This window comes from Colossoma macropomum, unplaced genomic scaffold (genome assembly GCF_904425465.1).
Source record: "Colossoma macropomum unplaced genomic scaffold, Colossoma_macropomum, whole genome shotgun sequence".
In the NCBI taxonomy this organism is placed as follows: Eukaryota; Metazoa; Chordata; class Actinopteri; order Characiformes; family Serrasalmidae; genus Colossoma; species Colossoma macropomum.
Window position 1 is genome coordinate 3,400,688 of NW_023494798.1, and position 144,179 is coordinate 3,544,866.

General features: G+C 39.3%; 10 protein-coding genes and 3 pseudogenes across 10 annotated transcripts in view; all 13 read left to right on the forward strand.

The window, feature by feature from the left end:
* Positions 1-4,088: 4,088 nt before the first annotated feature.
* On the forward strand, positions 4,089-8,181 carry LOC118818437 (extracellular calcium-sensing receptor-like). The gene is made up of 6 exons (XM_036585698.1): positions 4,089-4,195; positions 4,465-4,765; positions 4,931-5,707; positions 6,609-6,833; positions 7,001-7,124; positions 7,268-8,181. Exons 1-6 carry the CDS (start codon positions 4,089-4,091, stop codon positions 8,179-8,181), a joined length of 2,448 nt encoding a protein of 815 aa, XP_036441591.1.
* Positions 8,182-33,148: 24,967 nt separating this feature from the next.
* Positions 33,149-37,343, forward strand: LOC118818270 (extracellular calcium-sensing receptor-like). The gene is made up of 6 exons (XM_036585491.1): positions 33,149-33,384; positions 33,546-33,846; positions 33,984-34,766; positions 35,470-35,694; positions 36,195-36,318; positions 36,430-37,343. Exons 1-6 carry the CDS (start codon positions 33,149-33,151, stop codon positions 37,341-37,343), a joined length of 2,583 nt encoding a protein of 860 aa, XP_036441384.1.
* Positions 37,344-42,473: 5,130 nt separating this feature from the next.
* LOC118818438 (extracellular calcium-sensing receptor-like) lies at positions 42,474-46,389 on the forward strand. The gene is made up of 5 exons (XM_036585701.1): positions 42,474-42,773; positions 42,910-43,686; positions 44,399-44,623; positions 45,242-45,372; positions 45,477-46,389. The coding sequence occupies exons 1-5, from the start codon at positions 42,474-42,476 to the stop codon at positions 46,387-46,389; spliced, it is 2,346 nt and encodes a 781-aa protein (XP_036441594.1).
* A 2,209-nt stretch (positions 46,390-48,598) lies between these two features.
* Positions 48,599-52,859, forward strand: LOC118818439 (extracellular calcium-sensing receptor-like). The gene is made up of 5 exons (XM_036585702.1): positions 48,599-48,865; positions 49,028-49,804; positions 50,849-51,073; positions 51,711-51,834; positions 51,946-52,859. The coding sequence occupies exons 1-5, from the start codon at positions 48,599-48,601 to the stop codon at positions 52,857-52,859; spliced, it is 2,307 nt and encodes a 768-aa protein (XP_036441595.1).
* A 2,872-nt stretch (positions 52,860-55,731) lies between these two features.
* Positions 55,732-59,454, forward strand: LOC118818280 (extracellular calcium-sensing receptor-like). Its single transcript, XM_036585499.1, has 6 exons — positions 55,732-55,883; positions 56,060-56,360; positions 56,514-57,290; positions 57,889-58,113; positions 58,326-58,449; positions 58,541-59,454. Exons 1-6 carry the CDS (start codon positions 55,762-55,764, stop codon positions 59,452-59,454), a joined length of 2,463 nt encoding a protein of 820 aa, XP_036441392.1. The 5' UTR covers positions 55,732-55,761.
* Positions 59,455-63,243: 3,789 nt separating this feature from the next.
* LOC118818252 (extracellular calcium-sensing receptor-like) lies at positions 63,244-68,059 on the forward strand. The gene is made up of 6 exons (XM_036585469.1): positions 63,244-63,479; positions 63,653-63,953; positions 64,158-64,934; positions 65,636-65,860; positions 66,917-67,040; positions 67,146-68,059. The coding sequence occupies exons 1-6, from the start codon at positions 63,244-63,246 to the stop codon at positions 68,057-68,059; spliced, it is 2,577 nt and encodes an 858-aa protein (XP_036441362.1).
* A 3,790-nt stretch (positions 68,060-71,849) lies between these two features.
* Positions 71,850-76,032, forward strand: LOC118818440 (extracellular calcium-sensing receptor-like). Its single transcript, XM_036585703.1, is given in 7 exon segments — positions 71,850-72,049; positions 72,232-72,532; positions 72,681-72,842; positions 72,844-73,458; positions 73,611-73,835; positions 74,856-74,979; positions 75,119-76,032. Coding segments are annotated over 7 exon segments (2,541 nt in total).
* A 1,858-nt stretch (positions 76,033-77,890) lies between these two features.
* LOC118818441 lies at positions 77,891-85,901 on the forward strand (annotated as a pseudogene).
* Positions 85,902-92,963: 7,062 nt separating this feature from the next.
* On the forward strand, positions 92,964-97,145 carry LOC118818269 (annotated as a pseudogene).
* Positions 97,146-102,914: 5,769 nt separating this feature from the next.
* On the forward strand, positions 102,915-107,276 carry LOC118818214 (extracellular calcium-sensing receptor-like). Its single transcript, XM_036585411.1, has 6 exons — positions 102,915-103,150; positions 103,322-103,622; positions 103,773-104,549; positions 105,074-105,298; positions 106,136-106,259; positions 106,363-107,276. Exons 1-6 carry the CDS (start codon positions 102,915-102,917, stop codon positions 107,274-107,276), a joined length of 2,577 nt encoding a protein of 858 aa, XP_036441304.1.
* A 6,505-nt stretch (positions 107,277-113,781) lies between these two features.
* On the forward strand, positions 113,782-117,102 carry LOC118818442 (extracellular calcium-sensing receptor-like). The gene is made up of 4 exons (XM_036585704.1): positions 113,782-114,228; positions 114,742-114,966; positions 115,962-116,085; positions 116,189-117,102. The coding sequence occupies exons 1-4, from the start codon at positions 113,782-113,784 to the stop codon at positions 117,100-117,102; spliced, it is 1,710 nt and encodes a 569-aa protein (XP_036441597.1).
* Positions 117,103-132,617: 15,515 nt separating this feature from the next.
* On the forward strand, positions 132,618-137,028 carry LOC118818443 (annotated as a pseudogene).
* Positions 137,029-143,492: 6,464 nt separating this feature from the next.
* LOC118818444 (extracellular calcium-sensing receptor-like) overlaps positions 143,493-144,179 on the forward strand; it is a 5,714-nt gene continuing 5,027 nt past the window's right edge. Inside the window, exons 1-2 of the mRNA XM_036585705.1 lie at positions 143,493-143,692; positions 143,893-144,179. The exon at positions 143,893-144,179 is cut by the window's right edge and continues 14 nt beyond it. Coding sequence (XP_036441598.1) covers positions 143,493-143,692; positions 143,893-144,179 — 487 coding nt within the window. The remainder of the gene's footprint in view (positions 143,693-143,892) is intronic.

Sequence of the window (144,179 nt, forward strand, 5' to 3'; positions counted from 1 at the left end):
TAATTGTTTTGAGATTGTTTTGTTTATCCCATATGATATTAAATGGAATGTTCTTAACTAGTTTATATTTAGTGGGTAGGGTAGCCCTCTCTCTATTACTCAGGTTGATGCTATTCTATATAGCATCTATTAGCTGAGGTGACAGATTTGGTAGTTTGCTTTCTCTTGGAGTGTCTTTACGTGTCTCGGATGATGTGAAAAACTGGGTACATCCAAACATCACTTCCATGTGCGCGTTTTTAACATTTTCATCCAAATCTATAAACATCATTGTGAAATTGGTCCCAGCCCTTCTTCTATCATGGCCATCTACTCTCCTGGATACACTTCCTACTAGATTTTGTAACACTGCTGCGGGCATTTGCTTCTATTCAACTACAAAAGTATTAGTGAAGTTGGCCACATGCTGAGCGACAAGGTCTGGTTTGGTGTTGCAGTTTTCCAAAGGTGTTTGATGAGGTTGAAGTCAGAGCTTTACACAAATCAGTTAAGTTTTTCCACACCGAATTCAGTAAAAATGTACTTTATGGATTTGTGGGTGTGTACTGGGGTATTATCTGTCTCTTCATTGAGATCCAGTCATGTACAGTTGGTGAGCTCTGAACACATCATTCAGAATGTCTTACATAAGGATATTGAAATCCTTTTTACACAATGAATGGTAGCAAACACTCAAACAAGTATGCGATGACAAATGTGTACTTTTATGTCCTAAAAACGCACGAACCAAACCTGCAGTTGATCAAATTTACATACTAAACAACAACCACAGAAAGTTTGTTAACGAAAAACTGGAAAAGAAGCTGAAATGTAATCATGTCTGTTAAAATGACAGATGGCCAAAACACAATTAGCACAATGTCCCTCAGTTCTTTAAATTTAGATGACAAGCCAAGATGTGTTTGGTGTCAGAAACTAGTTTTTGTAGATTTCTTTCCTTAGATGAGTTATTTAAAATGAACAAAATCAAAATGTATCACTAAAACCATCAGTAGGAGCCAATTTTAAGCATTATATTTAGTACCAGGTGCACGTTTGTCAGTTTATAGATAAATGAAAAAGTCTTCTAAACACATTCCCGTGCATACTTTTTACCTTCATGCAGCATTATGCTATATGCTAGTGTATGCCAGTCTTAACTGTAATTCACAATCCATCATTGACTAGAATGTTGGTTTGATTAGGACATGTTCACTTGGCCGTTTAGGCAAATTAAATAAAAAATAAATAAATTAATTAAAATTTAAAGAAATTACTCATTCTATTGAGGCAATGAGGCAGATCATTCTCACCATTTTACATTCTAAATCTTTTTATTAGGCTTTAAAAAATCAACTGCCTACTGTCATTGGTGACAGTGATGGTTATTGAAGTCACAAGCAAAATTTGTTACACTAGTGATGGTAACACCGGTGATAATTTGGCATTAAACTTAATTTTTCCAAGATGGATTCCATATTCTCTCACACCACACCTCATCAGTCACACAGATATCAACAAGTATTGTCAATTAATCATTTACTTGAATTACAATTTTATTTTTCCATGCGTTAAAATGAATACAACTTATGACACATCTACTGTATTTACTTGAAAAATAGAAATTGAGTATAAGTTTATAATAATCTTGCATAAAGCACTTATGAATATGCTCCTTGCAATAAGTGATACTTTTGAATTATACCCAAGAATCAACATGATTTGGGAATTTAATGGATGTTAAAGTAGGCCATTAGCCACATGCGATAAGGAGGGAAACATAGGTGATGCTTTACTTGGATATCCCACTGTAGGTGCTTCATAGATGTCCTTAGCTTAAACCTGGTTATAATACTAGAACAGTGTAAAATTAGAGTTAGTGTGACATGTTTCATCACAAGAAATGGTCAAACAGTGGCATTTGACTTAGTACAGGGAGTCAATATCGTGCATAGAAATGCACTTGATTTCAATGTAGGAATCGTGTATGACTGAGACACACCTCTGTTTTGTGCAACCTTAATGTTATGCTCAAGGACCACTGTGTGCAATTTCAGTATGGTCTCTTCACTGCGGACGCCGAACTCTGAAAACGGTCAGTAAATGTTTACTTCAAACCCCCATAATTCTATTCTCCAGTGACACTCAAATGCAAAAGTGATGTCCATTATTGCAATTATTTCTCAAGACATAATCACGCTTACTGAGTCCGATCTCACACCCACAGGGCATAGTAAGACAGTAGCAGTTTAAAGGCAGCTACCCTGGCCTTCAGAGGGCTGGAAACTACCAAGCATGCCATGCAGCTGTCTTCAAGTCTGATGACGTTTGTGTCAATGCTATGATTAATTGGGCTCAGTCCAGCAGCTTGTGAACCTGACCTTATCAGCTGCAGGCTGTGGTCTGATCCTCAGATTCCTGGTCTTTATACACTTTCAGAAAAAAAGGTGCGAAACTGTCACTGGGGAAGTACGCTTCTTGTCACTGTGGTGGGACCCTAAGGGTACATCTCAGTCCCTTTAGTCGGGGAACATAATTGCACCATGATCCACAGAAATTATATTTTCTAAATTGTACTGACTCCACACACCCCGTCTCGTCTCCAGGCTTTTTATTTTATTGTCCTGTTTTAAAACAATAGGTTTTAAGCAGAATTTGTGAATTATTTTTTATATCTTATGTTTATAAAGTGTGATTTTCAGGGAGATTTTCAGGGTGCCATGAAGTTCACCATTCATGAGATCCACATCTCATAGCTGCTGCTGTACCCACTGTAAACCTCTATTAGCATGGTCTTTTTGAAATACCCTAGAGGATTGTAGCCTCCACCAAATTTTGTAATAATAAAAATGTACTTTGCTGTAATATGTGTTCAGTAATATCTGAAGAACCACATCATGTCCCAAAAATAAGTGCTTGAATTCAATCAGACTTCTTAAGTAATGCATCTTTCTTCTTTTCCATACTGAACATGAAGTGAGTCACTACACAAACTCTGCATGTTTGAATGTTATGCATTAGTATCCTCCCTTTTTCAGGACCATGGCTAGTTGCAAAAATAGTCAATTAGTTTGGCTGGACATGGATTGGGGCAGTTCACACTGCCTCCGATTGTGGAAATAACATGGAACGGCTAAATCCTGCTCTCTGATCGGCAAGCTGAATCCTGCTCTCTGATTGGCTGTAATCTGACTGGCTGATAGTATCCTGCTATCTGACTGGCTCATTGAATATTGCTTCCTGATTGGTGATCTGTGTACTGGATTCGATCGGCAGCCAGTATCCCACTCTCTGATTGGCTATCTGAATATTGTTCTCTGATTGGATACCATTTTCCCGCATTCTGATTGGCTGTATATACGCTGTACATTCAAGCAGCTAAATACATTATATATGATAATACATCAGAATTCCTGACATATTGACCCCTGCTATAGCCCCCAGGACATTGGTTCGTGTGTGATAGTAACTTATTACTAAATTTTAAAATATACAGATATACAGAACATTATGAAGATTACTTTCAAGCTAGTGAGAAAAAAAAAGTGGCTTTAAGGTTGATTTTAGTTACCTTTCTATTTACATTATTTAAACGTTTAAATATGTACATTTGCAAACCATGAATGAAGTATTTAACTTACGTAAGTTGATGTAACATTTCATTGGTGTGGAACCAATTTATGCATATATATATATATATATATATATATATATATATATATATATATATGTATGTGTGTGTGTGTGTGTGTGTGTGTGTGTGTGATGAGGCTTACAGTTACGTCATCTCAGCCTCTTTAAGTTTTTTGTGTCACCATTCAACACCAAAGAGACACAAATAAAAAAAAAGTTATGCATATTATTACAATTACTGTTCAAGACATAACCACGCCTCCTTATTCTAAGCTCACACCCACAGGGCATTATAACAAGGTGGCTATTTCAGCAGTCACCCCGGCCTTCAGAGAGCTCAGTATGCCATGCAGTTCTCTTCAAGTCTGACGACATTTGCCTCAATGCTATGGATAACTGGGTTCAGTCCAGCAGCTTGTAAAGCTGACCCGGTCAGTTGCAGGCTGTGGGCTGAGCCTCTATTGCCAAGGCTTTCAATGAATGGAGATTTTATAATTGGAGGGATCTTTTCTATTCATTTCTACACGAATTCAGAACAAAATATCTACAGCAGACAGCCGCAACAACTACAGTGCGCTGGGAGGTCTGTTTGTGAGTGAGGAGTGTACAGTTGCAGGGAGCACTAGAAAGAAATTATGATAATAATATTGGCTTTTGCTGTCATTTATTTCGACATATTTACCGCTACTTTTGTGTTAATGACATCTGACAAGACAAATTTCAGTGTGAAACGGTTAAGTCATAGTCAAAAAGGGGTACTGAACTTCATATAACAATTTATCATTTTATTTAAAAAACGTATGTCTTGTAAATTTGTGTTTATATATATATATATATTATGTTTCTAAACAGTATGAATTTTAGGCAGTTGCGCTTCGCTCGTGCCATGGAGTTCACCATCCACGAGATCAACAACAGAACAGATCTCCTGCCGGGAATCACGTTAGGATACCAGATACACGACTCGTGCTCTGAAGTGCCGATGGCTGTTAAAGTTGCATTTCAGTTTGCAAACGGCATGGAACCATTTTACAATGATTCTGATTCCTGTTCAAAATCTGCAGCCGCCGCTGTTCCTGCTCTCGTGGGAGATTCTCCTTCCACCCCCTCAGTTGGCATGACCAGAATGCTGGGTCTTTTTGGAATTCCACAGGTGATTGTAGCTTGCACGAAATGGTGCACAATTGATTATTTGTGTTTTATAATAACTGAGAAACCATATCATGTCCCATAAATTAGCGCTAGAATTAAACCAGGCATTTCAAATAACGCTTGTGTTTTTTTTTTTGTTTGTTTTTTTTTCTGTGCTAAATTTCAGGTGAGTCACTACGCAACCTGCGCTTGTCTGAGCGATAAGCGTCAGTATCCTGCCTTCTTCAGGACCATACCAAGTGACCACCATCAAGCGGCCGCGCTAGCAAAAATGGTCAAGCATTTCGGTTGGACATGGATTGGGGCAGTGCGCAGCGATACAGACTACGGAAATAATGGAATAGCGTCATTTCTAAAGGCTGCGCAGGAGGAGGGCATCTGTGTGGAGTACTCCGAGTCCTACTACAGAACAGAACCGCGCAGTAAACTGGAGCGAGTGGCAAACGTCATCCGCAGATCAACAGCCCGGGTAATAGTAGCGTTTGTTCACACCGGCGACATGAGGTTTCTGATGGAGGAACTGACAAGACAGCCGCCGCCTCCCCTTCAGTGGATCGGCAGCGAAGCGTGGATCACAGATCCAGAACTTCTGCGCTTTAACATGTGCGCTGGGGCGATAGGATTTGGGATCCCCCGCTCAGTTATTCCAGGTCTTCGTGAGTTTCTTGTGGATCTCTCTCCAGCACAAGCACTGAAATCGCCTCTGCTGACGGAGTTTTGGGAGCGCTCATTTGGCTGTAGCCTAAAAGGTTCTTCAGGGAGCGCGCGGAAATGTGACGGCAGCGAGGACATCCACGCGCTGCAGAACCCATATACAGACACATCGCAGCTGCGAGGGACTAACATGGTGTACAAAGCTACGTATGCCATAGCGCATGCCATCCACGGTGTTATCTGTAATGACACGCAGTGTGACAAGAGCGCTAAATTCACACCATGGCAGGTATAAAACTGCTACATTTGAAAAGAGACTCTAGCTTAAATTATAATTGGAATGAACGTGATTTCATAAAGTAAGAAATAAAAAATCTGTATTTATACATTTATATAGCAGGTAGGTTACATGATCAATTCTACCATTGTGGTCGTAAACGGGGTGGGTTGTTATTTTGTTTCCGAGTAAAATCAAAGAGGAAGTCGTTTTACGACTTACTTACGTAGGTGTTTTAACCAAATTTATCAAAATTAAACAAACAAACAAACAAACAAACAAACAAACAAATAAATAAGACCTTAATGTTTGTTATTTCGTAACGAAATTTTATGTTTCTATTTCACAACTTACGATAATTTTGGGATAAAAAAAAATCTAAAAATAATTTTACACATTTACAATAACTTTAACATGGCATTTTATTGCAAACCATTCTGAAAATAATTAACGGAAATTGTGGTTTCTCATAAATTCATAGTTCAACATCTGCCAAGCCACTGCTGTGACATGCTATTATCTTACGTCAACACAACTAAAGTCTCTAAAATAGCAGACTTATAATGTGATATTTCTAGTCAATTAAAAAAATATATATATATTAATTTATTTATTTATTTATTTATTTATTTTCATTTATTTATTTTTTTATAGTTCATTTCCTGATTTGAAAGTTGTAGGACCCAATTTGACACCTCAATGGTTCAATTTATTTATGCTCCCATGTGTTTCTTAACCATGTTTTAGCACCTTATGGGTGAAGTGTTTCCAAAACATGTTATGTATGTAGCACAATGTTTAGCACCTCATAAAAAATGTGTCCTTTAGTTGTTTTTAATAATGCATTGAAACAATTGATTAAAGTTCACAGTTCAAAATTACAGTTCCATTCAGAATTTGTGTTCCACTGCAGATACTCGATCAGCTCAAGAGAGTGAACTTCACTACAAAGAATGGTTTTCAGGTCTCGTTTGATTCCAGTGGAGATCCTGTGGCCGTCTATGAGCTCATAAACTGGCAGTTTAAGAAAGATGGTGGATTGGACTTTGTGACTGTGGGCCACTATGACTCATCCAGACCGAGAGGCCAGGAGTTCAGTATGAGCAGAGCTATCAGCTGGATGGGGGGACGGACTGAGGTATACTACAATAAATATCCTTCACTAATGAACTGCAAATTAATACACCATTACGATTAACATGAAAATTACCTCCAATATATAAAATGTATTTGATGACAAATTGTGAAATATATGAAAAATAAGAGCTAATTGACAGAAACCACTTCTTTCTCTCATTTTTTCAGATGCCAAGATTTGTGTGCAGTGAGAGCTGTCCTCCAGGAACCAGGAAGGCTGTAAAGAAAGGAAAGCCAGTCTGCTGCTATGACTGTATACCATGTGCAGAAGGAGAGATCAGTAACAAGACAGGTTTTGTATTACAATACAGTACACTTTTTTACAGTACAATACAATACAATACACATTTGCTGGCGACAGCCATGATCAAGTTTTGTATGATCTAACTGTCCTTTTCAAGATATGGTTCTGAATATGCCTTTCAAATCTCTTAGACTCTTTGAACTGTGTGGGCTGCTCTCCTGATTTCTGGCCCAACACCCAGCGAGACAGCTGCCTCCCCAAACCTGTGGAGTTCCTGTCCTGGGATGACACTCTGAGCATCATCCTGACAGTGTTCTCCATCACTGGGGCCTTCATAGCTGTATGTGTGGCTGCTGTCTTCTACAAACACAGAACTTCTCCCATCGTCCGAGCCAACAACTCAGAGCTGAGCTTCCTGCTGCTCTTCTCACTGACTCTGTGTTTCCTCTGCTCACTTACTTTCATTGGTCAGCCCTCTGAGTGGTCTTGTGTGTTGCGTCACACAGTGTTTGGGATCACCTTCGTCCTCTGCATCTCCTGTGTTCTGGGGAAAACACTAGTGGTGTTAATGGCCTTCAGAGCTACACTTCCAGGCAGTAATGCCATGAAATGGTTTGGGCCTCCACAGCAGAGACTCAGTGTTCTCACCTTCACTCTCATACAGGTCCTTATTTGTGTTCTTTGGTTGACAACATCTCCTCCTCTCCCCTTCAAAAATCTAAAGCAATACAAGGAAAGGATAATCCTGGAATGTGGATTAGGTTCAGCTATAGGTTTCTGGGCTGTGCTGGGTTATATAGGATTTCTGGCTCTTTTGTGTTTTATTTTGGCTTTTCTAGCACGGAAGCTGCCTGATAACTTTAATGAAGCCAAGTTCATCACATTCAGCATGCTCATATTCTGTGCAGTTTGGATCACCTTTATCCCAGCTTATGTCAGCTCTCCTGGAAAATTCACTGTAGCTGTAGAGATATTTGCTATTCTGGCATCAAGCTTTGGTTTAAGTATTTGTATTTTTGTTCCCAAGTGTTTTATAATCATGTTTAGGCCAGAGCAGAATACCAAGAAACACCTTATGGGTAAAGTTCCCTCTATGTCTCTTTGAGGCTTAGCACCTTTTGACATATGTCCTGATTTATGGTTAGCTTTATATGTACATAGCAGTTTTACTAATACATCTTTTTAGTAAAACTGTATTTTATGTTGCAAATATGTAACAATGTATATGTAAAATTTTCAGCAATGATAGCATCATACATAATTATCTACTAAATTAATCTGAATTGTCCTGCTTTTCAGCACCTTTAGGCAATATTTCTTTATCAATATGGAATCTTTTTGAGTAGTTCGAGAATGTATTACTTTCATTTAATATTAAACAAGTAATGGTAGGCTCCTGTCTAATCAACGTTTGGTGTCAGAATGGCCCTCTCTCTCTCTCTCTCTCACTCCCTCAGATGTTGTATCATTTGCAATAAGAAAAGTTTTACTTGTCTGGTATAAAGGGAAAATGTGTAGACATTTTTTTTAAACATTCACTCTAAATGCATAGGCATTAGTATGGAATTTTGCCTTTCTACCTACCTTAACCTAGTACTTACAATTACCTCACCTGATTTGAATTTTGAAATCAACTTTCATAAAAGGATTTTTAATGCATTACATATCTATAAATAACATACTGGAGGCTTTCCATATAAAGTCTGCCACTTTATCTGTAACACATGAGTTCAGTATGAGCCAATCTATCAGCTGGATGGGGGGACGGACTGAGGTATACTACAATAAATATCCTTGACTAATGAACTGCAAATTAATACACCATTACGATTAACATGAAAATTACCTCCAATATATAAAATGCATTTGATGACAAATTGTGAAATATATGAAAAATAAGAGCTTTCAAAAAAGGATTTTTAATGCATTACATGTCTATAAATAACATACTGGAGGCTTTCCATATGAAGTCTGCCACTTTATCTGTAACACACGTTTAGAATTTATAGTTCTATTTGTACAGCTCTCTTATTAACTGAATAATCAACAATAATTGAGATTAAAATAAAATCAAAACTTAAATAAAAGCAATATCTGTTGCATTTAACATCTTTGTACATTTCAAGATTTGTAGAACTGAAATCCATTATGTAACACCAGTGACATTACAGTATTATTTCAAACTGCGTTTCATATCAGTGCACTCCAAAAAGCCAAGTAACAGTGAGTTAATAATTATGCACTACATTAGTACTTGTTTATATCGTATAATATTAGAAATTAATTATGATTATGTATCCTGCTAAAACTATATACAGCGTGTCCCAAAAAATTGACATTATTTGAGATGTGAATATCTGAGTAACTCCATGTCCTGGCAAACGAAATTAAATAGGCTTCATGTTGAACAATACAAGATTTATTTATCAAAATTCAAACAAGAAATTCAGAGGGGTGTAGAATTTATAACCGATTTCACAAAGCTTCACAAATGTTCAATATGCGCACCGCCTGTGACACGACACACATCAAGTCTGTAGTCCAGCTCCTGCCAAACACGATGTAGCATGTTTTGCGTAACAGTCTCCAGCGCAGTTCCAGTTGGAGCATTTTTGTTGAATTTTCATGAAAATGCTCGCTGCACACTCTTGTTTGACTGTGTTTGAGCATATTCCAACACACATAATGTCTTTTCATTTCTAGTGAACACCAAAACATTAAAAATTAAACTTGGTTAGTTTTTAGACATTTTGTTAAAATTTGAGATAATCATGGTCGTGGTGTCACAAGCAAAATCTGTTACACCAGGGATGGAAACACCAGTGACAATTTGGCATTAAACTGGTATAATAAATTGTATACATTTGTCCATCAATATCAAGTATGCTATACTGTCCATTCAATGTTGCTAGTTTGTTTCAATTTTAAAATCACTTACTGTGTCATGAGTAACACCGATGACGCAGTCTTTTACAACACATGTACATGTAAATGTTTTAGCCAAATTTATCTGAAATATACAAACTAACTGTAGGCTTCTCTGAGATTGTGATTCTTCCTCTGAGACATGCCTACAACTGAAAAAGACCTTCCTGGTTTGTTTTTCTTAGTGACATTTTATGTCTCTGTTCCACAACTGACAAAAAAAAAAATTGGCACACTATTTATTATAAGAAACAATTTTGCATGTTTCCTATAAGACTGTATATATATATATATATATATATATTATATATATATATATATTATATATATATATATATATATATATATATATACATATATATATATAAATAGAAACTGAAAATCAAGCATCAAAATGGTGGCTCCTCATAAAAATAATATTTCAGCATCTATGATGCCGCATATTATTTATTATGTACAGAATGACAAAAATCACTAAAATAAACTTTATGAAATACGAACTATAACATGTCCTTAATGGTTCATTTTCAAAAAAACAATAACATTTCTCAGATTAAAGATTTAGAGAGAAAATTTCCCAGGTTGAGATGCTGTACAAAATGTAATTAAAACCAAATGCAATGATGTGCAAGTCATTTAAACCCCACATATAATTGAAAATATTACAAAGACAATATACCAAATGTTTAATCTGAGAAATTTTATTGTTTTTGAAAAAATATTTGCCCATTTTGCAATGCATAGTAAATCAGTTGTGTTTTCTACATTAAAAAGTGGTTCCACCGAGCTCCGATGCCGAGTCTTCCACTCTGATGGCAGTGTTTTCGTGTGAGTTTTTGTGGAAAGTTGGGCTGGAGAACTAGTGGAGGTGGACTCTTGAACTCTATTATCTGCTGCAATTTCTACGCTATGCGCTGCTTGCATTTCGCTTGTTTTGAACATTTTGCCGCTGACGCAACGCACTTACGGATCCTGGTTTCGAATTGAACTTTCTGCTCCGTTCACCGGCGAGGAGATACAGCTTTTAAGTCATTGATTCAGTATTTTGAAGTTGGTCTTGATGTTTTAGCTGCACAGTTAGAAAAAGCAAAACTGCTCAATGGCCCTGTATTTGCATACTGGCAAAGTTTACCTGCACGAGTGAAAACAGACTATGACCGAGCTGACGCTCGTTGGAACGCAGTTTTTGGGCAAACCACCATTTTGGCTACTTTTCAAACACACTTAAATGCCCACCCTTGAAGACCTCAGGAACCTCTAGAGGTTTATGCTGCTGATCACACTAACTTAGTGGCTAAGACGTTTCCCCAGTATGGCCAAGAAGTGCAAACTGACAGTTTTTTGACTGGTTCGAACAAATCCCTTAAAATTCATGAGCATGGGGCAGTTACCTCGGAGGCCGCTTTGAAAGCAGCAGCCCAGTGCAAACGAGCCCAGTTAGTCCTGACAGTAGTGGCACATACACCTTTAATGTCTGTGACTGTTACATCACAACCACAGTCATCCCCACAGTCAGTGCTCAGACTACTGGGATGATTCCTCTCCTCCCAGTCATCACCATGCCAGGTACTAAACTCGTTCCTCCTCTCAAGAAATGTCATTCACACCCAGTTCATCGACCTTTTTACAGAGCACATACTTTTACGCCCCATAGTGCCTGGTCCCAATCCCCTACTCAACAGTATGCCTGGGCAAGACACTCCTCATCCCCTTCCCTAGCCCCACATAATCCGCCTCATTGCCCTTATCACTCTTCTCCTTTACACTGTGTCCACTTTTCCATGCCACATGATACTAGAAGCTGGCATTGCAGGTCAAATGTCAGTTTTGCCAGCCCAATTGGCCCCTCCCCACCCTGTTAAATCTAATGTTGATGCATCCCCTGCTCCTTTCATTAGAAATACTCTCCCAGGTTCTGAGCAGAATGCCCTGGTAGACACTGGTTCCAGTATCTCCCTGATCACTGATGAATGTCATAAAACTATCCCTGCTCTGGTCTCTCAGCCCATTAGAAAAATCATTTGTCCTCGCTTCCTCAGTGACTGGACATTTATTGAACATGATAGGCTGTATTACGGCCCTGTACTTATTGATGATCTCGCTTTATCCCATGGTTTTCATGTTGTGTGCACCTCCAGCCACCCTGTGATTTTAGTATTAAACTTTCTTACACAATGTAATGTCACTCTATCTATACCTCAGGCACACTCACCTACATGACACTGATGTACTACTGTGCATTTCTTCCCCTTCTCCCCCATTTCTCAGTTTTATTTTTGGCTATTGCTGCCTCTGAAGTCACTGTTCCCCCTCTCTCTGAAATGGTGGTTGCTGTCTCAATGAACAGTGGCAATACCAGTGTGGCATGTATTGAATCTTATGTGGGGATTGTTGAACCACATCCTCCTTCACCTTCCGCATTAGCTATTGTTAGAAATCTAACAACAGTTGGTGACAAAGGCTGGTTAGGGTTGTTAACCCCTCCCCAGAGCCAGTTTCACTTGCTAGTATTTTCCCTCACAGGCCACTCTGAGAAGTACACATTAGTGTCAGCTGTTGCCACATCCAGCAATTCAATTTTAGCTATGTGCAATGCTGACTTCGAATTTGGTCAAAAAAAGGCACCTTAGAAGACCTTCCGAATGGGACAGTCTTTATTTTGTGAGTGTACAATTTTTTTTTGCAGCACGTGCACTCAGTTTTTACATCCTGCCATGATTTGCTCCTCTCATTACGGCTATGAGCTTGGCTGCAATAAAAATTATGAATACAGTACTATGAAAAGTAAGGGCATAGTATAACCTATAAGTATAAGTATATAAGTATAACCTAAGAATAGCTCAGCTAATTTCCATTGAAGTCCCTGTAGTTACTGAATATGAAGCCACAGTATGTAATGAGTGTGGGATTTTAAGGGGTTAACAATTTGCAACACATGGACAAGATAATGTCAGAAAGTGAGGAGGATGTTCTGTACAGTTTTGTTTTGATTTATAATACTGGGTTCGTCTGGAATTTAACAAGATGTTTGGCATCCATGGCTCCCAATAAATCAACATCCAGTTTCTTCCACCACTGCAGTCGACCACAAAAGTTGGGAAAGTCTTGACAGAAAGTTCCACTCCTGGCTGAGGTCTGTGGACCATTGCCGCTTGCAGTGGCAGAATTTTCCATGGAAAATAATGGAACATTTGCCATCATCCATTTACCACAAACATGAATGCAGCATCAGACTTGAGTACTACAAATGGACAGTTGAACTCACAGGCATGACCACCTATTTGCGGAGTTTAGAGACAAATTGTACCAGCATACTTAAGATAGACAGAGGCCAAGCAGAAAAGTGTCCTGTGGTCTGATAAAGAAAAATTTTAAATTCGTTTTGGAAATTATGGACACCGCATCCTCTGAGTTAAAGAGGACAGGGGCCATCTGGCTTGTTATCAGTGCACAGTTGAAAAGCCAGCATCCGTGATGGTATGGGGGTGCATTAATGCATATGGCATGGTTGAACTGCACATATGTGAAAGCACCATTAATGCTGAACGATATATACAGGTGTTGGAGCAACATATGCTGCCATTCAAATGACCTCTTTTTCAGGGAAAGCCTTGCTTATTTTAGTAAACAATGCCAGACCACACTGCACATATTACAACAGCATGGCATCATAGTCAAAGAGTCTGAGTGCTAAACTGGCCTGCCTGCAGTCCACACTCATCACCTATTGAAAATATTTGGTGCATCATGAAACAAAATATATGACAAAGAAGACCCCAGACTGTTGAGCAGATGAAAACATAGATCAAACAAAAATGGTAAACATTTCATTTCAAAGCTACAGCAACTGGTTTCTTCAGTTTCCCAAATGCTTACAGAGTGAGGTAAATTCATCAATAATAAATTAGCATTTTAGTAATGAATTGAAACAATTAATCCAAGCTTATTTCCATTCATAGTTTTTCTCTGCATCTCCTGTGTTCTGGGGAAAACAATACTGGTGTTAATGGCCGTCAGAGCTACACTCATTCAGTTTGCTTTACTTTTATCCCAGCTTATGTCAGCTCTCCTGGAAAGTTCACTGTAGCTGTAGAGATATTTGCTACTCTGGCCTCAAGCTTTAGTTATTTGTATTTTTGCTCCCAAGTGTTCCATTATCATGTTTAGGCTGGAGCAGAGTAGTTGCGTTTGAAGCAGTTAGGAAAGATGTAGGTCATGTATCTCTTTAAAAGCACAGGCTAGGGCAACAGTCATTTGGATAACCCACAACAAATGCTCAATAGATGCTCTTTTTTGCATTTGACTTACATCCTACTACGTATCTTCTATTACATTTACAAAACTAAACTTAACCCTAAACGTCACCTTTAATTATTGAGAATCATCAGACTTTTGAAAAATAGTTTATTAATGAAATAAATATTGGATAGGAATTGGCCACGATCAAAATGGAGAAAAGCTGGGTATACATCACCATAAAGAATATCTAGCACCATAGAGAACATTTGACAAAACAGAATTGGCAGTTAGTGTTCTCTTCCGATCGTGATGAACTGTACAGTGACGGTTATTGGGAGCAGAAAAGATGTGACTTCAGCTATGTCGGATGAAACACTTATACGAAGAGAAATAGTTAAGGGTAAAGCTTTATTTGGATAGCTTTCTGTAAACGTTTCGAAAGGGCTTGTCTTTCATTAAACCTTGATTCTACTTATTGCCTATAAAATTTCCCTTAATTTTCTACAACCGTAACCTGAACCACAACCCTAAACCTAAACCTAACCCTCACTCTGGTCCTAAATCTTAACCTGATACTAAAGCTAACACTGATATGAAACTCGTGTTAGTGTGAGATATTGTGGTCATAAGTATAGTATAACAGTGGACTTACTAGAGCTCTGCTTGGGAATGAATATCGTGTAAGAGAAATGCGCTTAAGTTAATTGTCTGAATCGCGGACAACCTAGATACGCAACTGTTTTGTGCTAACTCAGTCTTATGAACAGACGGAGTGCAATTGTGTGCAAATTTAATATAATATTTTCAATACACACGCTGAATTATGAATACGAATTATGAATTCAATACATCACGGACAAACAAATACAAACGTGATGTGCATCAGTGCAATTACTAACCACGCCTCCTGAGTCAGAGCTCACACCCACTGGGCATAACAATAAGGTGGCCTTTTAAAGACAGTCTCCCTGCCCTTCAGAGGGCTGAGAACTGCCGAAGACACCATGCAGCTCACTTCGATTTTAATAATGTTTATTTCAATGCTGTGGATAACTGGACTCAATCCAGCGGCATGTGGATCTGACCTGGTCAGCTGCAGGCTGTGGACTGAGCCTCAGATGCCTGGTCTTTATATGAATGGAGATTTTGTGATCGGGGGGAATTTCGCCATTCATTCCTACATGACATCACAGCAGAACAGCTACGCCAGACAGCCACACCTGCCACAGTGCTCTGGGAGGTCTGTCTGTGAGTGTGGAGTGAACAGTGCAGGGAGCAATTATAATAATCAAATTACCACTCTTCTGCATTTATACACAGCATATTGAGCTAATGACATCTGAAACGATCTGCTAAAAACATGAAAATTATGTGTTATTGTGTAGGTAATAGTGTAAATGTTTTTGTTTTTTTTGGTTTTTTTTTAATACATTGTATGTTTCTAAACAGTATGAATTTCAGAGAGCTGCGCTTTGCTCGTGCCATGGAGTTCACCATCCACGAGATCAACAACAGAACAGATCTCCTGCCGGGAATCACGTTAGGATACCAGATACACGACTCGTGCTTTGAAGTGATGATGGCAATCAAAGTTGCATTCCAGTATGCTAACGGCATGGAACCATTTTTCAATGATACTGATTCCTGTTCAAGATCTGCAGCCGCAGCTGTTCCTGCTCTCGTGGGAGAGACTTCTTCTACGCTCTCAATGAGTATGTCCAGAATACTAGGTCTTTTTGGAATTCCACAGGTGCAAAATTAATTATTTACGTAACCACTGAAAAACCATATCATGTCCCATAAATTAGCCCTAGAAATAAACCAGGCTTTTCAACTAACGCTTCTTTTTCATTTTCTATACTGAATAACAGGTGAGTCACAAAGCAACCTGCGCATGTCTGAGCAATAAACATCAGTTTCCTAACTTCTTCAGGGCCATACCTAGTGACCACCACCAAGCGGCTGCCCTCGCAACAATAGTCAAGCGTTTTGGCTGGACATGGATTGGGGCAGTGCGCAGTGACACAGACTATGGAAATAATGGAATGGCGTCATTTCTAAAGGCGGCGCAAGAGTTGGGCATCTGTGTGGAGTACTCCGAGGTGTTTTACAGAACACAGCCGCGCAGTAAAGTGGAGAGAGTGGCAAACGTCATCCGCAGATCAACAGCCCGGGTAATAGTAGCGTTTGTTCACGACAGCGAATTAAAGCTTCTGTTGGAGGAACTGGTAACACAGCCGCCGCCTCCCCTTCAGTGGATCGGCAGTGAAGCGTGGATCATGGATCCATCTTTTCTGCGCTTTAACATGTGCGCTGGGGCGATAGGATTTGGGATCCCCCGCTCAGTGATTCCAGGTCTTCGTGAGTTTCTTCTGGATCTCTCTCCAGAACAAGCACTGAAATCGCCTCTGCTGACGGAGTTTTGGGAGAGTTCGTTCAGCTGTAGCCTGAAAGGCTCTTCAGAGGGCGCGCGGATATGTGACGGCAGCGAGGATATCCGCGTGCTGCAGAACCCATATACAGACACGTCGCAGCTGCGCGTGAGTAACATGGTGTACAAAGCTACGTATGCCATAGCGCATGCCATCCACGGTGTTATCTGTAATGACACGCAGTGCGACAAGAGCGCTAAATTCACACCATGGCAGGTGAATAACATTTACAAACAGTCCCATAGCTTGTTTTGTAATTGGAGCAAGCACTTTTTTTTTTTTCTTTTAAAAATGCATATATTAATACAATTATGTCAAGGAGTATATATGAGCCCCTTTAACATTGGTGTGGCAATCGGAGTGTAACTTTGTTTCATTTTTAAAATCACTTACTGTTTCATGGGTAACACCAATGACGCGTTTTATTTATTTATATATATATATATATATATATATATATATATATATATATATATATATATATATATATATATATATATATTTAAGACACACGAAGACGTCAGTGTTTTGGCCAAATTGACCAGAAATTAAAAAAAAAAAAACAAAAAAAAAAGCATATTTCTCTCTCCGCAAACTTCTTAGTTATTGTTTTTCTTCCGAAATATCCCTACAATAAGTCAATATAGAAGACCTTCATGTTTTTGTTAATGATATTTTTCTTTCTGTTTCACACAGAAAATAATACTGAGAAAATATATATCATAAGAAATTACTTTATCTTCTTTTTACTATATCTTCACAATAATTTTAACTTACGATTTTTGCAATACAAAGTAAAAATCATATGTGCATCGAAACTGTGCCACAACTGGGGAAAAAAAAAATAAATAAATAAATAAATAAATAAATACTTGAGCATCAGTGAAGCCACCGCTGAGACATTATGTTTGATGCACAAAATGCTAAAATTCTGAAAGGTAAACATTGAAAATAAGATTTATCATATGACATTTTTCGATAATTTTGTTGATTTTGGATAATTTAGCAATACAACAAAAAGTAAAAAGTAACATATGTAGATATCTCTTATTATTATGTTGAGCTAATTGTCTTGGTTTTAAAATTGAGACACCATTTGCCACCACAAAGTCCAAACTGCCCAAATAATCATTCAAAATAAACTTCCATTTCAATATTCAGAACAATTATTGTTGTTAATAATTAAAAAATAATTTGAAATACTTTTTCAGAATTGAGATAATCAAAGTTTCGTTCACAGTTTGTCAACGTTCATGTTCCACTGCAGATACTGGACCAGCTCAAGAGAGTGAACTTCACTACAAACAATGGCTATCAGGTCTCCTTTGACTCCAATGGTGATCCTGTGGCCGTCTACGAGCTCATAAACTGGCAGGTTAAGAAAGATGGTGGTTTGGACTTTGTGACTGTGGGCCAGTATGACTCATCCAGATCAAGAGGCCAGGAGTTCAGTATAAGCAGAGCAATCAGCTGGGTGGGGGGACAAACCGAGGTACAGTACATCACTTCCAGTAGCCTATGTCTGTACAACCAGATCAGGCAGCAGTACTCAAAATAAATAAGGCATTCAGTTGCAAAAACTGGTGAGTAAACTCAACTTTAAAACGTTTTTAGGAACTTACATGAAAGTAATAAGTGAAAGCAAATTCAAGTTAATAAAATCAAGTATGTAAAAAAATGAAAAATACAGGTTTGGGGTTTGTTATACACATAAAAGTGATGAAACTCAAAATACTAACTTCTCTATTTCTCCTTTCATGTAATGAAACATTTACAATAATTCCAAATCAAAACATATGTGGTGATGCAAATATTTGGTGGGAACTGATTGACTTAAATGATGAGTAATCCTGAGGGTTTCATTGTGATTGTCTGCTAATGGCCTTTCTAAACACGACACACCCAGTTGTTTACCTTTAAGTTAGTAAGATAGACTGGACTGGAAAGTTGCAACACAAAGGACAATCACTGTTAATATAATAAATACTTCTTATATACGTCCAAACTGAAATTTTAGTATGAAGATAACGTTATATCCCCAATTTAATTGATTATTTGATGAAAAATTATGAAAATGTTTAAAATTAGATAATTATCAGGAACTAGCAAACTGCTTAAAATACCTTTCTATGTAAATATATGACATCAGATGAAAAATTAATTCAAATATCATTAAAGTGTAAATTAATCTCTCATGGACAGTTCTTTTTACTTAAAACTCCATTTGCCATTCTAGGTCATCAAAAGTTAGCAATTTCATATTTCAATCTATAAAAAAACATAAAAGTTGTGGAATACATTTTACAATTTTATCATTCAGTCCAATTAATGAATGTCAACAGTTGGATCAACAATGTGGACTGAAAAAACAAAATAAAATAAAAATAAAAAAACAAAAAACAAAAAAAAACATTAATTTGTATATAGAATTGTGAACATCAATTATTTTTTGACAATCAATAAATGTTGTGCATTTTTCTAATGTCTTTTAGGTGCCAAGATCTGTGTGCAGTGAGAGCTGTCCTCCAGGAACCAGGAAGGCTGTGCAGAAAGGAAAGCCAGTCTGCTGCTATGACTGTATACCATGTGCAGAAGGAGAGATCAGTAACAAGACAGGTTGTGTATCACCATATGGTGGGAAATTTTGCTTGAGAAAGTCAAGGTTTTGTTGCTTTCATTCTTCTTAGGGGTTCTTTCCAATATTAGGTTCTGAATATGTTTTTCAAATCTCTTAGACTCTCTGAACTGCGTGCGCTGCCCTCCTGAGTTCTGGCCCAACACCCAGCGAGACAGCTGCCTCCCTAAACCTGTGGAGTTTCTATCCTGGGACGACACTCTGAGCATCATCCTGACAGCATTCTCCATCACTGGGGCCTTCATAGCTGTATGTGTGACTGCTGTGTTCTACAAACACAGAACTTCTCCCATCGTCAGAGCCAACAACTCAGAGCTGAGCTTCCTGCTGCTCTTCTCACTGACTCTGTGTTTCCTCTGCTCACTTACTTTCATTGGTCCACCCTCTGTGTGGTCCTGTATGCTGCGACACACAGCGTTTGGGATCACCTTCGTCCTCTGCATCTCCTGTGTTCTGGGGAAAACAATAGTGGTGTTAATGGCCTTCAGAGCTACACTTCCAGGCAGTAATGTCATGAAATGGTTTGGGCCTCCACAGCAGAGACTCAGTGTTCTTGCTTTCACTCTCATACAGGTCCTAATTTGTGTTATTTGGTTGACAACATCTCCTCCTCTCCCCTTCAAAAATCTAAAGCAATACAAGGAAAGGATAATCCTGGAATGTGGATTAGGTTCAGCTATAGGTTTCTGGGCTGTGCTGGGTTACATAGGATTTCTGGCTCTTTTGTGTTTTATTTTGGCTTTTCTAGCACGGAAGCTGCCTGATAACTTTAATGAAGCCAAGTTCATCACATTCAGCATGCTCATATTCTGTGCAGTGTGGGTTGCCTTTATCCCAGCTTATGTCAGCTCTCCTGGAAAGTTCACTGTAGCTGTAGAGATATTTGCTATTCTGGCCTCAAGCTTTAGTTTGTTTATTTGTATTTTTGCTCCCAAGTGTTTCATAATCATGTTTAGGCCAGAGCAGAATACCAAAAACCATATTATGGGTAAAGTTCCCTCTAAATCTCTTTGAGAGTCACACAAATTTTAAAATTGCACCATGGTTTAGCATAAAATATGCTGATTTATTGTTAGGTTTATATGTGCATAACTGCTTCACATATGGATATTAATAATTAAACCAAATTTCATGTTTTGATATGTAAAAAAGTTTTCCACGTTTTTCTTAAATGATAATAGATAATAACATATAATGCCAAATTAAAATTTTCAATTAACCTCCCTTTTAGAAGTTTTAGACAGTAATTCTACATCAAGTCTTGGTGGTCAGGCTTGCCTTCTCTTTCGCTATGTCACTAAGCGTAATGCTACTTTATGCTGCATGTACTTGCTGAAGTAACAGAATCGGCACTCTTCATCCTCCTTGAGTACATTGCACTGTCCAATGAAGTCGGAATAGATGCGGCCTTGTGTCTCGAATAAGGGAGGAGAAAATCTGGGTACATACGAACATTATATCCATATGTGCTTTTTCAACACTGTCATATTGAAATAAAGAAAGGCCTTACCTCTCTCTTCAGTGAGAACCAGCAGTGTACAGTCAGTGAACTGTGAATACATTTCTCCATCCTAGCTGACTGTGTAAGGCAAGGATTTAGAAGTTTTCTGGAGAATGTAAATTCAGAGTGTATGACATAGCAATTGGTCATTTAACTGTCCAAGGACATTGCATTAGGAACATTCAGAAAAGATTAATTGCAAGCTTATATGACACATGATTCTAGGGTAGTCTTTCAATTTGGGACATGTACATCATTAGTTTCTAAGCATCCACAAACATGAGCATGCTTAAATCTTGTGAACTGCACGTTTGAGACAGATTATAAATAATTTTCTAAGGATGTCTTTGGAAATTTCTGGCTGTCATTAGCTAACCAGCTTTCAGCAAGCATTTGTATAGTGAAATCCTGGATCCTGAACATTTGAAATATTCTTACCTTTAAAATTAAAGAAAGAAGGAACTGATGCATATTTTAACAAATAAAAAAATTATAATAACTATTATAAATTTGATTCTAAAATTGATCATTTTTGCTCTGTCTTTAAATTTATGTTGATTTCAAATTTTTAAAAGCAGCCAACAGTAAAAATGCTCCTCAAATTGAAATTAAAAATCAAGCCTGTCTTGTTGTGTATCAGAGTTTTAGCCCTTAGCATGAATTCAAGAGGACAGAAAATAAGTAAAAAAAAAAAAAAATAAATAAATACATGGCTGCCTGGTGCTAATTATTAAGTATTTTACTTTTATTCAGTAATAAGCAATAGAATAAACCACTATCAATATCAGACACTCTAGACAAACAATTTCTGAAAAGGAATTGGAGTTGACACTTTGCTTTTTGAAAACTTTGCATAAGCAAAAATTTTAAACATTTGGCAGAGGCAAGTAAAATTTTGATCAATAGTAAGTCAAACTGAAGATATCCAAATCCTGTTAAAATTTCCATATCAAATAATGGCATATTTAGGTAGTGCAGGGCCTCCTGAACAAAAAAACTCATGGCGTGTGTGACTGTCTCATGTAAATTATTTAAAATTGTAGCTTTGTAAAATCCTAAAACACATCACATTATTGCAAGGTTGTAAAAGATCCCACTGACCAACGATCATGAAACTTAAATGGCCCCTTCTAATAGCCAATGAAGACTCACGAGATTGCAAGATTTATGAAAATCAAGTATGTCTACTACAGATTTTTTTTTCTTATGGCTAGATGGGTCACTAACTAGAAGTCAGTGGCAAAGCAGGTCAAAGTTTGGAAACTGAGCGGCAAATCCGAGATCCAGCCTCAGCTGCAAAGTGAAGCAGCAGCTCTCTCTCAAAAAAAGTCGCAAGTGCAAAGCGTTTTTGCCGCTTATGATGTGAATGTCCATGTATAGATGCTTTGGGCCTCATTTTGTCATGCATATGAAACGGTTCATTTCTGAGAACTAAACAACTACACAGTTCCCCATACATTTTAAAATACATGTATTTTAAGATATATTTAGTTAATATGGCAATATATTCTGAAGTACATTTTAGTGTTTGGAATGTATATCAGCATGGATTGCGATGTATTTGAAATGTATAAAAAATGTCCATATATGTATTTCCCCAAATGTATTACTTACGTATGTGCTTGATGAACATCTCATTCAAAATCCATGGTCAATATAGAATTGGTCCCCTCTCCAGGCAGTTAGTGATTTCCTCCAACTGTAAAGAACTTCAACAGTGAAGACAGGCAGCAAAATGTGGATCATAGCACTAGAAGTTCTACACTTTAACATGTGCCCTGGGGTGAAGGCATCCCCTGCTCAGTGATTTTACTAACCCAGGGGCATCACTAGAGGTTCATGGATAGGGGTGCTAAGCCTGTAGAAGGTGGGTCTGGGGGCATGGTCCCCAGTACTTTTAACATAAAATTCCAAACATCTATTAAAACAAAAGGTATCAGTTTCACACAACAAATAAATACATTAACAAATACACTCAATATGTTTACTTGACTAAGAATATCATTCATTTGTGCAAGGCATTCTGACCTTCAGAGACTGTTCAACTGTGAATGAACAGTGTTTGTCTAATGCAGAGTTTAATACCCACATTGTATGAGCTTGAAGCAATGCTGAATATACAGACACAGCTCTCACTCTGGGCGTACAGAGACTGAATGACCTGGAGTAGTAGCCCCAGCACTCCACACTCCTAGAGGACTGTCCACAAAATATCTAGGTGAACACGGTCGTAAGCCTTCTCCACAAAACACATGTTAAATGGGCTGGCAAATTCACCTTCCCCCTCAACAATTCGTAAAAGGGTGAAAAGCTGGTCCATTTTCCTTGACTGAAACGGAATTCACATTTGTTCCTCCTCAATCCGAAGTTCAACTATCAGTCGGAGTCTCATTTCCGGCACCTTGGCATGAGCAGTGTGAGACCCTGGTAATTCGCACATACTCTCTGGTCCCTCACTACCTCAGTGACCTCCACCAGGGAAATGGAGTCTGACAACCCAGAAGCCTGTGGCCCTAAATCCTGTGAGGGAGGCAAGTCTCTTGGGTTTAGGAGTTCCACAAAGCGCTTCCTCCACCAAGTGACAATATCCTCATTCTAAGTCAGAGTTTCTTTGTCTCTGCTGAGTTCAGCTTGAGCAAAGCCATTCAGACTGCTCCTGAATCACTGGATGGTTATCCAGAACCTCTTTGAAGACAACCAAAAGTCTTTCCATGGGCTCTCCAAACTCCTTCGATGGTCAAAATTTTTCTTCTGCCACTGCTGCCTGTCGGTACCTATCTGATGAGTTGGAAGCCCTCCAGGCCAACCAGTCCCTAAAGGCATCCTTTGTCTGCTTGACAGCCTCCCTCACCGCCAGTGTCCACCAGCGGGTTCTTGGGTTGCCGCCCTAACAAGCACCAAAAAGCTTTTGGCCACAGCTACACCTGGCATCTTCCACAATGGAGGTCTTCAGATTCAGAGTTTAATTCTCATTATTTCTCACTGTAATATTCTCATTGTGTGCCCGTGCATGCTGAGAATCATGCACAGGTACAGCTTGGTCATCAGTCTGTCCCCAGTCTAGCACACACAGCAAATCAGAGTTTTCCTCCCTGCAAATTTAATTCTCATTGAAGCGACCCTCTCATCCAACAGGACAAACTTCAGCCCATTTGGGGGCAGGCTACACCTGCCCTGCGCCTCTGACCCTGTATAACTCCTTTGTCGGAGAGGGACCAACCCCTATCAAGGAGTCTGGATCCAGAGCTGACACTGTAAATGGAGGTGAGCCTGACTGTATTTACTTGGTACCTCTCAACTTCCCGCACAATCTCTGGCTCCTTCCCCAGTGAGGTTATGTTCCACGTGCCAAGAGCCAGAAAGGGTTTATGAATCTAATGTTGTGCACTGGGACATAGGCATACTGAATTAGGATTAGAGGGTTAAAGTAAGAAAAGGCAATTAGTAGAATCTAAGTTAAGTGCAAGATAAACTTCTATGAAGCATTTACAGGTACTATCCAAATAGATTTACTATCCTAATAGATGTTATCTTAATTACTCATGCATGTGCTTCTTTTGAGATATATAAAGCCATGTGTTTTCTAACTGCTCCAAACACAACATCCTTGAACTGTTCATTAAAATCAAACACTAACTGCTAATTCAGTTGTGTCATATGCTTTGTAATCACATCCTCAGGACTGCTATGTCCTTATCTAAGACAGTCTGAATGGATCGACAAGAGTGTTCACACTTCACTGACTGTACACTGCTGCGTCTCACTTAAAAGACAAGGCAAGGCCTTTCCTTACCTTAACCCAAATCCAAAAACCTACCTGGTCTAAACATGGAACTAATATTAGCCCTGGTGTAAAACTAGTGTTAGTGTAAAATTTTATGTTCATAAGAAGTGGTCAAACAATGGAGCCGGACTTAATACAGCTGTTTGTGGGAGTGGATTTCATGCAAGAGAAATGCACTTAAGTTGTCTGAATCACAGATAACTGATACTTTTCTGTTTTGCAACCCCACCTAATGCTCACAATTGACGGAGTACAATTCTGTGCAATTTCAATATGATCTTCGCACTGCACATGTTGAACTATGAATACAGGCAGGATTGCTTACTTCAGTACACCCTAATGTACGCCCTAATTCAACACATCAAAGACAAATAAATACACAAGTTATGTACAATCAAATTTCTACTCTTTTGCAGTCATGCATTGCTTATTGAGTTACTAATGTGTAAAAGTATTTAACTGAAAAAAAAATCAATGTTTTTAAAAATATGTTTGTGAGCAGTATTAATTTCAGGGAGCTGTGCTTCGCACGTAGCATGGAGTTCGCAATCCGTGAGATAAAAACAGAACGAATCTTTTGCTGAAAATCACGTTAGGCTGCCAGATACGGGGAGCTGACAGCCAAGGGAGCTACCAGGGATTTTGGGCCCTGTGAAAAGATGTTGCATTGGGCCCAACCACAGGCTATGCCAACCCTAAAAATATAGCACTATAAAGACATGCATGAAACATTCTGCATACAGCTGTATATTTTAAATGATAGCATGAGGCTTCAAAATTAAATAACATTAGCATGCTAATCCCTCAAAAGTACTGAATGCTTTATTCCAAATATCTTTATCACAAACACAATAGCACCCAAAAGTTTGTAAGACAATTAGTTATTTCTGAAAACAAATTATGGAGGCAAATAATTAAAAAAGAAATTCTCACAGTTGATAGTTTGGCTGCACTGAGTAAATGGCAGTTTGAGCAATACAGAAGCTCTCTGGATGTTTACTTTTTGGCAAAAATAAAGACAAGAATAAGAAACCATTTGTCCTATGTTGCAGAGAGCCAGTCACGCCAAACCAGTGGGCTGAGTAACTGATAAGATTCACTTGTGTGTTGTTTCTGCCAGCCTACTTATAGCTGTGTCTTTTCACTGGGGGTGGCAGATCCCAGAGAGAAAATTTAGTGTAGACACAGAGGAAAGAAAAAGACTGAAAATTCCCTGCAAATGTGCTCTTTAAGTTTGTATGCTCGCAGTTATTTGTGTTGTTGTGAGAATAAAAAGAAAGCTCTGTGTCTCCAAATGCTGCTCCCGGTGTTCTCACTCCTCACAGCCTCTCATAAATCATCACAGGGTGCCAAAACCCAAGAAGTGCAGACAAACATCACCGTGGAGTCCTCACCACTTAGAGAGATTATTACAGCACTCTCCCTCCTGCAGCAGACCAACATCCAATGGGAAAAACGGGCCCACTTCGAGGCCATGGCCTAGGTCCAAGAGGCAGACAAGAAGCTTATGTGGAGCTTGTTGACGGCAACCAGTACGCCAGCTCCAGGCACCATCTCCATCTCAAAGATGACTCCACAGGATGACCTAGAAGCGTTTGTGGACATCATCGTGAGAGCGGCGGAAGACTGGAGGTGGCCAAAGAAGGACAGGACAGTTCCACTACTTTCCCTGCTCAAGGGTGAAGCCCAGCTTGCCACCCAGCAGCGCCCTGCTCATTCATAGCTGGAGTATGACAAGCTGAAAAGAAACCATCCTTCAGAGGGTTGGTCAGACTCACTAAACAACATTGTGAGCGGTTCCGCTCACTGACGCTACAGGAATTTGATCAGCCCTTCATGTTGGCTCAACAGCTCTGCGATTTCTTTAGGAAGTGGCTGTGGTCTGATTTCGAGGAAGTGCTCAATCTGGTAGTGCTGGAGCCTACCTGAGAAGATGGCAGTGTGGGTCCAGGGCCACCAACAAGAGTCGCTGGACGAGGTCACCAAGCTGGCAGAGGCACACACGGCGGTGTACTTGGGAACAGGAACCCCCACCCAGCAAACCTCTCTCTCTCTCTCTCTCCTTCTCTCCCTACTCAAGCTCCCAGGAAAAAGGGATCTCTAGCCCCTAAACCCTTCCTCTGCACTCAACCTCCCCGTAACCCCCCACCCCACATTTTTTCCGCTCAAGGCCCCCCAATGACTACTCACTGCAACATATCAGCACCTATGATCACAGAAGCACTTTTCAAAGTGATCTCCCGATTCTGGATTCTTTGCAAGAGATCCTGCCTGATCAGGGCACTATGTTTATGTTGTGCATGTTCACGAATAATACTTATGGTTGGGCATTAAATTGATTTGGACCAGTTTTTACCACCCCCCAAATAGATGGATTGGTTAAACGGTTTAATCAAACCCTCAAAAATATGATTTGGAAGTTCGCTCATGATGACGAATAAGTGGCTAGAAACCCCTGTTGCTTGCAGTGCAAGAGGTCCCACAAGCCTGCTCAGGGTTTTTCCTTTTGAATTACTATATGGAAGGGAATCCAGGGGCATCCTAAATATGATTAGAGAATATTGGGAATATTAGGAATACAAGGTCACACAGCGAGTAAGAGACGTCAACTATGAGGTGAGGTCAGACAGAGGCGGAAAGCTTCAGATATATCACCTCAATCTCCTAAAACCCTGGAGGGAGGCAGTCCCTGTTTCTCTGGCAGTGGTAGTCCCCGGGAGAGCTGCGTTATGACTGGAAGTCCCCACAAAATTCAATCATACTCTGGTCCTTTGTGGTGACCAGCTCCCCGTCCTAGAAAGCAGAGGTTGACAGGTTGAAAATGGAGTTTTCCAATTCAAGGCTATACTTGACATGGGGGTAATCGTGGAGTCTCAAGGTGAGGAATTTCTTCGCTCAATCCAATTCATGAACTTCATTGGGGTTAATAATGTAGACCAAGAGAAAACATTCATCTGTACATAGCATTGTGAATGCCGAACAAGTATTTTTAACATACAATAAATAATTTGCATTAGTCTGTTGTCTTTAAGGTGCCAAAATCTGTAAACCTCCAGGCAGTAATGCCATGAAATGGTTTGGGCGTCCATAGTAGAGACTCAATGTTTTTTTAATTTCACCCTCATGCAGGTCCTAATTTGTGTTCTTTGGTCAACAATGTCTCCTTCTCTCCCCTTCAAAAATCTGAAGCAATACAAAGAAAGGATAATACTGGAATGTTATATAGCATTTCTGGCTCTTTTTTGTTTTATTTTAGCTTCTCTAGCACATAAGCTGCCAGATGACTTTAATGAAGCCAAATTCATTATGTTCAGCATGCTCATATTCTGTGCACTTTGCATCAACTTCATCCCAACTTATGTCAGCTCTCCTAGAAAGTTCACTGTAGCTGTGATATTTGCTATTCTGACCTCAAGTTTTGGTTTGTTTGTTTATATTTTTGCTCCCAAGTACTTCATTATCATATTTAGACCGGAGCAGAATACCAAGTACCTTTTGGGTAAGCGCTCTTTAAGTCGCTTTGAGTATCTTAAACACATATATGTAGCACTAAGGTTTAACATCTCATAAAAAATGTGCTGATTTATTTTTAGTTTTATGTCCATAGCAGCTTCATTACTTAGTGTTTATAATCTTATTATCTTTTATGTTGCATTCCGTAAAAATCTGTAAGTAAGGTCTCCGGCACTTACCAATTACATGACATTATGCAATAAAATATGTCAAATTAAACTGAATGTTCCTTAAACCTGCCTTTCAACAGTTGCAGATAATATGTCTATATCAAAAAGGAATCCTTATGAATGTTTTGAGAATGTATTGCTTGTCAAGACAAGTGAAGTGTTTAGAGATCAAGTTCGCCTCCATAAGCTGGAAACAAGTGATGCATCAACAGCATAGATAAGCCCTCACTCAGCACTTAAACTCCAGTCTTGCTGGTAAAACTCACCAGGCAAACTGACCATTTTCCTCATGATAGCAGGACAAGAGAACAAAAGAAAAACATCTCTCTCTGTTTGATTGATTTTAACAGCTTCTGCCAGTAAAACAAGTGCAACATTCACCACAAAGCTGCACTATATATGAAAAGTTCAGTAGTACTTAAAATTCTTTTCATGTGTAGTGCACTACTCTTTGTGTATACCAGTACCTGTCATACACTCTTAAAAAGGATGGTTCTTCAAAGGTTCTTTAGCTACGGAAATGGTAAAAGGAACCATGAACACTCAAGAACCCTTTGCATTATTAAAGTGTTCTTTGCATCATGAAATGGTTCTTCAGATTGATGAAGAATGTTCTGTAGATGTAGGGTTCTATAAAGGGACCCCTTTTGGGTGCTCTATAGAACCCTTTTCAAAAAGGTTCTATATAGAATCATCTACAGCACATTCTCAAGAACGCTTTCACAATGCAAAGAACACTTTAACCATGCAAAGGGTTCTTTGACTGTTCACGGTTCTTTTTCGAACCATTTTCTTTACTAAAGAACCTTTGAGGACCATCTTTTTTAAAAGGGTGGTCATCTGTGTACCATGGATTTTTTTTTGGAAGGGTTAAAAAAAATATATAATAATGAAAAATTAATATACAGCCATACACTGTTAACATGCTTTCATTGAAAGGCTACAGTTCTGTCACCCTTTTTTCAGTATTAAGTGGCCTTAAATGAGCTGAAGAATGCATACTGACTTGTTTAGGATAGGAAGATTAGGACTCAGGACTTGAATCGAGGCTCGACTATGTTGACTTGGGACTTCAGTGTCAAGACTTGAGACTTACTTGTTACTTGCAACTTAGTGACTTGTTCCCACCTCTGGTCTAATATAAGGATTTAGAAGCGTAGCGCCTCAACTCCCAGTCTGCAATAGAGACAATAGAGGCAAGAGACAATCACATTTACTTAAGTTCAAGAAGTTCTGGTTAATCAACGGAAAAAAAATGAACAGTTAACACTCATTACCTCACAACAACGAGACGACACATACAGTGCTGAGTTTCAATATGCTAAATAATACAGTAAGCTGAATTTCCATATATCACAACAATGAAATTTTAGCATAAATGGAAGAATAACCATGTAATGAATCACCATACATCACAACATCGGTATTTTAGCACTGATAACTGAATTACTGATCTCCTTTACCACTTTTTATCTGTAACATGTCCATTTTATCCTTTTTCACGCATCGTTTTTAATATGTTCCACTTTAACATTTAATTTAAATGGAATTACTACTACAAACATTTCTTAATATGTACATTCTAATAAACAAAATCAGTTTAATCACAATGCAGGTGTATTACGACCATTAAAGTATGTCAATCCCACTAAAACCGAGGAATTTTAATGTCAACAAAATAAGGGCAGTGTGTCTTTTAACGCTTGACGCTATCAGTGGTTCTACAAACCAAACTAGCCATTAGCTTAGCGATTAGCGCTAGCCAGCGATTAGCATTAGCGATCTTTTTAGAGCACTGTTAGTGATATAATGAGCACCAAAACACATTAGAAGGATTAGACAACACTTACATAACTCCCATAGGTTTTTATAGCCTGTCTCTGTTCTTAAAAAACATCAGAACTTAGCATGTTTGGTGTATTCTCCCTTCACGGTAGCTAGCTACAGACTAGCAAAACAGAGAACTTGTGCTTCAAACTCACCGGAGTTTCAGACACTTAAAACTCGACAGAAAACTGCCTCCCTCACATTCACAGATGAAATTGTGATAAAAGAACAGCTTATTAGCCTTTATGCATGGAAACAGTTACACTTTTAGGAGTACTTTCTGGTATTTTGTACTAAGAACTGTTCACTTGGCAGCATATTGGTACAGCAGGAGATCTCCAGCCGAAAAGGGAAAAAAAATGAACCGATATAACTTGCTGTACCACTTTAGATGCACAGTGTGTGGCGCCCTCACTTGGGGACAACATGAAACTACACATGTAATGACATAACGTTTCAGTAGCTCCATATTTTATAAGGGTTACAGATGTCTGCTGGAGAACGTGATTTCAGAGTGTCTAACAGAACTGAATTGGCAATTAGTGTTTACTGATCATTTTAACTGTCCAGGGAAATAGAGTTAGTTTAAGTTAGAAAAAGAAATGTGGCTTCATGTGTCTCAGAAGAAACACATGGGGGTTGGAGGATGCCTAGGGTATAAATAAAAAAAAACTATTTGGACAGGCCGCTGTAAATGCTTCAATGAAACTGATCTTGTATTTGACATACATTCTACTAGTTAGGGTCCAAGCATGCAGTATATAGGAGTTCGTCTTCTTATTCCTATTCTCCTTCAAAACAATTTGCTCAGAACAAACAGTAATGTTTGCACACAGTTCTGTGAAAAAGTATTTGGCCCTTCCCAATTTCTTCTACTTTTGCATGTCTGTCACACTTGAATGTTTCAGGTCATCAAAATACTTTTGATACCAGACAAAGATAATCCAAGTAAACATAAAATGCTGTTTTTCTTTTTGTTTTGTTTTGCTTTTTTTTTAAATGCTTACATCATTCATTGAAGGAAAAATGCTTTTCAGCCCTACTTGGTGAAATGTGAAAAAAGTAATTGCCTGCTTAGCTACTAAATCAAACAGCTATTCAAATTCAATTGACTATTAGGTCCACTTTCAGTAGCCACTCCCAGGCAATACTGCCAGACCTGATCTAGACATCACCTAAAGAGAACCTGTCTGGCAATGTGAATTTGGATAGATGCCACATTCTAAAGAGATTCAAATACAGATGCAAAACAAAGTCATTGAAAGCTACCAGTCTAGACAGGGTTGCAAAGCCCTTGCCAAGGTTCTGGGATTCCAGCGAACCAAAGTAAGAGCCATTATGGGCAAAATCTGGAACACTGTTGAACCCTTCAAGGAATGGCCAGCCTACCAAAATTTCACCAAGAGCGCATCAACGACTCAACCTGGAGGTCAAAAGAACCCAGACAAACATCTAAAGAACTGTTAAGGTCAGTCTACGTAATTCCACAATAAGAAAGACAGTATCCATAGGAGAGTCGCAAACCAAGGTGCAAACCTCTGCTGACAAAAAGAACATAAAGACTTGTCTCATTTTGTCTTGTGTTGGTCCTGCCGTTTTGAATTTAGATTGAGTGAGTGATGTTTAGTGAGTTAGTATGAAGCACCCATGAGTGAACTTTCAACCACAATATTGCAACTCCTAAATATGACTGATACACTCATACCAGCACCAATACGTTAAAATGCCATTATCATGTCAGTATCACTGCCATGCTGAGTGACCAACTACTACCAACTACTACAATAATGTTTAGGAGAACACTTTTTGGATAGCCCACTGTAAATGCTTCAAGGATGCCTATCTTGAACTTGACTTAAATTCTTTTGATTGCCTAATAGATTTACCTTAATTTATCATCATTTAAAAATTATCCTTACCCCAAAACTAACACTAACTCTCGCTATGTTTCTAAGCCTGAACCTGGTAATAACCCTAAGCCTAGTGTGAAATTATTGTTACTGTGAAATTTCATGGTCAGAAAAAAGTGGTCAAAATGTGCTTTATACAGCTGGGTCAGTCTACAGAAACGTCCATTTTTGTGTCCCTAGTGTTTACAGATATATTACACTTAAAAAAAAAAAAAAAAAATGTTAGGTTACGATGTATTTATATTTAAAAATAAAACAATAACTTATTTTAATAATTACACCTTCGTGAGCCATCAATTTAGCAATATTGGTTTTTAAATGAATTATCTAGAATTCTAAGCACCACAGAAGTGCTTGTCCCCACAGTAAAGGCTGAGCGCATATTTTGAAGAAAAAAAAATAATAATAATCTATATATGACTATGGAATATATGAATTAAATGACAAAGAAAACAAATGCCAAATAAATATTATAAATATATAATGAAAGTTGTTGTCCCCAGGAGTCGTGTTACTGGTGTTACCGCATAACAAAAAACCTCTTATTTTGAAATAAAAATCACACTGATGACATCACTTGACTTCCTTTTACCTTTTTTCTGAGGATCTATGAAAAAAGCACATGGTAAGTCCACTGTGTCTTTTCAGTTATCAGAAATTTTCTCATTTAGCTCGTGAATTCACACCAGTTGACCTCACTGGTGTGACCTACTTCATTCTTAGGTAATTGTGAAAAAATAGAATACAAATGGATTAAATTTCATATTTTAGTGGATATTCCATGATTAACAACTTGTGGTTTGATGCTCTGTAGCAGTCATTTTAAAACATGCATTTTTGATTAAAAACGTCACTGGTGTTTCTGTCTCTGGTGTTACCTGTCTTATCTGTAACACCAATGAGGACAGGTAACACCAGTGACAATATATGGAATATACATTCATATATTCCATATATTCCACAATTCAATACAACAGAGACACGCAAGTACAAAAGTGATGTCAGTCGTTGCAGTTACTATTTAAGTCATAACCACGCCTATGAGACTGAGCTCACACCCACAGGGCACCATAAAAAGGTGGCTATGTAAGGCAGTCACCCTGGCCTTTAGAGAACTAAATGCTACAGAGCATGCCATGCAGCTCACTTCAATTTTAATAATGTGTATGTCAATTCTGTGGATAACTGGGCTCAGCCCACCAGCGTGTATAGCTGACCTGGTCAGCTGCAGGCTGTGGGCTGAGCCTCAGAGGCCCGGTCTTTATATGAATGGAGATCTTATAATCGGAGGGATTTTTTGTGTACATTTCTACGCGAGATCAGAGCAGAACACCTACAAGAAACAGCCGCTCCAGCTACAGTGCTCTGGGAGGTCTGTCTGTGAGTGGGAACAGCTGCAATGAGCTGCACGAGAGAAAAATTTTACTGACTAAATTTCCATTACTTTGCAATCATGCGTCGCTAATTGAGTTTATGTATGAAAATACAAAGAAACTCTAATTTTATGTGTGTTTCATGTCTCATTTTTAAAAGTATGAGTTTCAGAGAGCTGAGCATTGCTCGTGCCATGGAGTTCGCCATCTACGAGATCAACAACAGAACAGATCTCCTGCCGGGAATAATGTTAGGATACCAGATACACGACTCGTGCGGTGCAGTGTCGATGGCAATCAAAGTTGCATTTCAGTTTGCAAACGGCATGGAACCATTTTTCAATGATACTGAATCCTGTTCTAAATCTGCAGCTGCAGCTGTTCCTGCTCTCGTGGGAGAGTCTACTTCCACCCCCTCTATCAGCATGGCCAGAATGCTGGGTCTTTTTGGAATTCCACAGGTGATTGTGAGCTGGATGAAATGGTGCAAAATGTTCAAATGTTGTACATAATGAAGAAAACATATAATGTCCCGTGAATGACTTTTGAATTCAGTCAGGCTTTTCAAATAAGTTTTCTTGTCCTTATTGAATAACAGGTGAGTCACTACGCAACCTGCGCATGTCTGAGCGATAAGCGTCAGTACCCTGCCTTCTTCAGGACCATACCAAGTGACCACCACCAAGCGGCCGCACTAGCAAATGTCGTCAAGCATTTTGGCTGGACATGGATTGGGGCAGTGCGCAGCGACACAGATTATGGAAATTATGGAATGGCGTCGTTTCTAAAGGCCGCGCAGGAGGAGGGCATCTGTGTGGAGTACTCCGAGTCCTACTACAGAACACAACCGCGCAGTAAACTGGAGAGAGTGGCAAACGTCATCCGCAGATCAACAGCCCGGGTAATAGTAGCGTTTCTTGCCGCAGGCGAAATGAGGTTACTGTTGGAGGAACTGGCGAGACAGCCGCCGCCTCCCCTTCAGTGGATCGGGACCGAAGCGTGGATCATACAATCAGAATTTCTGACCTATAACGTGTGCGCTGGGGCGATAGGTTTTGGGATCCCCCGCTCAGTGATGGGAGGTTTTCGTGAGTTTCTTCTGGATCTCTCTCCAGAACAAGCACTGAAATCGCCTCTGCTAACGGAGTTTTGGGAGAGCTCGTTCAGCTGTAGCCTAAAAGGAAAGACTGGCTCCTCAGACGGCGCGCGGGAATGTGACGGCAGCGAGGATATCCGCGCGCTGCAGAACCCATATACACAGTCGCAGCTGCGCGAGTCTAACCTGGTGTACAAAGCTACGTATGCCATAGCGCATGCCATCCACGGTGTTATCTGTAACGATACGCAGTGCAACAAAAGCGCTAAATTCACACCATGGCAGGTATAAAACTGATACATTGAAAACATATTCATCCATGTATATTAAGTAGGCTGTTCTATATTAAGTGGGCTATTCTACTATTTTGATTTCAGTTGTTTCGCAAAATTAAAAATATGGAAAGAGATTTCAGTATCCACAGATTTCTCAGTTCGTTCGAGATATTCCTACATCAAGGCATTTAAAAACACCACCTTCTTTCCCTTGATGACATTTTATCTTTCTGTTTCACCACCGACAAAAATGTTAGGGCAGGATTTATAATTGGGTTAGATTAGAATCGAATCAATTAATGCATTTCTGCGATCAAAACAGAAAAAACAAGTATCGAAATTATGGCTTCTCTTAAAGCGAATATTTCAGCATAATTTCAGCTAATTTTCATGCACATCATGACTAAAAATCACTAAAATAAGTAATTAAAAACAAAAAATTCCTAGGTTCTTACTATTCAATTTAGAAAAAGAAAATATTGTACAAATACACCACTTTCCTGTGCTTAACTGCCAATTCATGTTCATGGTTTCAAAATTTTGGGAGAATATTTGCCTCCACAATTGAAGAATTGCCCAAATAATCATTCACAGTGAATCACAATATCAATATTCATCATTGAAATGTTTTATGTTTAGTAATGCATTGAAACAATTTATCAGATTTACTAGTTCCGGACACTGTATTGTAAAAATTATGTGTTCCACTGCAGATACTCGATCAGCTCAAGAGAGTGAACTTCACTACAAAGAATGGTTTCCAGGTGTCCTTTGACTCCAATGGAGATCCTGTGGCCGTCTACGACCTCATAGACTGGCAGGTTAATGAGGACGGTGCAATGGATTTCGTCACAGTAGGCCACTACGACTCATCCAAACCAAAGGGCCAGGAGTTCAGTTTGAGCAGAGCTATCAGCTGGATGGGGGGACGGACTGTGGTACTTCCAGTACTCTCTGACCACACATTGCAAACCCAAAGCAGAGCTCAAACTAATTAAGGCAATCAATGACATTGATTGTTGCCTAAACTAGCTATAAAACATCAAGCAATGTGTGTGTGTGTGTGAGTGTGTGTGTGTGTCCCGAAATCATAAATCATTTCCCTTAAATTAATTTAGTACCACTATCTCAAAGAATAAACATTATTGAAGGACATACAATGAAAACATTTAAGATACTTTAACTTCCTTTCTTTGCTGTAAACATTTACCTAATGACTACTAAAATATCAGACATAAAAATGAATTGAAATGTCATTCAAGCATCAATGAAATAATCATAAAATGTTGTTTTAACTTAAAAAAAAATCCAAATTCAACTCTATTGTATCAAAAGTTAGCAGTTTTCCATAACAAATGAATACATTAATAAACACGTTCAAAATGTTTACTTTTGTACTACAGCTTTGAATGATTTGCATTTGTCTAATGTCTTTCAGGTGCCAAGATCTGTGTGCAGTGAGAGCTGTCCTCCAGGAACCAGGAAGGCTGTGCAGAAAGGAAAGCCAGTCTGCTGCTATGACTGTATACCATGTGCAGAAGGAGAGATCAGTAACAAGACAGGTTGTGTATCACGCACAGTGCTGGGGGTAGCCCTAATTTATTATTATTTTTTTCAGTCCCTTGCAGTTCTTTCTAAAATACGGGTCAAAATATGTTTTTCTAATCTCTCAGACTCTTTGAACTGTGTGCGCTGCCCTTCTGAGTTCTGGCCCAACACCCAGCGAGACAGCTGCCTCCCTAAGCCTGTGGAGTTCCTGTCCTGGGACGACACTCTGAGCATCACCCTTACAGTGTTCTCCACCACTGGGGCCTTCATAGCTGTATGTGTGGCTGCTGTATTTTACAGAAACAGAACTTCTCCCATCGTCCGAGCCAACAACTCAGAGCTGAGCTTCCTGCTGCTCTTCTCACTGACTCTGTGTTTCCTCTGTTCACTTACTTTCATTGGTCGGCCCTCTGATTGGTCCTGTATGCTGCGACACACAGCGTTTGGGATCACCTTCGTCCTCTGCATCTCCTGTGTTCTGGGGAAAACACTAGTGGTGTTAATGGCCTTCAGAGCTACACTTCCAGGCAGTAATGCCATGAAATGGTTTGGGCCTCCACAGCAGAGACTCAGTGTTCTCGCCTTCACTCTCATACAGGTCATTATTTGTGTTCTTTGGTTGACAATATCTCCTCCTCTCCCCTTCAAGAATCTAAAGCAATACAAGGAAAGGATAGTACTGGAATGTGGATTAGGTTCAGCTATAGGTTTCTGGGCTGTGCTGGGTTATATAGGATTTCTGGCTCTTTTGTGTTTTATTTTGGCTTTTCTAGCACGGAAGCTGCCTGATAACTTTAATGAAGCCAAGTTCATCACATTCAGCATGCTCATATTCTGTGCAGTGTGGGTTACCTTTATCCCAGCTTATGTCAGCTCTCCTGGAAAGTTCACTGTAGCTGTAGAGATATTTGCTATTCTGGCCTCAAGTTTTGGTTTGATTACTTGCATTTTTGCTCCCAAGTGTTTCATAATCATGTTTCGGCCAGAGCAGAATACCAAGAAACACATTATGGGTAAAGTTTCCTCCAAGCCTCTTTGAGGGACTTGTACAAATTTTACATGTCATGCTTTGATTTAACATCTTATATAAAATGTATTGATTTATCACTAAGTTTATATGTACAAAGTAGCTTTGCTCATACACTTTTTTAGTAAAACTATTTTATGTTGTTATATGTAAATATGCATATATAAGATTTTCACATGCACCACTTTAATGATAATAGATGATGTATAATGCTAAATTATACTGAATTGTCTTGGCTTTCAGCAGTTTTTGATAATACTTCTATATCAATATGGAATTCTTATAATCATTTGTTTAAGTTAGTAATTGTATCCTTCTAATTAATCGAGACGTGGTGTGTAAGATGGCCCTCTCTTTTTCCCTATCAATTGGCTTTATGCTATTCTATTCTATTCTGGCCTAAAAGAAACACACTTATGGTTTTTGAGTGGCTGAGTCAAAGTCCTGACATGAATCCCATTGAGATGCTGTGACAAGATCTTAAACGGGCAGTTCACGCTTGAGAACTCTCCAATGTAGCTGATCAGAATACTGGATTGAAACAACTCAGTGGACTCTGTAGGTAAATATTTGTCAAAAAAAGTTTATTGTTTTACTCGTCATGGTCTCAGTCTATCAGTGTTTGCGGCCTTGGCATCTGTAACTTAAACTGCGATAACTCAAAAGTACTTCATCTGATCATTTCTAAATTTGAAAAAAACTCATTCACCATCACTGAGGTTCTAATGTTGTCTGCAAATTTTGTGAATTAGATTGACCTTTAGGGGGCGAAAAAGTTTAAAAATCTTATTAGTATCACATTAGTGAGTCTACAGGTGAATAATCAGTCTCATGTGATTCAGTTTTTTTCCTAAATAATCCTGAAATTAGATGCTATGACAAAAATTGAACTACTTGTCTGCTATTTTAACTTATTTATTGACAGGCTACAGCTCATAATGTCTCTGTCAAAAGAACTCAAGAAAAGTATATGTTGAAGACCCCTAATGGAAAAAAAATAAATAAATAAATAAAAAAATTAAATATAACACCAAATAGAGGCCATCCATCAATTTCAGACTCCCTTTCACTTAGCTCCTTTCTGCCAAGATAAGCCCCTCGTGGATGCATTGGGCCTCATTAAGACATACACATCAAATGGTTAATCTATGAAAAGTAAAGAAGTTTGCAAATCAGAAATTGTCCTGTGTGTCATATCTTTTGACTTGTTTTGTTAAAAATCTTGAGATTTTGAGAATGTTTCACAAAGCTCAAAGAAACAGTATATATGAATTTTGCATGTGCATTGTTTAAAGAAGACTGCTCAAAATTTGTGGCAGAAAATGGCTTTCTGATACACGACTCCCTTTTTTTTTTTTCTTTTAATTCAAAAAGTCACAAACTGCAGTAGGCCTCATAAAGCCTCTCTGGCCAAAACTGCATAATGCCTTCTTGAGCTGTTAGTGCTTGGACCCACCTGTTGCCGCTTATGGCTATATTCATTTAGTAAATTCACCAACCTTGACCTATCCTTAACCCTAACCTTGACCTCGATCGAAAACCGAACCCTCACTCAGGTCTAAACCATAAACATGGTAATAATATTAATCTTCACTCTGTTGTGAGACAAATGACTTCCACAAGATAGTTTATTAATGAGTTACACATCTGTGGATCGTCTACGGGGTGCTTTCCAAAAAAAAGTGAGCCCGTAGAAATTGGACTGGAATTGACTTCAAGTAATTTGTGGGGAAAAGTTGGGTACACCCGATCATCACATGCACAGGTGCATCTCCTTCAAAACCGTGTGAAATATGGAATTGGTCCCCTCTTCAGCACCATGGAGAGCATCTGACATAACAGAATTGGCAGTTAGCGTTTTCCTCCGACCGCGCTGAAGTGTCCAATAACGTTACATAAGCAGCAGAAAAGACATGGCTTCAGGAGTCTTGGAGGAAGCACCCACAGGGCACCATAAAAAGATTATGGCTTTCAGAGAGCTGTGAGCTACAGAGCATGCCATGCAGCTCACTTCAATTTTAACGATATGCATGGCAATGCTGTGGATAACTGTGCTAAGTCCAGCAGCGTGTATAGCTGACCCGGTCAGCTGTACGCTGTGGGCTGAGCCTCAGGTGCCTTGTCTTTCTATGAATGGAGATTTTATAATCAGAGGGATTTTTTCTTTTCATTACTGCATGATATCAGAGCAGAACACCTACAACAAACAGCCACGTCTGCCACAGTGCTCTGGGAGGTCTGTCTTTGAGTCTGAACAGCTGAAATGAACTGCACAAGAAGGAAATTATAATGACCAAATTTATATTCCTTTACAATGATGTGTTCCTAATAGAGTTTATGTCTGAAAATATATGGAAATACAAAGAAATTCAAATTTGTCTCATGTCTCATTTTTAACAGTATGAGTTTCAGGGAGCTGTGCATCGCTACTGCTATGGAGTTCACCATCCATGAGATCAACAACAGAACAGATCTCCTGCCGGGAATCACATTGGGATACCAGATACATGACTCATGCGGTGCAATTAAAGTTGCAGGTATAAACAAGAAGGGAGAGAAAGTAGGCCAAACAAAATGCCACGACAGCGGCTTCAAACAAAAGGGTGTTTCAACAAACTACAGGGGAAAGGAGCCAACAGAAAAAGGCCGTAGAATTCCATTATTATTATTATTATTATTATTATTATTATTATTATTATTATTATATTATTATTTAATATACTTACGCTGGACCAACTGCAGATAGAAAAGGTTTCAAAACTCAAGAGCCACCATCATTACCGGCTAGGCCAATAGACATATGCACGTGGCAGCATGACCTCAAGACTGAGCACAAGAGGACATGTGATCGCCCCTTAAATAGAGTGTCGGCAGCTGTTGCTGCTCCGCTCTTTCATGGTGCCTTGTTTCCCCCTAGCGACTGGAGGTGGCCTAGCACAAGGCTGGGACACTACCCATCACACTGTACAAGTAAATAAAGATGCAAAAAAAAAATATTTTAATCTATGGTCTATAAAATGTGCAGTAAAAACTGACATAATTAGGTATTAAATCCGTATAATTTTGAAGTTATTGCTTAATTTTAAAAGTACTTTTGCAAAAGGGAAAGGGTTAAATGTACTAATAAACTAAAACACCATGAAGATCACCTAAAAAAAAAGAATTGACAGTTAGTGTTTTCCTGTGACCGTGCTGAACTGTCCAATAATGTTACATTAGGAGCAGAAAAGACGTGGCTACACCAGTCTTGGAGGAAGCATGTGTGAAAAAGGTGGGGTGGGGGTGGGGTAATAATGTTTAGAACACTTTTTGGATAGTCCATTGTAAATTCTTCAAAGATGCCCATCTTGAACTTGACATAAATTCCATTGATTGCCTAATAGATTTACCTTAATTTATCATCATTTAAAAATTATCCTTACCCCAAAACTAACACTAACTCTCGCTATGTTTCTCAGCCTGAACCTTGTAATAACCCTAAGCCTAGTGAGAAATTATTGATATTATGAAATTTCATGGTCAGAAAAAGTGGTCAAACTGTAGTGATGTGCTTTATACAGCTGGGTCATTCTACAGAAACATGCATTTTTGTGTCCCTAGTGTTTACAGATATATTACACTTAAAAACAGAACATGTTAGGGTTACAATGTATTTATATTTTAAAATAAAACAATAAGTTATTTTAACAATTACACCTTCTTGAGCCATCAAATTAGAAATATTGGTTTTTAATCAATTATCTAGAAATCCAGGCACCACAGAAGTGCTTGTCCCCACAGACATATGTAAAGGCTGAGCGCATATTTTTGAAGAAAAAAAAACAAAACAAAAAAAAAAACACAGGTTTTTCTGCAGTTATAACTGAAATAATCTATACATGACTACGGAATGTATGAATTAAATGACAAAGAAAACAAATGCCAAATAAATATTATAATTATTTATATATAAATAAATATTATGAAAGTTGTTATCCCCAAGAGTTCTGTCACTGGCGTTACCGCATAACAACAAATCACTTGGCTTCCTGTTGCCTATTTTCTGTGGATCTATGGAAAAAGCACATGGTAAGTCCACTGTGTTTTTTCAGTTATCAGAAATTTTCTTATTTAGCTCATGATTTCATATGAAGCTTTTAGTAGACCTCACTGGTGTGACCTACTTTATTCTTAGGCAATTGTGAAAATAACAGAATACAAATGGATTACATTTCATATTGTAGTGGATATTCCTTGATTGATAACATGTGGTTTGTTGCTCTGTAGCAGTCATTTTGAAAAAGGCATTTTTGATTAAAAAACTGTCTCTGGTGTTTCTGTCTCGGGTGGTACCTTTCTTATGTGTAACACCAATTAGGACAGGTAACACCAGTGACACCTATGGATAGATAGAAAAATGAACGTTTCTGTAGAATGAACCAGCTCTGCGTGGAAGTGTATATCGCAAGAAAATGGGTTAAAGTTAATTGTCTTAATCGCGGGAAAATGAGACAGGCCTCTTTCAGTATCCTCTTCTCACTGCGCAAGCTGAATTATGAATACGGCCCACGATTGCTTAATTCTGTGCTCCACAATTCAATACAACAGAGACACGCAAGTACAAAAGTGATGTCAGTCGTTGCAGTTACTATTTAAGTCATAACCACGCCTATGAGACTGAGCTCACACCCACAGGGCACCATAAAAAGGTGGCTATGTGAGGCAATCACCCTGGCCTTTAGAGAACGAAGAGCTACAGAGCATGCCATGCAGCTCACTTCAATTTTAATAATGTGTATGTCAATTCTGTGGATAACTGGGCTCAGCCCAGCAGCGTGTATAACTGACTTGGTCAGCTGCAGGCGGTGGGCTGAGCCTCAGAGGCCCGGTCTTTATATGAACGGAAATTTTATAATCGGAGGGATTTTTTCTGTACATTTCTACGCGAGATCAGAGCAGAACACCTACAAGAAACAGCCGCTCCAGCTACAGTGCTCTGGGAGGTCTGTCTGTGAGTGGGAACAGCTGCAATGAGCTGCACGAGAGAGAAATTTTACTGACTAAATTTCCATTACTTTGCAATCATGTGTTGATAATTGAGTTTATGTATGAAAATACAAAGAAACTCTAATTTTATGTTTTTCATGTCTCATTTTTAACAGCATGAGTTTCAGGGAGCTGAGCATCGCTCGTGCCATGGAGTTCGCCATCCACGAGATCAACAACAGAACAGATCTCCTGCCGGGAATCACGTTAGGATACCAGATACACGACTCGTGCGGTGCAGTGTCGATGGCAGTCAAAGTTGCATTTCAGTTTGCAAACGGCATGGAACCATTTTTCAGTGATACTGATTCCTGTTCAAAATCTGCAGCTGCAGCTGTTCCTGCTCTCGTGGGAGAGTCTACTTCCACCCCCTCTATCAGCATGGCCAGAATGCTGGGTCTTTTTGGAATTCCACAGGTGATTGTGAGCTGCACCAAATGGTGCAAAATGTCCAAATGTTGTACATAATGAAGAAACATATAATGTCCGATAAATGACTCTTGAATTCAGTCAGGCTCATCAAATAAGTTTTCTTGTCCTTATTGAATAACAGGTGAGTCATTTTGCAACCTGCGCATGTCTGAGCGATAAGCGTCAGTATCCTGCCTTCTTCAGGACCATACCAAGTGACCACCACCAAGCAGCCGCACTAGCAAAAATAGTCAAGTACTTTGGCTGGACATGGATTGGGGCAGTGCGCAGCGACTCCGACTATGGAAATTATGGAATGGCGTCGTTTCTAAAGGCTGCGCAGGAGGAGGGCATCTGTGTGGAGTACTCCGAGTCCTACTACAGAACAGATTCGCGCAGTAAACTGGAGAGAGTGGCAAACGTCATCCGCAGATCAACAGCCCGGGTAATAGTAGCGTTTGTTGCCTCGGGAGACATGAGGTTACTGTTGGAGGAACTGGCAAGACAGCCGCCGCCTCCCCTTCAGTGGATCGGGACCGAAGCGTGGATCATACAATCAGAATTTCTGCGCTTTAACATGTGCGCTGGGGCGATAGGGTTTAGCGTCCCCAACTCAGTGATTCCAGGTCTTCGTGAGTTTCTTCTGGATCTCTCTCCAGAACAAGCACTGAAATCACCTCTGCTAACGGAGTTTTGGGAGAGCTCGTTCAGCTGTAGCCTAAAAGGCTCCTCAGAGGGCGCGCGGGAATGTGATGGCAGCGAGGATATCCGCGCGCTGCAGAATCCATATACAGACACGTCGCAGCTTGGCGAGTCTAACCTGGCGTATAAAGCTACGTATGCCATAGCGCATGCCATCCACGGTGTTATCTGTAACGACACTCAGTGCGACAAGAGCGCTAAATTCACACCATGGCAGGTATAAAACTGCTACACTGCAAAACGTATTGATTCATATACGTTATGTAGGCTGTTTGGGCCATTCTACTATTTTGATTCAGGAAAATTAGAAATATGAAAAGAGATTTCAGTATCAGAATTACTCTTTCTTCGTTCGACATATTCCTCCACAAAATCATTTAAAAAGACCCCATTCTTTAACTTCATGACATTTTATGTTTCTGTTCCACCACTGACAAAATGTTAGGGCAGGATTTATTATAAGAAAGGATTTTATTAAAGTCGGATAGATTAGAATCGAATTCCTGCATTTCTACAAGAAAAACTAAAATAAGCATCAAAGTTGTGGTTTCTCTTAAAAATGAATATTTCAGCATCTGCGAAGTCACTTAATAATTTTCATGCATCACAGGAATAAAAATCAATAAAATTAATAATTAAAAAATGAATTTTCACAAGTTCTTACTATTCAATTTAGAAAAAGAAAATATTGTACATATACACCACTTTCCTGTGCTTAACCGCCAATTCATGTTCATGTTCATGGTTTCAAAATTTTGGGAGAATATTTGCCTCCACAATTGAAGAATTGCCCAAATAATCATTTCACAGTGAATCACAATATCAATATTCATCAATGAAATGTTTTATGTTTAGTAATGCACTGAAATAATTCATCAGATTTACTGGTTCTGGTCAACGTATTTTAAAAATTATGTGTTCCACTGCAGATACTCGACCAGCTCAAGAGAGTGAACTTCACTACAAAGAATGGTTCCCAGGTGTCCTTTGACTCCAATGGAGATCCTGTGGCCGTCTACGACCTCATAAACTGGCAGGTTAATGAGGACGGTGCAATGGATTTCGTCACAGTGGGCCACTACGACTCATCCAAGCCAAGGGGCCAGGAGTTCAGTTTGAGCAGAGCTATCATCTGGATGGGGGGACGGATTAAGGTAACTCCGGTACTCTCTGACCACACATTGCAAACCCTAAGCAGAACTCAAACTAATTAAGGCAATGAATGACATTGATTGTTGCCTAAACTAGCTATAAAACATCAAGCAAAAATTGAAAGTTTGTAAAGATACAGGTTTTGGGACACACACACACACACACATATGGCTTACATTAATTTAGTACCACTAGCTCAAAAGAATAAACGTTATTGAAGGACATACAGTGAAAACATTTAAGATATTTTAACTTCTTTTCTTTGTAGTAAACACTTACCTAATGACTACTAAATTGATAAAAGACATAAAAATGAATTGAAATGTCATTCAAGCATCAATGACATAATCATAAAATGTTGTTTTAACTTGAAAAAAAAATCCAAATTCAACTTTTGATATCAAAAGTTAGCAGTTTTTCATAACAAATGAATACATTAATAAACTGTTTACTTTTGCATAATGGTAGAATATATTTTATTTTTTGTCTCTCAATTCGATTAAAAAATTTCAATATTTTGCCTAAAAGTAATGACCAAAAAAGCATTTGCAAGGCAGTGTTACTATCAGACATTTCTTTGACAAACGTTGAATGATTTGCATTTGTCTATTGTATTTCAGGTGCCAAGATCTGTGTGCAGTGAGAGCTGTCCTCCAGGAACCAGGAAGGCTGTGCAGAAAGGAAAGCCAGTCTGCTGCTATGACTGTATACCATGTGCAGAAGGAGAGATCAGTAACAACACAGGTTGTGTGTCACACACAGTGCTGGGGGCAGCCCTAATTTTTTATTATTTTTTTCAATCCCTTACAGTTCTTTCTAAAATACGGGTCAAAATATGTTTTTCTAATCTCTCAGACTCTTTGAACTGTGTCGCTGCCCTTCTGAGTTCTGGCCCAACACCCAGCGAGACAGCTGCCTCCCAAAGCCTGTGGAGTTCCTGTCCTGGGACGACACTCTGAGCATCATCCTGACAGCATTCTCCATCACTGGGGCCTTCATAGCTGTATGTGTGACTGTTGTCTTCTACAAACACAGAACTTCTCCCATCGTTCGAGCAAACAACTCAGAGCTGAGCTTCCTGCTGCTCTTCTCACTGACTCTGTGTTTCCTCTGTTCACTTACTTTCATTGGTCAGCCCTCTGAGTGGTCCTGTATGCTGCGCCATACAGCATTTGGGATCACCTTCGTCCTCTGCATCTCCTGTGTTCTGGGGAAAACAATAGTGGTGTTAATGGCCTTCAGAGCTACACTTCCAGGCAGTAATGTTATGAAATGGTTTGGGCCTCCACAGCAGAGACTCAGTGTTCTCACCTTCACTCTCATACAAGTCCTAATTTGTGTTCTTTGGTTGACAATATCTCCTCCTCTCCCCTTCAAAAATCTAAAGCAATATAAGGAAAGGATAATCCTGGAATGTGGATTAGGTTCAGCTATAGGTTTCTGGGCTGTGCTGGGTTATATAGGATTTCTGGCTCTACTGTGTTTTATTTTAGCTTTTCTAGCACGGAAGCTGCCTGATAACTTTAATGAAGCCAAGTTCATCACATTCAGCATGCTCATATTCTGTGCAGTCTGGGTTACCTTTATCCCAGCTCATGTCAGCTCTCCTGGAAAGTTCACTGTAGCTGTAGAGATATTTGCTATTCTGGCTTCAAGTTTTGGTTTGATTTCTTGCATTTTTGCTCCCAAGTGTTTCATTATCATGTTTAGACCAGAGCAGAATACCAAGAAACACCTTATGGGTAAAATTCCCTCCAAGTCTCTTTGAGGCACTTGTACAAATTTTACATGTCATGCTTTGATTTAACATCTTATATAAAATTTCTTGATTTATGATTAAGTTTATATGTACATAGCAGCTTTGCTCATACACCTTTTAGTAAAATTGTCTATGTTGTAAAGTGTAAATATGAATAGATAAAATTTTCACATGCACCACTTTAATTATGATAAATGATAATGTGTAATGCCCATTTATACTGCATTGTTTTGCCAGCAGTTTTTGATAAAACATCTATGTCAATATGGAAATTTTTATGATCATTTGTTTAATTTAGTAATTGTATCCTTCTATTTAATCAAGACTTGTGTGTAAGATGGCCCTTTCTCTCTCCCCATCACTCAGCTTTATGCTATTCTATTCTATTCTGGCCTAAAAGAAACACAATTATGGCTTTTGAGTGGCCGAGTCAAAGTCCTGACTTGAATCCCATTGAGATGCTGTGACCAGAACTTAAACACGCAGTTCATGCTTGAAAACCCTCCAATGTAGCCAAGCAGAATACTGGATTGAAACAACTCAGTGGACTCATCATGGTCTCAGTCTATCAGAGTTTGCAGACTTGGCATCTGTAACTGTAACTGAAACTCTGAAAAACTCAAATGTACTTAATTTCATCTCTAAATTTGAAAAACATACATATGTTGAGGTTCTAATGATGTCTTTAAATCTTGTAAATCAGATTGACCTTTAGGGGGCCAAAATGTTTAAAAATCTTCTGAGCATCACATTATGGAGTCTACAGGTGAATAATCAGTCTAATGTGATTCAGTTTTCTTTCCTAAATAGTACTGAAATTAGATGTTATGACAAAATTGGACTGCGTTTCTGATATTTTGACTTAGTTATTCAAAAACTACAGCTTATTATATTTCTGTCAAAAGGTCAGTCTGAGCAACACTCAAGAAAATTATATGTTGAAGGCCCCTGATGAAAAAAATAAAATAAAATAAAAATCACAACAAATGGAGGCCATCCATCAATTTCAGACTCCCTTTCTATCTTTCTCTTAGCTCCTTTCTTCCAGAGATGGAAGGCATGTACATGAAATCATTAATCTATGAAAAGTAAAGAAGTTTGCAAATGCTTAAGTCAGAAATTGCCCTGTTGTCATATATTTGGACTTTTGGTTAAAAACCTGTAAAATGTTTCACAAAGCTCAAAGAAACAGTATATATGAATTGTGAATTATATATGAATGGTACACTCGACCATCACATGCACAGGTGCATCTCCTTCAAAATCGTGTGAAATACGAAATTGGTCCCCTCTTCAGCACCATGGAGAGCATCTGACATAACAGAATTGGCAGTTAGCGTTTTCCTCCGACCGCGCTGAAGTGTCCAATAACGTTACATAAGCAGCAGAAAAGACGTGGCTTCAGGAGTCTTGGAGGAAGCATGTGTGAAAGGTGGCAATGGTTAGGATAACACTTTATTTGGATAGCCCACTATAAATGCTTCAAATAAGCCTATCTTGCAGTTGACTTAAATTCAATTAATTATCTAGTAAATTTATAATAATTTTCAAATTATCCCGCTTAATTATGAATACGGCCCATGATTGCTTATTTCAGTACTCTACAGTTCAATACAGTGACACACAAATACAAACCTGATGTCAGTCATTGCATTTACTATTCAAGACATAACCACGCCCCCTGAGACTGAGCTCACACCCACAGGGCACCATAAAAAGGTGTCTATGTAAGGCAATCACCCTGGCTTTCAGAGAGATGCGAGCTACAGAGCATGCCATGCAGCTCACTTCAATTTTAACGATATGTATGGCAATGTTGTGGATAACTGGGCTCAGCCCAGCAGCGTGTATAGCTGACCCGGTCAGCTGTACGCTATGGGCTGTGCCTCAGATGCCTTGTCTTTCTATGAATGGAGATTTTATAATCGGAGGGATTTTTTCTTTTCATTACTACATGATATCAGAGCAGAACACCTACAACAAACAGCCACGTCTGCCACAGTGCTCTGGGAGGTCTGTCTGTGAGTGCGAACAGCTGAAATGAACTGCACAAGAGGGAAATTATAATGACCAAATTTATATTCCTTTACAATACAGTGTTCCTAATACAGTTTATGTCTGAACATATACGGAAATACAACGAAACTCTAATTTTATGTGTTTTTCATGTCTCATTTTTAACAGTATGAGTTTCAGGGAGCTGCGCATCGCTCGTGCCATGGAGTTCGCCATCCACGAGATCAACAACAGAACAGATCTCCTGCCGGGAATCACGTTAGGATACCAGATACACGACTCGTGTGGTGCAGTGTCGATGGCAATCAAAGTTGCATTTCAGTTTGCAAACGGCATGGAACCATTTTTCAATGATACTGATTCCTGTTCAGACTCTGCAGCTGCCGCTGTACCTGCTCTCGTGGGAGAGTCTACTTCCACTCTTTCGATCAGCATGACTAGGATGCTGGGACTCTTTGGAATTCCACAGGTGATTGCAGGCTGCACCAAATGGTGCAAAATGTTCGAATATTGTAAAATAATGAAAAAAAACAAACAAACAAAAGAAAAAAAACATATAATACCCGATAAATGACTCTTGAATTCAGTCAGGCTTCTTTAAAAAAGTTTTCTTTTCTATGATGCATGACAGGTGAGTCATTTCGCAACCTGCGCATGTCTGAGCGATAAGCGTCAGTATCCTGCCTTCCTCAGGACCGTGCCTAGTGACCACCACCAAGCTGCAGCACTAGCAAAAATTGTCAAGCACTTTGGCTGGACATGGATTGGGGCAGTGCGCAGCGACTCCGACTATGGGAATTATGGAATGGCATCGTTTCTAAAGGCTGCGCAAGAGGAGGGCATCTGTGTGGAGTACTCCGAGTCCTACTACAGAACAGAACCGCGCAGTAAACTGGAGAGAGTGGCAAACGTCATCCGCAGATCAACAGCCCGGGTAATAGTAGCGTTTGTTCAATCTGGCGACATGAGGTTACTTTTGCAAGAACTGGCAAGACAGCCGCCGCCTCCCCTTCAGTGGATCGGCAGCGAAGCGTGGATCATACAGTCAGAATTTCTGACCTATAACATGTGCGCTGGGGCGATAGGTTTTGGGATCCCCCGCTCAGTGATGGGAGGTTTTCGTGAGTTTCTTCTGGATCTCTCTCCAGAACAAGCACTGAAATCACCTCTGCTAACGGAGTTTTGGGAGAGCTCGTTCAGCTGTAGCCTAAAAGGCTCCTCAGACGGCGCGCGGATATGTGACGGCAGCGAGGATATCCACGCGCTGCAGAACCCATATACAGATACATCGCAACTGCGCGAGTCTAATCTGGTGTACAAAGCTACGTATGCCATAGCGCATGCCATCCACGGTGTTATCTGTAATGACACTCAGTGCGACAAGAGCGCTAAATTCACACCATGGCAGGTATAAAAATATTACATTTAAAAACGGACCACTAACTTGCTTTAAAATTTAAATATGCATGAATTTACTATAAAAAGTACATATTGATCCATGTGTAGTAAATAGGCTGTGTGGCATTCTACTATTTTAATTTCACTGTTTTAGCAGAACAGATTTCAGTATCCACAGACTTTTTAGAATTAGCCTTTCTTCTTTTAACATATTCCTACAAGTCATTTAAAAAGACCCATCTTTTTTTTTCCTTATTGATACTTTATCTTTCTGTTCCACCACTAGCAGGCACGTTCAGACATGGTTTATTATAAGAAATAATTTCATGTGTTTAGGCACATTTTAAGAGAGGTTAGATTAGAATCCAATCAATTCATACATTTGTACAAGTATAACAGAAAAATAAGCATTGAAATGGTGGCTTCTCTCAAAAATAACATTTCAGTATCTGTGAAGTTACTGCTGTGACATGCAAATTTTCAAGCACAACATGACTAAAATATGAAAACATTTTTTTTAGATGTTCTTACTGTTTCATTAGAATTAGAAGCACTGTTCTGTGCTTACCTATCATTTTTATGTTCATTTTCATGATTTCAAAGGTCATGAATTCAGTTTGCCTCCACTACTGCACAATTGCATACATAATCATTCACAATATCACAATATCTACACCAGTCAGGCATAACATTATGATCACCTCCTTGTTTCTACACTCATTGTCCAATTTATCAATTTAGTACTATATAGGTGCATTTTGTAGTTCTACAGTTACAGACTGTAGTCCATCTGTTTCTCTGCATACTTTGTTAGCCCCCTTTTACCCTGTTCTTCAGTGGTCAGGACCCCCATGGACCCTCACAGAGCAGGTACTGTTTGGGTGGTGGATCATTCTCAGCACTGCAGTAGCACTGACGTGGTGTTGGTGTGTTAGTGTGTATTGCGCTGGTCTGAGTGGATCAGACAGAGCAGTGCAGTGCTTATTAATACATTCAAATAATCAATCAGATTTCCAAGTTCCGTTGAAAGTTTTAATTATTTGTTCCACTGCAGATACTCCACCAGCTCAAGAGAGTCAACTTCACTACAAAGAATGGTTTTCAGGTCTCGTTTGACTCCAATGGTGATCCTGTGGCCGTCTATGAGCTCATAAACTGGCAGTTTCAAAAAGATGGAGGTTTGGAATTCGTCACGGTGGGCCAATATGACTCCTCCAAACCAAGAGGCCAGGAGTTCAGTATGAGCAGAGCTATCAGCTGGGTGGGAGGACAGACCGAGGTACTTTCAGTACTATGTGACCACACACCTGGAGCAGAACTTAAACTAATTAAGCCATTATTATTGATTAAACCAATCAGTTACAGATGTGTTCCAGCTCAAAATATTAATCCAATTCATTAATTAATCAAGTTAAAGTAATTATCTTAAATAAATCTTTTTTGAAACACTTCCTGGAGAAAATTGCTTTACACTAATTTAGCACTACTAACTCAAAAGACAAACATTATTTGAGGACAACGAAAATATTTAAGACATTACTGCTATTCTTTGCTGTAAACACTCAGCCAATGACTACTAAAATGACATCAGATGTAAAATGCATTCAAATGTCCCTCTATTATCAATTAATTAATCATGAAAAGTTGTTTTTACTTCCAAAAATTCCAGTGGTTTTCAGTTTTTTATCCAGCAATTTAGCAGTTTTCCATAACAAATAAATACACTGATAAACACACTCAAAATGTTTACTTTTGTAAAATGGTTGAATATATTTAAATTGTTGTCACTCAATCCAATTAAAGAATCTCAACATTAGGGTTAATAGTATTGACCAATCATCTTTGCAAAGCATTTTTGCTATCAGACATTTGTTTCACAAAACATGAATGATTTTCATTTGTCTATTGTCTTTCAGGTGCCAAGATCTGTGTGCAGTGAGAGCTGTCCTCCAGGAACCAGGAAGGCTGTGCAGAAAGGAAAGCCAGTCTGCTGCTATGACTGTATACCATGTGCAGAAGGAGAGATCAGCAACAAGACAGGTTGAGTATCACGCAAAGTTCTGGTGGCAGCCCTAATTTATTTTATTTTTTTTCATTCCATTGCAGTTCTTTCTAAAATACGGTTCAATACATGTTTTTCTAATCTCTCAGACTCTTTGAACTGTGTTCGCTGCCCTCCTGATTCCTGGCCCAACACCCAGCGAGACAGCTGCCTCCCTAAGCCTGTGGAGTTCCTGTCCTGGGACGACACTCTGAGCATCATCCTGACAGTGTTTTCCATCGCTGGCGCCTTCATAGCTGTATGTGTGGCTGCTGTTTTTTATAAACACAGAACTTCTCCCATCGTCCGAGCAAACAACTCAGAGCTGAGCTTCCTGCTGCTCTTCTCACTGACTCTGTGTTTCCTCTGCTCACTTACTTTCATTGGTCAGCCCTCTGAGTGGTCCTGTATGCTGCGCCACACAGCGTTTGGGATCACTTTCGTCCTCTGCATCTCCTGTGTTTTGGGGAAAACAATGGTCGTGTTAATGGCCTTCAGAGCTACACTTCCAGGCAGTAATGCTATGAAATGGTTTGGGCCTCCACAGCAGAGACTCAGTGTTCTCACCTTCACTCTCATACAGGTCTTTATTTGTGTTCTTTGGTTGACAATATCTCCTCCTCTCCCCTTCAAAAATCTAAAGCAATACAAGGAAAGAATAATACTGGAATGTGGATTAGGTTCAGCTGTAGGTTTCTGGGCTGTGCTGGGTTATATAGGATTTCTGGCTCTTTTGTGTTTTATTTTGGCTTTTCTAGCACGGAAGCTGCCTGATAACTTTAATGAAGCCAAGTTCATCACATTCAGCATGCTCATATTCTGTGCAGTTTGGGTTGCCTTTATCCCAGCTTATGTCAGCTCTCCTGGAAAGTTTACTGTAGCTGTAGAGATATTTGCTATTCTGGCCTCAAGCTTTGGTTTGATTATTTGCATTTTTGCTCCCAAGTGTTTCATAATCATGTTTAGGCCAGAGCAGAATACCAAGAAACACCTTATGGGTAAAGTTCCCTCCAAGTCTCTTTGAGACTCTTGCACATATTTAACATGCCATCCTATGATATGACATATTTGATAATGTGTTGATTTATGTTTACCTTCATAAGTACATAGCAGCTTTGCTTATACACCTTTTTAGTAAAACTGTATTTTATATTGTAATGTGTAAATATGTAAATGTAAGATATTCACATGCACCACATTAATGGCAACAGATAATAATGATTAATGTCAAATTAAATGGAATTGTCCTGCCTTTTAGCAGTTTTAGATAAAACTTCTAAATCAATATGGAATATGTATGCTTACTCTGTTAATTTATTTCTTTTCATATGGAATTCTAAACAAGTAATTGTATGTTTCTATCTAAGTGAGACTTAGTGTGTAGGATGGCCCTCTCTCTCTCCCCATCACTCAGCATCAAGCTATTCTATGCAGGGTTTTTTAGCACTGGTAACAGAATTGACAGTTTCCCTTCTCCTTTAATGTCATCATTTATCTATTCAGTGATGTTTTGTCATTAGCTGTTGAAAAACTTGTGGTTTTAAAGGTCTCAGATAATGGGAAAAACTAGGTAGACCAGTTTCTGTGCTTTTTGAACATCTTATTCTAATAATATACTCCTTGTTATGGAATTGTGGTTTTTGAGCGTCTCATCATCTCCTTCTAAATCTGGCAGTTATATTATGCAATTGGCCCTGTCTTTTCTTTTGCAACAGACATCTACTCTTCTGGTAAGGCCTGCCACTGAAGTGTAGAACTTTGCTGTAGCCATTTGCTTCTTCTTTTCAGCCACTAAAGTATTAGTGAGGTTGGGCACATGTTGGGTGATAAGGCCTAGCTTCGTGTTTCTGATTCCTTAAGAAGTTTGATGGAGTTGAATGCAAATCTGAATGTAAACCCGACATTTTTTTTTCCACACCAAATTCAGTAAACCATTACTTTATGGAGCTATGGTTGTGTACTGGAGCTTTGTCTATCTTATCAGCAAGATCCAGCAGCGTAAATTTGGTGAGTGCTGAACACTTTTCCTCCATCCATTTAGAATGACCTAGACAAGGATATAGAAGTCTGCTGGAGGATGTGATTTCAGAATGTGTAATGTAACTTTATTAGCAGTTAGTGTTCTCTTCCGATTGTGTCGAACTGTCCAAGTACAATGTGTTAAAAGTAGTTAGAAAAGACTTGACTTCTTTGGTCAGAGACTAAGCATGTTTAAATGCTTAATTCGGATAACACCTATTTGGATAGCCCCCTGTAAAGGCTTTGTTGATTATCATCTTGACTTACATTCTGCTAATTATCTAAACTTTGACCTTACCTTTTTATATATATCATTCCATATATTCAGACTTTCATTCCATATATATATAAACTGACTATGCAACTTTGTGAGTCACATAGCTATTGGGTGTTAAATACTTTTTAAATGTATGAGCAACATTTCCCATCATTACTGTTACAGCCACTGTGCATGAAAAATCTATTAAAAATGCAGTTTAAGCTTTGACATTGCACATAACACACAATCTTTAGTTGGTTAATGATATTATGATGAATAAAACATGTTTATAGTTAAAACATTTTGAATGAAAATATATAAAGTTCAGTTGTGACGTACTTGTCTATTTGTTCAGCTCTCTTAATAACCATTTAATTACAATTTATTTACATTCACAGTTTTAGCACTCAGCACGAACCCAAGAGAGAAAATTAATGAAGAACTTGGCTGCATTATACTAAATGTAGTTATGTTATAACTGAAGTTTGAGGGGAGGATCATGGCTAAAACCCCTCCTTCTTTCAAACTAACACCCTATAAATTCACATCCTCACTTTCCGTTCCCGTGACGAAGTGTTCGCAATCGCCCACCGCCACCCGATCTCCTTCTAGTTCCTCAGCCTCGCATCAGTCCTACTACAGCTATAAGGGGGGATCTGGCCTTCTAGCTACAGGCAGAAGGTGCCCAGAGGGTTCTCAGAGTTCTCCCCCTCCCTCAATCAATTCTCCCTCATACTACCACCACATGTTGAAGGCATGGTCCGAACTCACAAACTGCTTATTTTTACTCAGTAATGACAATAGAATGAATCACCTTCAAAATTCTTGTACTTTCAGCTCACGGACACTTCAGACTAACTATTTCTGAAACAGTATCCAGAATGCCACTTGTTTTCAGGATCTCATTAAGCAAAAAATAGCAAAAATTTGCAAGTGCTGGGTAAATTTTTGACTAAAAATTAGCCAAATCCATAAAGATATCAAAATTCTGCTAGCATTTACATGTCAAATAATGGCACATCTGAGTAGCCCAGATCTCATGAAAATAATAGCATATGACCTGTGTGAGTGTCTCATGTAAATACTTAATAAACGTAATTGTAATACACCCGAATACCAAACAATTACTCCAAATTGCCCTGGGGTTCAAAGGATTAAACGTAGGCCTTTTTTAACTAGTAGTTTTGTTTTGAATAGTTTTTCAATGGTGATGCATTTAATAATTGTTTTGTGCATATTTATTGTATGACATGAAAATGTGAGAATTTTTTTTTTAATGTTTATCTATGTAACTGAAAAACAACATTTTGCCTAAGGGACACTTAGGTGATTAATGATCATTTACTTCAACACCCAATAATTCAATACACCAGTGACATTCAAACGCAAAAGTTATGTTCATCATTGCAATTACTATTCAGCACATAACCACGCCTCCTGAGTCTGAGCTCACACCCACAAGGCATCATAACAAAGTGGCTCTTTAAATGCAGCTTACCTGGCCTTCAGAGGGCTGACAACTACCGAGCAGACCATGCAGCTCACTTCAGTTTTAATGAAGATTGTATCAATGCTGTGGATAACTGGACTCAGTCCAGCACTTTGTAAATCTGACACTGTCAACTGTAGACTGTGGGCTCATCCTCAGATGCCCGTTTTTTCTTTGAATGGAGATTTTATAATTGGAGGAATTTTTTCCATTCATTTCTCCTCAAGATCAGAGCAGAAAACCTACACCAGACAGCCACTCCAGCCACAGTGCTCTGGGAGGTCTGTCTGTGAGTGTGGAGTGAACAGTTGTAAATAGCATTACCGACAAATTATAATAGACAAACTTTCACTTTTTTGCAGTTATACGCTATTTATTGAGTTAGAGATGTGAAAAGTATTTGTTTGGAAATAATTCAATTTGTGTATATTTTTTTATGTCTTACGTTTCTCAACAGCATGAATTTCAGGGAGCTGCGCTTCGCTCGTGCCATGGAGTTCACCATTCACGAGATCAACAACAGAACAGATCTCCTGCCGGGAATCACGTTAGGATACCAGATACACGACTCGTGCGGTGCCATACCGATGGCAATTAAAATAGCATTTCAGTTTGCAAACGGCATGGAACCATTTTTCAATGATACTGATTCCTGTTCAAAATCTGCAGCCGCCGCTGTTCCTGCTCTCGTGGGAGATTCAACTTCTACGCCCTCTATCAGCATGGCCAGAATGCTGGGTCTGTTTGGAATTCCACAGGTGATTGCAGGCTGCACCAAATGATGCAATATTAAAAATCCAATTTGCTTTTATTTGTTAGTAATAACTGAATAATTTAAATATGTATGCCCCATTAGAACTCAATAAGACTGCTCAATAAGGTTTCTTCTTATTTTATAAACTGGATAACAGGTGAGTCACTACGCAACCTGCGCATGTCTGAGCGATAAGCGTCAGTTTCCTGCCTTCTTCAGGACCGTGCCTAGTGATCACCACCAAGCAGCCGCACTGGCAAAAATAGTCAAGCGTTTTGGCTGGACATGGATTGGGGCAGTGCGCAGCGACACAGATTATGGAAATTATGGAATGGCGGCGTTTCTAAAGGCTGCGCAGGAGGAGGGCATCTGTGTGGAGTACTCCGAGTCCTACTACAGAACACAACCGCGCAGTAAACTGGAGAGAGTGGCAAACGTCATTCGCAGATCAACAGCCCGGGTAATAGTAGCGTTTGTTAACTCAGGAGATATGAGGTTTCTGTTAGAGGAACTGGCGAGACAGCCGTCGCCTCCCCTTCAGTGGATCGGCAGCGAAGCGTGGATAATAGATCCAGAGTTCCTGCGCTTTAACATGTGCGCTGGGGCGATAGGATTTGGGATCCCCCGCTCAGTGATTCCAGGTCTTCGTGAGTTTCTTCTGGATCTCTCTCCAGAACAAGCACTGAAATCGCCTCTGCTAACGGAGTTTTGGGAGAGCTCGTTCAGCTGTAGCCTGACAGGCTCCTCAGAGGCCGCGCGGAAATGTGACGGCAGCGAGGATATCAGCGCGCTGCAGAACCCATATACAGACACGTCGCAGCTGCGCGTGACTAACATGGTGTACAAAGCTACGTATGCCATAGCGCATGCCATCCACGGTGTTATCTGTAATGATGTAATGTGTGACAAGGGCGCTAAATTCACACCATGGCAGGTATATACCTGATACATCTAAAAACATCAGCTAACTTTTTTTATTGTAAAACTTGTGTGTGTATACATTTATCTGTCTATGTCAAGCACGCTATTATGTTACTCTTCTATTGCGGTGGCAAACGGTGTAGGTTGTTATTTTATGCCAACTTTAAAAGCGCGGTTTGTTCCATGAGTAAATGAATGATAATTTTGCAACACATGAAGGTTTTCAGTGCTTCAGCTTACACTAACCTTAGACTTCTCAGAGTTAATGTTTCATTCTAAAAATCTAAAATCTTTTAAATAAAAATTAAAAAGAGACATTATCAGATCTTTTATTATTATTCTTGCTGGTTACTGTGTGAAAAGAAAATAGAATACATAGACATCACTGTTTTGTTTTATTTATTGTTATTTTGAGCTAATTTTAAGGTTTCAAAGTTGTGGGTCAACATTTGCCACCACAGTAACAGTATGACCCATATAATCAATGAATTTATCATGTCAATATTCATCAATAATAGATAAGTATTTATAGAAATGCGTTCAAAAAAGTTGAACACAGATAAAAATCACAGTTTTATTAACAGTTGTTCCAATCATATGTGCCTCTGCAGATACTGGACCAGCTCAAGAGAGTGAATTTCAGTACAAAGAATGGTTTTCAGGTCTCGTTTGATTCCAATGGAGATCCTGTGGCCGTCTATGAGCTCATAAACTGGCAGTTTAAGAAAGATGGTGGTTTGGGCTTTGTGACTGTGGGCCACTATGACTCATCCAAACCAAGAGGCCAGGAGTTCAGTATGAGCAGAGCTATCATCTGGATGGGAGGACAGGATGAGGTACATAAAAAGTTGTCCAGTAAATGTTGATGTAAACACAGAAAAATTAGCAGAACTCAAAATAATTAAGGCAAATGATTGCATTAATCATACTCCATTACAATAATTTTTATTTAATCTTGATTTAGTTTCAAAAGGTTAAAAAAACATGAAAAAAAATGTTGAACATATTCATTATGTTTTTAACAAACCATGAATGATTTGTCTTTCAGGTGCCTAGATCTGTCTGCAGTGAGAGCTGTCCTCCAGGAACCAGGAAGGCTGTGCAGAAAGGAAAGCCAGTCTGCTGCTATGACTGTATACCATGTGCAGAAGGAGAGATCAGCAACAAAATAGGTTTTGTTTCAAAATACAACAGGCTATTTTGCCAAGTATAGTCACAAATTAGTTTCTTTTCTGTTCTAAATATATTTTTCTAATATCCTAGACTCTTTGAACTGTGTGGGCTGCCCTCCTGAGTTTTGGCCCAACATCCAGAGGGACAGCTGCCTCCCTAAGCCTGTGGAGTTCCTGTCCTGGGACGACACTCTGAGCATCATTCTGATGGCATTCTCCATCTCTGGGGCCTTCATAGCTGTATGTGTGGCTGCTGTCTTCTACAAACACAGAACTTCTCCCATCGTCCGAGCCAACAACTCAGAGCTGAGCTTCCTGCTGCTCTTCTCACTGACTCTGTGTTTCCTCTGCTCACTTACTTTCATTGGTCGGCCCTCTGAGTGGTCCTGTATGCTGCGCCACACAGCGTTTGGGATCACCTTCGTCCTCTGCATCTCCTGTGTTCTGGGGAAAACAATAGTGGTGTTAATGGCCTTCAGAGCTACACTTCCAGGCAGTAATGCCATGAAATGGTTTGGGCCTCCACAGCAGAGACTCAGTGTTATTGCCTTCACTCTCATACAGGTCATTATTTGTGTTCTTTGGTTGACAATATCTCCTCCTCTCCCCTTCAAAAATCTACAGCAGTATAAAGAAAGGATAATAATGCAATGTGGATTAGGTTCAGCTATAGGTTTCTGGGCTGTGCTGGGTTATATAGGATTTCTGGCTCTTTTGTGTTTTATTTTGGCTTTTCTAGCACGGAAGCTGCCTGATAACTTTAATGAAGCCAAGTTCATCACATTCAGCATGCTCATATTCTGTGCAGTCTGGGTTACCTTTATCCCAGCGTATGTCAGCTCTCCTGGAAAGTTCACTGTAGCTGTAGAGATATTTGCTATTCTGGCCTCAAGCTTTGGTTTGATTACTTGTATTTTTGCTCCCAAGTGTTTCATAATTATGTTTAGGCCAGAACAGAATACCAAGAAACACCTTATGGGTAAAGGACCCTCCAATTCTCTTTAAGACTCTTACACATATTGTATAAGTAACACTTTGGTTTAGTAGTTTCTATAAAATGTGCTGATTTATGGTTAGGTTATGTTTACCCAACAGCTTCACCAATATATCTTTTTAATTATGCTATAATTTTATGTTGCTCTGTTCAAATTCATATAACATTGCCGTCGTGCAAAAGCCTTGTTTATCTAATTTTGTCCTTTTTTACCTTTTACACAACTGAAGGTGGATGACCCTCTCTCTGTCCCCAGTACTCTGTGTGATGTCCCTCAGATGGCTCTCTCTCACCCCATTACTAATTGCAATGTTTTTCTATGCAGCATCTGTTAGCTGAGATAAAGAATTGGCAGTTAGCGTTCCTCAAGTGTGTTGAACTGAGCAATGACTTTTTGTTAATGGCAATTAGAATAGACTCTGCTTTAAGTTCATCTGAAAAGAGAAGAACTGTATTCCAGTACAAAACATCCATATGCACTTTCAACATCTGCTTCTAAATCCAAGGCCTTCATAAGGAATCCCCCCCCCCTCCACCCCAGCCTTTATTCTGATCTTGTTGCAGTCTTTACAGTCACAAAACTATTAGCGAGTTTGAGCATATGTGGGTGACAAAAGTCCAGTGCAAATGTTTCATAGATGCTTATTTTGCATTTGAATTACATTCTACAAATTATCTATTAAATTTATAAATGCTGACCTTACCTTAACCGAAACCCCACCTTGTCCAAAAAATCTAACCATCACTCTAATAACAAGCCTAAACATGGTAATACTGACTCTAACACTGTTGAGAAGCAACTGACTTTCAATAGAGTCTATTAATGAATTAAACATCTATGCATAATCTATTGGGTGCTTTACAAATAAAATGAATCATAGATAGTGAATAATGGGAATTGGCCTTGAACAAACTGGGGACAAAAACAGGATTCACCTGAATACCCATATGCGCTTGATGAACATCTCATTCTAAATCCATGGGCATTAACATGGAATTGGTCCTCTCTCCAGCACCAATGTAATCATAGTTATTGAAACACTTTATTTTGATAGCCCAGAGTAAATACTTTACCGGTTCTTGTCTTGCTTTTAACTTGCATTCTACAAATTTTCGACAACCCCATTTCCAAAAAAGTTGGGACGCTGTGCAGAATGTAAATAAAAATAGAATGCAGTGATATGTAAATCATGTAAACCATATTTGTAAAGAAAATGCTACTAATACTACTACAAAGACAACATATGAAATGTTGAAACTGAGAAATTTCATTGTTTTTTCAAAAAATATTTGCCCATTTTGAATTTGATGCCAACAACACGTTCCAAAAAAGTTGGAACGGGGCATGTTTACCACTGTGTTTCATCACCTCTTCTTTTAACAACACTCTGTAAGTGTTTGGGAACTGAGGAGAATGACTGCTGTAGTGTTGAAAGTGAAATGTTTTCCCATTTTTGCTTAACATAGAATTTCAGCTGCTCAACAGTTCAGGGTCTCCTTTCTCATATTTTTCATTTCATAACCCTCTAAATCTTTTCAGTGGGTGACAGGTTTGGACTGCAGTCATTCCAGACCCAGAGAAGATGGTGGTGTTTCTGGATTCTGTTTATATATGGTTTCTTCTTTGCATTTTAGAGTTTTAACTTGCATTTATGGATGCATCGACGAACTGTTTTCACAGGCAGGGGTTTCCTGAAGTGCTTCTGAGCCCCTGCAGTGATTTAACGCCATACATGCCATACATGTCTGGCCAGGATTGATGCAGGCCCGTCACAGCAGCCAATGATTCCCTCTGCAGTATCCAGTAATTGCACTCTGGCTTGTTCAACCACTGTCTATAGCATGCAAAGACTCTCTCTTTACCCTCCTGTATCTGTGAGAGGATGGCACTGATGCTCTTGTTACTAGCATCAATGTCAACAATGAACGCCCTGTCCTTCTGCAGAAGTGCCAGCACTGGTACCTAGCTGGCTATGGAGGGCAACAAGTGAGCACCCAGCTTTCTCTTTTCAGTAGAAAACAGCACTCTTCTCAGTGAGCCTTTGTAGTTGTGTGGCTGTGTCAGCAAACCCACCTTCTCTGGGTCTGTTTCCGCCCTTGAACTGCTGAAGGAGGCTGAATATGCTCTTAGGGACTCCATTCAAATATAGCTGGTGCATTTTGAAGGCTGTAAACCATTACCATGAAATGCCATAGCCTATATGAATGAATGAACATCGTCTATTCTCCGGAGTTCAGAGAGTGTGCCAGCTGCCAAGTGAATTGAACCATTCGGAGCTGTCAAGCTGGTGCAAGGCATCATGAATGCACAAAAATGAATATGTGTGGGGTTTAATCACAGCATCGAGCCACCAATAGTCTACGCAAAATGGCCAACTTTTGTTCTTTTTCTTTGCTAGGACCACTGGCACCACCCAAGGGCTACTTGATGACTTGATAACCCCTGCCACTCCCATTTCCTTTATTTTCTGTTCAATTTCTTTAATAACGGAAGCTTGTGAAGGTGGAGCTAAATTGGAGCAGCGTCATCATTGTCGATGCCATGCTGCACCAAATCAATCCACATTCACTCCCCCTCTGTAGTTGCAAAAATGTCACTATAATGGCTAAAAAGCATAGACAAATGCTACAGTGGTAGCTTCTTAGGCATCCTTTGTACCTCTTGTGGTGTGCCTGTGTCAATGAGTGCCAAAGCCCACAGCGGGAGCTGCTCTTTCCATCAACAGTGGCAATGGTGAGGTTTATTCTCTCAGAGAGCTGCCCGTTTCCCACTGGCTCAGGCTTGTGGCACTGTTCACACTGTTGGTGCTCTCCCAGGGGGCTTTTGGGCCATCCACCCTCCCCTACCATAATGTGTAGTTGATGCTTTATTGATATTGGCCACCTGATAATGGTTGACTGTTTCAATTTCCAAAACTGGGGTGGCCAGAACACAGGCCATGCTTCATGCTAGGGTGGTACTGGTGACCTCTGGTCACCCCTTGGCGACACCTCTGACTGAGCATAAATCTGTCAAAAAGTGATTTGCTGTTTTTTTATTTATTATTATTATTATTATTATTATTATTATTATTATTATTATTATTATTTTCATCTGGAAGTGATTCTTTATTAAATAAAAGAGCTTATGGCCGTCAAAAGCACCAGTGTTTGTTGACACTGTAACTGCCATTGGGCAGAAGGATGATCCGAAGTCCTGGAGGATCACTTTTAGGCACATTTCAGTGCTTTAACATAGCCCAACTTCAACACACCTGTGACAAATAATCAGGGGTTATTAAGGAGCTGGGCCTTACAATCATCTTCCTTTTAACATAATCTTAGCTATAGGGGTAGAGAGAGTATTTATTTTGATGCCCACACTACCATTACTAGTAACTATTGTGCTAATGTGCTTTCTGGGAGTCCAGCAGGTTTTGGTTAAATTAGGTGAAAAGTGTGAGCTCTCCTAGTTGGTGAAAATCACTTACACACAAAACAGCTGGAAAACACTTTCAACAGTATAGAAATGTCACTATCAACAATTCTATTACTGCCTGCTTATTGTAAACAGGTGTCTAGCTTTGCGCCAGAAACGCTGAAGATTTTTTTCATCATTTAGTTAAAACGCCTCGCACTAAACAGTCCCACCGGACGTCTCAACCACAATGTTGAGTGACAATAAAAAAAGTAAAAAAAAAAAGCAATTGCATAACCACGCCTCCTCAGTCCGAAGTCACACCCACAGCGCCTCACTATAACAAGACTTTACAAATGCAGTCACCTTGGCTTTTAAAGGGCTGAGAACTACCGTGCATGTCATGAAGATCACTTCAATTTTAATGATGTTCTTGTCAGTGCTGTGGATTACTGGCCTAAGTCCAGCAGCCTGTAAAGGTGACCTGGTCAGCTGCAGGCTGTGGGCTGAGCCTCAGATGCCTGGTCTTTATATGAATGGAGATTTCGTGATTGGGGGAATTTTCGCCATTCATTACTACATGAGATCAGAGCAGAACACCTACACCAGACAGCCACTCCAGCCACAGTGCTCTGGGAGGTATGTGTGTGAGTGTGGAGTGCAGGTGCAGATAATATTACCAAGAAAGAATAGTAATTAAATTGTCATTGTTTGCACTCGTTGGCTACTTACTGAGTTCGTGGCAACTGAAGTATTTTTTGAAACAAAAGAAAACTTCTATTGTGTAATTGTTTTGATATGTTTTTAAACAGCATAAATTTCAGGGAGCTGCGCGACGCTCGTGTCATGGAGTTCACAATCCACGAGATCAACAACAGAACAGATCTCCTACCGGGAATCACGTTAGGATACCAGATACACGACTCGTGCGTTGCAGTGCCGATGGCAGTAAAAGTTGCATTTCAGTTTGCAAACGGCATGGAACCATTTTACAATGATACTGATTCCTGTTCAAAATCTGCAGCCGCCGCTGTTCCTGCTCTCGTGGGAGATTCTGCATCCACCCCCTCGATCAGCATGGCCAGGATGCTAGGACGTTTCGGAATTCCACAGGTGATTGCAGGCTGCATCTCATGGTGCAAAATTAACAAAATCAGCAAGTTTTTTTTTTCTGACAAATGAAATTTTCGTATGTGTCGAATGCAGTATACGCTTAGAAATAATTGAATAACTATTTCATATCCTATAAATAAGCGCTGATGTTCAACCAGGATTCTGAAAAAACGCTTCTTTGTGCTTTTCTATTCTGAATAACAGGTGAGTCACTACGCAACCTGCGCATGTCTGAGCGATAAGCGTCAGTTTCCTGCCTTCCTAAGGACCGTGCCTAGTGATCACCACCAAGCGGCCGCACTAGCAAGAATGGTGAAGCACTTTGGCTGGACATGGATTGGGGCAGTGCGCAGCGACTCAGACTATGGAAATTATGGAATGGCGGCGTTTCTAAAGGCTGCGCAGGAGGAGGGCATCTGCGTGGAGTACTCCGAGTCCTACTACAGAACACAACCGCGCAGTAAACTGGAGAGAGTGGCAAACGTCATCCGCAGATCAACAGCCCGGGTAATAGTAGCCTATCTTGCCTCAGGCGACCTGAGATTTCTCTTGGAAGAACTGACAAGATACCCGCCGCCTCCTCTTCAGTGGATCGGCACCGAAACGTGGATAATAGATCCAGAGTTTCTGCGCTTTAACATGTGCGCTGGGGCGATAGGATTTGGGGTCCCCAACTCAGTGATTCCAGGTCTTCGTGAGTTTCTTCTGGATCTCTCTCCAGAACAAGCACTGAAATCGCCTCTGCTAACGGAGTTTTGGGAGAGCTCATTCAGCTGTAGGCTAAAAGGCTCCTCCGAGGGCGCGCAGGAATGTGACGGCAGCGAGGATATCCGCGCGCTGCAGAATCCATATACAGACATGTCGCAGCTGCGCATCACTAACATGGTGTACAAAGCTACGTATGCCATAGCGCATGCCATCCACGGTGTTATCTGTAATGACACGCAGTGTGACAAGAGCGCTAAATTCACACCATGGCAGGTAATAAATGAAATGTTTCATTGCGTCCCCTTGCATGCAATGCAATTTAAATAAATGAATAAAATTTCATAGTATATTTTATATATGTTTTAGCGATACATTAAGGTGTCACTGTTTTAGCCAAATTTATCAGTTGTGTTTTTTTTGTTTTTTGTTTTTTTTTCTCCTCTCTTAATTACAAATTAATTGTAAATTGTTAATTAATTTTTATGTTATGATTTCACCCCTTACATAAGTGTTTGAACAGGCGTTTGTATATATTAAAAGTTTTATATACTTGCAATAACAGTTAAATAGAACAGATTAGAACAGGTTAAATATATTGCTTTTTTTTTTTCTTATTTACAGTGGAAAAACAAGCCAGAACATTGTGGCTTCTCATGAAAATTTTATTTCTGTGTTTATATCAGTGAGGCAACTAAAGTGACATGCACGAATAAAGTTCACTTAAAAAAGAATTGTGCTTGCTGATTGATTGACAACATAGAATTAACCAACACTAATTTTAGTTTCCATTTTTTGTTAGAACATTTTCATTTGACTGCACTAATTACTAGCCCATATAATCATTCACAATGATTCAACATTCCAATTTTTAAATAATAAATCGATATTTTAGCAAAGCACTGAAACAGTTGCTAACATTTTACATTTCAAAATGTCATTTCCGCTCAGTTTTGAATTTTTGTGTTCCACTGCAGATACTCGACCAGCTGAAGAGAGTAAACTTCACTACAAAGAATGGTTTTCAGGTCTCGTTTGATTCCAGTGGTGATCCTGTGGCCGTTTATGAGCTTATAAACCTGCAGTTTAAGAAAGATGGTGGTTTGGACTTTGTGACTGTGGGTCACTATGACTCATCCAGACCAAGAGGCCAGGAGTTCAGTATGAGCAGATCTATCAGCTGGGTTGGAGGACAGACAGAGGTACAGTACAATATTTACAGTCAATCTGTGTTAAGTATTTTCTAAAATGGTTTTAAACTATTTTAGAAAGGTAACATTATAATAAAAGGTACTAAAATCAAAAGGTAAAATAAAATAAAGCTTTTAAGGGTTTAGAGCTAGATAAATAAATATTTTCAGTATATGCAATTTCAGTAAGTGTACTTAATTCAGTGTTACCTTCTCAATAATTACAACACAAACTTATATAAGTGTTTACATATTTTGACACAACTGCTTTACATTATTGAGTGAGACTAACTAAAAAGAGTTAGTTAAGTTACATTAGCTTCTGTGCTTTGCTGTAAACACTTGCAAAATGGCAGCACTACATGTACTCTGGCATCGAAGAACTCTTCCTGGGCTGCAACATAAATGACAAAGAATTTAGTACAAAACAATCAATGTTCCATATTTTAGAAGATTTTACTGCTTTTGTATGTCTGTCTAAACAGAACCTGATTGGATATCACAATGAACTGTTTGAACAGCAACACAAAACAATGTCATAGTTTATATATTAAATACTTGTATAATATTTCCAAACTGACTTTAACTTGAAGATAACATCATATTTAACATGGCAGAATATAACTGATGAAAAAAAATAGAAAAATAGGTGATAATCAACAGACAAAAACAAACCAGGCAAAATGCTTCATGTCTACTAATATGACATCTGTGAAATTCATTTGTGTGAGATATAATGTGGTAAGTAAACTAATGTGGAAATATGTTTGCTTTAGAATCTAAATATGGCTATACTCAAACAAAACTTACAAAATAAAAAAGGTAACAACAACAACAACAACAACAACAACAACAACAACAAATAAACAAACAAACAAACAAAATGCTTGATTGCCAGTATGTTTACTGCAGTGTAAATCTTGAATAAACTATGCATTTCCCTTTCTCAATAATTTTTCAAAATTGGGGCAAAATGATAATAAAAAAAAGCTTTTGCACAGCATAGTGACCTTCAGAAATATTTTTTGAGAAAATATGAATGACTTACTATTGTTTAATATGTTTCAGGTGCCAAGATCTGTGTGCAGTGAGAGCTGTCCTCCAGGGACCAGGAAGGCTGTGCAGAAAGGAAAGCCAGTCTGCTGCTATGACTGTATACCATGTGCAGAAGGAGAGATCAGTAACAACACAGGTTGTGTATCACAATACAGTTTCGCTGGAGACATTTATAGTTCAATTATTTTCATTCCCTTTCTCTCTAAATCAAAGTTCTAAATATGTGTCTCTAATATTTTAGACTCTTTGAACTGTGTGCGCTGCCCTTCTGAGTTCTGGCCCAACACCCAGCAGGACAGCTGCCTCCCCAAACCTGTGGAGTTTCTGTCTTGGGACGACACTCTGAGCATCATCCTGACAGTGTTCTCCATCTCTGGGGCCTTCATGGCTGTATGTGTGACTGCTGTCTTCTACAAACACAGAACTTCTCCCATCGTCCGAGCCAACAACTCAGAGCTGAGCTTCCTGCTGCTCTTCTCACTGACTCTGTGTTTCCTCTGCTCACTTACTTTCATTGGTCGGCCCTCTGAGTGGTCCTGTATGCTGCGCCACACAGCGTTTGGGATCACCTTCGTCCTCTGCATCTCCTGTGTTCTGGGGAAAACAATAGTGGTGTTAATGGCCTTCAGATCTACACTTCCAGGCAGTAATGCCATGAAATGGTTTGGGCCTCCACAGCAGAGACTCAGTGTTCTCACCTTCACCCTAATACAGGTCCTTATTTGTGTTCTTTGGTTGACAATATCTCCTCCTCTCCCCTTCAAGAATTTAAACCAATATAAGGAAAGGATAATACTGGAATGTGCATTAGGTTCAGCTATAGGTTTCTGGGCTGTGCTGGGTTATATAGGGTTTCTGGCTCTTTTGTGTTTTATTTTGGCTTTTCTAGCTCGGAAGCTGCCTGATAACTTTAATGAAGCCAAGTTCATCACATTCAGCATGCTCATATTCTGTGCAGTCTGGGTTACCTTTATCCCAGCTTATGTCAGCTCTCCTGGAAAGTTCACTGTAGCTGTAGAGATATTTGCTATTCTGGCATCAAGCTTTGGATTGACTATTTCTGTTTTTGCTCCTAAGTGTTTCATAATCATGTTTAGGCCAGAGCAGAATACCAAGAAACACCTTATGGGTAAAGGACCCTCCAAGTCTCTTTGAGACTATTCCAAAAATCTTACATGTAATGCTATGATTTAGCATCTTATATGAAACATGCTCATTTATGATTAGGTTCATATGTACAAAGTAGCTTACAACTGTTTGTAAGCTGTATTTTATGTTCTGATATATATCAGTAAGATTTTTATATGTGCTAATTAAGTGACAATATATAATAATGTATAATGCCAAATTAAACTAAAGTCTCTTGGCTTATAGCAGTTTTTAGAAAAAAATCTATTTCAAAATCAAATCCTTATGATGTTTTTCCTCATGAGTGCATTTCTTGTTACTGGAGGGGGAAAGGCCCTGGAAACACTGACAATCCCCCACCCGAGGTAGAACAAAGCACAAACATGTTTCTATATAAATTTAATATCTCTAGTTCATGAAATTGATGGTTGTATTAAAATATTTTAATGCAAACTTTGTGTAATTCATTAATACTTGGACACGCCTCATTTTCTAAATACATGCCTTTTAACCCTCTATTGCAAGAATTATCACTCACACTTAATGAAAAAATTTTTAATGTGTTTTTGTTATTTAAATTTGCTTAAATAATGGAAATATTTGGAATTTTTTTTTTTTTTTTATGTGGGGTATGGTACAATTGCACTATAGTACCACAAACTCTAAAAAAAAAGCACCATAATATCTAATTTTTCTCTAAAAATGCCTTTTTATTGAAAACAAGACCAAACAAATACTTGACTTATACTTGATAAAATGTACTACCCAATATTTACAAATACTGGAGATTAATAGAATTCCAACTGGTATTTGGAATGTATGATAATGACAACATCATAATAACAATTTCTGGTCATGTGATGTCATAAAATTTGTCCTTTCAAAGTTAAAGACCCCTTTTCCACAACTAAATGGAAAAACACAGATTGTATATTACTGTTTTTAGTAAAATTGAGATAAAGTAATTGTTGCCATATCTCAAAACCATACAATAGAAGGTTAAGATGTGTGTTATAGGAAGACATTGACTAAAATTATGCATGAAAACAGAGCTGAGTAACCTTTAAAGTGTCACTGTGTTGGTGTGCCTTTTCATCACATCCCTTTATCACATGTATGTCCTGCCAGAGCTGCCCCAGTCAACTGTCAGTGGTGTTACTATAAAAAAGAAGGTCTAGAAGTAAAATAACAGCTATAAATGGGATGCACAAGCTACTGGGAAGTAGGTGCAGGATATTTTAGACTGATCAGCTGAGAAGTGTAAGAAATCTGTACATAAAGGAATTATTTACATTACAGTAACAAAATTGAACATATATTTGAACACTTGATCAAATTGGAAAAATGTTCCATTTGTTAAAATCACCCAAAAAGAAGAGCAAATATTTTGGAGAACGAATCAGTGACTGATTAACACAATCAGCAATGCGCTCTGTTATACCTCCAAAATTGGGACCAAGCACCTAAATAAAAATAAGCCTTATTTTACTAAAGTCCCTGAAAAGGTAGAAATGAACAAATAACAATAATAAAATAATAATAGTGTTATTGTTACACTGTAAACACTAATGCGCTAAAAAACAACAGGACCTCTTGCCTAATATGCTGTTGGTCTTCCATGTGCCACCAAAACATCTCTTACCCAACAAGGCATGAACTCTACAAGACCTCTGAAGGTGGCCTATGGTATCTAGTACCAAAGCGTCATGGAAATCATTAGATAAAGCCGCTCTGATCCGCACTTGTTGTTCCAGCACAGATGCTTGATCCAGTTGAGTTCTGAAGGGGTGCACCTGGTCCGCAATGATGTTTTGGTACATTTTAAGCTAATGTCCACATGTATGCCTGGACCAGAACATTGCCCAGAGCATCACACCCCCTACACTGTCTTGTCGTCTTCCCACAATGCATCCTGGTGCCATTATTTCCCCAGATAAATGCCGCACATGTACTCAAACATTTACACAGAAAAGAATATTGCAGTCATCTGACCCGGTGACCTTGTTCCATTGCTTCAAAATCCAGTTCTGGTGCTTGTGTGTACAATATACATGCTTTCAATGATGGTTAAGTGCTGTGCCTATGCAGGACCATATGCAGCAGGGTGTGATGCATTGTGGGCTTATCAGAATGTGACATATTTTTCTGTGTCTTCTGTGCCACAATAGTTCTGTCAGTTCATTCCAGATGTAATAGCCTTTAGTGCCTTTGGGTATCAATAACCCTGGGGAGCCCAACACCCTGTCAACGGTTTATGTTTTGTCCCTCCTCAGACCACCGGTAGTTACTCACCAGTGGTGACCATGAGCACCCCACAAGCCTCGCCATGTCGGATATTCTCTGACCCAGGTGTCTGACCATCATGATTAAGGCCTTGTTAAAATCACTCAGGTCTTACCACCTGCCCATTTCTCCCACTTCCAACACATCGACTATGAGAATAAACTGTCCCCATGCCGTTGAGTATATCAGACATTTACATGCATTGTTGTTATGAGATGAACATTATTCACTTCATCTGTGAGCGGTCATAAAGTTTTGGCTCAAACAAACTTTGCTTTATCAAACTAGCTCACAAGATATCGTTTTACTATGTTGATGTTTATTTATAATTGTTCAAATATTATATGTTGATTTCACAGGCAAAAAGACACTTCTTGAAAAGAGAAATGGCTTTATATAATTAGCTTATGTGCCTAAAATGTTTTGCATTTTATGTCCCTGTTAGCAATGCATGTTGCTTAAATAGACAGCACAGCACATTCATATGTGCTTGTTGGCTCAGGAGAAGCACATTTGACAAAAGGTGTATATAGTTCTAGGGCTCAATACCCCCATAATAAGTGAACTGCAGTAACACTGACGTGGTGGTGGTGGTGTGTTAGTGTGTGTTGTGCTGGTATGAGTGGATCAGACACAGCAGTGCTGCTGGAATTTTTAAACACTGTGTCCACTCACTGTCCACTCTATTAGACACTCCTACCTTGTCAATCCACGTTGTAGCTGTAAAGTCAGAGACGACAGCTCATCTGCTGCTGCACAGTTTATGTTGGTCATCCTCTAGTCCTTCATCAGTGGTCACAGGACTCTGTTGGCTGCATATTTTTGGTTGGTGGACTATTCTCAGTCCAGCAGTGACACTGAGGTGTTTAAAAACACCAGCAGCACTGCTGTGTCTGATCCGCTCGTACAAGCGCAACACACACTAACACACCACCACCACGTCAGTGTTACTGCAGTGCTGAGAATGATCCACCACCCAAATAGTACCTGCTCTGTGGGTGTCCACGGGAGTCCTGACCACTGAAGAACAGGATAAAAGGGGGCTAACAAAGTATGCAGAGAAACAGATGGACTACAGTCTGTAATTGTAGAACTACAAAGTGTTACCTATATAGTAAATGAAGCTGATAAAATGGACAATGAGCATAGAAACCAGGAGGGGGTCATAATGTTATGCTTGGTCGGTCTATTTAATTTACCAAAGCCTTAAACTTTACCTCCATCCTAAATCTATACCTATCTCTCACTTTTCTCCCCAGCCTAAATATTTTAATAAGACGAACACTTTTGTGAAATTAGTGTTAGTGTGATGTTTTGTGTGTTCACAAGACGTGGTCAAACAGTTTTGTCAAAAGTGATGTCATTTATTGTAGTTAATATTCAAATCATAATCACGCCTCCTGAGTCTGAGCTCACACTCACAGGGGATTTTCACAGTGTAGCTATTTAAAAGACAGTCACTCGGGTCTTCACAGGGCTGAGAACTACCGAGCAGACGATGCAGATCACTTCAATGTCAGTGATGTTTGTATCAATGCTGTGGATAACTGGGTTCAGTCCAGCAGATTGTGAAACTGACCTGGTCAGCTGCAGGCGGTGGGCTGATCCTCAAATATCTGCTTTTTCTATGAATGGAGATTTTATAATTGGAGGAATTTTTTCACTTCATTCCCAAACAAGTTCAGAAAACAAGACATACACCAGACAACCACTCCAGCTACAGTGCTCTGGGAGGTCTGTCTGTGAGTGTGAAGTGTACAGCTGCAAAGTGCACAAGAGAGAAAAATTATAATAATCAAATTGTTACGAATTGTGCAATAATGCGCTCCTTGTTCAGTTACTGTTGTCTGGAAGAATGTGTGGCAATATGGGGAAAATCTAGTTTGTGTTATTTTTGTGTTTTAATTTCTGAACAGTATGAGCTTCAGGGAGCTGCGCAACGCTCGTGCCATGGAGTTCACAATCCACGAGATCAACAACAGAACAGATCTCCTGCCGGGAATCACGTTAGGATACCAGATACACGACTCGTGCTCTGAAGTACCGATGGCTGTTAAAGTTGCATTTCAGTTTGCAAACGGCATGGAACCATTTTACAATGATACTGATTCCTGTTCAAAATCTGCAGCTGCCGCTGTTCCTGCTCTCGTGGGAGAATCTACTTCTACCTCTACAATGAGTATGACTAGAATGCTGGGTCTGTTTGGAATTCCACAGGTGATTGTAAGCTGCACCAAATGGTGCAGAAATGTATAAATGTTTAGTAGAAATGAAGAAAGATATAAATTCATGTCATAACTCATGAATTACTTTCAAGCAAGCTTTTAAAATAACGTTTCTGTCTTCTGTCTATACTGTATAACAGGTGAGTCACTACGCAACCTGCGCATGTCTGAGCGATAAGCGTCAGTATCCTGCCTTCTTCAGGACCATACCAAGTGACCACCACCAAGCAGCCGGACTAGCAAAAATCGTCAAGCATTTTAACTGGACATGGATTGGGGCAGTGCGCAGCGACACGGACTATGGGAAATAACGGAATGGCGGCGTTTCTAAAGGCTGCGCAAGAGGACGGCATCTGTGTGGAGTACTCCGAGTCCTACTACAGAACACAACCGCGCAGTAAACTGGAGAGAGTGGCAAACGTCATCCGCAGATCAACAGCCCGGGTAATAGTAGCGTTTCTTGCCGCAGGTGATTTAAGGCTTCTTTTGGAGGAACTGACAAGACAGCCGCCGCCTCCCCTTCAGTGGATCGGCAGCGAAGCGTGGATCATAGAACCAGAGTTTCTGCGCTTTAACATGTGCGCGGGTGCGATAGGGTTTGGCATCCCCCGCTCAGTGATTCCAGGTCTTCGTGAGTTTCTTCTGGATCTCTCTCCAGCACAAGCACTGAAATCGCCTCTACTAACGGAGTTTTGGGAGAGCTCGTTCAGCTGTAGCTTAAAAGGCTCCTCCGTGGGCGCGCGGAAATGTGACGGCAGTGAGGATATCCGCGCGCTGCAGAACCCATATACAGACACGTCGCCCCTGCGCATCACTAACATGGTGTACAAAGCTACGTATGCCATAGCGCATGCCATCCACGGTGTTATCTGTAATGACACGCAGTGTGACAAGAGCGCAAAATTCACACCATGGCAGGTATGAAACCATCACATTTAAAAACAGTCTATTAAAACTTGTCTTGTCATTCAAATAAGCGTGCTTTTATTGTAAAAGGCTGTTGTGGCAACTCTACCATTGCGATTTCACAGTTCTGTTCACAATTTTTCAAATGAAATGTGCCACTGCAGATACTTGACCAGCTCAAGAGAGTGAGCTTCACTACAAAGAATGGCTTTCAGGTCTCGTTTGATTCCAGTGGTGATCCTGCGGCCGCTTATGAGCTCATAAACTGGCAGTTTATGAAAGACGGTAGTTTGGATTTTGTGACTGTGGGCCACTATGACTCATCCAGACCAAGAGGCCAGGAGTTGAGTATGAGCGGAGTTATCGTCTGGGTGGGAGGACAAACAGAGGTACTTCCTGCACGTCATGAACAGACACTGTAAACCTTTAGCAGAACTTGAAATAATTAAAGAAATCGATATATGAATTATTGCCTAATGCTCTAAATATGCAGTTGATTAAGTTGATTAATATAATTAACATTTAACGTAACTTAAACTTACATAAGTTATTCCTCAAACATTTTGTGGGGAAGATTTCTTTAAATTATTGTCGTACCACTCACGTAACCAATGTCAGCTATACACGAAAAATTGAAATAATTCCAGGCCGCTCCTGATGAAACATACAGTAGATTACGTAAGAGTCAGTATCACAGAGGGTTTTATTGCTTTTGTGTGCTTGAGTTTGTCTAATAGATGCTGCAGTCAATTGTTCACCTTTAGAAGTTATACAGGCAGAACTGATGAACTGCAACACATAAGACCATCATTGTTATTATAAAAAATACCTTTAATTAAAACATGACAAATTGAAGTTCAGCTTGAAGATAACATGATATATCTTCAATCCAAATTATTTAATGGGAATGAAAGAAAATCATGTGAATAACGCACTGTTCAACAGAAACCAGAAAAAGTTTTTTAATTATTTGACATCACATATAAAATTCCTTCAAAAATAATTTGTGTCAGTTAATCTATCACGAAAAGTTCCATTTAGCTAAAACTTCTAATTCGACTCTATTGAATGTTTTAATATTACATAAATCAACAAACAAACAAACAAACAAACAAACAAACAAAATACACAAATATACATGAATAACCAAACAAGTAAATACCTTTATTTTACTTTCGATGTTTAATGTTATATATGTTTGCCATTCAATCCATTTAAAAAAAAAAAAATCCCTTTGGGATTAAAGTATTGAAGGGAAAAATATTTGTGTGTGTAAATCATTGGGATGTTGAGAATTTTTATTTTTTATTTTTTTTATATTTATTTATTTATTTATTTATTTATTTATTTATTTATTTATTTATTTATGTCAAACTATGAACAATTTCCATTTGTCAAATATTTTTCAGGTGCCAGTGTCTGTGTGCAGTGAGAGCTGTCCTCCAGGGACCAGGAAGGCTGTGCAGAAAGGAAAGCCAGTCTGCTGCTATGACTGTATACCATGTGCAGAAGGAGAGATCAGTAACCAGACAGGTTGTGTATCACACACAGTTCTGGGGGCAGCCCTAATTTATTTATTTATTTATTTATTTATTTATTTATTTATTGATTTTTACTTCCCTAGCTGTTCTTTCTCAAATGCGGTTCTATGTATGTCTTTCTAATATTTAAGACTCTTTGAACTGTATGCCCTGCCCTCCTGAGTTCTGGCCCAACACCCAGCAAGACACCTGCCTCCCCAAGCCTGTGGAGTTCTTGTCCTGGGACGACACTCTGAGCATCATCCTGACAGTGTTCTCCATCTCTGGGGCCTTCATAGCTGTATGTGTGGCTGCTGTCTTCTACAAACACAAAACGTCTCCCATCGTTCGAGCCAACAACTCAGAGCTGAGCTTCCTGCTGCTCTTCTCACTGACTCTGTGTTTCCTCTGTTCACTCACTTTCATTGGTCAGCCCTCTGATTGGTCCTGTATGCTGCGCCACACAGCGTTTGGGATCACCTTCGTCCTCTGCATCTCCTGTGTCCTGGGGAAAACAATAGTGGTGTTAATGGCCTTCAGAGCTACACTTCCAGGCAGTAATGCCATGAAATGGTTTGGGCCTCCACAGCAGAGACTCAGTGTTCTCACCTTCACTCTAATACAGGTCCTTATTTGTGTTCTTTGGTTGACAATATCTCCTCCTCTCCCCTTCAAAAATCTACAGCAATACAAAGAAAGGATAATACTGGAATGTGCATTAGGTTCAGCTATAGGATTCTGGGCTGTGCTGGGTTATATAGGATTTCTGGCTCTTTTGTGTTTCATTTTGGCTTTTCTAGCACGGAAGCTGCCTGATAACTTTAATGAAGCCAAGTTCATCACATTCAGCATGCTCATATTCTGTGCAGTGTGGATTACCTTTATCCCAGCTTATGTCAGCTCTCCTGGAAAGTTCACTGTAGCTGTAGAGATATTTGCTATTCTTGCCTCAAGTTTTGGTTTGTTTATTTCTATTTTTGCTCCCAAGTGTTTCGTAATCATGTTTAGGCCAGAGCAGAATACCAAGAAACACCTTATGGGTAAAGCACCCTCCAAGCCTCTTTGAGGCACTTGTACAAATTTTACATGTAATGCTATGATTTAGCATCTTATATGAAACATGTTCATTTATGATTAGGTTTATATGTACAAAGTAGCTTAAGTAATACACCTTTTAGTGAGATATATTTTGTGTTCTGATTTGTAAACATATTTTAGTAAGATTTGAATATGTGCTAATTAAGTACAATCGACAATAATGTATAATGTCAAATTAAACTACACTGTCTTGGCTTATAGCAATTTTTTGAAAATACTTCTATATCAAAATGGAATCCTTATGATGGTTTTCTGAGTCTATTCCTTATTAGTTGAAGGGGAAAGGCCTTCAAAAGTCCCTCAAAAGTCAATCCCCCACCCGAAGTAGAACAAAGCTCCAGCATGTTTGTATATAACTTAAATATCTCTGGTTCATGAAATTGATGGTTCTGTTAAAATATTTCAATGCACAATTTGAGTAATTCATTATTATTTGGACACTCCCCAAAACTAGCAAGTGTGCAAATCTAGACCTAGCTTAAGGGGAGAGAAAATTCAGAATGCACTCATCCAGAGAATGATTATTTTAAAACACATACTTTACATATCCTAAAGAAAAGATAACACCAATATCTGTGTCCATTTCCTAAACACATGCCTTTTAACATGTGTTAAGAGGAAATTGCCTTAAATTCTATATGAAAACAGAGCTGAATAACCTTTAAAGTGGCACTGTCTTAGTGTGCCTTTTCATCATGTCTTTTTGTCACATTATTGTCCTATTAGAGTTGCCTCAGTGAACCACCAGTGGTGTTACTATAAAGAAGAAAGGTCTAGAAGTAAAATAACAGCTCATAAATGGGCTGCACAAGCTCACAGACCATAAGCCTAAAACCCCTATGCACTATGGGGAGCACCAACTGGTGGGGTGTAAAGCATTTCACTACTGCACTCTGAAGCGTAGGAAACGCATGAATGAATAATCCTTCGCCATCTTGCACTTGACAGATGAATTTGGGTTTGGTGGATGCACGAGAACATTGCCTGCCTGATCTTAGAGTGCCAACTGCAACATTTGGTGAAGGAGGAATAATTGTTTAGGACTTTTTCATTTTCGCTATGCCTGCTTTATATTATTTCTGAGGTCCTTAGAATAGCAACAACTTAGACGGTAACACTTTCAAAAATTCTGTTAATAATTCCTGGTTAATTTTTTCAGAAACGGTTCTATTTTTCAACTGCTATTAAAAGGGGCAAAATAAAATGAGGTATTTTCATTAAATATGTTCAATTGGTAAGATATAGTTTCTGTCCATCAAAGAAAATCTCTTAATTAGCCAGTTCAAAGCAAAGTTCATTAGGTTTTACATTCAACCTTGAAAAGTTCTAAAATTACTTCTGTTCGTTTTATATATCTAGTTCATCATCTACATTTTTTGGGAAGTTGATGCAGTATATTTTAGACTGATCAGCTGAGAAGTGTAAGAAATCTGTGTATAAAGGCATTAAAGTTTAACATATTTTTGAACATGTGATCAAATTATAAATGTTACATTTGTTAAAATCACCCAGCAAGAAGATCAAATATTTTTGAGAACCAATCAGTGACTGAGTAAAACAATCAGCAATGCACTCTGTTGTACCTCCAAAATTGGGGCGAGGCACATAAATAAAAATAGGTCTTATTTTACCAAATTCCCTGGAAAAGGTAGAAATGAACAAATAGCAACCAATAGTGTTAATGCTACACTGTATACAAGCTAATGCACTAAAAACAATAGGACCTCTTGCCTATTATGCTGTTGGTTTTCCATGTACCACCAAAACTTCTTTTACCCGACAAGGTATTGTTACGGGACGGCGGGGAGGCGGACCCAAGTGCAGAAATGGAAACAGATGGAAAAAATGAGTGGTTTGTGAATCCAAAACATGCACCTGAGGTGACCCAAAGCCAGGTTCGAACCGGCGATGCATTGATCGGCGCTTCGTGGCGTTGCCACTGCGCCACTGAGGAGCACAGGTAATTACTGGCAATAACACCTCAAGGAAGGGGGAAAAGAAAAGGCGGGAAAATGACGAACGGCAAACAAAAGAGACGCTGAGAGCAGCGTGCTCAAACAAAGGCTGAACTAGAGCGGCGAGAGGACAGATAATAGGAAAAACAAAAAACACTTCCACTCCAAAAACGAAGGGAAGGCAGACCTCTTCTTTTCCTTTTTCCTTTTTTTTTATTTATTACTTATTTATTTATTTTTTTTTGGCTTTAAGCCGCTTTGGGACAGTTTCTTCTCTCAGCCCTCTTTTCTTTTTCTTTTTTAGTTTTGGGGCAGTTTCTTTGCTTTTCTTTGTTTTTCTTTGCTTTTCTTTGCTTTTCTGACACTAAGTACCGTACCGTACCGGTCACCCCTCTACAAAGGTGTGACAAACACCACTGTTTGCCTTGACCTTAAGTAGAGAAGTCCGCAGGTGTGTCGCGTTGGGCCTAATCAGCCCGCGGACTTCTGGGAATTGGAGTTGGACACCCTGCCGCCGTCGCCCTCTGCCGGCAGCAGGCGGGGCCGGCTGAACCCTTACAGGTATGAACTCTACAAGACCTCTGAAGGTGCATATCTAGTACCAAGGCGTCATGGAAATCATGAGGTGAAAGCCACTGTTTGCCGCACTTCTTGTTCCAGCTCATCCCACAGATGCTTGAGCAAATTGAGATCTGGGGAACTTTGAAGCCAATTTTGAAACTCATCATCATGTTTCTCAGACTTTTCTCCAATAATATATGTGGTGTGGCAGGGTGCATTAGGCCTACTCTGCTGAAAGAGGACAGTGTCTTCAGGAAAAACCATCAACATGAAGGGGTGCACCTGCTCTGCAATGATGTTTTAGTACATTTAGTACATTTTAAACTAATGTCCACGTGTATGCCTGAACCAGAACACTGCCCAGAGCATCACACCCCCTACACTGTCTTGTCGTCTTCCCGCAATGCATCCTGGTGCCATTATTTCCCCAGATAAGTGCCGCACATGTACCCAAACATTTACACGTAAAAGAAAATTGCAGTCATCAGACGAGGAGACCTTGTTCCATTGCTTCAAAATCCAGTTCTGGTGCTTGTTTGTACACTATTAATGCTTTCAATGATGGTTAAGTGTCAGAATGAGCACTCTGACAGGCCTGTGGCTATGCAGGCCCATACGCAGCAAACTGTCCACATGCCGTCCAGTATATATCCCAGTCATTTACATGCACTGTTGTTATGAGATGAGCATTATACGTTTCATCCATTCATGGTCATAAAGTTTTGGCTCAACTAAACTTTATTTATCAAACTAGCTCACAAGATATCATTTTGCTGTGTTTATGTTTATTTTTTTATTATACTAAATATTATATGTTGATTTCACAGGCAAAGAGACACTTATTGACAAGAGAAATGGCGTTACATAATGGGCTTATGTGCTTAAAATGTTTTGCATTTTATGTTCCTGTTAACAATGCACGTGGCTTAAATAGACAGCACAGCAGTGACACTGACATGTCTATTTTCAGCCTGTTTTTCAAGAAATTTACAAAAATAATGTCAAAATGCCTAAAACATTCATGAATCTAATGAGATACGTTTAAAAACTACATACTAAATAAATGACGTTTGGTGCTGAAATGCGAATTTTTATTTTATTTAATTTTATTTTTTTGCCATCATATTTTGTATTTTTGAATTTCACTGTAATTTATCTATTATCACAAAATATCTTAAATGATTAAGAACTATTTTTACTATTTGCATCTAAATGGTTCTATTTGAGTTGTTTCAAGGATTTGCTTTAATCTCTGTTTTGTGTTAAACACTCTAGACTTCAGACCTTTATCCCAGCTTATGTCAGGTCTCATGGAAAGTTCACAGAAGCTTTCAAGATATTTCTTGTTCTGGCCTCAAGCTTTGGTTTGATTATTAGTATTTTTGTTTGCAAGGGTTTCATGATCATTTTTCAGCCATACCAGAATTCTAAGATATACTTTATGGAAAAAGTGCCCTCCAATGGGTCTTTGAGACCAATTCTTATATTGTAAAAGCAGCACTTTGGTTTAGTACTTCATGTAAAATGTGCTGATTCATGATTAGATTTATAAATAAATAGTACATCAGCTTTGCTAATACATCTTTTTTCACATCAACTGTAAACTTACCATAACACTCTTATGCTAAGCATAAATCTGTCAATAATACCAAGCCTAACAATGGTGAAAATCAAATTACTTTCAAAATATTTAATATACATATATATTTTGAATGAATTAAAAATCTACAGATCATTCATGGGGAGCTCTCCAATTAAAATGAGCCCATAACTTATGGATAGGAATTGGCCTCGATCCAACTTGGGAGAACAGTTGGGTACACCAGAACATCACATTCATATGTGCTTGTTGACTCAGGAGATGTGCATTTGAGAAAAGGTGTAAATAGTTCTAGGGCTCAATACCCCCATAGTAAGTGTTTCAAAAATGCCTATATAGCATTGAACTCTACTAATTGTCTATTACATAATATTTAATTTACCAAAGCCTTAAACTCTACCTCTATCCAAAATCTATACCTATCTCTCACTTTTGTCCCCAGCCTATACATATCAATAAGACGAACACTGTGGAATTAGTATTAGTGTGATTTTTTGTTTGGTCACAAGACGTGGTCGTCCAGTGTCACTGGATTGTGATCATTCGAAGTGGGCGGTGAGTCGTTGCCGCACAGTAGAAATGAACTTAGGTTTAAGCTCCGAATCATGGATAAGTAAGACACGCACCTTTTTGCGTAAACTCAACCTAATGGCCGTAACTGACGGAGTGCATTTGTGAGCAATATCTTCCCCTCGCTGGTCACGCTGAGCTCAGAATTCGGCCAGATATTGCTTTCTTCAATACACCACAATTCAAAACACCAGAGACAAACAAACACAACAGTGATGTCATTTACTGTAGTTAATATTCAGGTCATAACCACGCCTCCTGATTCTGAGCTCACACTCACAGGGGATTTTCACAATGTGGCTATTTAAAGACAGTCACTCGGGTCTTCAGCAGGGCTGAGAACTACCGAGCAGACGATGCAGATCACTTCAATGTCAATGATGTTTGTATCAGTGTTGTGGATAACTGGGTTCAGTCCAGCAGATTGTAATACCGACCTGGTCAGCTGCAGGCGGTGGGATGATCCTCAAAGATCTGCTCTTTCTATGAATGGAGATTTTATAATCGGAGGAGTGTTTTCATTTCATCCCCACATAAGTTCAGAAAACAAGACGTACACCAGACAACCACTCCAGCTACAGTGCTCTGGGAGGTCTGTCTGTGAGTGTGAAGTGTACAGCTGCAAAGTGCACAAGAGAGAAATTATAATAATCAAATTGTTACGAATTGTGCAATAATGCGTTTCTTTTTCAGTTAATGTCGCCTGGAACTATGTGGTAAAAAAATTCTAATTTTGTGTGATTGGTACATTTTATTTTTCTCAACAGTATGAGCTTCAGGGAGCTGCGCAACGCTCGTACCATGGAGTTCACAATCCATGAGATCAACAACAGAACAGATCTCCTGCCGGGAATCACGTTAGGATACCAGATACACGACTCGTGTTCTGAAGTGCTGATGGCTGTTAAAGTTGCGTTTCAGTTTGCAAACGGCATGGAACCATTTTTCAATGATACTGATTCCTGTTCAAAATCTGCAGCTGCCGCTGTTCCTGCTCTCGTGGGAGAATCTGCTTCCACCCCCTCTATTAGTATGACTAGAATGCTGGGTCTGTTTGGAATTCCACAGGTGATTGTAAGCTGCACTAAATGGTGCAGAAATGTGTAAATGTTTGGTAGAAATGAAGAAAGATATAAAATCATGTCATAACTCATGAATTACTTTTAAGCAAGCTTTTAAAATAACGTTTCTGTCTTCTGTCTATACTGTATAACAGGTGAGTCATTTTGCAACCTGCGCATGTCTGAGCGATAAGCGTCAGTATCCGGCCTTCTTCAGGACCGTGCCTAGTGACCACCATCAAGCAGCCGCACTAGCAAAATTAGTCAAGCATTTTGGCTGGACATGGATTGGGGCAGTGCGCAGCGACACAGACTATGGAAATTATGGAATGGCGTCGTTTCTAAAGGCTGCACAGGAGGAGGGCATCTGTGTGGAGTACTCCGAGTCCTACTACAGAACACAACCGCGCAGTAAACTGGAGAGAGTGGCAAACGTCATCCGCAGATCAACAGCCCGGGTAATAGTAGCGTTTCTTCAGTCAGGCGACATGCTGTTCCTGTGGCAGGAACTGACAAGACAGCCGCTGCCTCCCCTTCAGTGGATCGGCAGCGAAGGTTGGATCATACAATCAGACATTAAGCGTTGTAACGGGTGCGGCGGGGCGATAGGTTTTGGGGTCCCTCGCTCAGTGATTCCAGGTTTCCGTGAGTATCTTCTGGATCTCTCTCCAGAACAAGCACTGAAATCGCCTCTGCTAACGGAGTTTTGGGAGAGCTCGTTCAGCTGTAGCCTAAAAGGCTCCTCAGGGGGCGCGCGGGAATGTGACGGCAGCGAGGATATCCGCGCGCTGCAGAACCCATATACAGACACGTCGGAGCTGCGCGAGTCTAACCTGCTGTACAAAGCTACGTATGCCATAGCGCATGCCATCCACGGTGTTATCTGTAATGACACGCAGTGCGACAAGAGCGCTAAATTCACACCATGGCAGGTATAAAACCATCACATTTAAAACACTGTATTAACTTGTCTTATCATTTAAATAAGCGTGATTTTATTGCAGAAATTATATATTAATACATGCATGCTAAGCAGGGTATTTTGGCAACTAAACCATTACGATTTCAGTTTTTCAGCATATTTCGAAATATTACAGCAGATTTCATTAACCGTCTGCTTCTCAGAGTTAGTCTTTCTCCCTTCGAGGTATTCCTACAAGTCTTTTAAAAAGATTGTCATTTTCCCCGTAATGATATTTTAAGCTTTCTTTTGACCACAGACAAAAATGTTGAAACAAGATTTATGATAAGAAATAATTCTATATTTCTGAAAATCTTTTAACACAGGAAAGATTAGATATATATGATTAAAATTTTACAATTAAAAAATGAAAATGAAACGTAGTTATTCAGCGTAGTTGATTCTGATAAAAATAATATTTCAGCATCTGTGAGGTCATTGTTACGACGTGTTATTTTTCATGCACATCATGACTAAAAATCACTGAAAGAAACAATAAGACAACGGGAATTGTTACAGGTTCTTACGGCTTAATTTAGCAGTAGAACAACTAAAATATATATATATATATATATATATATATATAGTTGTTTTTTTATTTTTTATTTATTTTTTTTATTTATTTATTTTTTTTTATTTGAGAGACTCCCTTATGGTCTTGGTCCATGACCTAAGCATAATTCAGAATGCATCACCATTTCAGTTTTCATCAATAACAAATGATTGTTTTTGGCAATGCACTGAAAGAATAGATCAGATTTCACAGATCAAAATCACAGTTTTGTTCACAATTTTTCCATTATATGTGTCACTGCAGATACTTGACCAGCTCAAGAGAGTGAACTTCACTACAAAGAATGGCTATCAGGTCTCGTTTGATTCCAATGGTGATCCTGTGGCTGCTTATGAGCTCATAAACTGGCAGGTTAATAAAGATGGTTATTTGAATTTTGTGACTGTGGGTCACTATGACTCATCCAGACCAAGAGGCCAGGAGTTGAGTATGAGTGGAGCTATCAGCTGGGTGGGAGGACAGACAAAGGTACTTCCTGGGACTTTATGAACAGACACTGTAAACCTGTAGCAGAACTTGAAATAATTAAAGAAATCAATACATGAACTATGGCTAATACTTTTTAACATGAAGAAAAATGGACAGGATTTTAAGTTAATGCAACTTTGAATTTCACTAATTAAGTTTAATGTAATTAACATTTAATCTAACTCAAACTTCCTTAAGCCATAACTCAAAAGTTTTGTGGGGAAGATTTCTTTAAATTATTTTCGTACCACTCATGCAACCAGTGTCATCAGTACATGAACACTGGCATGAAAGAATTCCAGGTTGCTCCTTACATAGCATACAAAAGATTATGTACGTGTCAGTATCAAAGAGGGTTTCATTGCTTTTGTGTGCTTTAGTAGTTATACAGGCTGAACTGATGAACTGCAACACAAACACCATCTTTGTTATTATAATAAATACCTATAATAAACATGACATATTCAAGTTCTGCTTAAAGATAACATGATATAACTTCAAGTTAACATTATTTGAAGACAATACTTGGAAATTTTGTGGATAACAAGCTGTTCAACAGAAACCAGCAAATGTAAAATATATATATTTTTTTAATTACTTGACATCAGATATAAAATTCATTAAAAAAATAATTTGTGTCAATTAATGTATCACGAAAAGTTCCATTTTATTAAAACTCCCAATTCGACTGTATTATATAGAAGGTTTCAATATCACAAACTCAGCAAATAAAAAAAAAGAAAGAAATAAACAAAAAAATAAACAGACAAGTGAAACACATTTATTTTACTTAAAATGTTTAATATATTAGATATGTTTGTCATTCAATTTCTTTAAAAAAATCCCTTGGGTTTAACAGTATTGACAAGGAAAAACATTTAGATGTAACACTTAAACACTAAACTATGGACAATTAGCAGGTGTCTACTGTGTTTCAGGTGCCTAGATCTGTGTGCAGTGAGAGCTGTCCTCCAGGGACCAGGAAGGCTGTGCAGAAAGGAAAGCCAGTCTGCTGCTATGACTGTATACCATGTGCAGAAGGAGAGATCAGTAACATGACAGGTTATGTATCACACACAGTTCTGGGGACAGCCCTAATTTATTATTATTTCTTTACTTCCCTAGCTGTTCTTTCTCAAATAGAGTTCTATGTATGTCTTTCTAATATGTAAGACTCTTTGAACTGTATGCCCTGCCCTCCTGAGTTCTGGCCCAACACTCAGCAAGACAGCTGCCTCCCCTAAGCCTGTGGAGTTTCTGTCCTGGGACGACTCTCTGAGCATCATCCTGACAGTGTTCTCTATTGCTGGGGCCATCGTGGCTGTATCTGTGGCTGCTGTCTTCTACAAACACAGAGCTTCTCCAATCGTCCGAGCCAACAACTCAGAGCTGAGCTTCCTGCTGCTCTTCTCACTGACTCTGTGTTTCCTCTGCTCACTTACTTCATTGGTCAGCCCTCCGAGTGGTCCTGTATGCTGCGCCACACAGCGTTTGGGATCACCTTCGTCCTCTGCATCTCCTGTGTTCTGGGGAAAACAATAGTGGTGTTAATGGCATTCAGATCTACACTTCCAGGCAGTAATGCCATGAAATGGTTTGGGCCTCCACAGCAGAGACTCAGTGTTCTCACCTTCACTCTCATTCAGGTCCTAATTTGTACTCTTTGGTTGACAATATCTCCTCCTCTCCCCTTCAAAAATCTAAAGCAATATAAGGAAAGGATAATACTGGAATGTGCATTAGGTTCAGCTATAGGATTCTGGGCTGTGCTGGGTTACATAGGATTTCTGGCTCTTTTGTGTTTTGTTTTAGCTTTTCTGGCACGGAAGCTGCCTGATAACTTTAATGAAGCCAAGTTCATCACATTCAGCATGCTCATATTCTGTGCTGTCTGGGTTACCTTTGTCCCAGCTTATGTCAGCTCTCCTGGAAAGTTCACTGTAGCTGTAGAGATATTTGCTATTCTTGCCTCAAGCTTTGGTTTGTTTATTTCTATTTTTGCTCCCAAGTGTTTCATAATCATGTTTAGGCCAGAGCAGAATACCAAGAAACACCTTATGGGTAAAACACCCTCCAAGTCTCTTTGAGACTTTTGCACAAAGTTTACTTGTCACACTATGATTTAGCACCTCATGTGAAACATGCTCATTTTTGATTAATTTTCTATATACAAACTAGCTTCAGCGATATACTTTTTTGTTAAACAATATTGTCTGTTCTAAGAACAGACAATATTATATATATATATATATATATATATATATATATATATATATATATATATATATATATATATATATGATTTTCACAGTACTACTTAAAAGCTAATAGCTAACAATGAATAATGCAAAATTAAACTGTCCTGGTTTTCAGCACTTTGTGAAAATGTAAGTCATGATCTTCTCCTCCTTGTTAATAGAGCAACAGAGCCAAAAAAGTTGTCTAAGCTCCACCCTAGGTAGAACAAATTACATTTTTCATGAAATAACATTCATTCATGATTTTTCTTGTCATGACCACAGTTTCAATTATATATTTCATTTTCGCATATTAACAGCCTTTCATTCTTTCCCAGATCCAACCTGCACTGACCCAGAAAAAGACCATAGAGGTGTACTGTTTGAAGTTTTTAACACAAAACCTAGATTAATCTAAATCCTTAAAAAAAACAATATTGAAATGCAAAAAGATACAATATGACAGGCCAACAAGAAAATCATTTTTTGAACAACAAAGTCTAAAATCAGTGTCACTGCAGTGTCATGTATTGTCCACCACCTTAATAATATCTGGTCAACTGAGGTTTTGTTATCCATTGATGGTTTTGGCAGTGGATGATTTGGTAAGACTGCCTGACAAAAGTACTACATGATCAAAATATGTGGTTATCCTTTCTAATTAGTGCATTTGACTTTTTAAGCCAGCCCCTTTGCTAAAAAGTGTATAAAATCAAGCATATATCCATGGAGTCTCCATGGGCAAACATTTTATGAATAATGGATTGTATTGAAAAGCTGAGTAACCTTTAAAGTGGCACTGTGATAGGATGCCTTTTCATCAGGTCAGTTTATCAAATTCCTTCCCTGCTGGAGCTGCCCCTGTCAACTGTCAGCGCTATTACTGTGAAGAGGAAAAGGCCAGAAACAAAATAGCAGCTCGATGGTCAGCTGTGCAAGCTCACAGAACAGGACTCTCTGTCAATACTGGACTGTGGATCAGTGGAAATGCATTTTCTGGAGTGATGAATCATGCTTGACCATCTGGCACTCTGACTGATGAATTCAGGTGTGGTGAATGTAGACAGTCAACTGCAAAGTTTGGTTAAGAAGGAATATTTGTTTGGGACTTTTTCATGAGACTTTTTTCCTTTTAGTTCCAATGAGGGGAAATTTTGATATTATAGAATAAAATAAATAAATAAATAAATAAGAAATCATAGAGTAACTGTTTTCTTCCAGTTTACACAGACTTTGCCTGCTTTTATATTATTTTTGAATAGTAACACCTTAAATGGTAACAAATTATTTTCTGTCAGAATGTTTTTTTAGAAACAGATCTTTTTACTCAACTGGTATTATGAAGGCGACATAAAATTAACTATTTTTAGTAAATATATTCAATAAGTAAGACAGTTTCTGTCCATTAAAGAAAATATCTTAATTAGTCAGATTAAAGAAAAGTTCAAGTTTTACATCGGACTTTAGAATGAAAGCATCTGTCTAGGAGACCCATTCAGTTACTCCGTTACACAGTTAGCAACGCACTCTGCTGTACCTAGAAAACTGGTTTTGGTAGATGACACATTTTAAACGACTGTCCACATATATGCCTGGACAAGAACATTGCCCAGAGCATCACGCCCCCTCTGTCTTGTTTTCTCCCCCCCAGTGCATCCTGGTGCCATAATTTCCCCAGGTAAATGCCACACATATACCCAACCATCTACACGATATAAAAGAAAATGGGACTCATCAGACCAGGAGAACTTTTTCCATTTGTGTGTCCATTGTGGATGTTTTCAATGGTGGAAAAGAGTCAGCATGAGCACTCTGACAGGTGTGTGGCTATGCAGGCCCATATGCAGCAGGGTGTGATGCATTATATGCTTGTCAAAATGTGAAACATTCCTCTTGTAGCCATAATTATTTTTTTTTGTGTCGTCTGTGCCCCAGTAGTTCTTCTGTCAGTTCATTCCAGACAGGATAGCCTTCAGTGCCTTTGGGTATCGATGAACCTCAGGAGCCCAACACCCTGTTGACGGTTTGTGGTTTGTCCCTCCACAAATATGGCATATGACCATAATTATTTAGGCCTTGTCAAAGTTGCTCAGGTCTTAACACCTGCCCATTTTTCCTCCAATACATTAACTATGAGAACAAACTGTCCACACACCGTCCAATATATCTCAGACCTTTACTTGCATTGTTGTTTTGAGATAAACATCATTCGCTTCATCCGTGAGTGGTTATAAAGTTTTGGCTCAACCGACATTTGTTAATCAAGATATTGTTTTACTGTGATTGTGTTTATTTGCAATTATTCTATTGATATATTTTAATTTTACAGGCACTTATTTCCAGGATAAATAGCTGTATAATGGGCCTATGTGTCAAAAACACTTTTTTGCATGTTATGTACCTGTTAGCAATGCATGTGGCTTAAACAGACAACCCTTTAAATTAATTACTTAATGAATTTTGCAATAAAAAAAAAAAAATCATACAACCATATATTTTGTAAACCAGAGATATTAAAGTTATATATAAACATGCTTGTTCTTTGCTCTACATCAGGTGGAAATATCTCCAAAAGTAAGGCCTTTTTTGGGAATTTGTTCTTCTACTATATTCCATGAGATATTAAGCAAATAACGGGGGGTTCCTATCTAATCGAGACTTGGTGTGAAGAATAACCCTCTCTGCCTAATACTGTGCATGATGCAATTCTTTGCAAAGTCTTGGCAGCTTTTTGTGCAGCTTGAGTGTGTTGAACTATCCAGTAAAGTTCCAAAGGGCAATTAGAATTGTCACGACTTTATAAGTCTAGAATAAAGAAGGAGAAATACTGGGTTAACCAATCATTGAATCCATATGTGTTTCATCTCTTTCCAAAACCACTGGCAGAATTGTGGAATTACACCCCTCTTGCGACAAATACTAAACTTTACAATGTTGAAAATCATTGTCAAAAGATTGTTTTTGTTTGATGACGCAAACATCTATTGGTTATCTACTGAAGGCTTTCCAAATAAAGTGATCCAAAAGCTACTGAATGGTAAGTGGACTCAACCAAACTGGGGAGAGAAGTTGGATACAGACAAAGACTAATACACATCTGCTCGTTGAGCATCTTGTTTAAAATCAATGGAAAATGTGCAATTGTTTATCTCTTCAGCACCATGGACAGCATTTGAGGTAACCAAATTGGCAGTCAGTATTTTGCTCCAATTTAGCTAAAATGTCCTGGGATGGTGCATCTGGAGCAGTTAGAAAAGATGCTTTTTCACGTGTCTAGGCAAAAGCACTTTTGTGAGAAAGAGGAGAAATAGTTAAAGTAGTACTTTATTCGGACAGCCCACTGCAAATGTTTCAAAGATGCTTATCTTCCATTTCATTGAAAGTCTGCTAATTGTTTAATATATTTAACCCAGTTTACCCTGATATTATTCTTAACCACAGTCCAAAACTTACATCTAACGTTCACTGTCGTCCTAAGCCTAAACCTAATATTAATACTGTTCTGGTTGTACCCACTGAGCTGGTTATAGATTGGTATTGGCCGCTACAGGACTTCGGTCAGAGAGAACAAAGTCATCAGATGGGTTCAACTTATGCCATATATATATATATATATATATATATATATATATATATATATAGATATAATAAACTGCAGTAACTAACATAAAGGCTGCTGCTATGCCAACATAATTTGATAAACATCTAAGCTGTGAATTTCTTAACAAGAAAAACTCAGTAACATGCATTTGCATTGATTATGTGGGTACATCCACAACAATGACTAGCCAGTAAAGCAGCATTACACTCAGTGTCCTAGCTCAGCGCCCAGCACGTTAAAAGACATATTTACGTTTGTAATAACCATCAAACACACATATTTAGTTCCCAACCATCTTAACTGAAAGTTCATATAAACTCTCCAACTGCTATACAGGCTACAACAGAAATGCAAAGATTTTCACAGAAGTGCGAAGGCTGCCACTGCACTGTGTATGATGCATGAAAGAATAGAATTCCCTCTTTCTGGTCAATATGCGTGACTCGCCTTATCAGCATTGGCATATAGATATAAACAACAAATGATGCTAAGAATTTAAACAATGTCTGAAATATAAAGAATTCACAACAGCCGCAATGTGCAACCGGGGGAATTCTTCAAGCGTTGTGAAGTTCATCCATGAGGGCAGGATTGGTGTTGATGTTGGATTAGGTATGCAACAGATCTCATATAGACGTTATCTTTCACTCGGACTTCTGCTGTTCTGACATGCTAGCGCCATCGACACCACCCCATGGCAGATGGTGTGTAAGTTTGGTGTGATGGGGTCAGGGTCAGCAACATATGCTGAGGCATACCCTTAGTGGCTTTGAGTTAAAGATTTCCTTCACCTCCACTAGCACAGTGTGCGAAACATCTTCAGATGTAGTTTGATTTCCTACTCTTAATGGAGCGAACCTCTCTCTCCCACACCCCACCAAAGTTGGGAGCATTTGGCGGATTCAGTTTGAAGATGATCTGGTAACTCTCCAACTGGGTTTTCAGTTGTGGCTCCAATGCTGCAAAGGCCTGACGAAACTCCTGTTCTGCACCACTGAAGTTTGTTCCGCAATCTCACAGAATTTCCCTTGGTCAGCATCTCCTTGCGATGAAGGGGCGTAGGGCCAGACATCCAATGAGTTAAAGAGTTCGATATGAACTGCACATGTTGGAGGCACTTAAAAAATAACTCTCCAGCATCTTTCTTCCAATCTTGACTGAATATGGCCCGAAGCAATCAACACCAGCTGAGAAAAAGGTTGGGCAGAGAAGTCGCAGGCACTCTGATGGCAGGTCTGACATCTGTGGAACCATTGCCTGGGCTCCCCATCACAGGCCAAGCAGGGCAGTTGGGCTGATGATGTCTGATGGCCTGGCATCACCGCAAAATCCAGTACTGCCTTCAGATCTCAGCATACACCAGTTCTGTTGCAGGATGTAACAGCCGCTCATCAAAGTCTTTGATAAGGATCTTCATCACTGGGTGTCGCGGGTCCAGGACTATAGGATGGACTATAGGAACCTCCCCATTATGAACGTGTAGTCTCCACAGTTGTCCCCCTACTCAGATGACACCAGTCATGGGATCCCACTCTGGAGTGAGACTGGCCAGCTGGCTTTGGTTGGACACAGAAGAGCAGCTACTTAATAGGAAAAACTCTGAGCTTTCACTCCCTCAGCAATAGGACCTCAACATCTCAATAGCTGATGGACTGATCAGTGGCCACTGGGAAGTCTTTGGCCACCCCATGACATGTTTTTTGGGTTCTACTATTTCCTTCCATGTCCCAAATTCAGCAGCATTTGGTGAAGTGCAGTTCCTCTCCAATACTGTTAGACAGCAGAGGGTGATACCTTTCACGTCTCCACTAGCAGCAACTTGATGCTGTCTGAATCGTAGAAGCACCCCTAGCAGTGATAGGCAAAGCACAGGCCTTGGTAGGAGTTCGTTCGGAGACATGCCTTAAGACTTGAAGGAGCAGTTGAATTCTTATCTTGGTTTGTTGTTGTGACACACTAAGTGATGGGGAGAGATCACCTCCCATCCCGCTCTATTTCTTCAGGTGGTAGCTTGAAGACGTGTCCTGCTTGAACAAGCTTATTTATTTCTGCTGTGTAGGTGACTGTCTTCTCAAAGTCTACTTTCTGTGTTCCTCAGGTTTGCCATGAAGGACTGGATGGCACCTTTAAGCTTGGGTGCATCAGGCTTATGGAGAAGGGGGGTAGCATAGCACTCCCTGACTCGTTCTGTCCTTCCCTCAAGAAGTGTCATGGCTTCTTCATCCTCTCGAGAACTAACCACCAGCTTCTCATTCCAGTGCAGAATGTCAAGTTGACTTCTATAATCACGGAATCTCTCCCACTTTGGTTTAGTACTTTAGATAAAAAAGTTTTTACTATTATTTAATTAAAATATACGTATTATTTATTGGGAGCGCTCCAATTAAACTGAGCCCATAACTTTTGGATGGGAACTGGCCTCGATCCAACTTGGGAGAACAGTTGGGTACACCAGAACATCACATTCATATGTGCTTGTTGGCTCAGAAGAAGAACATTTAATTAACGATGTAAATATTTGGGCTCAATCTGTACTCAGACAGCATAATATATGTGTTGTAAAGACGTGCATGTTGAATTCAACTTACATTCTACTAATTGTCTATTAAATTTAGCTTAATTTACCAAAGCCTTAAACAAGACGTGGTCAAACAGTGTCGCTGGACTCACTGGTCACACTGAACTCGGAATGTGGTCTGATATTGCTTTCTTTACTACGCCACAGTTTAAAACGCCAGAGACAAACACAAAAGTGATGTCATTAACTGTAGTTAATTTTCAGGTCATAACCACGCCTCCTGAGTCTGAGCTCACACTCACAGGGGATTTTCACAATGTGGCTATTTAAAGACAGTCACTCGGGTCTTCACAGGGCTGAGAACTACCGAGCAGACAATGCAGATCACTTCAATGTCAATGATGTTTGTATCAATGTTTTGGATGCCTGGGTTCACTCCAGCAGATTGTAATACCGACCTGGTCAGCTGCAGGCGGTGGGCTGAGCCTCAAATGCCCGATCTGTCCATGGATGGAGATTTTATAATCGGAGGAATTTTTTCAATTCATTCCTACACAAGTTCAGAAAACAAGACGTACACCAGACAACCACTCCAGCTACAGTGCTCTGGGAGGTCTGTCTGTGAGTGTGAAGTGAACAGCTGCAAAGTGCACAAGAGAGAAATTATAATAATCAAATTGTAACGAATTTGCAATCATGCGCATCTTATTCAGTTACTGTCGTCTGGAAGTATATGGTAATATGAAGAAAATGTAATTCTGTGTGACTTTTATTGTTTCATTTTTCTCAACAGTATGAGCTTCAGGGGCCTGCGCTTCGCTCGTGCCATGGAGTTCACAATCCACGAGATCAACAACAGAACAGATCTCCTGCCGGGAATCACGTTAGGATACCAGATACACGACTCGTGCTCTGCAGTGTCGATGGCTGTTAAAGTTGCATTTCAGTTTGCAAACGGCATGGAACCATTTTACAAAGAAACTGATTCCTGTTCAAAATCTGCAGCTGCCGCTGTTCCTGCTCTCGTGGGAGAGTCTGCTTCCACCCCCTCTATCAGCATGACTAGAATGCTGGGACTCTTTGGAATTCCACAGGTGATTGTAAGCTGCACCAGATGGTACAAAATGTATAAATGTTTGGTAAAAGACTGAATGAATTTTATGAATTTAAAATCATATAATAAGTTATTAATTGCTTTTTCAACTAAACTTTTAAAATAACGTTTCTGTCTTTTTTCTATACTGAATAACAGGTGAGTCATTTCGCAACCTGCGCATGTCTGAGCGATAAGCGTCAGTATCCTGCCTTCTTAAGGACCGTGCCTAGTGACCACCACCAAGCGGCTGCATTAGCAAGAATGGTCAAGCATTTTGGCTGGACATGGATTGGGGCAGTGCGCAGCGACACAGACTATGGGAATTATGGAATGGCGGCGTTTCTAAAGGCTGCGCAAGAGGAGGGCATCTGTGTGGAGTACTCCGAGTCCTACTACAGAACAGATCCGCACAGTAAACTGGAGAGAGTGGCAAACGTTATCCGCAGATCAACAGCCCGGGTAATAGTAGCGTTTCTTCAATCAGGCGACATGCTGTTCCTGTTGGAGGAACTGACAAAACAGCCGCCGCCTCCCCTTCAGTGGATCAGCAGCGAAGCGTGGATCATACAACAAGAACTTCTGCGCTTTAACATGTGCGCTGGGGCGATAGGTTTCGGGGTCCCCCGCTCAGTGATTCCAGGTCTTCGTGAGTTTCTTCTGGATCTCTCTCCAGAACAAGCACTGAAATCACCTCTGCTAACGGAGTTTTGGGAGAGCTCGTTCAGCTGTAGCCTAAAAGGCTCCTCAGGGGCGCGCGGGAATGTGACGGCAGCGAGGATATCCGCGCGCTGCTTAATGCATATACAGACACGTCGCAGCTGCGCATCACTAACATGGTGTACAAAGCTACGTATGCCATAGCGCATGCCATCCACGGTGTTATCTGTACTGACACGCAGTGCGACAAGAGCGCTAAATTCACACCATGGCAGGTAAGTCCACTAGCTTGTCTTATAATTTAAATAAGCGTAATAAATAACATGTAGATACGTTGATACATATATATTGTGTAGGCCATTTGGGGAATTATACCATTTCAATTTCAATGTTTTAACAAAATTAGAAATATTTCATTAACGGAAGAGTTAGTCTTCTCCCCTTCGAAAATTTCTACAAGTCATTTAAAAAGACCTTCCTTTTTTACCTTAATGCTATTTTATATTTCTTTTTGACCACAGTCAAATATGTTGAGAGAAGATTTATTATAAGAAATAATTCTATAAATTTACGCATATTTTAACACAGGATAGATTAGACTCATATGGTTGAATGCATTTTTACAGTTATAACTGGAAAACAAACGGAGGTATTGCTGCTTTTAATAAAAATAATATTCTAGCTTCTGTGAAACCACTGCTGTGTCATGCTATTTTCATGCACAACATGATTAAAAGAACAACTTTAAATAAATTTAAAAAAAGATATGTTATAGTTTCTTACTGGTTAATTTAAGTAAAATATACATCACAAAATATACATCACTCTTCTGTTCTTTATTTTTATTTTAAATTAAATTAAAGCCTTCAAGGTCAGAGACTCCCCAGCTGTTGAATGGCTTAAAAATCGTTCAAAATATATATGTCAGCATTCGTCAATGTTTTTTTTTTCTTTCTTTCCATTAAACATTACAATGCTCACAGTTTAAAATGAAAATTCCATTCACAATTTTTCAAAATGTATGTTCCACTGCAGATACTCGACCAGCTCAAGAGAGTGAACTTCACTACAAAGAATGGTTTTCAGGTCTCCTTTGATTCCAGTGGAGATCCTGTGGCCGTCTACGAGCTCATAAACTGGCAATTTAATGAAGATGGTAGTTTGCATTTTGTGACTGTGGGCCGCTATGACTCATCCAGACCAAGAGGCCAGGAGTTCAGTATAAGCAGTGCTGTCATCTGGGTGGAAGGACAGACAGAGGTATTCCCAGTACTTTCTGACCATACACTGTTAACCCAGAGCAGTACTCGAATTAATTAAGCGAATCAATTATATTAAACATTACCTAAATAGGTGCATATAAATTTTAATTACTAATATTTTAAATATGAAGAAAAATGGACAATGTTTTAAGTTAATGCAACGTAAAATACTAATTCACTTCACTAATTAATGAATTTAATGTAAGTAAACAAGTAACGTAACTTAAACTTACATAAGTCATTCCTTTTTTTTTGTGGCGGCGATTCTTTTCAATTAATTTAGCCTCACTCAAGGAATGAATACGAACATTGGCATCAACGAATTCTAGGCGGCTTCTTACATGAAATACAATACGTAACAGTCAGTATCACAGAACGTTTCATTGCTTTTGTGTGCGTGAGTTTGTCTAATAGGTGCCGCGGTCAGTTGGTAACCTTTATAACAGTTATACATTATATGATGACAATGATTGAAAATCAGGAGAAATTATAGTTGTTCAACACAAACCAGCAAATATGACATCAGGTATAATATACATTCAAAAATAATTTGTGCAATTAATCCATCATGAAAAGTTCCATGTACTTAATTTTTTATTTGTTAATAAAATTAACAAATATATAAACAAATGGACAAATGAAGAATGAAAAGTAACTAAGCTGATATTACTATAAATGTTGAAAATATTCTACCTTTTTGTAACTCAAACTCATTAAAGTTCATTAAAGAAAAACATTGATATGGGCAAATCTTTAAAACTTAAGACATTTTTTTTTTTTTCTTTTATACAAACTGTGAATGATTTTTCCTTGTCTAATGTCTGTCAGGTGCCAAGGTCTGTGTGCAGTGAGAGCTGTCCTCCAGGAACCAGGAAGGCTGTGCAGAAAGGAAAGCCAGTCTGCTGCTATGACTGTATACCATGTGCAGAAGGAGAGATCAGTAACAACACAGGTTGTGTATCAAAATACAGTACTGATTAATATTTTTAATTATCTTGCAGTTCTTTCCAAAATAAGATATGATATATGTTTTTTTATTATTTAAGACTCACTGAACTGTGTGCGCTGCCCTCCTGAGTTCTGGCCCAACACCAAGCGAGACACCTGCCTCCCCAAGCCTGTGGAGTTCCTGTCCTGGGACGACACTCTGAGCATCATTCTGACAGCATTCTCCATCTCTGGGGCCTTCATAGCTGTATGTGTGACTGCTGTCTTCTACAAACACAGAACTTCTCCAATCGTCCGAGCAAACAACTCAGAGCTGAGCTTCCTGCTGCTCTTCTCTCTGACTCTGTGTTTCCTCTGTTCACTCACTTTCATTGGTCAGCCCTCTGAGTGGTCCTGTATGCTGCGCCACACAGCATTTGGGATCACCTTTGTCCTCTGCATCTCCTGTGTTCTGGGGAAAACAATAGTGGTGTTAATGGCCTTCAGAGCTACACTTCCAGGCAGTAATGCCATGAAATGGTTTGGGCCTCCACAGCAGAGACTCAGTGTTCTTGCCTTTACTCTAATACAAGTTCTAATCTGTGCTCTTTGGTTGACAATATCTCCTCCTCTCCCCTTCAAAAATCTGAAGCAATACAAGGAAAGGATAATACTGGAATGTGCATTAGGTTCAGCTATAGGTTTCTGGGCTGTGCTGGGTTATATAGGATTTCTGGCTCTTTTGTGTTTTATTTTGGCTTTTCTAGCTCGGAAGCTGCCTGATAACTTTAATGAAGCCAAGTTCATCACATTCAGCATGCTCATATTCTGTGCTGTCTGGATCAGCTTTATCCCAGCTTATGTCAGCTCTCCTGGAAAGTTCACTGTAGCTGTAGAGATATTTGCTATTCTGGCCTCAAGCTTTGGACTGACATTTTCTATTTTTGCTCCCAAGTGTTTCATAATCATGTTTAGACCAGAGCAGAATACCAAGAAACACCTTATGGGTAAAGCACCCTCGAAATCTCTTTGAGACTTTTGCTAAATTTTACATTTCACACTGTGATTTAGTAATTTGTATGAAACATGCTCAATTATGATTAGGTTTATCAGTACATAGAAGCTTCAATTTTTATGTTCTATAATATATTATGTTCTAATTTGTAAATCTGTATAAGATTTCCACATGTAGTACTTACAATAGTAAATAATAATGTATTATACCAAGTTAAAAAGAACTGTCCTAGCTTTCAGCAGTTCTTTTTTAACAGTTCTTTATTAATAGAGGAACAAAGGCCCCTTAAAGCTGATCATCCCCAACCCGAGGGAGAACAATGCATTGACAAGGTTTTATATAACTTTGATATCTTTGGGTTGTGAAAAGGACGGTTAATTAAAAAAAAATATTTTTTTTAAAAAATTAATATATATATATATATATATATATATATATATATATATATATATATATATATATATTACTGCAACTTTTGTGTATTTCATTAATATTTAGACACTCCTAATTGAGGCCTGGCTTCAACGGAGAGTGTCTTAATTATCCCTTATATTTCAGAATGTGGCCAACTTTAGACAAATTTCACATATATACATACTCTATGTCCGAACGCCAATATATTTATCCATTGTCTAAACTCAGATCATTAAACATATGTGTGCTATGGAAGGAATTATAAAAATATATAAAATTCCATATCAAAACTGTAGTGCATAATTTTGTGCCTTTAATATAATAATGATGCCAAACACCAATACATGCTGTTATTTTGTATTACATTTTGTTTTCTAATCATAACAACAGTCTGGATTATACATTTCTTCTTCACATAACAGCCCTAAATTCCTTATCAGAACTCACCTGCACTAACCCAGAAAAAGACCATAGGGGTCTATTGGTTTAAATGTTTAACACAGAACAGAGATTAATACAAATCCTTGAAAAAAAAAAACTGTAATAAAAAAAATGTAGTAGTAAACAATAAAATAATATTTAAAATATGCTGTGATAAAGATTACACACACACACACACACTTCTAATCTTTCTGGGTCACTGGGGTAGCTGGAGCCTATCCCAGCAGTCATTGAATGGAAGGCAGGATACAATAAATAAATAACAATGAAATACATCATCATCATCATCATCTTAAACATCTTAAGTCCCTTAATCCAGAAAGGGTTGCTGTAGCATTTGGGAGAGCAGAGAATCCCAGACAACTCTTTCCCCTGCAACTTCCTCCAGCTCATTCCAGGGGACCCCAAGCCGCTCCCAGACTGACTTGGAGATATAACCCCTCCAGCGGGTCCTCGAACAACCTCTACAACCTCACTACAGTCTGGGACAGCGGTCACATTACTGTTGCCTGTCACAGCCTACGGCCAATCTCACAATCCCTCTTCCCATCACTCGTGAACAAGACCCTGAGATACTTAAACTCCTCCACCTGAAGCAGGTCCTTTCCTCTTCCCTGCAGTGCAGTGGGCATGCCATCCTTTTTCAGGCTAGAACCATGGACTCTTGGACTCTTGGACTTGGAGACTCCTGATTTGCATACTAACCACTTCACACTCAGCTGAAAACTGCTTCAGTGAGCACTGGAGGCATCCATGTGATGAAGCCAAAAGGACAACATCATCCACAAATATCAGAGATGCCACCAACTAAAAATCAAAAAGAAAATCAAAAAACAAAAATCAAATGGCTCACTCATCAAATAGCTCACTCATCAAATGGCTCACTCATCAAATGATAAGTGGCCCTGGCAAACCATACTTCTGGAGGACCTACCACAGGATATTTCAGGGAGCACAATCGTAAGCCTTCTCCAAGTCCACAAAACACATGTAAACTGGGTTGGCAAACTCCTATGCCCCCTCAACAATCTGCATGAGGGTGAAAAGCTGATCCATTGTTCTATGGCCAGGACGAATTCCTCATTGTTCCTCCTCAATCCAAGTTTAACTATCGGTCAAAGTTTCCTTTCCAGCACCTTGGCATAAACTGAGCAATGTGATGCCCAAGTAATAGGCACACACTCTCTGGCCCACTTTCTCAATGATAAGGACCACTACCCTGGTCCGCCAGGTTCCTAAGGCTCATGTGACATTGCAGAGTTGTGTCAGCCATGACAGCTTACTGCAGAGTAAAGCAGCGGGGCCTGATGGCATTGAACCTAGGGTGCCGAAACTGTGTGCGGAGCAACTATGCGGAATTCTTCTTAATCTGAGCTGCAGGCTGAAAAGAGTCCCAGTTATTTGGAAAACATCTTGCGTGGTTCCTGTCCCCAAGAAAAGGCAACCGATAGCACTGAATGACTATTGACCTGTTGCACATCTTACTTAATGAAGACACTTGAAAGGCTGATGCTAGCTCACCTAAGACCTCTGGTCAGAACAGCTCTTGACCCTCGGCAGTTTGCATATCAACATGACATTGGAGTGGATGATGCACTTATATACCTGCTGGACAGAACATACTCTCACCTGGACACATTGGGCAGCACTGTGAGGATCATGTTCTTCGATTTCTCCAGTGCATTCAACACCACACAGCCTGTGCTGTTAGGGGAGAAGCTACGGCTGATGCAAGTAGATGAATCTATTATCTCATGGATAAAGGGCTATCTGACTAGATGACGTTAGTATGTGTGACCTCAGGGCTTTGTCTCGGACAAGGCTGTGTGCAGTGTTGGAGCACCCCAGGGGACTGTGTTAGCTCCATTCCTGTTCAGCCTGTACACCTCTGACTCCTGGTACAACACAGAGTCATATCATCTGCAAAAATATTCTGATGACACGGCCATTGTGGGGTGCAAGAGAAATGGACAGGAGGAGGAACACAGGAAGCTGGTGAAGGATTTTGTTGACTGGTGTAAGCTGTGCCAGCTACAGTTAAACATCAGTAAGACTAAGGAGATGGTGCTGGATTTTAGGAAGTCCAAACCTGCCTTGCCACCAGGCACCATTGATGGAGTAGACGTGGAGGTGGTGGGGACCTACAAGTATCTGGGTTTGCACTTGTACAACAAATTGGACTAGAACTGTAACACTCACGCTGTGTACAAGAAAGGCCAAAGCCGCCTGTACTTCCTGAGGATGCTGAAGGTCTTTTGGTGTGTGCACAAAGCTCCTATGGACATCCTACCAGTATGTTGAAGCCAGTGCTTTATTCTATGCTGTTGTGTGCTGGGGCAGCATGAACAAAAGTGCCCTGAACAAATTAGACAAACTTGTTAGGAAGGCTGTCGCTGTTGTTGGAGTCACGCTGGACTCTTTGGGGGTTATGGCAGAGCAAAGGACTCTCAACAAGCTGTTAGCCATCTTGGACAATACCTCACACCCCCTGCATGCTACACTGGATAAACAGACAAGCACATTTAGTTGCAGACTGTTACAGCTGTGCTGTGTTAAAGAGCACCATGTAAGATCTTCCTTACCCACTGCTATAAGGCTCTACAATGAGTCTCCTTACTGCAGAGATGGTACTGATCTTCTGCTGTCTGAACTGTGCTGAACTGCATCAATGTATCTCCTCTCGTTAGTACACACTGTGCAATATATCATAACTTGCTACTGTAATGACACTTTCACTATGCACTTTAGACTGTAAACACTGCTGATATGCATAGTTATGCTTATATTCATTGTGTTGTAACTACCTCATACCACTAAGTGCAATATCTGCTCTCATGTAAATACAATACGTCTGTCTTACAGCTATGTAAATAAGCTATAGATACACTTTTATTCCTACTCTTTTATAGTTTACTTAATTTATGTCTATTTTTCTATTGTTATGCCAAATATATGTCTGTTTTTATTCCTATTTTATTTCTGTCTAATAGTTTGTAGATGTAAGTTTATATGCAGTTATATGTCTTGTTACTGTAACACTGCAATTTCCCTTCGGGATCAATCAATCTATCTATCTATCTATCTATCTATCTATCTATCTATCTATCTATCTATCTATCTATCTATCTATCTTCAGCACCATGGAGACTGTGTGAGGTAACAGAATTAGCAGTGAGTGTTTTGCTCCAACGGAGCTCAAATGCCCAATGATGGTGCATTTGGAGCAGTTAGAAAAGATGTGTCTTCTCATGTCTAGAAAGAAACACTTGATAAGGGGAGAAATGGTTAAAGTAGTACTTTAGTTGGGCAGCCCACTGCAAATGTTTCAAAGATGCTTATCTTCCATTTCACTGAAAGTCTACAAATTGTTTCATTTATTTACCCCAATTTACCCTAATAATAAAATTAACCACAGTCTAAAACCTAATGTTTACTCTTGTAGTAAGCCTAAACCTCATATTAATAGTAACTCTAGTGTGAAATAAGTGTTAGAGTGAAATGATAATGAGCATTGTTGTGACATGATCATTTTAATTATTATGATGATAAGCATTATTCAAACAATGGCGGAGCACTTCGTAGGAGTGGATACTGCACAAGACAAATGTGTGTAAGTTATTTGTCAACTTGACTCAAGTTAAACTAATGTAGCCTTTTAAGTAATTATTATTACTGATGTATTGGTCTCATATTTTGTGGTAACTGAACTAGTTTAAATGATTTGACTATCACAAACTCAAAATAGTTAGTTAAGATATATTAGCTTCTGGGCTTTGATATAAGCATACATGATAATGGCAGCACTACGTGGACAGGTTCTGAACATGCTTTTAGAAAATTTTAGAGTATTTTAACAGTGCGTGTTGCCCTCCTGAGATCTAGCCCAACACACAGTGAGACAGCTGACTCCCAAAGCCTATGGAGCTCTGTCCCTGAGAAAACACTCTGATCATGATTCTGACACCTTTCTTCATAAAATCTATGCATTGTATTTATTGGGTTACCTTTATCCCAGCTTGTTGTCAGCTCTCGTGGAAAGTTCACTGTAGCTGTATAGATATTTGTTATTCTGGCCTGGAATTTGGTTTGATTACTTGTATTTTTGCTCCCATGGGTTTCATAAACATTTTTCAGTAAGACCAGAATTCTAAGATACACATTATGGATAAAGTGCCCTCCAAGGGTCTTTGAGACCAACACTGAAATTGGAAAAGCAAAACTTTGGTTAAGTACTTTATGTAAAATGTGCTGACTCATGGTTAAGTTTATGAATAAATCGTGCAGCAACTTTGGTAACATCTTTTTCAGATCATGTGAAAACCAAATTCTCACACTTATCCCATGAACAAATCTGTTGCTCATACTAACCCTAACAATGGTGAAAATCAAATGACTTCCTCAGAATGAATAAACGAATCATTCATTGCGATCCCTCCAATTAAGGTGAGCCCATAACTTGTGGATGGGAAGTGGCCTCAATCCAACTTGGGAGAAAAGTTGGGTACACCTGAACATCACATTCATATGTGCTTGTTGACTCAGAAGAAGCACATTTAAAATGGTGTAAATAGTTGGGCCCAATCTCACAAATTAGCTTAGGTTGAAGGACTGAATCGTGGATAACTGAGACATGCACCTGTTTTGCGCGACCTCAACTTAATGGCTCTATAGCTGATGGAGTGCAGTTTTGCACAGTATCTTCTCCACACTGGTCACGCTGAACTTGGAATGCGCCCAAATATTGCTTACTTCAATACATCACAAGTTAAAAGATCAAACAAATAAAAAAGTGATGTCATTTACTGTAGTTAATATTCAGGTCATGATCACGCCTCCTGATTCTGAGCTCACACTCACAGGGGATTTTCACAATGTGGCTATTTAAAGACAGTCACTCGGGTCTTCACAGGGCTGAGAACTACCGAGCAGACAATGCAGATCACTTCAATGTCAATGATGTTTGTATCAATGTTTTGGATGCCTGGGTTCAGTCCAGCAGATTGTAATACTGACCTGGTCAGCTGCAGGCGGTGGGCTGAGCCTCAAATGCCTGATTTTTCTTTAAATGGAGATTTTATAATTGGAGGAAATTTTTTAATTCATTACCAAAAAAGTTCAGAAAACAAGACGTACACCAGACAACCACTCCAGCTACCGTGCTCTGGGAGGTCTGTCTGTGAGAGTGTAGAGTTATAAATGACACAAGAGAGAAATTATTATAATCAAGTTTTTACTCATTTGCAATCAGGTTCCTCATTCAATTATTGTCACCTGGAGACATGTGGTAATATGAAGAAAATCTAGTTTTGTGTTATTTTATGTTCTATTTTTCTCATCAGTATGAGTTTCAGGGGGCTGCGCTTCGCTCGGGCCATGGAGTTCACCATCCACGAGATCAACAACAGAACAGATCTCCTGCCGGGAATCACGTTAGGATACCAGATACACGACTCGTGCGGTGCAGTGTCGATGGCAATCAAAGCTGCATTTCAATTTGCAAACGGCATGGGACCATTTTTCAATGATACTGATTCCTGTTCAAGATCCACAGCCGCCGCTGTTCCTGCTCTCGTGGGAGAGTCTACATCCACTGTTTCAATCAGTATGACTAGAATGCTGGGACTCTTTGGAATTCCACAGGTAATTGTAAGCTGGACCAAACTGTGCAAAAAAGTATAAATATTAAATAAAATTATCCAGAAGCATGTGAAATCATGTAATAACCAATAAATCACTTTTGAACTCAATCAATATTCTAAAACAAAGTTTGTCTTCTATACTGTATAACAGGTGAGTCATTTTGCAACCTGCGCATGTCTGAGCGATAAGCGTCAGTTTCCTGCCTTCTTCAGGACCGTGCCTAGTGACCACCACCAAGCGGCCGCACTAGCAAAATTAGTCAAGCATTTTGGCTGGACATGGATTGGGGCAGTGCGCAGTGACTCAGACTATGGACATAATGGAATGGCGTCGTTTCTAAAGGCTGCGCAAGAGGAGGGCATCTGTGTGGAGTACTCCGAGTCCTTATACAGAACAGATCCGCGCAGTAAACTGGAGAGAGTGGCAAACGTCATCCGCAGATCAACAGCCCGGGTAATAGTTGCGTTTCTTCAATCAGGCGACATGCTGTTCCTATTGCAGGAACTAGCAACACGACAGCCGCCTCCCCTTCAGTGGATCGGCAGCGAAGGGTGGATCATAGACCCAGATATTCTGCGCTTTAACATGTGCGCTGGGGCGATAGGTTTTGGGATCCCCCGCTCAGTGATTCCAGGTCTTCGTGAGTTTCTTCTGGATCTCTCTCCAGAACAAGCACTGAAATCGCCTCTGCTGACGGAGTTTTGGGAGAGCTCGTTCAGCTGTAGCCTGAAAGGCTCCTCAGGGGGCGCGCGGGAATGTGACGGCAGCGAGGATATCCGCGCGCTGCAGAACCCATACACAGACACGTCGCAGCTGCGCATCACTAACATGGTGTACAAAGCTACGTATGCCATAGCGCATGCCATCCACGGTGTTATCTGTAATGACACGCAGTGCGACAAGAGCGCAAAATTCGCACCATGGCAGGTACAAAACTGAAAAAAAAAAAAGAATAAAAGAAGACTCCTCTAACTTGTCTTGTAATTTAAATAAGCGTAATAAATTACACATTGATACATATATTTTGTACAGTCTATTTGGTTAATTCGATCATTAATTTTTAGCTGGGGAGTGTCTGACCCTTGCAGGACTTAAAATGCGCTCAAAAAAATAAATAAATAAAATAAAGGACAGAAGAGTGATGTATATTTTGTCGGGGTTCTGTTCCTAAATTAACCAATAAGAAACAATATGAAACAAGATAACAGATCCTTTATTTTTATTTATTTCTTTTTTTTTAGTAATTAATAAACGTGTTTTTAGTCATGTTGTGCATAAAAGTAGTATGACACAGCAGCGGCTTCACATATTTTAAAGCAAAATTCACCACGATGTCAATATTCATCACACACAGCTTTTTGTCAGTAAAATTTTATAACAATTGATCACAGTTCACAGTTTAAAATCAAACAATCCATTCACAGTTTTTCAAAATATATGTTCCTCTGCAGATACTCGACCAGCTCAAGCGAGTGAACTTCACTACCAAAAATGGTTTTCAGGTCTCGTTTGATTCCAGTGGAGATCCTTTGGCCGTCTACGAGCTCATAAACTGGCAGGTTAAGAAAGATGGTGGTTTGGATTTTGTGACAGTGGGACAGTATGACTCATCCCGACCCAAAGGCCAAGAGTTTAGTATGAGCAAAGCTATCATCTGGATGGGAGGACAGACTGAGGTATTCCCAGTACTCTCTGACCACACACTGCAAACACAGAGCAGAACCCAAAATAATTAAGGCTATCAAATACATTAAACGTCTAAGTTTGCCTATGTTGGCAGACATATATGTTAATTGCATACCACTTTAAATATAAAAACAAATATTTTATTTATTTATTTTTACAATTGTTTCAGTTCATACAACGTAACATATTAATTCACTTCACCAATCAATGAATTTGATGTAATTGAACATTTAACGTGACTTAAATTTAGTCATTCTTCCTTTTGGTGGCCACTTTAAATTAATTTAGCACCACAAACCCCGTCATGGTTATCATAATAAATACCTGTAATAACCATGATAAAAAATTTCTGCCTAGAAATAACATGGTATAACTTCAAGTTAACATTATTTGAAGATAATACATAAAAAACGTGAGAAATAAGAGTTGTTCAACAAAGAAAACAGCAAATATGATAGCTGATATAATATGCATTCAAAAATCGTTAGTCAATTAATTTATCATGAAAATTTCCATTTTCTTGATCCCAGTTTGACAACTTTTTTACTGAATGTTTAAATATTCCATACGCAATAAATAAACACATATAATCAAAGAAACAAGCCAAAAAATAAATAAATAAATAAATGAATAAACATATTTATTTCACTATGATGGTTAAATATATTTTACTTATCTGTCACTCAAACCCTTTACAGAATTTCACCCTGCAGGACGAGTATATTGACAAAGAAAAACATTCTTTTCTTCTTTTTTTTTTTTTAAAAAAAAAAACCTCATTTCGCATTAATTTTTCGCATGAAATGCTTTTATTTAATGTCTGTCAGGTGCCAAGATCTGTGTGCAGTGAAAGCTGTCCTCCAGGAACCAGGAAGGCTGTGCAGAAAGGAAAGCCAGTCTGCTGCTATGACTGTATACCATGTGCAGAAGGAGAGATCAGCAACAAGACAGGTTGTTTATTACACACAGTACTGGGGAGCCTTAATTCATATTTTTAATTCTCTAGCTGTTCTTTCTAAAATAAGATATGATGTATGTCGTTTTACTATTTAAGACTCTCTGAACTGCGTGCGCTGTCCTCCTGAGTTCTGGCCCAACACCCAGCAAGAAAGCTGCCTCCCTAAACCTGTGGAGTTCCTGTCCTGGGACGACACTCTGAGCTTCATCCTGACAGTGTTCTCCATCACCGGGGCCTTCATAGCTGTATGTGTGGCTGCTGTTTTCTGCAAACACAGAACTTCTCCAATCGTCCGAGCCAACAACTCAGAGCTGAGCTTCCTGCTGCTCTTCTCACTGACTCTGTGTTTCCTCTGCTCACTTACTTTCATTGGTCGGCCCTCCGAGTGGTCCTGTATGCTGCGCCACACAGTGTTTGGTATCACCTTCGTCCTCTGCATCTCCTGTGTCCTGGGGAAAACAATAGTGGTGTTAATGGCCTTCAGAGCTACACTTCCAGGCAGTAATGCCATGAAATGGTTTGGGCCTCCACAGCAGAGACTCAGTGTTCTCACCTTCACTCTCATACAGGTCCTTATTTGTGTTCTTTGGTTGACAATATCTCCTCCTCTCCCCTTCAAAAATCTAAAATACTACAAGGAAAGGATAATATTGGAATGTGGATTAGGTTCAGCTGTAGGTTTCTGGGCTGTGCTGGGTTATATAGGATTTCTGGCTCTTTTGTGTTTTATTTTGGCTTTTCTAGCACGGAAGCTGCCTGATAACTTTAATGAAGCCAAGTTCATCACATTCAGCATGCTCATATTCTGTGCAGTATGGATCAGCTTTATCCCAGCTTATGTCAGCTCTCCTGGAAAGTTCACTGTAGCTGTAGAGATATTTGCTATTCTGGCCTCAAGTTTTGGATTGACGTTTTCTATTTTTGTTCCCAAGTGTTTCATAATCATGTTTAGGCCAGAACAGAATACCAAGAAACACCTTATGGGTAAAGCACTCTCCAAGGCTCTTTGAGACTTTTGCTAATTTTATGTGTCACGTTGTGATTTAGCAATTCATGTGAAACCTGCTAATTTATGATTAAGTTTATACATACATAGAAGCTTCAGCAATAAATACTTTTTTTTTTATTTTATTTAAACTATATATTATGTTCTAACTCCTAAATTTAAGATTTGCACATGTACTTCTTAAATGATAATACATAATAATGTATTATACCAAAGTAAACGGACCTGTCATGGCTTTCTGCAGTTTTGTTTTTTAAACCTTTATATCAAAAAGGAATTCTCAAGATCTTTGATTATCTTCTTTATTAATAGAGGAACACAGACCCTTTACATCTGGCAAGCCCCCACAAGAGGTAAAACTATGGCATGTTTTTAGAAGAGTTTGATATCTTTAGGTTGTGAAAAGTATGGTTACATAAAAAAATCTTACTGTAAGTTTGTGTATTTCGTTAATATTTGAACAAATTCAGAAAATATTCCAAATTTAGGCCTGACTTAAATGCATAGTGTCTTAATTATCCCTTATATTTCAGAATGTGGCCAACTTTAGACCTTTAACACATATACATATTTAACCATTGTCTAAAACCACTGTCCCTTAAACACATGTGTGCTATGGTGGGAAATTGGGTAACACTTTACAACACTGTTTCGTAGTTAATAAGTAACTAATGCAAAGTTACTTATTAATTAATGCAAATCTTTGAAATAATTGTGATAGAAATATTTAGTAGTAAACAATAAAATAATAGTTATTATTCATTTAAAGCATTATATGATAAATAATAAATAATAATAAATGAATAACAATGAAATACATCACCATCATCATCATCATCATCATTTTGAAGCGCTTAATCCAGATAGGGTCACTGTAGCATTTGGGAGAGCAGAGTATCCCAGACTACCCTGTCCCCTGCAACTTCCACTAGCTCATCCCAAGCCGCTCCCAGGCCAACTTGGAGATGTAAACACTCCAGCGGGTCCTTGAATAGGCCATGCCTGGTAGACCTCCCCCAGGAAGCGTGGTGGCTCGGGCATCCTGAAGTGGTTCGGGCATCCTGATCAGATGCCCGAACCACTTCAACTGGCTCCTCTCAATGTGGAGGAGAAGCAGCTCTATTCTGAGCTCCTCTCAGACGACTGAGCCCTTCACCATATCAAGTAGATTGTACCCCACCACCCTACAAAGAAAGCTCATTTCTGCTGCTTGCCTCTGCAACCTTGTTCTTTTGGTCAGTACCCAAAGCTCATGACCATAGGTGAGGACTGGGATGTAGACCAACCGGTAAACAGAGAGCTATGGCTCAGCTCCCTTTTTACCAGTACAGTCCAGTACAGCAATTACATTTGTGCTACCGCCTGTCACAGCCTGCAGCCAATTTCTTCCCATCACATATGAACTAGACCCCGAGATACTTAAACTCCTCCACTTGGGGAAGGTCCTTACCCCTTACCTGGAGTGGGCGTGCCATCTTTTTCCAAGTTAGGACCATGGATTCAGACTTGGAGGTGCTGATCCACATATCAACTACTTCACACTCAGCTGCCCATTGCTCCAGTGAGCACTGGAGGCATACATGCGATGGAGCCAAAAGGACAACATCATCCACAAACGGCAACAATCCCACCTTCTGGCCTCTCCACATAATGCCCTCCTGACCTTGGCTATGCCTTCACACCCTGTCCTTGAATATCAGGAACAGGAGTGGAGACAAGACACAACCTCCAACACTCACACTGAAAAGGCCTCACTTAGTGCTGAGTTTACAGACACAACTCCTACTGCGGGAGTACAGAGACTGAATGGCCCAGAGTAGTGGCCCTGGCCCTGGATATCTTGGGGAACACGATCATAAGCCTTCTCCAAGTCCAACAAACACATGTAAACTTGGTTGGCCAACTCCCATGTCTCCTCAAAAGAGTCTCCTTTCCAGCATCTTGGCCTAAACTCTGAGCAGTTGGATGCCCCGATAATGGGCACACACTCTCCATTCCCCTTTCTTAATTAAAGGGACTACTACCCAGATCCGCCAGTCCAAGCGTACTGTTTCCGAGGTCCATGAGACATTGGAGAGGTGTGTCAGCCATGTCAGCTCCACAGTATCCAGAGCCTTAAGCATTTCTAGGTGAACCTCATCCACCTTTGGTGCCTTGCCACTGAGGAGCTTGTGCAGGAGGTTCAAAGGTATCAACTAGATATAGTTGAGCTCACCTTTACCCATAGTGTTGGCTCTGGAACCAAACTCCTTGATAGGGGCTGATCCCTCTCCTACTCAGGAGCTGCACAGGATGAAAGGTGCTGGGCAGGTATGGGGATACTCACAGTGAAATACATACATACATACATACATCATCTAAACCGCTTATCCTACTGGGTCGCGGTGGGGTGCTGGAGCTGTCAGCTGTCATTGGGCGGAAGGCAGGATACACCCTGGACAGGTCGCCAGTCCATCGCAGGGCAGACAAACAGACATACACAGTCACACACTCACTCACACCTAGGGGCAATTTAGCATGTCCAATTGGCCTGACTGCATGTTTTTGGACCGTGGGAGGAAACCGGACGCAGACACGGGGAGAACAGGCAAACTCCACACAGAAATGACCCTGGTCACCAGTGAAATACAATAATATAAAAACTGACATGCCAACACAAAAAGCATTCCATATTTCAGCATCAAACATCAGCATAAAATTGTTTAAAAAAAAAAAACAACATGTCAGTGTCACTGCTGGGCCAAGAATGGTTCACCACCTAAATAATATCTGGTCAGCAGTTGTTGTATGGTCCATCGATGGTTTTGGCAGTGGATGGTTTGTTAGGAGTGCCTGACAAAAGTACTACATGGTCAAAGTATGTGGTCATTTCTTCTGAATAGTAGGTTTCACTTTTTAAGCCCTGAAGTAAACATTTATGTAGTCTCCATACACAAACATTCTAAGTAGAATATTGAAGAGCTGAGTAACCCTTAAAGTGGCAACGTCATAGGGTGCCCTTTCATCACGTCACTTTGTCAAATTTCTGCCCTGTCAGAGCTGCCCCCGTCAACTGTCAGTACTACTACTAGGAAGAGGAAAGGTCTAAAAGCAAAATAAAAGCTCAGGGGTGGGCTGCTCAAGCTTACAGAACAGGACTGCAGAGTGCTAAAGCATGGAAAAATTGTCTGTCCTGTAGTTGTTTTCAAACGTTCTGTCATATCAATAACCAATAGTTTATTTTTCAGCTCTGTTTTATAAGTGGTATTATGGAGGCAACATGAAATTAGATATTTTCAGTAAAAAGGATTCAATAGGTCAGAGAAAATTGTGTCCATCAAAGAAATGATCATAATTTGTTAGGCTCGGACAGAATTCAGACTGCAGACCATGCTTAGGTAAAAAGGGTTTATTAACAAAGGGAGCATCCGAAATCAAAGTCAGCCAGTCCAAGGTCAAAAGCCAGTATACCAAAACAGCAACCATGAGGAAAACAGGAAACATGGTCAAACCATAAAACACAACAATACTGAGAGGGCAAGGCAAAAAGGCAAGGTTTAAGAAAAAAACAAAACAAGGTTCATACATGAAATAGCACACAGACAAATGGAAGGCTCAGTAAGACTCTGATAACAAAGGCAATACTTCACAATGAGCTAAGCTAAAGCCTATTAAACTAACAGGTAACCATAATAATGAAGAGTTTTGAGTGATCAGTTGTCAAGTGAGGTAGAATGTTGGACAGTCATGTGAGGGAGGTTGGAAGTCATGTGATTGGGATTAGAGTCCAGAGGCTGGGAGGCAGAGACAGTGGAAATGGAGGGAAGTGTCACATAATTAGTCAGATCAAAGTAAAGTTCATTAAGTTTTACATTGAACCACACAGTGAAGGGTTCTAGGATTACACTTGTTAGCTTTTATCTATTTAGTTATCATTTACATTTCTAGGATGTAGATGCACTAAATGATAGTTGGATCAGCCCAGAGGTGATTTGGATATAAAGGCATTAGTCACATTAATGTAACATAGGTTAACATTTTTGTTATATGTGCTTTTTCAACACGTCTTTCCAAATCTTCTGGCATAAAGATGGAATTACCCACTATTTTCTGCCCTAACCACCATCTACTCTTTTGGGATGGCTTTCCACTAGATTTTGGATGGTTGCTCTGAGCATTTGCTTCTATTCAACTGAAAGAGTATTAATGAGGTTGGGCACATGTTGGGTCAAAAGGTTTGACTTGATGTTCCAGTTTATTCCTAAGATGTTTGACACATTTGAAGGTAGAGCTAAATACTAAACAGTAAGCCTCTCATAAAAATCCATGGAAATCATGGAAATGGTTCTCTCTTCAGCACCAGGGAGAGCATTTGAGGTAACAGCATTGGCAGTTTTGCTCCAACTGAGCTGAAATGTCCAATGATGGTGCATTTATAAAGTTAGAAAAGATTTGTCTTCACATGTCTAGGAAAAAGCATTATTGATAAAGGGAGAAATAAAGTAGTACTTTAGTTGGACAGCCCGCTGTAAATGTTTCAAAGATGCTTATCGTCCATTTCACTGAAAGTCTACTAATTGTTTCATATATTTACCCCACTTTACCCCAATATTAAAATTAACCACAGTCTAAAACCTCACGTTCACACTTTTGTTACTGTTACTAATACTAACCCTAACAATGGTGAAAATCAAAAGACTTTCAACATTTATTCTAATGAATTAAAAATCTTCACATCATTTATTAGGAATGTTCCAATTAAACTGAGCCCATAACTTGTGGATGGAATTTGTCTTCAATCCAACTTGGGAGAACAGTTGGGTACACCAGAACATCACATTCATATGTGTTTGTTGGCTCAGAAGAAACACATTTAATGATCATTGTAAATAGTTTTAAAGATGCGTGTGTTGCATGGAACTTACGTACAAATTATCTATTAAATTTAGCTTAAGTTATCAAAAAGAGGTCAAACAGTGTCGCTGGACTGAATACACTTCATCGTGTGAGTCGTTGCGCAAGAGAAATGAGTTTAGCTTTAAGGTATAAATACCTGATAACTGAAACAACAGAGAGTGCAGTTGTGCCAATGTCAATATCTTGTCCTCACTGGTCACGCTGAACTCAGAATGCGGCCGAATATTGCTTTCTTCAATACATCACAATTCAAAACACCAGAGACAAACAAACACAAAAGTGATGTCATTTACTGTAGTTAATATTCAGGTCATGATCACGCCTCCTGATTCTGAGCTCACACTCACAGGGGATTTTCACAATGTGGCTATTTAAAGACAGTCACTCGGGTCTTCACAGGGCTGAGAACTACCGAGCAGACGATGCAGATCACTTCAATGTCAGTGATGTTTGTATCAATGTTTTGGATGCCTGGGTTCAGTCCAGCAGATTGTAATACCGACCTGCTCAGCTGCAGGCGGTGGGCTGAGCCTCAAATGCCTGATTTTTCTTTAAATGGAGATTTTATAATCGGAGGAATTTTTTTAATTCATTACCAGAAAAGTTCAGAAAACAAGACGTACACCAGACAACCACTCCAGCTACCGTGCTCTGGGAGGTCTGTCTGTGAGAGTGTTGAGTTATAAATGACACCAGAGAGAAATTATCATAATCAAGTTTTTACTCATTTGCAATCAGGTTCCTCATTCAATTATTGTCACCTGGAGACATGTGGTAATATGAAGAAAATCTTGTTTTGTGTTATTTTATGTTCTATTTCTCTCATCAGTATGGGTTTCAGGGGGCTGCGCTTCGCTCGGGCCATGGAGTTCACCATCCACGAGATCAACAACAGAACAGATCTCCTGCCGGGAATCACGTTAGGATACCAGATACACGACTCGTGCGGTGCAGTGTCGACGGCAATCAAAGCTGCATTTCAGTTTGCAAACGGCATGGAACCATTTTTCAATGATACTGATTCCTGTTCAAGATCCACAGCCGCCGCTGTTCCTGCTCTCGTGGGAGATTCTACATCCACTCTTTCAATCAGTATGGCTAGAATGTTGGGACTCGTTGGAATTCCACAGGTAACTGTAAGCTGGACCAAACTGTGCAAAAAAGTATAAACATTAAATAAAATTATCCAGAGGCATGTGAAATCATGTAATAACCCATAAATCACTTTTGAACTCAATCAAGATTCTAAAACAAAGTTTGTCTTCTATACTGTATAACAGGTGAGTCATTACGCAACCTGCGCATGTCTGAGCGATAAGCGTCAGTATCCTGCCTTCTTCAGAACCGTGCCTAGTGACCACCACCAAGCGGCCGCACTAGCAAAATTAGTCAAGCATTTTGGCTGGACATGGATTGGGGCAGTGCGCAGCGACTCAGACTATGGAAATAACGGAATGGCGTCGTTTCTAAAGGCTGCGCAAGAGGAGGGCATCTGTGTGGAGTACTCCGAGTCCTACTACAGAACAGATCCGCGCAGTAAACTGGAGAGAGTGGCAAACGTCATCCGCAGATCAACAGCCCGGGTAATAGTAGCGTTTATTCAAACAGGCGACATGCTGTTCCTATTGCAGGAACTAGCAACACGACAGCCGCCGCCTCCCCTTCAGTGGATCGGCAGCGAAGCGTGGATCATAGATCCTGAAATCCTGCGCTTTAACATGTGCGCTGGGGCGATAGGTTTTGGGATCCCCCGCTCAGTGATTCCAGGTCTTCGTGAGTTTCTTCTGGATCTCTCTCCAGAACAAGCACTGAAATCGCCTCTGCTGACGGAGTTTTGGGAGAGCTCGTTTAGCTGTAGCCTGAAAGGCTCCTCAGACGGCGCGCGGGAATGTGACGGCAGCGAGGATATCCACGCGCTGCAGAACCCATATACAGACACGTCGCAGCTGCGCATCACTAACATGGTGTATAAAGCTACGTATGCCATAGCGCATGCCATCCACGGTGTTATCTGCAATGACACGCAGTGCGACAAGAGCACAAAATTCGCACCATGGCAGGTATAAAACTGCAAAAAAAAAAATAAATAAAATAAAAAAAAAAGAATAAAAGAAGACTCATCTAGCTTGTCTAGTAATTTAAATAAGCGTAATAAATTACACATTCATACATATATTTTGTACAGTCTATTTGGTTAATTCTACCATTAATTTTTAGCTGGGGAGTGTCTGACCCTTGCAGGACTTAAAATGATCTAAAAAAATAAATAAATAAATAAAGGACAGAAGAGTGATGTATATTTTGTCGGGGTTCTGTTCCTAAATTAAACAATATGAAACAAGATAACAGATCCTAATAATTAGTAAACGTGTTTTTAGTCATGTTGTGCATAAAAGTAGTATGACAAAGCAGCGGCCTCACATAAGATTTTATTAAAAGCAAAATTCACCACTATGTCAATATTCATCACACACAGCTTTTTGTCAGTAAAATTTTATAACAACTAATCAGACTTCACAGTTTAAAATCAAACAATCCATTCACAGTTTTTCAAAATATATGTTCCTCTGCAGATACTCGACCAGCTCAAGAGAGTGAACTTCACTACCAAAAATGGTTTTCAGGTCTCGTTTGATTCCAGTGGTGATCCTGTGGCCGTCTACGAGCTCATAAACTGGCAGGTTAAGAAAGATGGTGGTTTGGATTTTGTGACAGTGGGACAGTATGACTCATCCCGACCCAAAGGCCAAGAGTTTAGTATGAGCAAAGCTATCATCTGGATGCGAGGACAGACTGAGGTATTCCCAGTACTCTCTGACCATGCACTGCAAACACAGAGCAGAACCCAAAATAATTAAGGCTATCAAATACATTAAACGTCTAAGTTTGCCTATGTTGGCAGACATATATGTTAATTGCATAGTAATTTAAATATGAAAATAAATATTTTATTTATTAATTTTTCATAATTGTTTAAGTTCATACAACGTAACATATTAATTCACTTCACCATTCAATGAATTTGATGTAATTGAACATTTAACGTGACTTAAATTTACATAAGTCATTCTTTTTCTTTTGGTGGCCACTTTAAATTAATTTAGCACCACAAACCCCGTCATGGTTATCATAATAAATACCTGTAATAACCATGATAAAAAAAAAAATTTCTGCCTAGAAATAACATGGTATAACTGCAAGTTAACATTATTTGAAGACAATACATAAAAAACGTGAGAAATAAGAGTTGTTCAACAAAGAAAACAGCAAATATGATAGCTGATATAATATGCATTCAAAAATCATACATACATACATACATACATACATCATCTAAACCGCTTATCCTTCTGGGTCGCGGTGGAGTGCTGGAGCCTATCCCAGCTGTCATTGGGCGGGAGGGAGGATACGCCCTGGACAGGTCGCCAGTCCATCGCAGGGGCATTCAGAAATCATTAATGTCAATTAATTTATCATGAAAATTTCCATTTTCTTGATCCCAGTTTGACTATTTTTTTACTGAACGTTCACATATTCCATACGCAATAAATAAACACATATAATCAAAAAAAAGCCAAAAAAAATAAAATAAAATAAAATAAACACATTTATTTCACTATAATGGTTAAATATATTTTACCTATCTGTCACTCAAACCCTTTAAAGAATTTCACCTGTAGGAAGAGTACATTGACAAAGAAAAACATTTTTTTTCTTTTTGTTAAAAAAAAAGAAAAAAAAATCATTTCGCATTAATTTTTCGCATGAAACGCATTTATTTAATGACTTTCAGGTGCCAAGATCTGTGTGCAGTGAGAGCTGTCCTCCAGGAACCAGGAAGGCTGTGCAGAAAGGAAAGCCAGTCTGCTGCTATGACTGTATACCATGTGCAGAAGGAGAGATCAGTAACAAGACAGGTTGTTTATCACACACAGTTCTGGGGAACCTTAATTCATATTTTTAATTCTCTAGCTGTTCTTTCTAAAATAAGATATGATGTATGTCTTTTTACTATTTAAGACTCTCTGAACTGTGTGCGCTGTCCTCCTGAGTTCTGGCCCAACACCCAGCGAGACAGCTGCCTCCCTAAGCCTGTGGAGTTCCTGTCCTGGGACGACACTCTGAGCATCATCCTGACAGTGTTCTCCATCACCGGGGCCTTCATAGCTGTATGTGTGACTGCCGTTTTCTGCAAACACAGAACTTCTCCAATCGTCCGAGCAAACAACTCAGAGCTGAGCTTCCTGCTGCTCTTCTCACTGACTCTGTGTTTCCTCTGCTCACTTACTTTCATTGGTCGGCCCTCTGAGTGGTCCTGTATGCTGCGCCACACAGCGTTTGGGATCACCTTCGTCCTCTGCATCTCCTGTGTTCTGGGGAAAACAATAGTGGTGTTAATGGCCTTCAGAGCTACACTTCCAGGCAGTAATGCCATGAAATGGTTTGGGCCTCCACAGCAGAGACTCAGTGTTCTCACCTTCACTCTCATACAGGTCCTAATTTGTGTTCTTTGGTTGACAACATCTCCTCCTCTCCCCTTCAAAAATCTAAAATACTACAAGGAAAGAATAATCCTGGAATGTGGATTAGGTTCAGCTATAGGATTCTGGGCTGTGCTGGGTTATATAGGGTTTTTAGCTCTTTTGTGTTTTATTTTGGCTTTTCTAGCACGGAAGCTGCCTGATAACTTTAATGAGGCCAAGTTCATCACATTCAGCATGCTCATATTCTGTGCAGTATGGATCAGCTTTATCCCAGCTTATGTCAGCTCTCCTGGAAAGTTCACTGTAGCTGTAGAGATATTTGCTATTCTGGCCTCAAGCTTTGGATTGACATTTTCTATTTTTGTTCCCAAGTGTTTCATAATCATGTTTAGGCCAGAACAGAATACCAAGAAACACCTTATGGGTAAAGGACCCTCCAAGGCTCTTTGAGACTTTTGCTAACTTTATGTGTCACATTGTGATTTAGCAATTCATGTGAAACCTGCTAATTTATGATTAAGTTTATACGTACATAGAAGCTTCAGCAATAAATACTAATTAAACTATATATTATGTTCTAACTCCTAAATTTAAGATTTGCACATGTACTTCTTAAATGATAATACATAATAATGTATTATACCAAAGTAAACGGACCTTTCATGGCTTTCTGCAGTTTTGTTTTTTAAGCCTTTATATCAAAAAGGAATTCTCAAGATCTTTGATTATCTTCTTTATTAATAGAGGAACACAGACCCTTTACATCTGGCACGCCCCCACAAGAGGTAAAACTATGGCATGTTTTTAGAAGAGTTTGATATCTTTAGGTTGTGAAAAGTATGGTTACATAAAAAAATCTTACTGTAAATTTGTGTATTTCGTTAATATTTGAACAAATTCAGAAAATATTCCAAATTTAGGCCTGACTTAAATGCATAGTGTCTTAATTATCCCTTATATTTCAGAATGTGGCCAACTTTAGACCTCTAACACACATACATATTTAACCATTGTCTAAAACCACTGTCCCTTAAACACATGTGTGCTATGGTGGGAAATTGGGTAACACTTTACAACACTGTTTCGTTGTTAATAAGTAACTAATGCAAAGTTACTTATTAATTAATGCAAATCTTTGAAATAATTGTGATAGAAATATTTAGTAGTAAACAATAAAATAATAGTTATTATTCATTTAAAGCATTATATGATAAATAATAAATAATAATAAATGAATAACAATGAAATACATCATCATCATCATCATCATCATTTTTGAGGCGCTTAATCCAGATAGGGTCACTGTAGCATTTGGGAGAGCAGAGTATCCCAGACTACCCTGTCCCCTGCAACTTCCACCAGCTCATCCCAAGCCGTTCCCAGGCCAACTTGGAGATGTAAACACTCCAGCGGGTCCTTGAATAGGCCATGCCTGGTAGACCTCCCCCAGGAAGAGTGGTGGCTCGGGCATCCTGAAGTGGTTCGGGCATCCTGATCAGATGCCCGAACCACTTCAACTGGCTCCTCTTAATGTGGAGGAGAAGCAGCTCTATTCTGAGCTCCTCTCAGACGACTGAGCCCTTCACCATATCAAGTAGATTGTACCCCACCACCCTACAAAGAAAGCTCATTTCTGCTGCTTGCCTCTGCAACCTTGTTCTTTTGGTCAGTACCCAAAGCTCATGACCATAGGTGAGGACTGGGATGCAGACCAACCGGTAAACAGAGAGCTTTGCCTCATGGCTCAGCTCCCTTTTTACCAGTACAGTCCAGTACAGCAATTACATTTGTGCTACCGCCTGTCACAGCCTGCAGCCAATTTCTTCCCATCACATATGAACAAGACCCCGAGATACTTAAACTCCTCCACTTGGGGAAGGTCCTTACCCCTTACCTGGAGTGGGCGTGCCATCTTTTTCCATGGATTCAGACTTGGAGGTGCTGATCCACATATCAACTACTTCACACTCAGCTGCCCATTGCCCCAGTGAGCACTGGAGGCATACATGCGATGGAGCCAAAAGGACAACATCATCCACAAACGGCAACAATCCCACCTTCTGGCCTCTCCACATAATGCCCTCCTGACCTTGGCTATGCCTTCACACCCTGTCCTTGAATATCAGGAACAGGAGTGGAGACAAGACACAACCTCCAACACTCACACTGAAAAGGCCTCACTTAGTGCTGAGTATACAGACACAACTCCTACTGCGGGAGTACAGAGACTGAATGGCCCAGAGTAGTGGCCCTGGCCCTGGATATCTTGGGGAACACGATCATAAGCCTTCTCCAAGTCCAACAAACACATGTAAACTTGGTTGGCCAACTCCCATGTCTCCTCAAAAGAGTCTCCTTTCCAGCACCTTGGCCTAAACTCTGAGCAGTTGGATGCCCCGATAATGGGCACACACTCTCCATTCCCCTTTCTTAATTAAAGGGACTACTACCCAGATCCGCCAGTCCAAGCGTACTGTTTCCGAGGTCCATGAGACATTGGAGAGGTGTGTCAGCCATGTCAGCTCCACAGTATCCAGAGCCTTAAGCATTTCTAGGTGAACCTCATCCACCTTTGGTGCCTTGCCACTGAGGAGCTTGTGCAGGAGGTTCAGAGGTATCAACTAGATATAGTTGAGCTCACCTTTACCCATAGTGTTGGCTCTGGAACCAAACTCCTTGATAGGGGCTGATCCCTCTCCTACTCAGGAGCTGCACAGGATGAAAGGTGCTGGGCAGGTGTGGGGATACTCACAGTGAAATACATACATACATACATACATACATCATCTAAACCGCTTATCCTACTGGGTCGCGGTGGGGTGCTGGAGCCTATCCCAGCTGTCATTGGGCGGAAGGCAGGATACACCCTGGACAGGTCGCCAGTCCATCGCAGGGCAGACAAACAGACATACACAGTCACACACTCACTCACACCTAGGGGCAATTTAGCATGTCCAATTGGCCTGACTGCATGTTTTTGGACCGTGGGAGGAAACCGGAGTACCCGGAGGAAACCCACGCAGACACGGGGAGAACAGGCAAACTCCACACAGAAATGACCCTGGTCACCAGTGAAATACAATAATATAAAAACTGACATGCCAACACAAAAAGCATTCCATATTTCAGCATCAAACATCAGCATAAAATTGTTTATGTCAGTGTCACTGCTGGGCCAAGAATGGTTCACCACCTAAATAATATCTGGTCAGCAGTTGTTGTATGGTCCATCGATGGTTTTGGCAGTGGATGGTTTGTTAGGAGTGCCTGACAAAAGTACTACATGGTCAAAGTATGTGGTCATTTCTTCTGAATAGTAGGTTTCACTTTTTAAGCTCTGAAGTAAACATTTATGTAGTCTCCATACACAAACATTCTAAGTAGAATAGGTCATATTGAAGAGCTGAGTAACCCTTAAAGTGGCAACGTCATAGGGTGCCCTTTCATCACGTCACTTTGTCAAATTTCTGCCCTGTCAGAGCTGCCCCCGTCAACTGTCAGTACTACTACTAGGAAGAGGAAAGGTCTAAAAGCAAAATAAAAGCTCAGGGGTGGGCTGCACAAGCTTACAGAACAGGACTGCAGAGTGCTAAAGCATGGAAAAATTGTCTGTCCTGTAGTTGTTTTCAAACGTTCTGTCATATCAATAACCAATAGTTTATTTTTCAGCTCTATTTTATAAGTGGTATTATGGAGGCAACATGAAATTAGATATTTTCAGTAAAAAGGATTCAATAGGTCAGAGAAAATTGTGTCCATCAAAGAAATGATCATAATTTGTTAGGCTCGGACAGAATTCAGACTGCAGACCATGCTTAGGTAAAAAGGGTTTATTAACAAAGAGAGCATCCCAAATCAAAGTCAGCCAGTCCAAGGCTGTATACCAAAACAGTAACCACGAGGAAAACAGGAAACATGGTCAAACCATAAAACACACCAATACTGAGAGGGCAAGGCAAAAAGGCAAGGTTTAAGAAAAACAAAACAAGGTTCATACATGAAATAGCAAACAGACAAATGGAAGGCTCGGTAAGGCTCTGATAACAAAGGCAATACTTCACAATGAGTTAAGCTAAAGCCTGAGCTTATATATTAAACTAACAGGTAACCATAATAAGGAACAGTTTTGAGTGATCAGTAGTCAAGTGAGGTAGAATGTTGGACAGTCATGTGAGGGAGGTTGGAAGTCATGTGATTGGGATTAGAGTCCAGAGGCTGAGAGGCAGAGACAGTGGAAATGGAGGGAAGTGTGACATAATTAGTCAGATCAAAGTAAGTTCATTAAGTTTTACATTGAACCACACAGTGAAGGGTTCTAGGATTACACTTGTTAGCTTTTATCTATTTAGTTAATCATTTACATTTCTAGGATGTAGATGCACTAAATGATAGTTGGATCAGCCCAGAGGTGATTTGGATATAAAGGCATTAGTTACATTAATGTAACATAGGTTAACATTTTTGTTATATGTGCTTTTTCAACACGTCTTTCCAAATCTTCTGGCATAAAGATGGAATTACCCACTATTTTCTGCCCTAACCACCATCTACTCTTTTGGGATGGCTTTCCACTAGATTTTGGATGGTTGCTCTGAGCATTTGCATCTATTCAACTGAAAGAGTATTAATGAGGTTGGGCACATGTTGGGTCAAAAGGTTTGACTTGATGTTCCAGTTTATTCCTAAGATGTTTGACACATTTGAAGGTAGAGCTAAATACTAAACAGTAAGCCTCTCATAAAAATCCATGGAAATCATGGAAATGGTTCTCTCTTCAGCACCAGGGAGAGCATTTGAGGTAACAGAATTGGCAGTTTTGCTCCAACTGAGCTGAAATGTCCAATGATGGTATATTTATAAAGTTAGAAAAGATTTGTCTTCACATGTCTAGGAAAAAGCATTATTGATAAAGGGAGAAATAAAGTAGTACTTTAGTTGGACAGCCCGTTGTAAATGTTTCAAAGATGCTTATCGTCCATTTCACTAAAAGTCTACTAATTGTTTCATATATTTACCCCACTTTACCCCAATATTAAAATTAACCACAGTCTAAAACCTCACGTTCACACTTTTGTTACTGTTACTAATACTAACCCTAACAATGGTGAAAATCAAAAGACTTTCAACATTTATTCATTTTTTTTTTTTAATGAATTAAAAATCTTCACATCATTTATTAGGAATGCTCCAATTAAACTGAGCCCATAACTTGTGGATGGGATTTGTCTTCAATCCAACTTGGGAGAACAGTTGGGTACACCAGAACATCACATTCATATGTGCTTGTTGGCTCAGAAGAAACACATTTAATGATCATTGTAAATAGTTTTAAAGATGCGTGTGTTGCATGGAACTTACGTACAAATTATCTATTAAATTTAGCTTAAGTTATCAAAAAGAGGTCAAACAGTGTCGCTGGACTGAATACACTTCATCGTGTGAGTCGTTGCGTAAGAGAAATGAGTTTAGCTTTAAGGTATAAATACCTGATAACTAAAACAACAGAGAGTGCAGTTGTGCCAATGTCAATATCTTGTCGTCACTGGTCACGCTGAACTCAGAATGCGGCCGAATATTGCTTTCTTCAATACATCACAATTCAAAACACCAGAGACAAACAAACACAAAAGTGATGTCATTTACTGTAGTTAATATTCAGGTCATGATCACGCCTCCTGATTCTGAGCTCACACTCACAGGGGATTTTCACAATGTGGCTATTTAAAGACAGTCACTCGGGTCTTCACAGGGCTGAGAACTACCGAGCAGACGATGCAGATCACTTCAATGTCAGTGATGTTTGTATCAATGTTTTGGATGCCTGGGTTCAGTCCAGCAGATTGTAATACCGACCTGCTCAGCTGCAGGCGGTGGGCTGAGCCTCAAATGCCTGATTTTTCTTTAAATGGAGATTTTATAATCGGAGGAATTTTTTTAATTCATTACCAGAAAAGTTCAGAAAACAAGACGTACACCAGACAACCACTCCAGCTACCGTGCTCTGGGAGGTCTGTCTGTGAGAGTGTTGAGTTATAAATGACACCAGAGAGAAATTATAATAATCAAGTTTTTACTCATTTGCAATCAGGTTCCTCATTCAATTATTGTCGCCTGGAGACATGTGGTAATATGAAGAAAATCTTGTTTTGTGTTATTTTATGTTCTATTTCTCTCATCAGTATGGGTTTCAGGGGGCTGCGCTTCGCTCGGGCCATGGAGTTCACCATCCACGAGATCAACAACAGAACAGATCTCCTGCCGGGAATCACGTTAGGATACCAGATACACGACTCGTGCGGTGCAGTGTCGACGGCAATCAAAGCTGCATTTCAATTTGCAAACGGCATGGAACCATTTTTCAATGATACTGATTCCTGTTCAAGATCCACAGCCGCCGCTGTTCCTGCTCTCGTGGGGGATTCTACATCCACTCTTTCAATCAGTATGGCTAGAATGCTGGGACTCGTTGGAATTCCACAGGTAACTGTAAGCTGGACCAAACTGTGCAAAAAAGTATAAACATTAAATAAAATTATCCAGAGGCATGTGAAATCATGTAATAACCCATAAATCACTTTTGAACTCAATCAATATTCTAAAACAAAGTTTGTCTTCTATACTGAATAACAGGTGAGTCATTACGCAACCTGCGCATGTCTGAGCGATAAGCGTCAGTTTCCTGCCTTCTTCAGAACCGTGCCTAGTGACCACCACCAAGCGGCTGCACTAGCAAAATTAGTCAAGCATTTTGGCTGGACATGGATTGGGGCAGTGCGAAGCGACACAGACTATGGAAATAACGGAATGGCGTCGTTTCTAAAGGCTGCGCAGGAGGAGGGCATCTGTGTGGAGTACTCCGAGTCCTACTACAGAACAGATCCGCGCAGTAAACTGGAGAGAGTGGCAAACGTCATCCGCAGATCAACAGCCCGGGTAATAGTAGCGTTTATTCAAACAGGCGACATGCTGTTCCTATTGCAGGAACTAGCAACACGACAGCCGCCGCCTCCCCTTCAGTGGATCGGCAGCGAAGCGTGGATCATAGATCCTGAAATCCTGCGCTTTAACATGTGCGCTGGGGCGATAGGTTTTGGGATCCCCCGCTCAGTGATTCCAGGACTTCGTGAGTTTCTTCTGGATCTCTCTCCAGAACAAGCACTGAAATCGCCTCTGCTGACGGAGTTTTGGGAGAGCTCGTTCAGCTGTAGCCTGAAAGGCTCCTCAGACGGCGCGCGGGAATGTGACGGCAGCGAGGATATCCGCGCGCTGCAGAACCCATATACAGACACGTCGCAGCTGCGCATCACTAACATGGTGTACAAAGCTACGTATGCCATAGCGCATGCCATCCACGGTGTTATCTGCAATGACACGCAGTGCGACAAGAGCACAAAATTCGCACCATGGCAGGTATAAAACTGCAAAAAAATAAAAAAATAAAAAATAAAATAATAATAATAATAATAATAATAATAATAATAAGTAAAAAAGAATAAAAGAAGTCTCATCTAGCTTGTCTTGTAATTTAAATAAGCGTAATAAATTACACATTGATACATATATTTTGTACAGTCTATTTGGTTAATTCTACCATTAATTTTTAGCTGGGGAGTGTCTGACCCTTGCAGGACTTAAAATGATCTAAAAAAAAATAAATAAATAAATAAAGGACAGAAGAGTGATGTATATTTTGTCGGGGTTCTGTTCCTAAATTAAACAATATGAAACAAGATAACAGATCCTAACATTTAGTAAACGTGTTTTTAGTCATGTTGTGCATAAAAGTAGTGTGACAAAGCAGCGGCCTCACATAAGATTTTATTAAAAGCAAAATTCACCACTATGTCAATATTCATCACACACAGCTTTTTGTCAGTAAAATTTTATAACAACTAATCAGAGTTCACAGTTTAAAATCAAACAATCCATTCACAGTTTTTCAAAATATATGTTCCTCTGCAGATACTCGACCAGCTCAAGAGAGTGAACTTCACTACCAAAAATGGTTTTCAGGTCTCGTTTGATTCCAGTGGTGATCCTGTGGCCGTCTACGAGCTCATAAACTGGCAGGTTAAGAAAGATGGTGGTTTGGATTTTGTGACAGTGGGACAGTATGACTCATCCCGACCCAAAGGCCAAGAGTTTAGTATGAGCAAAGCTATCATCTGGATGCGAGGACAGACTGAGGTATTCCCAGTACTTTCTGACCACACACTGCAAACACAGAGCAGAACCCAAAATAATTAAGGCTATCAAATACATTAAACGTCTAAGTTTGCCTATGTTGGCAGACATATGTGTTAATTGCATAGTACTTTAAATATGAAAATAAATATTTTATTTATTAATTTTTTATAATTGTTTAAGTAACGTAACATATTAATTCACTTCACCATTCAATGAATTTGATGTAATTGAACATTTAACGTGACTTAAATTTACATAAGTCATTCTTTTTCTTTGTTTTTTTTTGTTTGTTTTTTTGGTGGCCACTTTAAATTAATTTAGCACCACAAAACACCATCATGGTTATCATAACAAATACTTGTAATAACCATGATAAAAATTTCTGCCTAGAAATAACATGGTATAACTGCAAGTTAACATTATGTGAAGATAATACATAAAAAACGTGAGAAATAAGAGTTGTTCAACAAAGAAAACAGCAAATATGATAGCTGATATAATATGCATTCAAAAATCATTAATGTCAATTAATTTATCATGAAAATTTGCATTTTCTTGATCCCAGTTTGACAACTTTTTTACTGAACGTTCAAATATTCCATACGCAATAAATAAACACATATAATCAAAAAAAAACAAGCCAAAAAAATAAAATAAATAAAATAAACACATTTATTTCACTATAATGGTTAAATATATTTTACCTATCTGTCACTCAAACCCTTTAAAGAATTTCACCTGTAGGAAGAGTATATTGACAAAGAAAAACATTTTTTTCTAAAATTATTTCGCATTAATTTTTCGCATGAAACGCATTTATTTAATGACTTTCAGGTGCCAAGATCTGTGTGCAGTGAGAGCTGTCCTCCAGGAACCAGGAAGGCTGTGCAGAAAGGAAAGCCAGCCTGCTGCTATGACTGTATACCATGTGCAGAAGGAGAGATCAGCAACAAGACAGGTTGTTTATCACACACAGTTCTGGGGAGCCTTAATTCATATTTTTAATTCTCTAGCTGTTCTTTCTAAAATAAGATATGATGTATGTCTTTTTACTATTTAAGACTCTCTGAACTGTGTGCGCTGTCCTCCTGAGTTCTGGCCCAACACCCAGCGAGACAGCTGCCTCCCTAAGCCTGTGGAGTTCCTGTCCTGGGACGACACTCTGAGCATCATCCTGACAGTGTTCTCCATCACTGGGGCCTTCATAGCTGTATGTGTGGCTGCCGTTTTCTGCAAACACAGAACTTCTCCCATCGTCCGAGCAAACAACTCAGAGCTGAGCTTCCTGCTGCTCTTCTCACTGACTCTGTGTTTCCTCTGCTCACTTACTTTCATCGGTCGGCCTTCTGAGTGGTCCTGTATACTGCGCCACACAGCGTTTGGGATCACCTTCGTCCTCTGCATCTCCTGTGTTCTGGGGAAAACAATAGTGGTGTTAATGGCCTTCAGAGCTACACTTCCAGGCAGTAATGCTATGAAATGGTTTGGGCCTCCACAGCAGAGACTCAGTGTTCTCACCTTCACTCTCATACAGGTCCTAATTTGTGTTCTTTGGTTGACAACATCTCCTCCTCTCCCCTTCAAAAATCTAAAATACTACAAGGAAAGGATAATACTGGAATGTGGATTAGGTTCAGCTATAGGATTCTGGGCTGTGCTGGGTTATATAGGGTTTTTAGCTCTGTTCTGTTTTATTTTGGCTTTTCTAGCACGGAAGCTGCCTGATAACTTCAATGAAGCCAAGTTCATCACATTCAGCATGCTCATATTCTGTGCAGTATGGATCAGCTTTATCCCATCTTATGTCAGCTCTCCTGGAAAGTTCACTGTAGCTGTAGAGATATTTGCTATTCTGGCCTCAAGTTTTGGATTGACGTTTTCTATTTTTGTTCCCAAGTGTTTCATAATCATGTTTAGGCCAGAACAGAATACCAAGAAACACCTTATGGGTAAAGCACTCTCCAAGGCTCTTTGAGACTTTTGCTAATTTTATGTGTCACGTTGTGATTTAGCAATTCATGTGAAACCTGCTAATTTATGATTAAGTTTATACATACATAGAAGCTTCAGCAATAAATACTTTTTTTTTTATTTTATTTAAACTATATATTATGTTCTAACTCCTAAATTTAAGATTTGCACATGTACTTCTTAAATGATAATACATAATAATGTATTATACCAAAGTAAACGGACCTGTCATGGCTTTCTGCAGTTTTGTTTTTTAAACCTTTATATCAAAAAGGAATTCTCAAGATCTTTGATTATCTTCTTTATTAATAGAGGAACACAGACCCTTTACATCTGGCAAGCCCCCACAAGAGGTAAAACTATGGCATGTTTTTAGAAGAGTTTGATATCTTTAGGTTGTGAAAAGTATGGTTACATAAAAAAATCTTACTGTAAGTTTGTGTATTTCGTTAATATTTGAACAAATTCAGAAAATATTCCAAATTTAGGCCTGACTTAAATGCATAGTGTCTTAATTATCCCTTATATTTCAGAATGTGGCCAACTTTAGACCTCTAACACACATACATATTTAACCATTGTCTAAAACCACTGTCCCTTAAACACATGTGTGCTATGGTGGGAAATTGGGTAACACTTTACAACACTGTTTCGTAGTTAATAAGTAACTAATGCAATGTTACTTATTAATTAATGCAAATCTTTGAAATAATTGTGATAGAAATATTTAGTAGTAAACAATAAAATAATAGTTATTATTCATTTAAAGCATTATATGATAAATAATAAATAATAATAAATGAATAACAATGAAATACATCACCATCATCATCATCATCATCATTTTGAAGCGCTTAATCCAGATAGGGTCACTGTAGCATTTGGGAGAGCAGAGTATCCCAGACTACCCTGTCCCCTGCAACTTCCACCAGCTCATCCCAAGCCGCTCCCAGGCCAACTTGGAGATGTAAACACTCCAGCGGGTCCTTGAATAGGCCATGCCTGGTAGACCTCCCCCAGGAAGCGTGGTGGCTCGGGCATCCTGAAGTGGTTCGGGCATCCTGATCAGATGCCCGAACCACTTCAACTGGCTCCTCTCAATGTGGAGGAGAAGCAGCTCTATTCTGAGCTCCTCTCAGACGACTGAGCCCTTCACCATATCAAGTAGATTGTACCCCACCACCCTACAAAGAAAGCTCATTTCTGCTGCTTGCCTCTGCAACCTTGTTCTTTTGGTCAGTACCCAAAGCTCATGACCATAGGTGAGGACTGGGATGTAGACCAACCGGTAAACAGAGAGCTTTGCCTCATGGCTCAGCTCCCTTTTTACCAGTACAGTCCAGTACAGCAATTACATTTGTGCTACCGCCTGTCACAGCCTGCAGCCAATTTCTTCCCATCACATATGAACTAGACCCCGAGATACTTAAACTCCTCCACTTGGGGAAGGTCCTTACCCCTTACCTGGAGTGGGCGTGCCATCTTTTTCCAAGTTAGGACCATGGATTCAGACTTGGAGGTGCTGATCCACATATCAACTACTTCACACTCAGCTGCCCATTGCTCCAGTGAGCACTGGAGGCATACATGCGATGGAGCCAAAAGGACAACATCATCCACAAACGGCAACAATCCCACCTTCTGGCCTCTCCACATAATGCCCTCCTGACCTTGGCTATGCCTTCACACCCTGTCCTTGAATATCAGGAACAGGAGTGGAGACAAGACACAACCTCCAACACTCACACTGAAAAGGCCTCACTTAGTGCTGAGTTTACAGACACAGCTCCTACTGCGGGAGTACAGAGACTGAATGGCCCAGAGTAGTGGCCCTGGCCCTGGATATCTTGGGGAACACGATCATAAGCCTTCTCCAAGTCCAACAAACACATGTAAACTTGGTTGGCCAACTCCCATGTCTCCTCAAAAGAGTCTCCTTTCCAGCATCTTGGCCTAAACTCTGAGCAGTTGGATGCCCCGATAATGGGCACACACTCTCCATTCCCCTTTCTTAATTAAAGGGACTACTACCCAGATCCGCCAGTCCAAGCGTACTGTTTCCGAGGTCCATGAGACATTGGAGAGGTGTGTCAGCCATGTCAGCTCCACAGTATCCAGAGCCTTAAGCATTTCTAGGTGAACCTCATCCACCTTTGGTGCCTTGCCACTGAGGACCTTGTGCAGGAGGTTCAAAGGTATCAACTAGATATAGTTGAGCTAACCTTTACCCATAGTGTTGGCTCTGGAACCAAACTCCTTGATAGGGGCTGATCCCTCTCCTACTCAGGAGCTGCACAGGATGAAAGGTGCTGGGCAGGTGTGGGGATACTCACAGTGAAATACATACATACATACATACATACATCATCTAAACCGCTTATCCTACTGGGTCGCGGTGGGGTGCTGGAGCCTATCCCAGCTGTCATTGGGCGGAAGGCAGGATACACCCTGGACAGGTCGCCAGTCCATCGCAGGGCAGACAAACAGACATACACAGTCACACACTCACTCACACCTAGGGGCAATTTAGCATGTCCAATTGGCCTGACTGCATGTTTTTGGACCGTGGGAGGAAACCGGAGTACCCGGAGGAAACCCACGCAGACACGGGGAGAACAGGCAAGCTCCACACAGAAATGACCCTGGTCACCAGTGAAATACAATAATATAAAAACTGACATGCCAACACAAAAAGCATTCCATATTTCAGCATCAAACATCAGCATAAAATTGTTTACATGTCAGTGTCACTGCTGGGCCAAGAATGGTTCACCACCTAAATAATATCTGGTCAGCAGTTGTTGTATGGTCCATCGATGGTTTTGGCAGTGGATGGTTTGTTAGGAGTGCCTGACAAAAGTACTACATGGTCAAAGTATGTGGTCATTTCTTCTGAATAGTAGGTTTCACTTTTTAAGCTCTGAAGTAAACATTTATGTAGTCTCCATACACAAACATTCTAAGTAGAATAGGTCATATTGAAGAGCTGAGTAACCCTTAAAGTGGCAACGTCATAGGGTGCCCTTTCATCACGTCACTTTGTCAAATTTCTGCCCTGTCAGAGCTGCCCCCGTCAACTGTCAGTACTACTACTAGGAAGAGGAAAGGTCTAAAAGCAAAATAAAAGCTCAGGGGTGGGCTGCACAAGCTTACAGAACAGGACTGCAGAGTGCTAAAGCATGGAAAAATTGTATGTCCTGTAGTTGTTTTCAAACGTTCTGTCATATCAATAACCAATAGTTTATTTTTCAGCTCTATTTTATAAGTGGTATTATGGAGGCAACATGAAATTAGATATTTTCAGTAAAAAGGATTCAATAGGTCAGAGAAAATTGTGTCCATCAAAGAAATGATCATAATTTGTTAGGCTCGGACAGAATTCAGACTGCAGACCATGCTTAGGTAAAAAGGGTTTATTAACAAAGGGAGCATCCGAAATCAAAGTCAGCCAGTCCAAGGTCAAAAGCCAGTATACCAAAACAGCAACCACGAGGAAAACAGGAAACATGGTCAAACCATAAAACACAACAATACTGAGAGGGCAAGGCAAAAAGGCAAGGTTTAAGAAAAACAAAACAAGATTAATACATGAAATAGCAACAGACAAATGGAAGGCTCGGTAAGGCTCTGATAACAAAGGCAATACTTCACAATGAGCTAAGCTAAAGCCTGAGCTTATATATTAAACTAACAGGTAACCATAATAAGGAACAGTTTTGAGTGATCAGTAGTCAAGTGAGGTAGAATGTTGGACAGTCATGTGAGGGAGGTTGGAAGTCATGTGATTGGGATTAGAGTCCAGAGGCTGAGAGGCAGAGACAGTGGAAATGGAGGGAAGTGTGACATAATTAGTCAGATCAAAGTAAAGTTCATTAAGCTTTACATTGAACCACACAGTGAAGGGTTCTAGGATTACACTTGTTAGCTTTTATCTATTTAGTTAATCATTTACATTTCTAGGATGTAGATGCACTAAATGATAGTTGGATCAGCCCAGAGGTGATTTGGATATAAAGGCATTAGTCACATTAATGTAACATAGGTTAACATTTTTGTTATATGTGCTTTTTCAACACGTCTTTCCAAATCTTCTGGCATAAAGATGGAATTACCCACTATTTTCTGCCCTAACCACCATCTACTCTTTTGGGATGGCTTTCAACTAGATTTTGGATGGTTGCTCTGAGCATTTGCTTCTATTCAACTGAAAGAGTATTAATGAGGTTGGGCACATGTTGGGTCAAAAGGTTTGACTTGATGTTCCAGTTTATTCCTAAGATGTTTGACACATTTGAAGGTAGAGCTAAACACTAAGCAGTAAGCATCTCATTAAAATCCATGGAAATCATGGAAATGGTTCTCTCTTCAGCATTCGAGGTAACAGAATTGGCAGTTTTGCTCCAACTGAGCTGAAATGTCCAATGATGGTGCATTTATAAAGTTAGAAAAGATGTGTCTTCACATGTCTAGGAAAAAGCATTATTGATAAAGGGAGAAATAAAGTAGTACTTTAGTTGGACAGCCCACTGTAAATGTTTGAAAGATGCTTATCGTCCATTTCACTGAAAGTCTACTAATTGTTTCATATATTTACCCCACTTTACCCCAATATTAAAATTAACCACAGTCTAAAACTAAAACCTAACGTTCACACTTTTGTTACTGTTATTAAAATAAACCCTAACAATGGTGAAAATCAAAAGACGTTTTTTTTTATTATTTAATAAATTAAAAATCTTCACATCATTTATTAGGAATGCTCCAATTAAACTGAGCCCATAACTCGTGGATGGGATTTGTCTTCAATCCAACTTGGGAGAACAGTTGGGTACACCAGAACATCACATTCATATGTGCTTGTTGGCTCAGAAGAAACACATTTAATGATCATTGTAAATAGTTTTAAAGATGCGTGTGTTGCATGGAACTTACGTACAAATTATCTATTAAATTTAGCTTAAGTTATCAAAAAGAGGTCAAACAGTGTCGCTGGACTGAATACACTTCATCGTGTGAGTCGTTGCGTAAGAGAAATGAGTTTAGTTTTAAGGTATAAATACCTGATAACTGAAACAACAGAGAGTGCAGTTGTGCGCAAAGTCAATATCTTGTCCTCACTGGTCACGCTGAACTCAAAATGCGGCCGAACATTGCTTTCTTCACTAGATCACAATTCAAAACACCAGAGACAAACAAACACAAAAGTGATGTCATTTACTGTAGTTAATATTCAGGTCATGATCACGCCTCCTGAGTCTGAGCTCACACTCACAGGGGATTTTCACAATGTGGCTATTTAAAGACAGTCACTCGGGTCTTCACAGGGCTGAGAACTACCGAGCAGACAATGCAGATCACTTCAATGTCAATGATGTTTGTATCAATGTTTTGGATGCCTGGGTTCAGTCCAGCAGATTGTAATACCGACCTGCTCAGCTGCAGGCGGTGGGCTGAGCCTCAAATGCCCGACCTTTCCATGAATGGAGATTTTATAATCGGAGGAATTTTTTTAATTCATTCCCACACAAGTTCAGAAAACAAGACGTACACCAGACAACCACTCCAGCTACAGTGCTCTGGGAGGTCTGTCTGTGAGTGTGAAGAGTTACAAAGAGCCCAAGAGAGAAATTATAATAATCAAATTGTTACGAATTGTGCAATAATGCGCTCCTTGTTCAGTTAATGACGTCTGGAACTATGTGGTAATATATATATATTAAAAAAAAAAAATCGAATTTTCTGTAATTTGTATGTTTTGTTGTTTCTGAAACAGTATGGGTTTCAGAGGGCTGCGCTTCGCCCGTGCCATGGAGTTCACCATCCATGAGATCAACAACAGAACAGATCTCCTGCCGGGAATCACGTTAGGATACCAGATACACGACTCGTGCTCTGCAGTGCCGATGGCTGTCAAAGCTGCATTTCAGTTTGCAAACGGCATGGAACCATTTTTCAGTGATACTGATTCCTGTTCAAAATCTGCAGCTGCAGCTGTTCCTGCTGTCGTGGGAGAGTCTACATCCACTCTTTCAATCAGTATGACAAGAATGCTGGGGCTATTTGGAATTCCACAGGTGATTCTAAGATGCACCAAACTGTGCAAAAATTAATGTTTAGTTAATTAGCTAGAACCATATAAAGTCATATAATAACCCATAAAGCAACTTTTAAATTCAATCAAGCTTCTAAAATAACGTTTCCGTCCTCTTTTCTACACTGAATAACAGGTGAGTCACTACGCAACCTGCGCATGTCTGAGCGATAAGCGTCAGTTTCCTGCCTTCTTCAGGACCGTGCCCAGTGACCACCACCAAGCGGCTGCACTAGCAAGAATGGTCAAGCATTTTGGCTGGACATGGATTGGGGCAGTGCGAAGCGACACAGACTATGGAAATTATGGAATGGCGGCGTTTCTAAAGGCTGCACAGGAGGAGGGCATCTGTGTGGAGTACTCCGAGTCCTACTTCAGAACAGATCCGCGCAGTAAACTGGAGAGAGTGGCAAACGTCATCCGCAGATCAACAGCCCGGGTAATAGTAGCGTTTATTCAAACAGGCGACATGTTTTTTCTGTTGCAGGAACTGACAAGACAGCCGCCGCCTCCACTTCAGTGGATCGGCAGCGAGGGGTGGATCATGGATCAAGAGTTTCTGCTCTTTAACATGTGCGCTGGGGCGATAGGTTTTGGGATCCCCCGCTCAGTGATTCCAGGTCTTCGTGAGTTTCTTCTGGATCTCTCTCCAGCACAAGCACTGAAATCGCCTCTGCTAACGGAGTTTTGGGAGCGCTCGTTCAGCTGTAGCCTGAAAGGCTCCTCAGAGGGCGCGCGGAAATGTGACGGCAGCGAGGATATCCGCGCTCTACAGAACCCATACACAGACACGTCGCAGCTGCGCATCACTAACATGGTGTATAAAGCTACGTATGCCATAGCGCATGCCATCCACGGTGTTATCTGCAATGACACGCAGTGTGACAAGAGCGCTAAATTCACACCATGGCAGGTAATAAACATGATCCACTAGCTCCTCTTATAATTTAAATAAGCTGTAAAATGTACATACTGATAAATGTATATTATGTACGCTATTTGGGCAATTCTACTATTTTGATTTCAGTGTTTTGACAAAATTACAAATATTTCATTAACGATAGATTTATCAGAGTGAGTCTTTCTCCCTTCGAAAATTCTTAAAATTGATTTTAACATCATTTGAAGGGATCCTCCTTTTTCCCTTAATGACATTTTATATTTTATTTTGACCACATACAAATATATTGAAACAACATTCATGAGAAATCGTTATTAATATGTTTGCATATATTTTAACACAGAATAGACTCTTATATTTTAATGCATTTTTACAATTAAAAATGGCAAATAAGCGTAAGTATTGCTGCTTCGTTTAAAAATATTTTTACAGCGTCTGTGAAACCACTGCTGCGAAATGCTATTTTTATGCACATCATGACTAAAAAAACCTTTGAATGAATGAATAAAAAATAAATAAATAAATAAAAAAACAAACAAAAAAAACAAACAAACAAAACAAGAATTGTTATAATTACTTATTGTTCTATTTAGGAATAGAACAATTAAATAATATAAATCACAGGTCATTTTTAAGGCGTGAGACTCCCCAACTGTTAAATTGCTCAAGCGTTATTCAAAACTGACCGCCATATCAATATTCATCAATAACAAATTATTGTTTTCAGTGATACATTAAAACTATTAATCAGAGATCACAGTTCAAAATGAAATTGCCACAGGTTTTCAAAATATATTTTGCACTGCAGATACTCGACCAGCTCAAGAGAGTGAACTTCACTACCAAAAATGGTTTTCAGGTCTCGTTTAATTCCTATGGTGATCCTGTGGCCGTCTACGAGCTCATAAACTGGCATCTTAAGGAAGACGGTAGTTTCGACTTTGTGACTGTGGGCCACTATGACTCATCCAGACCAAGAGGCCAGGAGCTGAGTATGAGCAGAGCTATCGTCTGGGTGGGAGGACAGACCGAGGTACTCCCAGTACTCTCTGACCACACACTGCTAACCCAGAGCTGAACTCAAAATAATTAAGGCAATCAGTTACATTAAATAGTGCACGAATTGTCATACATATGATAAATGCATAATATTTTAAATATGAAGAAAATTGACAATATTTTACGTTAATACTTAACGTATTAATTCACTCCACTTATTAAATAATTTAATGTAATTAAATAAAAACATGCTTAAACTTACCAAAGTCATTCCTCAAATATTTTAGTTTTAAACATATTTAAACGTTTTCTTTTAATTAATTTAGTATCACTCACTTAAGAAATCACAGCACTAAAGGAGCACTGGCATCAAATAACTTCAGGCTGGTCTTTGGGTAACATAGACTACATAATAGTCAATATCACGGAGATTTTCATTACTTTTGTGTACTTAAGACTGTCTCAGAGATGCCACAACTAATTGTTTACCTTGGTAGTAGTTACACTGGCTGAACTGACGAACTGCAAAAAAAACATCATGGTTATTATAATTTATACTTGTAAACATGACAAATTTTAAGCTTGAAGGTAACATGGTATAACTTGAAGTTAACCAAACAAGTTAGCCAATTTCGCGCACGCAATACATAAACAAACATGTAAAAAAAAAAAGAAAAAAAAAGTCAATAAATGTATTTTGCTATAAAAGTGTTACGTTGTACTGCAATGGACTGTCCAGGATGTTTGTTACCTTCTGCCCAATGACTACTGCAATAGGCTCCCGCACCCCCCATGAAACAGGAAGATAAATGTGTGTGTTTTACATTAGATTTTTTCCATATTTGTCACTCCATTTAAAGAATTTCACATTTGGGGTCAACAGTATTGACCAAGAAAACATTCATATGTGCAAATGATTGTAACCTTGCATATATATATATATATATATATATATATATATATATATATATATATATATTTTGACAAACTGTGATGCCTATTTGTCTAATATATGTCAGGTACCAAGATCTGTGTGCAGTGAGAGCTGTCCTCCAGGAACCAGGAAGGCTGTGCAGAAAGGAAAGCCAGTCTGCTGCTATGACTGTATACCATGTGCAGAAGGAGAGATCAGTAACAAGACAGGTTGAGTATAAAACACAGTGCTGGGAACAGATATATAAATATAATATATATATATATATATATATATATATATTATATATATATATATATATATATATATATATATATATATATATTCCCTTGCAGTCCTTTCTCACATACGGTTCAATGTGTGTCTTTCTAATGTTTAAGACTCATTGAACTGTGTTCGCTGCCCTCTGAGTTCTGGCCCAACACCCAGCAAGACAGCTGTCTCCCTAAGCCTGTAGAGTTTCTGTCCTGGGATGACACTCTGAGCATCATCCTGACAGTGTCCTCCGTCTCTGGGGCCTTCATAGCTGTATCTGTGACTGCTGTTTTCTACAAACACAGAACTTCTCCCATCGTCAAAGCAAACAACTCAGAACTGAGCTTCCTGCTGCTCTTCTCACTGACTCTGTGTTTCCTCTGCTCACTCACTTTCATTGGTCGGCCCTCTGAGTGGTCCTGCATGCTGCGCCACACAGCGTTTGGGATCACCTTCGTCCTCTGCATCTCCTGTGTTCTGGGGAAAACAATAGTGGTGTTAATGGCCTTCAGAGCTACACTTCCAGGCAGTAATGCCATGAAATGGTTTGGGCCTCCACAGCAGAGACTCAGTGTTCTCACCTTCACGCTAATACAAGTCCTAATTTGTGTTCTTTGGTTGACAATATCTCCTCCTCTCCCCTTCAAAAATCTAAAGCAATACAAGGAAAAGATAATATTGGAATGTGCATTAGGTTCAGCTATAGGTTTCTGGGCTGTGCTGGGTTATATAGGATTTCTGGCTCTTTTGTGTTTTATTTTGGCTTTTCTAGCACGGAAGCTGCCTGATAACTTTAATGAAGCCAAGTTCATCACATTCAGCATGCTCATATTCTGTGCAGTCTGGATCACCTTTATCCCAGCTTATGTCAGCTCTCCTGGAAAGTTCACTGTAGCTGTAGAGATATTTGCTATTCTGGCATCAAGCTTTGGATTGACGTTTTCTATTTTCGCTCCCAAATGTTTCATAATCATGTTTAGGCCAGAGCAGAATACCAAGAAACACCTTATGGGTAAAACATCCTCCAAGTCTCTTTGAGACTATTGCAAAAATGTTACATGTCACACTGTGATTTAACAATGTATATGAGACATACTCATTCATGCTTTGGTTTATATGTATATAGTATTTTCAGTAATACACTTTTTGTTACATTTTATGTTCTGATTTGTAAATCTGTATAAGTAAGTTTTTCACATGTACTACTTAAACAATAATAGATAATAATATATAATACCAAATCAAACTGAACTGTCCTTGCTCTCAGCATTTTTTTTTTTTATCTTCTGTATCAAAATGTAATCCTTATCTTTTTCTGAGAGTATTCTTTATTAAAAGATAAACAAAGGCCCCTGAAAGTTGACCAACCTCCACCTAAGGTAGAACAAAGCACAAGCATGTTTACTTTAATATGCATTGTTTGCGACAAACATGATTATATAACAAATGTCTTACTGCAAAATTCATATAATTCATTAATAATTGGATGCTTGTCAGTAACAGAAAATGTGCAAATTTAGGGCTGTCTTTAATCGAGAGTGTCTTAATTATCCCTTATAATTCAAAAATAAATTTCAGAATGTGGCCAACTTTGGATTATTATACACATGCACATGCTTTTTGTCCTAAAGACAGATGACACCAATATTATTGTTCCGTGTCTAAACACAGGCCCCTAATCATATGTGTGTTATAGCTGGAATTTGATTGAAAAACTCTATATCAAATTTTTAATGGAAACTTTTATGCCATTACTACAATGATGATGCCAAACACCAATAAATGTTATTTGTTATTCGATTTTGTTTTCTGATTATAACAAGATTTTGTATTATACATTTCAAATTCACATATTAACAGCTCTAAATTCCTTCTCAAAACCAACCTGCACTGACCCAGAAAAAAGCATAAAGGTCTATTGGTTGCAGTGTTTAACAAAAAACACAGATTATTACAAATACTTGAAAAAAAAATATAATTCATAAATTTAGTAGTAAACAAAAAAAAAAATAATAATAATACATCTTTTTCACTTAAAATGTACTGTAATTAATAATAAATAATAATAAGTGAATAACAATGACAAGCAAAAAAATAAAACATGACAGGCCAACAAAAACAAAAACAAAACACTTCTGCTTTTCAGCACTAAAGCTAAAGATATAAGCATAAAGCATAAACAAACATGTCAGTCTCACTGCTGTGCCAAGAATGGTCCACCACCTAAATAATATCTGGTCAGCAGTTGTTATGTGGTCCGTTGATGGTTTTGGCAGTGTATGGTTTGTTAAGAGCGCCTCACAAAAATACTACATGGCCAAAAGCACATGGTCATCGCTTTTAATTAGTGAACAGTTCTAGGATTATGCCTGTTTAGTTTTATATATCTAGTTAGTCATCTACATTTCTAGGATGTAGATGCACTATATTGTAGTCTGATCAGCCTAGAAGTGTAAGACGTCTGGATATAATGGCATTAGTTACATTAAAGTAACAAAGGTTAACATTTTTTAACATGTTTGGTCAAATTGGTGCGTTACATTTATTTGAAATCACATTCACATTGAAGAGCATCTGTCCAGGAGACCCACTCAGTGACTGAGTAACACAATTAACATTGTGCTCTGCTGTACCTCTAAAATTGGGGCCTGGCACATATATAAGAACTTTTATTTTTCCAATTTTCCTGGAAAGGTAGACATTAACAAATAACAACAAACAGTGTTAATATTACACTATATACACAATAATGAGCTAAAAACATTAGGACGACCTGCCTAATGTGCTGTTGGTCCTCCCTGTGCCACCAAAACAACTCTACAAGACGAGACCACTGAAAGTGCCCTGTGATATCTAGCACCATGATGTTAGTAGAAAATTCTTGAAGTCCTGTAAATCATGAGCTGGAGCACATGTGCATCAGACTTGCTGATCCAGCACATTCCACAGATGCTTGATTGAATTGACATCTGGGGAATTTTGAGGCCAGGGAAACGCCTGAGGAACTCTTCATCATGTTCCTCAGACCATTCCTGAACAATATGTATAGTGTGGCAGAGTGCATTACTCTGCTAAAAAAGGCCACTGTCATCATGGAATACCATCAACATGAAGGAAGGTACCTGCTCCGCAATGATGTCTTGTAGGGGGCACATTTTAAACTGATGTCCACATGTATGCCTGGAGTAGAACATCATCAAGCATCATGCCCCTTACCCTCTTGTCTTTTTCCCACAGTGCATCCTGGTGCCATCATTTCCCCAGGTAAATGCCATACATGCACCCAGCCATCTATGTGATGTAAAAGAAAAGGTGTTTTTGCCATCATTGCATCATTATTATAGGAATGGTAAAGAAGTATGCATTACAGTTTTGATATAGAATTTTTAAGTCAATTTAGACAATAGACAAAGATATTGGTATTCTTTTTTTTTTTTCTTTATGACAGAATATGTGTTTTAGCACAGTCAGACTAAAGTTGGACACAATTTGAATTGTATTTTCTGAAATATAAGGTAGAACACAGACACTCTCCCTTTAAGCCAGGGTTTTTATTGATAGGAAGCATCCAAATATTAATGAATTACACAAGTTTTGCAGTGAAATAATTTCATACAACCATCCGTTTCACAAATTAGGAATCTTAATGTTATACAGATACATGATTAGTCTTTGTTTTTCCTGTAGTGCGTGTATCTCAAACATTAAGCCCTTTTTGGGAATTTATTCCTCTTCTATATCTCATGCAATATTGAACAAATAATGGGAGACTCCTTTCTAATCAAGACTTGGTGGGAAGGATAGCACTCTCTCTCCCTATAACTGTACATGATACTATTACAACCACAATTCCAAAAAAGTTGGGACACTGCGTAAAATGTACAACCCCATTTCCAAGATTTGGGATGCTGTGCAAAATGTAAATAAAAACAAAATGCAATGATGTGCATATCAGATAAACTCTATATTTCATTGAAAATAGTACAAAGAAAACAAATCAAATGCTGAAACTGTATTGTATTGTTTTTTGAAAAATATTTTGAATTTGATGCAACAACACATTCCAAAAAAGTTGGGACAAAAGGCTGGCTAAAGACCACTCAGCTTGTTATCAGTGCACAGTTCAAAAGCCAGTATTCATGATGGTATAGGGGTGCATTAGTGCAAATGGCATGGGTGACATGCACATCTGTGAAGGCACCATTAATGCTGAGCGATAAATACATTTTTGGCAACATATGCTGCCATCTAGCTGACAATTTTTTCAGAGAAGGCCTTGATTATTTTTTAGCAAAACACTGTCAAACCACATCCTACATATATTACAGCAGCTTTGCTCCATATTAAGAGTGCTAAACTGACCTGCCTGCAATCCAGATCTGTCACCCACTGAAACATTTGGTGAATTTAGAAATTAAAAATATGACAAAGGAGACCCTGAACTGTTGAGCAGTTGAAATGCTATATCAAACAAGAACAAGAAAGCATTTCAATTTTAAAACTACAGTAATTGGCCTCCTCAGTTCCCAAATACTTACAGAGTGTTGCTAAAAGAAGAGTTGATGAAACACAGTGATAAACATGTCCCTGTCCCACCTTTTTTGGAACACGTTGGCATCAAATTGAAAATGGGCATATGATTTTCAAAAAACAATAAACTTTTTCAGTTTTAACATTTGATATGTTGTCTTTATAGTATTTTCATTTAAAACAAAATATTTACATGATTTGCACTGCATTCTGTTTTTTATTTACATTCTGCACAGCATCCCAACTTTTTTGGAAATGGGGTTATAAATAAATGTAAATAAAAACAGAATGCAATGATTTATAAATCTCATAGACCCATATTTTATTCACAATAAGAACATAGAACACATATCTGATGTTGAAGGTGAAACATTTTACCATTTCATGAAAAATATTAACTCTTTTAGAACTTGATGGCAGCAACGAATCCCAAAAAAGTTGGGACAGGGCCATGTCTACCATTGTGTAGCATCCCCTCTTCTTTTAACAACAGTCTGTATATGTCTGGGAAGTGAAGAGATTGCTGGAAACTCCAATTGCTGGATTTTTGGGAGAGGAATGTTGTCTTGTTCTTGTCTGATGTAGCATTCTAGCTGCTCAACAGTCCTGGGTCTTCTTTGCCGGATTTTTCATTTCATGATGCGCCAAATACTTTCTACTAGTAAAAGGTCTGGACTGCAGGCAGGCCAGTTCAGCACCCAGACTCTTCTTCTGGGAAGCCATGCTGTTGTGATGGATGTAATATGTGGTTTAGCATTGTCTTGCTGCAAGGACTTCCCTGAAAAAGACATTGTCTGGATGGCAGCATATGTTTCCAAAACCTGTATATTTCATTCAGCATTAATGGTGCCTTCACAGATGTGCAAGACACCCATACTATGTGCACATATGCTCCCCCTATACCATCATGGAAGCAGGATGCAGTGTCCATGATTTCCAAAAAAAAATTTCAAATGTTGATTGACTGGACCACAGGACACTTTTCCACTTCACCTCAGTCCATTTCAAATGAGCTCAGGCCCAGAGAAGGTGGCAGCACTTCTGGATTCTTTTTATATATGGTTTCTTCTTTGCATGATACAGCTTTAACTTGCATTTGTGGATTGCACAGTGAAACGTGTTCACAGACAGAGATTTCTGGAAGCATTCCGGAGCCCATGCAGTGATTTTCACTACAGAATCGCTGTCTGTTTTTAATGCAGTGCCACCTGAGGGCCCAAAGATCACGGTTGGCCAGTATTGGTTTTCAGCCTTTTCCCTTGCATACAGAGATTTCTCCAGATTCTCTGAATCTTTTCATGATATTATGTACCGTCGATGATGAAAAGCAAAAGTTAATTTTATTTATATTTATTTACATTTTACACAACATCCCAACTTTTTTGGAATTGGGGTTATATATGCAATATCTTTTTTTAGCTGTGGTTATGAAATTAGCAGTTTGCGTTCTGCTTGAGTGTGTTGAAATGTCTAGTAATATTGTGTTATCAGTAGTGACATTTGTCACAGCTTTACACTTGGATATGGGAGTACAAAAACTCGTTTCACCAATCATCACATCAATATATGCTTTTTCAACTCTCTTTCCAAATCCACTGGCAGAAATATGGAATTGCACCTTATTTTCTGCCCTGACAGCCATCTAATATTTTGGAATGGCTGCACTAGATTTTGAAATGTTGCTCTGGGCATTTGCTTCGATTCAGCCACAAGAGTATTAATGAGGTTGGGCACATGTTGGGTCATAAGGTTTGGCTTGATGCTCCAATTTATTCCAAAGGTGTTTGACACATTTGTAGGTAGCGCTATATGCTAATCAGTAAACTTCTACACCAAATTCAGCAACCCATGCTTTTAGGGAGCTAACCTTGTGTTAGTCTTGCATTTGACTTACAATCTACTACTTATCTATTACATACCTTGATCTAACCTTAACCATATCCTTATCTTCAGGTACAAATCTAAACTTTACTCTAAACTCAAGCCTAAGTTTTGTACTAATACTAATCTTTAAAATGTTGAAAAACAACACACTATCAAAAAATCCTTTAATAAAGTAACCAGCAATTGGTTATCTACTGGGGGCATTCCAAATAAAGTAGGCCAATAGCTACTGGAGCGGAACTGGCCTCAACCAAACTGGGGAGAAAATTTGGGTACACCCACCTAATGCGCTTTTTGAACATCAGATCAGCATCTGAGGTAATAGAATTGGAATTTAGTATTTTGCTCCAACTGAAATATCCAGTGATGGTACATTTGGAAGAGTTAGAAAAGATGCTTTTTCACTTGTCTAGGAAGAAGCACCACTGAGTTTATTAAGGGGAGAAATAGTTAAGGTAGTACTTTAGTTGGGCAGCCCAGTGTAAATGCTTCAAAGATGCTCATCTCCCATTTCATCTCCCAGTTGTATAATGAACTTACCTCAAATTACCCTAAAATTAATCTTAACCTCAATCCAAAATTTAAATCTCACGTTCACTCTCGTTCTAAGCCTAAACCTCTTTTTAACAGCGTGAAACAAGCGTTAGAGTAAAACGTTATGATCATAAGAATTATTCAAACAGTGGCGCTGAACTTGTTACAGCTCTCCGTGTGAGCTGGTGAGTTCAGTGTCTGAAGCGCGGATAACTTGTTTTGCGTAATCTTAACATTATGATCGTAACTGATGGAGGACAATTGTGGCAATTTCATCATCATATTCTCTTTGCTCAGGCTGACCTCTCGCTGGGACCTAATGCTTTTTTCAATACACCACAATTAAAAAAAAACACCAGATAAACAACAACAAAAATGATGTCATTCATTACAATTAACATTCAAGTCATAACCACGCCTCCTGAGTCTGAGCTCACATTCACAGGAGACCATAACAACGTGGCTATATAAAGACAGTCACTCTGGTCTTCAGAGGGCGGAGAACTGCCGAGCAGACCATGCAGATCACTTCTATGTCAATGATGTTTGTATCAATGTTGTGGATAACCGGGCTCAGTCCAGCAGCTTGCAAAACCGACCTGGTCAGCTGCAGGCGGTGGGCTGAGCCTCAGATGCCTGGTCTTTATATGAATGGAGATTTTTTAATGGGAGGAATTTTTTCATTTCATTCCTACACAAGTTCAGAAAACAAGACGTACACCAGACAACCACTCCAGCTACAGTGCTCTGGGAGGTCTGTCTGTGAGTGTGGAGTGAACAAAGATGCAAAGAGCACAACAGAGAAATGATAATAATTAATAATTACTTGATTATGTAATATTATGTAATAATTACTCTTTTGAAACCATGCGCTCCTTATGTGTGTGTATATATACACACACACACGTACACACACAATGTAATTCTGTATGTTGGTATGTTTTGTCTCATTAGTATGAGTTTCAGGGAGCTGCGCATCGCCCGTGCCATGGAGTTCACAATTCACGAGATCAACAACAGAACAGATCTCCTGCCGGGAATCACGTTAGGATACCGGATACACGACTCGTGCTCTGAAGTACCGATGTCAATCAAAGTTGCATTTCAGTTTGCAAACGGCATGGAACCATTTTTCAATGATACTGATTCCTGTTCAAAATCTGCAGCCGCCGCTGTTCCTGCTCTCGTGGGAGAGTCTACTTCAACCCCCTCTATCAGCATGGCCAGAATGCTAGGTCTCT

Coding starts and splice junctions, on each gene's coding strand:
- LOC118818214 (XM_036585411.1), top strand. CDS start 102,915: ATGCAGATCACTTCAATGTCAATGATGTTTGTATCAATGTTTTGGATG. Junction 105,299..106,135: donor GGATGGGAGGACAGACTGAG/GTATTCCCAGTA, acceptor AATGTCTGTCAG/GTGCCAAGATCTGTGTGCAG. Junction 106,260..106,362: donor AGAGATCAGCAACAAGACAG/GTTGTTTATTAC, acceptor TTACTATTTAAG/ACTCTCTGAACTGCGTGCGC.
- LOC118818252 (XM_036585469.1), top strand. CDS start 63,244: ATGAAGATCACTTCAATTTTAATGATGTTCTTGTCAGTGCTGTGGATT. Junction 65,861..66,916: donor GGGTTGGAGGACAGACAGAG/GTACAGTACAAT, acceptor AATATGTTTCAG/GTGCCAAGATCTGTGTGCAG. Junction 67,041..67,145: donor AGAGATCAGTAACAACACAG/GTTGTGTATCAC, acceptor CTAATATTTTAG/ACTCTTTGAACTGTGTGCGC.
- LOC118818270 (XM_036585491.1), top strand. CDS start 33,149: ATGCAGCTCACTTCAATTTTAATAATGTGTATGTCAATTCTGTGGATA. Junction 34,767..35,469: donor CTAAATTCACACCATGGCAG/GTATAAAACTGA, acceptor GTTCCACTGCAG/ATACTCGATCAGCTCAAGAG. Junction 36,319..36,429: donor AGAGATCAGTAACAAGACAG/GTTGTGTATCAC, acceptor CTAATCTCTCAG/ACTCTTTGAACTGTGTGCGC.
- LOC118818437 (XM_036585698.1), top strand. CDS start 4,089: ATGAATGGAGATTTTATAATTGGAGGGATCTTTTCTATTCATTTCTAC. Junction 4,196..4,464: donor CAACTACAGTGCGCTGGGAG/GTCTGTTTGTGA, acceptor GTTTCTAAACAG/TATGAATTTTAGGCAGTTGC. Junction 5,708..6,608: donor CTAAATTCACACCATGGCAG/GTATAAAACTGC, acceptor GTTCCACTGCAG/ATACTCGATCAGCTCAAGAG.
- LOC118818438 (XM_036585701.1), top strand. CDS start 42,474: ATGAGTTTCAGGGAGCTGAGCATCGCTCGTGCCATGGAGTTCGCCATC. Junction 43,687..44,398: donor CTAAATTCACACCATGGCAG/GTATAAAACTGC, acceptor GTTCCACTGCAG/ATACTCGACCAGCTCAAGAG. Junction 44,624..45,241: donor GGATGGGGGGACGGATTAAG/GTAACTCCGGTA, acceptor ATTGTATTTCAG/GTGCCAAGATCTGTGTGCAG.
- LOC118818280 (XM_036585499.1), top strand. CDS start 55,762: ATGCCCGTTTTTTCTTTGAATGGAGATTTTATAATTGGAGGAATTTTT. Junction 56,361..56,513: donor GTCTGTTTGGAATTCCACAG/GTGATTGCAGGC, acceptor ACTGGATAACAG/GTGAGTCACTACGCAACCTG. Junction 58,450..58,540: donor AGAGATCAGCAACAAAATAG/GTTTTGTTTCAA, acceptor CTAATATCCTAG/ACTCTTTGAACTGTGTGGGC.
- LOC118818439 (XM_036585702.1), top strand. CDS start 48,599: ATGGAGTTCGCCATCCACGAGATCAACAACAGAACAGATCTCCTGCCG. Junction 48,866..49,027: donor GACTCTTTGGAATTCCACAG/GTGATTGCAGGC, acceptor GATGCATGACAG/GTGAGTCATTTCGCAACCTG. Junction 49,805..50,848: donor CTAAATTCACACCATGGCAG/GTATAAAAATAT, acceptor GTTCCACTGCAG/ATACTCCACCAGCTCAAGAG.
- LOC118818442 (XM_036585704.1), top strand. CDS start 113,782: ATGCTGTTCCTATTGCAGGAACTAGCAACACGACAGCCGCCGCCTCCC. Junction 114,229..114,741: donor CAAAATTCGCACCATGGCAG/GTATAAAACTGC, acceptor GTTCCTCTGCAG/ATACTCGACCAGCTCAAGAG. Junction 116,086..116,188: donor AGAGATCAGTAACAAGACAG/GTTGTTTATCAC, acceptor TTACTATTTAAG/ACTCTCTGAACTGTGTGCGC.